A 140808-nucleotide genomic window follows, 5' to 3' on the forward strand; every position below is an offset into this window, starting at 1 on the left:
TGTTCATGAGTGAGATTGGTCTGTAATTCTCTTTCTTAGTAATGTCTTTCTGTGGTTTGAATATCAGGGTAATTGTAGCCTCATAAAAAAAGTTTGACAATGTTCCTTCTGTTTCTATTGTGTGGAATAATTTGAGGAGTATTGGTATTAATTCTTCTTTGAAAGTCTTGTAGAATTCTGAGCTGAAAACATTTGGTCCTGGGCTTTTTTTTTTTTTTGGTTGGGAGACTTGTGAAGACTGTTTCTATTTCTTCAGCAGTTATAAGTCTGTTTAATTTGCTTATCTGGTCTTGATTTAATTTTGGTAACTGATGTTTATCCAGAAAGTTGTCTGTTTCCTTTAAGTTTTTCAATTTTGTGGAGTACAGGTTTTTGAAATATGACCTGATGATTCTCTGTATTTCCTCCGTGCCTATTGTTATGTCCTCCTTTTCATTTCTGATTTTGTTAATTTGAATATTCTCTCTCTGCCTTTTTGTTAGTTTGGGTAAAGGTTTGTCTATTTTGTTGATTTTCTCAAAGAACCAACTCTTTGTCTCATTGATTCTTTGTATTGTTTTCTTTGTTTCTATTTTGTTGATTTCACCTCTCAATTTGATTATTTCCTGCCATCTAGTTCTCTTGGGTGAGTTTGCTTCTTTTTGTTCTAAAGTTTTCAAATGTTCTGTTAATTCACTAGTGTGAATTTTCCAGCTTCTTTATGTGGGCATTTAGTGCTATAAACTTTCCTCTTAACACTGCTTTCATTGTGTCCTATAAATTTGGGTATTTTGTGTGGTCATTTTCATTGAATTTTAGAAAGTGTTTAATTTCTTTCTTTATTTCTTCCTTGACCCAATGATGATTCAGGTGAGGATTGTTTAATTTCCATATGTTTGTGGGCTTTCTGGAATTAGTATTGCTGTTGACTTCTAGTTTTAAAACATGGTGATTTGATAAGACACATGGAGTTATTCCAATATTTTTTGTATTTGTTGAGGTTTATTTTGTTACCGAGTATGTGGTCAGTTTTTGAGAAGGTTCCATGAGGTGCTGAGAAGAAGATATATTCTTTTCTGTTTGGATGGGCTATTCTATAGATATCTGTTAAGTCCATTTGGGTCATAACATCTGTTAGTTCCCTTATTTCTCTCTTCATTTTTTGTCTGACTGACCTGTCCAGTGGTGTGTCCAGGGGAGTGTTGCAGTCTCTCACTATTAGTGTGCGGAGTTTAATGTATGATTTAAACTTCAGAGGTGTTTCTTTGACATACGAGTGTGCCCTTGTAGTTGGGGCATAGATGTTCAGTATTGATATTTCCTCTTGTTGGATTTTTCCTGTGACTAATATGAAATGTCCTTCTTTGTCTCTTTTGACTGATTTTAGTTTGAAGTCTATTTTGTTAGATATTAGAATAGCTACACCTGCTTGTTTCTTAGGTCCATTTTATTGAAATATTTTTTCCCAACTCTTTACTCTGGGATGATGTCTGTCTTTGAGGTTGAGATGTGTTTCTTGTATGCAGAAGAAGGAAGGATTCCGTTTTCGTATTCAATCTGCTAGCCTGTGACTTTTTGTAGGTGAATTGAGTCCATTTATATTACAGGATAATAATGACCAGTGATTGCTATTGCCTATTAATTTAGTTTTAATTGTTGGTGATGTTAATTTGTGCTTTTTCCTTTCTTTGGAATTTGCTGCTATGAGACCATAAATTGTCTGTGTTTTTGTTAATGTGGCAAACTTCCTTGGGTTGGAGTTTTCCTTCTAGTATTTTGTGTAGGGCTGGATTTGTGGCTAGGTGTTGATTAAATCTGGTTTTGCCATGGAATATCTTGTTTTGTCCTATGGTGATTGAAAATTTTGCTGGGTATAGCAGTCTGGGCTGGCATCTGTAGTCTCTTAAAGTCTACGTAATGCTTGACCATGACCTCTGGCTCTCATTATCTGCAATGAAAAGTCAGGTGTAATTCTGATAAGTCTACCTTATATGTTACTTGGTCTTTTTCCTTTGCAGCGCTTAATATTCTTTCTTTACTTTGTATGTTTAGTGTTTTGATTATTATGTGGTGAGGGGACTTTTTTTTTTTGATCCAGTCTATTTGGTGTTCTGTAAGCTTCTTGTATCTTCATAGGTATGTCTTTCTTTAGGTTGTGAAAGTTTCTTTCTATGATTTTGTTAAATATATTTTCTATGCTTTGAGTTGAACTTTTCCTTCTTCTATACCTATTATTCTTAGGTTTGGCCTTTTCATGGTGTCCCATATTTCAAGGATATTTTGGGTTAAGCTTTTGTTAGATTTAATGTTTTCTTTGATTGACGAGTCTATTTTCTCTATTGTATCTTCATTACTTGAGATTCTCTCTTCCATTTCTTGTATTTTGCTGTTCATGCTTGAGTTTGCGTTTCTGATAATTTTCTTATGATTTCTGTTTTTATAATTCCCTCAGCTTGTGTTTTCTTTATTGTCTCTACTTCACTTTTCAAGTCTTGGATAGTTTCTTTCATATATTTGATTGCTTTTTCTTCCTTTTCTTTAAGGGATTTGCTGATGTCTTCCAATTTTTTTTTTTTTTTGTCTTTTCCTCCATTTCTTTGAGGGAGTTTTTTCTCATTTCCTCTTTAAGAGTTTCAAACATTCTCCTGAAGTTATTTTTTAGGTCATTTTCTTCTGTTTCATCTATATTTGGTTGTTCAAGTCTTGCTGTTGTAGGGGCTTTAGGTTTTACTGATGTCATGTTGCTCTTTGTGGTATTATGTATATTCTTTTTACTGATGTCATGTTGCTCTTTGTGGTCTTATGTATATTCTTACCTTTTCTACTCATCTTTTCCTCTAAGTGGTGTGGTTGGGGCTGTCTGTGATTCTATTGATTAATCTTCTAGATTCCAGTGAATCCAAGTCTCAGATGGTTGTTCCTTGTGGTACAGTCAGTGCCACGGTCTAGTTACCCCTTTGGTCAATCCTAGTTCCTGGAGGTCACTCAGCGCTCCTGGACTTTGCTCCACTCCCTTTGAGTTTGATGTCTTAGGCATGCTCTAGCCTAGGTTGTTGGCTCAGACCTGTTTCCGTAAATGTCTCTGGTTTCGATCTGTTCCTACAGAGATCCCTGGCTTGGGGTTGGTCCTGTAAAGGCCTCTAGCTCCTGTCTACTCCTTTGGAATTCCCAGGCTTGGGTGTGCCCAGACCTGCAGAGGACCTGGCTCATGCTTACTCCCTAGCAAGTCAGCCTGGAGGATATTGATAGGAGCACCCAGGGGAGGGAAGCCTAGAGCCCGCCCCCCCCTCCCCCCCCCCCCCCCCCCCCGTAGATGAGCCGGCAAGAACCTGCAAGGACCTGGGGCATGTCCTTAGGTGGGACTGGAAGCCCAGGGAGGAGAGGAGAGGGCAGTACTCAGAGAGTTAAGTATTCCAGCAACTAGATTACACTCTGGTGAGCTTCTGAGGCCTGTGACCAGTGCCAACCTAAACACCTAGACTGAGAAGTTCCAGCCAGAGTTCAGCTCCCAAGCGTCCACAGACATGGGCCCTACAGAAAGACTCAGATAAAGTAGATATCTGCATCCAAAGACCTATATGGTCCTGGGACAATGTCAACAGTGATGCTGAATCTCACACAGGAAGTTACTGTCAAATCCCTGTTGTGTGTCTCACTCCAGAAGGATAGGAATTCAGGCAGCCAGGTGTGAGGTGGAGGAGGCAGGAGTCCCCTTTGCTCCCAAAGTCGGGGACAGCTGCTCCAGATCCTTTCTCAGCACACAAGCGCATCATGAGAGATGAGAGAGACGGCAGTAGGACCAGGGCGATGCCGACACAACTCACACAGGGCACAGGAGGCTCCTTCCTTCTGGACCGAGCTATGATGTGGTATGGGGAGAACCCAGGAGGGAGAGGGCCAGTAACCAGGGAATGGGATTTGTAGGAACTGGACAAGAAGACGGACACCAACTGAGGGACTTAGGCCATGAGGGAAAGGTTGGCCTCAGTAAGTGACATTTACCTGAGTCATTGAACAACTTCAGAGATCCAGAAGGTCCCAGTGCTATACCCACACCTACCCGCTGCCTGCAGAGAAACCTCTGACTCTTAAGAGTTCTTTTTTTTTTTTTTTTTTTTTTTTTGATTTTTGAGACAGAGTTTCCCCGTAGCTTTTGGTTCCTGTCCTGGAACTAGCTCTTGTAGACCAGATTGGTCTCAAGAGTTCATTTCTATAAGGAAAATGTGATACATTTACACAACGAAGTACTACACAGCAGAAAAAAATAACAACATCTTGAATTTTGCAGGCAAATGGATGGAGCTTGAAAACATCATATTGAGTGAGGTAACCCAGACCTAGAAAGACAATTATCACATGTACTCACTCATAAGTGGTTTTTAAACATAAAACAAAGAAAACCAGCCCACAAATCACAACCCCAGAGAACCTAGACAACAAAGAGGACCTAAGAGAGACATACATGGGGGCTGGAGAGATGGCTCAGAGGGTAAAGGCACTAGCTGCTCTTCCAGAGGTCCCAAGTTCGATTCCCAGCAACCACATGGTGGCTCATAACCATCTGTAATGAGACCTGGTGCCTTCCTTGCCAGCAGTACATTGTATGCTTAATAAATAAACCTTTAAAGAAAAAAAGAGAGAGACATACATGGATCTAACCTACATGGGAAGTAGAAAAAGACAAGATGTCCTGAGTAAATTGGGGGAGGGTTAAAGGGGAGGGGAGGAGAGCAGGGGAAATGTAGAGCTCAACAAAAACCAACTTTTTTCAAAGAGTTCATTCCTAACCATGGAGAACAGCAGCAGCAGGACAAGGCAGGAGAAACCAGCTCCCAGGGTCAGCGGGGTCCCCACCAGCAATGCCCTCACTGCTGCGTGGGGGTGGGGATGGACGGCATGACAGGTGCTCCAGTCCTCTCCCACCCAAGTCTTGGGTACGGGGGCTTCTGAGTTCAAGGCCCAGAGAAGGGAGAAACCTGAATGGGACAGAAAGACCTCTTCCCTTGGGCTCACAGAGACTTCAAAGGCGGGAACATAGAGAAGCCTGGGTAGTGATCAGGGCAGAGACAGAAACCAGTTAGAAAGTGACATTGCAGCTATGAATCCTATGACTTCTGAGGACTTCAAACCCCAGGCTCTAGGTTTTATGCGAGTCTCAATGCAGGTGAGGTCCAGGCAAGGTCTAGACCAGGTTCACTGTATGAGAAGAGCCCTTAGGACTGCTCCCACCAGGAATGTCCCCTCTCCTGAGACTGCTCCTTCCAGAACTGTCCCTCACCAGACGGAGGACACTGATAACATCTCAACAGAGTTTTAGTCAATGTAGCCATATGGAGGGAATTCCGACAGTTAGGGAGGGTTTGGATATGTAGCCTGAGGTTTCTTATACCATGCCTAGGCCATGAATGGACCCAGGTGGGAATGGTTTTGCCTCTTAGCCAGAGTATACACAGCGGGAAGGTGCAAGGGTGGGAAGGCCAACAGCTGGGAGAGCTTCTGGCTAAAGGGGCAAGACCTGTTTGAGGCACAAGGCTGGGCATGGCTAGAGGCAGGTGGGAATCAGAGTTACAAGTGGCTAGGGAGATGTGCGGATAACCCTGGGACATCCCAGAACCCAGATCCTACCTATAGCCACCCTCCATCCTCCTGAACTTAGCTGAGACTTCCTCCCTCAACCCTTGCCCCCAAATGTCACCTCACATAGCCTGTCAGCAGATTCTGGGTGGCCCTTCTCTCTGAGTCATGTCTTAGGTTTTATCTGCTAATTGTGAGTCCATGGTATTTGCTTGGCTACATGTGTGTTTGTGAAAGATCTTTTTTGTTTGTTTGTTGTTTTGCTTTGCTTTGGTTTTTTGAGACGGGGTTTCTCTGTGTAGCCTTGGCTGTCCTGGAACTTGCTCTGTAGACCAGGCTGGCCTCAAACTTAGAGATCCACCTGCCTCTGCCTCCCAAGTGCTGGGATTAAAGGCGTGCGCCATCACCATCTGGGTATAAGAGATGTGTGCCTGTTCCACCTTGTTTGAAGGTCACAGAGTTTTAGGTTGCTACAGGGGCAGTATGGAGGCCCAAACTCTGTGCCTATTTCACCTTGTCTGAAACTCAGAGAGTTTTAGGTTGCTCAAAGTTGTTGACAACAACTATAGCTATACACTCTGACCTAGGGTGTGGTTACTTGGTGTTTTGGACATTAAGATGGCCCATGGAGATAGATCCACTCCACCCTGACCAAAGATCAGAAATTTTGCCTAGGGAGTGACTGCCGTTAGGATGCTTGGGCTAGGGTGGGTTCCCTGACTAAACAACAGAATGATTTTCTCGTGAATTAATGGCTTGATGTCTCAAAGTATTAAAGTAAGTAACTATTCTGATTGTCCTTTGTAACACATGAAAGCAGTCGTTTACTTTCTTTTCCCCTTTAGTATTGGGATATAAATGTGTATAAAAAATTAAACATGGGCAGACTCGGAGACTCAGTACTCAGAACTCAGAATTCAGCATTCAGGATCCACTGAGTGGCCCTCCTGGTACTATTGCTTCTGTTTGTTATTTTCACTTGCATCTTCGTTCTCTTTACTTATTCTTCTAATCCCCATGCCCTTACTCTGGTAAGCTGATCTCTAACAGGGCCTTTTTTAAAAAAACAATTTAGAAACAAAAGTAAAATCTTGGTCATTTTGCATGGGTATTATAAACTTTTCTGGGCTAAAAAAAAAACAAACACCAACATAACAACAAAAATAGCCTAGGTCGGGCATTGTGGCACACACCTGTAATTTCAGCACACACAAGGTTGATATAGGATGAGTTCAAGTTTTAGGTTAGCCTGGGCTACATAGTAGCCCAAAACAAAAACAAAATCACCATAACAAAAACAGGCAATGTGTAATGGTCTGCTTTGTCCCTTTAAGAGACAAGCCATGCCCACTCCCTCTTCCCCCAACTGCCCTATTCACTGAGGCAAGCTGATCTTCAGCTTCCAGCCTGAGTCCTTCCCCTTTTTCCAGCTCCCTCTCAAAGAGGCAGCTTCCCTCTTTCTCTCTCTCTCTCTCTCTCTCTCTCTCTCTCTCTCTCTCTCTCTCCCCCTTCTCTCTCTCCTCTCTCTCTTTTTCTCTATCTCTCTGCCTCTCTGCTCTTCTCCCTTTTTCCCTTTCCACTCCATAACACACTAAATAAATATTCAACTCAGTCTGCATGGCATGCCTATCTATGTCTCTGTCTCTCATCCGCTGCATGGCTCCCTGCCAGGGACCAGCCACTTTCAGAGACCTGCGGCATTGTCTCGTGGTGTGCCCATCTGTCTGTCTCTCCTCATTGGACTGGCTGCCCCATCAAGGTCTCTCACCCACCATGTGGCTCCCTACTATGGGACTCACTGCCCCCTCATGGCCCACTGCAGCCACTTGGGGAACTGTGCTATCCCTGGCTGGGACTGGCTGCTCTGGGTACCTACTGGCCACTGCTGCCACTTGAGGACCTGCAGCCACTTGAGGATCTGCAGCAATTTTACTTAATCCATCACACAATGACAACTGGAAAATAAATTTTTAGCACACATGTGAATGGATTAAGGTCATTAATGTACAGAAATATTTCAGTTTTAAAATCCTTATTTCCATGTACATGTGTGTATGTGCCATGTGTGTGCCAATGACTGGAGGACAAAAGTGATTGTGAGATCCCCTGCAGCAGGAGTTATAGGCAGTTGTGAACTTCCTGCCGTGGGCGCTGGGAGCTCAGCTCAGTGTCTCCGGATAAACAAGTTCTGCTACACACTAACCATTTCTCAGGCCCCCAGTGAAAACCATGTCAGTAGAAAACAGGTACAAGAAAAAGAAAAGATGGGCTGGAGAAAAGGCTTCATGGTTAAGAGAACATGTTAATGTCCTTCTTGCAGAAGATAGTATTTCAATTCCCACATCAGACAGCTCACAGCTGCCTAGAACTCCAGCTTCAGGGAGCTGACACCTGTCTCATTTCCTTAAGCACATACAAAAACATATTCATACACATTAGAAAAGAATAACAGCCAGGCAGTGGTGGCACATGCCTTTAACCCCAGCACTCTGGAGGCAAAGGTAGGAGGATCCGTGAATTTAAGTGTTTGGTTCCCAGATGGTGGAATTGTTTGGGAAGGATTAAGAGGTGTGGTCTTGTTGGAGGAGGTCATGTCACAGGGGTAGGCTTTGAAGTTTCAAAAGCCCATGGCTAGCCAAGTTATTTCTCTTTCTCTGCCTTCTGCTTGTGCATCAGACTTAGGCTGTCAGCTGCTGCTCTAGTGCCACGCCTGCCTGCATGCTTGCCTGCATATCTGCCTGGATACCTGCCTTCCTGCACGCTTTCCTGCATACCTTCCTGAATGCTTACATGTATAACTGCCTGCATGCCTGCCCACATACTTATCTGACTGTCTGTTGTTATGCTCCCAGTCATGATAGTCATGGTCTCATCTCTGAAACTATAATCTCAATAAACTCTCTTCTATAAATTGCCTCGGCCATGGTGTTTCTTCACAGCAATAGCAAAGTAACTAATAAAGAAGCTGGTGCCAGAAAACAGGCCATTGCTATGACAGGCCTGACCATGCTGTCTTGGAAAGAATGTGGAAAACTTTGGTACTTTGGACTAGGAAAGGTGTTTAATGATTTAAATGGGACCAATGGGCTATTCGAGGAGGTGCTTGGAAGACAGCAGTGCTGAGAGCAATGTGGATTATGGAGAGAGAGCTCAAGAGGTCTCATGGGGGAAAATATGAAGAACTAGGCTAGATTCGTGTGCTATTTTGGCAGAATGTAACTGCATTCCCCTCTTGTCCTAAGGGTATTCCTGAGGCCCAAACCAAAGACTCTTGAGCAAATCTCATTGGCAAAGATTTCAAGACAGCCTAATATTGGTTGTTAGTGATCATTCTACTGGAGGTCTACATTGAAGAAGCAAGCCAGTAAGCAGCATCCCTCCATGGCCTCTGCATAAGCTCCTGCCTTAAAGTTTCTGCCCTGTTTGAGTTCCTGTCCTGACTCCCTTTGATGATAAACAGTGATGGGGAAGCATAAAGCAGGTAAACCCTTTCCTCTCCAAGTTGCTTTTGGTCATGTGTTTCATCACGGCAATAGGAACCCCGACTAAGTCAGAAATCTGCCCTGTTTCTGGAGGACAAGGGTGCTGAGATGCATATTCTCCTATAGGACTATATGACCAGAAAATACCGGTGCACCACAATGTCAGCATTTCATTTTAGTAATTTGCAAAAGCCAGAATTAGAATTAACATCCTTAAAGGAGAGGCTGGGACAGCGAGCTAGCACAGGTCCATGTAGCAGAATTTCAGGTGTTACCGGGCATTCTGGAAGGGCAAGTGTGTGGAGACTGAGTGGGTATCAGTGGTCGGTGGGGAGGGGATGTTTAAAAGGAAAGATGAGACAGTTTAGGGGGTAAGAGAAGTGATGGAGGTTTCTAGATCTGAGTTTGTATTTGCATAAGTAACTAAATCCATCCAAAGGTACAAAAGTTTGTACTAAAAGTGTGATATCTTGTCTGAATTATACCTTGAATAACTTGATGCCCAGAGAATAGCCCACATAGATCTAAAGAGCTAGTTCAATAGAAGGAGCCGTTTGTAAAGCAGCAGGCACAGTGTAGTCAGAATGGGTTGGTATATATTGGGAGGGACAGAGATGAAAGGAAATTCTACAGAGACGTGCATAGAGTTCCCTCTGCAGGACACTGATGAAATTATATACATTTTTGTGGATCAAAGTTCTAGAAAAGAAGCTGGAATTTTGTCTGAGCTCTTGGCAAAGGTAACTAACTCTTCTTGAAATAATTTATTTATTTATCTTTTTATGTGCACTGGTATTTTGCCTGCACACATGTCTGTGAGGGTGTCAGAGCCCCTGGCAGCAGAGTTACAGGCAGTTGTGAGCTGCTTTGTGGTGGGTGCTGGGAACTGAACCTGGGTCCTCTAGAAGAACAACCAATGTTCTTAACTGCTGAGCCATCTCTGCAGCCCCTGATGAACTCTTTAGAAGATTGGTGACTGCAGAGAATTTCAAATGTTGCAAGTCCAGAGTCAAATTCTCTTGGGACACCTTTAGTCCTTCTACTGGTCATTCGCTGTCCCCATCTGTACCTGACCTGGCATCTTTGTGTGTAAGCAAATCCTTTGTAATACACAAACACCTAGCTCCTACCAACCACAAAGGGAGAAGCACCATCAGTTATCACCTGAGGCCTACGGCAGAGGCTCCCCCATTGTCTCTGACCCTCCCACTTCATGTCTTCACTAATACATGTATTTTGAAATGCTTTGATCTATGGCTTTCTTTGTTCAGTTACTGCAAAAACCTCATTAAACTGTTGCTGTGTGCGAAGATGACATTTTGGGTCCCCTTATCTGGATACTCAAGCTTAACTCCACAATAAACTCTCGTCCTCTTGCAGGTGAGAGATGTGAACTTTGTGCCCACATTTTTCTCACTAAGTTTGTGTATGTATGTGAGTGTTATTAGTTTCAGTTTTGATTTAGCAGCAGTTTTCTCTCTCTCTCTCTCTCTCTCTCTCTCTCTCTCTCTCTCTCTCTCTCTGTGTGTGTGTGTGTGTGTTTGTGTGTGTGTGTGTGTGTTAAACATCAGTCAGGATAGAAATAAATCTAAGGGAAGCCATCTACTCAGAGGTAGGCAGATGGGTGGAGCAGGTGCCTACTTCCTTATTGCTTTCAAACCTACACCAGGGAGCTGACTCATTGCAAGGGGAGGGCCATGTCGCTGCTATTGGTTCAGGAGCAAGGGTCTGTCCTTCTCTCCTCAGATTTAAGTCACTTCCTAAGCTTACCAGCTAACAAGACATCTCAACATGCGGAGTTAGTAGCCCTCAGTGCTGGCGTGGGCTGGGAACTGGGCTCCCTCACCCAAACCTGCCAAGAACTCACTGACATCAGCCAACTCTAACCTTTTCTATCCACCCCATCTCTCTCTTGCAGAAACTATCACTGCTGCAATAGGAGGAGGTATGTTTCTTGCAGCTGCTCTGGGGTGGTGGGGGCTTTGTGTTTTGTGGCAGGTTCCACTCCAGCTCCTAACTTCTGCGGGATTATGGAGCTGCCTGGATGAAGAGCCAGGGCCAGAGCTGTGTTTACGCCTGGGACAAGATTTAGCTTTCCTGCCCAGCTTAAGGTTTCCTGCCTAACTTCTCCTTCAGTCCTCATATATGATAAGCAACAAGTGGAGAATTCACTGGGGAGGGAAGGGACAACTACTTAAAACTGCAGTAGTTAATTTTAACTAATACAACCCTGAAGGATGACAACTTTTCCAGGGTCACATAACTTGACAAGACCCTGGCTCTGTCAGATCCTCTACTGACCTCTCGGCCTCCACCTGGCTTCCTGCCCTATCCTTCTTTACCTTTGGACCCTTTCCTGCTGCTCAGAATAGAAAGACCCCCAGAAACTGGCTAGGATTTCTTGAGTGCGTCTTTCCCCTGAGCACGTACCACCCAGCTCCTCTCCCCACAGCTGTGGCTGTAGCAGCTGTTCCTGTAGCCCTGACTGCCATAGGCTTCACGGGGCCAGAAATAGCAGCAGCGTCCATAGCAACCAAGATGATGTCAGCAGTTGCAATTACCAATGAGTTGCAGCAGGAAGACTGGTGGCCATTCTACAGACAGCAGGTAAGTGTCTCTCCAGGCAAGATGACTGGAGAGCCAGCCAAGGACAACATCTCCCTTCCTCTCTCTCCTTTCACACCTTTTGTCACTTGTGTCTTCTAGTTCTGTCCCTGCTACCTGGTTCATTATGAGTGAGACTGGGATGTGGTGCAGGGTAAGGGATGCTGGATGGCAGAGCAGGAAGGAGCCCTGGTTCAAGATTCATGCTCCCTGGGTTCTGAATCCTCCCTACCTGGGTGTCCTTCTCCAGTGTGTCCTCCTCTGTACTGTAATGTAGAGAGGACATTCATCTCTGGAGAGCTCTTTCTCCTGTATCTTGGCTTACCCAAATCTGTCTTCTCCTTCTGGCCTAGTTTGAATATCTCTGTCTAAAGCAGAGCCCAAGGTTCATACAAAAAGACAGTGGGGCATTTCTAAGCCTCAGGCCACTGACTGTCACTGCACTGTCTCCTTCCCAGGGGTCCTTGGACTTTCGACAATATCGAATACGAATGCGATCCTGTGAGGTGTTGGAGCAGCTATTGAATATTTATTTTGAACTTAGGAAATGACACCTCTACCAGTTGACCCCAAAGCCTACAAGGACTCATCAGGAGACAGTGTATCTATCCCAAGATGATCCTCTAAATCCCTCGATGTTGTCAAAAAAAATGATCAAAAATAAAGGCCTTATCCTGGTGTCCCTATCTTTGCTTGTGGTGGTTCTTTGAAGGGAATTGTGGACTGGGAGTTTCAAGTCTTTAGGTTTTCTAAGCCAGACTCGGGCAAGAGATAAAAGGGAGGTGACAGATTGGCCAGTACACAGTCAGTAGGTAGAAGGCTTTACGTGGTCCCCCTCTTAGTGAAGATAGGTTGTGTGGCATGAGAACGCTTTGGGGACTTCATGAACCTCACCTTTTCCTCATTAAAAGTTGACCTAACAGAGGTTCCTGTCTTGGGGCAAAGGTGAGAGGTAGCCAAGAACATTGACCCCAGAGCTTTTGATCCTTCATAATCAAGGTTCTGGATATGCAGGCCGGTGAGCAGAACATACCTAACCCACTGTACTGCTGAAAGACTGGCAGAGCTAACAGGGACGCACTGGGCTGAGCCAATGCACTGGTGCCTCAGGAAGGAGATGGAATCAAAAATGGTCACCAAATGTCTATAAAATTGAAAAGGAGGAGCCGGGCGGTGGTGGCGCACGCCTTTAATCCCAGCACTTGGGAGGCAGAGGCAGGTGGATCTCTGTGAGTTCGAGACCAGCCTGGTCTACAAGAGCTAGTTCCAGGACAGGCTCCAAAACCACAGAAAAACCCTGTCTCGAAAAACCAAAAAAAAAAAAAAAAAAAAAGAAAATTGAAAAGGAGGCTTAAATTCCTGTCTTATGTTCTGAAACCCTGACCACACCCTCACCCAAGGTCGGTAGTCATTGCCCTTGTGATGCATGCATGATGCAGCATTGAGCAGGGTCCACACTGACACACAAAGGACTTCGAGGCAGGAGGAGTCTGGTATTTGTAAGACAATTATGATACAGGACATTGTTCACTGTGGTGACAGGTACCAGGCACATCCATAGAATACAACAAGAGGTTGGGATCCGATCTCATGCAAAGATCTGGAAATATGGGACATGGGAAGCCATGCAGAAGTCCATGAGGGGAGCACATAGAGTGAGATGAGGTTGTGCGCAGGCATCTGTGAGGTCTGGTCTCATGTGCTGGACTGCAGTCACCTGCAAGCAATCAAGGAGAGGCTCTGTTGCATTACTGTCTGCCAACAGGCTGGCTGGGTTGATGGCTGAAGTTTTACAGAAAAAGGCATGGGGCAGCCGGGAGGTGGTGGTGCACGCCTTTAAGAACGAAAGAAAGAAACAGATGTGCAGCTGGTCCAGGGGAAGTGCTTGGTAATGCATCATTCCGACATTGGATCCCACCTCTCTAGGGTCCCCCTCAAGAATACCTAAATCGAGTGTGTGGTGTTGGGAATAGGTCTCGGCCCAAAGCCAGTTTGCCAACTTCTTTCATTAGCGTAGCTGTAGTGACCAATAGTGACAAACCGACAGAACCAGGATCAAGTCTGTTAGATAGAGAAGCCACTTGCCTCTTCCACAGTTCCAATACCTGTGCTATGATGCCTCCCCTATTTGAAACCATTTACATAAGAGAGGATTCTCTTGTCTCCTCTTCCTTTCCTGATTTCTCCAGCTTCCCCTCTGGGATCTCTTCTATAGGTCTCCCTGAGGGGTGCCACCACTGCTCAGGTGAATCTTTTGTTTTGAATTTTTCCCCACATAGTCATGGTTATTTTTAACCCTTTAAGTGATCTTCAATAATTTGGCCTGATCCTGTATCTAACTTCAGAAGTTTCTTTCTAGTACATGGGGCTGAGTGCATGACAAAATCAATACTATAGCTGGCTGCATTTCTTGTCTTTCTGTGTCTATGGGAGTGGACATCAGGTGAGGCACACAGAAGCACCTTGGAAACCCAGTGACTGATTCCTGGGACTCTTGTGTTACCTCTCTCACCTAGACACACTGGTAACTTTTCCAGCAGCGTCCTTCAATCCTTGTATAAAGGACCTGGGAAAAGTGCTCAAAGTCTCTTTATCTTGGGCAGTATTGGAATTTGAGTCAGGTTAGGAAGAAGAGAAAACCCACTCTAAGAGGGTTGGCTGTCTGACAGTGATCCTCTGCAGGATCCTTTGCAGAGATCCCAAAAGTGGATTCTCTACTCCCACGCCGGAGTCTGTCCCTTCTGCAATGAAGAGGGTGACAAGGAGCTGCTGTCTGTCATTCCAGGTCTCTGCTGGGCATAAAAACTGTCCCTAGGAGACTAAAGAGGACTTGAGGTTTTTCAGGGGATGGTGGATTTGGAATCTTCTAATTCTACAGATCACTGCTTGAAAAAGAGAGAGGGGAGAGCCCTTTCTCTGGGGACACCAAGGGGTGCTCCCTCAGAGGTAGGATGAGGACTGCCTCTGCCCCAGGGAAATTCCTCCTGGAGCCCCCATAGCTAGAGCCACTCTGCCTCTGTGGAAGGGGGTGGGGGCCCAAGTAGAAGATACTACCACTTCCCCAGACCTAATGTGACCAGTGAACTGTTTCCCTCTCCCCACGCATGGCCAAGGCCTGTGCTGGGCACACAAAGGGGGAAGTAAGTTTTCCTCAGTGAGGCTTTGGAACTGAGAGAACAGGCAGAGGTTTTGGGTTTCTCTGGTGACCTAGCAGAGACAAAAGGTTTAAATGCAGGCCACCAGTAATAATCACTGGCTATGTCGTGCAGAGGACAGTAGGGATACAAACCAGGTCCGGCTTTGAGATGAGTGGCTTAAAGCAGGATGTCATGCTAAACTTCTCATAGAGACTGAGTCAACCTGCGCCTGCCTGTGATCTGGGAAGATATTTAGGTAAACTCCCCATGTAGGGAGGAGCCACTGAGGAGGTGACCTGCTTAGAGCTATGGTATCAGTAGCAGGGCAAAGGGCAACTTCTGTTTGTGCGCTGAGATTTCTCCACCTGAGCACTCACCTACCCCTGTGTCTCTGTGAGAAGATGGTGGAAGAAGGAGGTGAGCCTAACCCACCCAAGCACAGGGAACAGAGGCGACAGTCCCTGCTCAGCCTTCACCACACAAACAGCGCACATGATAAAGAAAAATGCTGGCAACAACCCAATTTTATTTCTTATTTCGAATTGGGTATTTCAGTTGACCTGTTGTACCCTGGGGTTAATTGATTGCTCTCTGGAGCTGGGGGTGTCACCTCTGCCTCCATGTCCTAGCTAGGTAAGGAAAACTTAACTGAATTCTGGGAGAAAGAAGGCAGAGTCAGAGACTCCATGCAACTGCTGCTGGGAACAGATGAGCCTGAACCTTGAGGGTAAGGCACAGCCATGTGGTGGTACGTAGATTAATAAAAATGGGTTAAATTAAGAGGTAAGAGCTAGCCAATAAGAAGCTAGAGCTAATGGACCAAGCAGTGATTTAATTAATACAGTTTCTGTGTGGTTATTTAGGGGCTTAACAGCCAGGAATGAACAAGCAGTCTCATACAATAAATTGGCACTCCAACATGTGCTAGCTAAATCCACATGAAACCTGAGAGGGCTTGGAAAGGAATTCTAGACACTAAAAACAAAGTTTAGCCACTTTTTTTTTTTTTTTTTTTTTGCCAGATGTGCTCTGCTTGCTGGCAGCATGCCGCAGCTCCTTAAAAAAGGTCTTCCTACCTGGATGGAGGGGGGAGGACCTTGGACTTTCCACAGGGCAGGGAACCCTGACTGCTCCTGGGACTGGAGAGGGAGGAGAAGAGGAGTGGGGGGAGGGGGAGAGGGGCAGGAGGAGAGGGAGGGAAATGAGAGGCGGGGAGGAGGCGGAAAATTTTTTTTTCAATAAAAAAAAATAAATAAATTTAAAAAAAAAAGGTCTTCCTGATTCAGTAGTAGTAGCAAAAACAAACAAACAAAAAAAACCCATGCAGTTTCAAAACAGCAGCACAAACCGTGCTGGCTCTTTCAGGAGGCCTAGTATTTGAATGGTGTTTGTGGGCACAGATGCTAGTGTGCCCACTCAGAGTTAGGAGGAAAGTAGCTGAGACCATGGCAATACCTCAGGGTTCCCTGCCTGGGCAGGCAGCAGGATCAGGTCTACTGGGCATGCACAAGCAGTAGAGCATGGCAGATTCCTGCTGCCATACACAGAGATATTATCAGGCCAAGCATTGCAGATTTAGATGTTACTCAGATAAAAAGGGTTTATGTGCTGCACCCCTTCTCAGAATTAAAGTGGTGAGCACAGCTCCTACCTGGCGATTCCAGAGCTGTTGGTAATGGTATGTCTGTTATTTTGAAAAGCAGAGAGAAGCAGAGTCAGAACCCAGGGTTTTTGTGCCCAGGCTGCTTACCATTTTAAAAGCTCGCTAGGACAGAAAAGGATTACAGATACACAATAGGACAGATTCAGACATAAAAGACCTCTAAACAAGACACGGTGTTGGGTAAATGTACATAGGCTTGGAAGAGAGAAGAAAAAGAGTAAAGAGACAATAAATGTAATATAAAAGAGTACAAACAGTCATAGAGTAAAGATAATAAATATGAAACTTGTAGAAAAAGTAATAGTGTAAGAAAAATAAGTCCCGTAAAGACGGAATATACATAAGAGAGTTTGATTTTGTATATTATTGTGTTTTCTTTGAATTTTTTGACTGTAAAGGAACTAAGTGTAGAGAGACATTTCATTGTATGAGCTGCTAAGATAAACCAGCATATATATTCTAAAGATATTATGACCAGAATTTGGGTCTAAGGATTTGTTGCTATGAAAAGAGGTTCTTCCTTTGTTTCCACAGAGGATGAGAACCTCTGGATTCATTCCAGGCTATTGTAGTTTGATGGACCAAGATCCCCCGAAAGGTTGCTGTGAACACCCCCAAAAATTACTTCGCTCAACAAAAAACAGGAAGCAGTTTGGAGAGAATTATGCCTAAATTCCCAAATATTGTTTATAGATGTTGTTTACATTTAAAGGGGGATATTCTATTATTCTATAATAAAGGGGGATCTTATATAGAATATATATTATATATATTTCTGCTCTTGACTAAAGTGTTGTGTTTGTGCAGCTCATTTAAAAATGTAATGCATAATTAAGAAACATATGTTAATTGACAATCATCTATAATAGTCAAGTTTGTAGTCAAGTTGGTTAGGTTTTCTAGATATACAGAGATATATTTCAGTTAGATAGGTATTCTCCAAATCTTTCAGAGACCTTCAGAATATGGCATTTAAAATGCTTAAGAACTTAGTGTTTTTCATGACAGTGAGACACATCTGATCCTGGCAGCACCAATTACTTCAAGAGGAAGATGGGCATCAAAGAGGCTCCTTTGAAGTTTGTTAGCCATTTGAGCAAGAAACTGCTCTTGCCTAGACTGCTTGATGCTATGCTGTATGAACTGGACATGCAGGACCCACTGAGAAGAGACTGCTGAACTAGCCTAAAGGTGAGATGGACCTTCGAGGTTCCTGCTACATGAAAGAATCTGCAGACATTCTGCATGACACAGAAAAACGTCACTGACAAACTGCCAATATAGGCAGAACTGTCTTTGAAATTTCCTGCTTCATAGAAAAGCCAGCCAGACACTACGGGACTGTATGCTGAAGATTGGATGCCGCAAAGTTACAGAAGAACTTTGGGTGACTGTCCAAGTAGCATGATGTCTCTGTCAACTCTAGTGTGGTGTGGGAGGTCTTCTGTCTATGTGTTGCTTTTATTGGTTAATGAATAAAGAACAGCTTTGCGCCTATGGCAGGGAAAAACAGAACTAGGCAGGGAAATCTAGGCTGAATGCTGGGATAAAGAAGGGCAGAGTCAGAGAGAATCCATGTAACCCCACCAGAACAGAAGCCCGAAATTTAGCTGGTAAGCCACAGCCACATGGAGATACACAGGTTAATAGAAATGGGTTAAATTAATATGTAAGAGTCACCCAATAAGAAGATAGAGCTAATGGGCCAAGCAGTGATTTAATTAATATGGTTTCTGTGTGATTATTTAGGTTCTGGGTGGCCAGGATAAACAAGCTGCTCGTTACTACATTAGAGTTTTAGAAGTTGCTTACAATGTACTTCCTGTTTATTTAGGTAATATTATATCCTTCTGGATTCTTTGATGGAATTGAAGAATAGATAGTTATAGTTACAGTTTTCCTTAGCTATGATAAAAGATAAAAGAGATATAAATATTGTAACTTTAATCTTGCTTAATACCTGTATTATTATATGTAATTTTACTCTGTTAAAGTTAAAACCTTCATTTTTTATTTAAACAGAAAAGGGGAAAAATGGTGGGGGAGGTCCTTCTGTCTGTGTGTTGCTTTTATTGGTTAATGAATTGAGAAACTGCTTTGGCCTATAGCAAGGCAGAACTTAGCTAGGTGGGGAAAACTAAACTAAATGCTGGGAGAAAGAAAGTGAAGTCAGTGAGAAGCCATGTAGCCCTGCCAGAGACAGATGCTGGAACTTTATCCGGTAAGCCACAGCCTTGTGGTGTTACACAGATAAATGGAGATGGGTTAATTTAAGATATGAGTTAGTCAGAAATACGCTTAAGCTATTGGTCCAAAAGTATTGCAAATAATATGGTTTCTGTGTGATTATTTTGGGACTGAACAGCTGGGAACAAACAAGCAACATCACACTACACTTACCCACTGACTGCAGAGTGGTCACTAGGCTACCAGCCGTGAATCCAACCCCATTAGCAATAGCTGACAAGGACATCATCTTAGCTGCTACAGAGGAGACAACAATTCCTGTCTCAGTGAAGCCCACAGCACCCAGCATGGGGGGCACAGCAGCTGTGGTCATGGCTGTGGGAAAAGGGGCAGAGTCAGGTGGATTTGTAAAAAGAGACTCCCAACACATTGGGTCAAAATGGGGTGGGTGCTGCTGGGGTCTGAGAAAAGGGAGAATGAGCAGAGCAGACTGGGCCAGGTCTTTTCCTCTTCCTCTAAGGCCTCCTTGGAAAAGCCCAGGTGGAAAGTGGGGCCAGAGGCAGCTCTGAACCAGAGAACCGGAAGTTAGAGCCAGAAAGCATAGGCAAAGAGTTGATGTTTGTCACTGAAGATAGAGTGAGTCCTGGACTGGCTCTGAAGGGTAGCAAGGCCTTCATCAAGAAAGGTGCTGCTGGTGCCTCGGTGTCTGTCCTGGTCTAATGCTGGGATAAGAGCAAAGTATGCCCAAAGCCAAAAGTCCAAAGGTCGTGTTTACAGAGGATCACATCTTGCCCAGGAGACAGGAGATCTGAGGGACACAACTGTTGAGACAGGAGGAGGCGTCAATAGCCCTGCTGTGTCTCCAGTGAGCAAGTCAGGAGCCGCCAAGCTGGTGGGGCCTGCATAGCATGTCTGGTACGTTCCTACTCTTTGCCTATATAGTTCTACGGTCCCCTGGAAATATCTAAATGAGCTCGGCAAGCTTATTGTTTTTCAAGGAAACAGGAGCTCAGAAGAGTTTAAATACATTCACTCGGCCCCGTGGTGACTATTCTCACAGAGGGTGACAGGTGTCTGCTAAAGATGTGGCCTCTGACTGCACTGTACTGCCTCCTTGTGGAGGCCCACAGAAGTAAATCCCTTCCACGTTGACGAATGGTCAGAGAGTTCAGATCTGTTCTTGCTCCATCAAGGTTATAAGACAGGATATTTTGACCTAAGGTGTGGTTTAAAATGCTTTGCTTAGACGAAAGAATATTGTGTTCTAGGTGGTGGTTACTTGGTGTTTTGAGATGTGAGGAGGTAATCACATTTACATGTTCTCTATATCATGGTAAAGGAGTCTTTTGCCCTCCCCCATTTTGGATTGGGGTAGATAAGGGATATGGTAAATAAATTTGGCGGATCAGAGTATGCCCTCCTGCTTCTATCAATTATGTCTGAGACCGCCTTGTTTCATTTCTCTCTCTCTCTCTCTCTCTCTCTCTCTCTCTCTCTCTCTCTCTCAAGACTAAGTTACTATCATAGTTACTTCTCTATTGCTGTGATGAAATAACATGACCAAGACAGCTTATAGAAAAAGCATTTTATTTAATTTTTTAATGATTATTTTTATTTTATGTACATTGGTATTTTGCCTGATGTATGTCTGTGTGAGGGTATTGACTCACTTAGAGGTAGCCTTTCAGGCAGTTGTACACTGCCATGTGGTTGCTGGAAATTGAACTCAGGACCTCTGGAAGAGGCCAGTGAGTGTTCCTAACCTCTGAGCCAATTCTCCAGTCCCAGGTCCTTATTTGGAGACACTTCCTTCTTCCCATCTACACCTTTATCCCACCACCTGCAGAGAAGCCTCCTGGGGCAACACGGGCTGCTTCCTGGCTCCCTGTTTACAGGGGGGGTGGGAGTGGACTTGCACCCCTTCCCTGAAGATACTTACCTCCCCCAAGCACAGCAACAGCAGCCTTGGCTAGAAAGGAAAAGAAACTCCTGTGAGAGGATCGGCACTCTCCCCTACCCCATCCTGCTTACAGGAAGGACCGAGAGAGAGGACCCACGTGCATTTGTTTGCCCTGAGGAGGCCCAGGCAGCTTGGCTCTAGAGAACTCAGACATCTCAGATGAATTTTTCTCTGTTCTTCCATTATTTGCCTGCTTGCTGTTTGCCTGTTGTGGGGAAGGAAGTCTGATGTGGTTACCTTTTCTTTTCTCTGTAAACCCCAAAGCAGGTTAGGTTCAAACAAAACAAAACCAAAACCAGCTGGGGATACAGGCTGATAAGGAAATGACTGTCCTGGCTCCATGAGAAAATAAAACAAAACAAAACAAAACAAAACACTATTCCTGTGGGTGTCCCTCTCAGTGAGCACAGAGTACTGGGACTGTAATTGACTTTCCTATTTGACTGATGGAGGGCTTAATCACCACTGTGGTTTAGAACATGGATAGCAGGCAGGCAGTCATATGATGCTTTTGAAACCTCAAAATCTAAACCTAGTTCAGGCAGTGGTGGCACATGTCTTTAATCCCAGCACTCGGGAGGCAGAGACAGGATATAATCCATTGTATTAGTAAAAGAAGCAGTAAAAGTTGCATTGGAAATGAAAACTGCCATATTACCTATTATGCAGCAGGTGGCGCTGTTGCCAAGTCATGACTAGAATCAATGCAAAGGTGACAGAAACGGGGTCCTGTTTCAGTGTCCACCTTGATATTTGTTAAAGACTGGAAAATATGAGTTGCTCAACAAAGTAAATGTAATTAAATCAATTCCATACATGGAGCCAGAAACCTAGAATCCAGGGGCAGAGAACAGCAGCCCAGAAGCTGCATATGCCACCTCTCAACAAAGAGTCACCCTTAGGGGTTGCAGCATTTGGCAACCGCTTGCGTTCTGATTCGCACTGCACTGTGACTGGGATTTAAAAACCAGTCAGGAAAGAGCAAACCAGGCGGGCAGAGACTGTCTGGGCTCGTGGAGCCTGGGAGGCATGGAGTTTAAATCCACGTGGGTGCCAGGTGTGAATGTAAGTCACAAAACAATCCCACATCAGTTTGGAATTATGATTAATAAAAGGGTTATTTATTTAAGGGGAAAACTTACAGATCACTGTCCTAGACAACAGCCCTCTGCGCGACCAGGAACAGAGTCTAGTAGGAAGCAAGAGAGCGAAAGCAAGCAGGGCTACTGCTGTTTTTTAAAGCAAAAGAGATCATGCCCAAGTGGGCTGGTATCGCAAAGGCTATTGGCTGAAGGAGCAGAAGGAGTTCCCACAGCACCTCCCTCCACCATAGGGCTACTAGTTAATTAGAGGCAGGGTCAGCATTTGCCAGTGTCAGTTATCAGACACTCTCTTTATCCCACAGACAGTAGGAAATTCTCAGGCTAGAGAGAAGTGCTTCATGGTAGGGTCTAATTGAATCCAGGTCAAGCACCTGTGATGCAAACATGTTAATCTGAATGTTATTTGAGAAACATGCTTGGATGGACTAAGGCTCCACGACATTGTTCTCTCCTCCAGGAAGTTTTCCCAGATTCCTTTGAACAGATGTTGTACTCTCTGAAACTGCCCCCTTACTCCCCACTCTCGAACTTTCCGTGGGCACTCACCCTGTAAACCAGCTGGTATGGTGCCAGAGACTGTCCCTCCAGCTTTGACCATGGCTGCTGAAACTGTTATCCTTGAGACAAGGGAAGCCACCATCATACCTGTTCCAGACAGCACCACGGAGCCCAGTAGAGGTTCCAAACACCACCCAAAACTGTGAAAAGAAGGGAAATTTTGATGAGGAGATTGAGGAACCAGAGGTGAATTCCCACCAATCAGTTGAAAACCCTGAGACTCCAGGGTATAGAGATTTCCTGCCCAGAATTGGTGGTTACAGTGGGCCTGGCCCCAGCCTTGAGGGGCAAGATCCTGCCCCTATGAAATAGACAGGGAATCAGGAACCATTTCAGCCACTGCAACTGATTTGCTCGAGGACTTAAGCCTCCATGGCAAAGACATTAGACACAAACCAATCAGGTCCAGGGGCTTTATTACAAACGGCAGGCTCTTACTATGTTACCCCTAACTTGAGCTTGATGGGACAGGTGGAGCCTTGGGGCCCTTCCCTTCTGGGTAAACAGCTTTGATGATAGATTCCTCTGTGAAAACAAAGGGAGGTTCAGAGAAGGACTGAACACTGGCCTCCCTTCAGACTCCGAGGGCCTTTGCACCTGAGGCTGGGGCTTCAGGAAGGAGCGATCTATCTCCTGACCTCACCCAAGGAAGATTTCCTGAGGAAGCTTGAATGACACCCACCACCAACAACCACAACATCCCTACCCTCCACCCATCCCTGCTGGATCTTGGACATGTTTCTGGATAATCCAGTTCTTTTTAGAGTGGAAAATCCACTGTGGTCGAAGACATACCTAGAGATGCAAGCAGCCAGTGAGCTGGTTTTCATTTTCCCTGCTCTCTCCAAGCCTGAGAAACCCATTCTTGCTGAAGACACACCCAGTGTGATCCAAAGCAGCCAATGAGACAGTTTTCTTTTTTTCTTTTTTTCCTGTTCTCTCCAATCCTGGAAAACATCCACTGTGGCTGAAAACTCACACAATGATGAAAGGCAGCCCATGAGAAGGTTTTGTTTTCCTTGCTCTCTCCAGGGCTTTCTTATTCCATAACTGAGGCCTTCTGAGTGTTACTGTGTTTGTAATGTATTGTAACATATTACTTTGCCAGTGTTGTTTTGAAGAAACAAGACTAAATCCATTTTAAACCCAGGCCCTATGTTTGCAAGAGTCTAACCTAGCAGGAACCCCACCCCAGGTAGCTGGGAATTCAGAGAAAAGCCACAACTGGCCCAAAAACTGCCTGGCTGCCCAGAGACTTGAGGACAGCCAATCAGAAACTGGGCAAGAGGGTTTTTTTTTTTTTTTTCAGTTACCTGGTGGTTTTGTGGAAAGTTACAAAAATCTCCTCCTGACTGACTTAGAGCCAACTATTCCCCTACTCAATCTGGTAATGCCAAGGTATGTAACTCCCTACTTGGGGTTTTCCCTTGAAAGATCCTCTGCACTGTGAGTTTGGGGTCTTTCTCCCTCACTGGCTGCATCAGATATGTGGGACAAGAGCTTGCAAGTCTGTACAATAGAGAAACTTGTATAACTGCATCAGAAGTCAACTTCATGGTGGTCTTGCTGGGGGGTCTCGGGACTCAGGCATAACAGTTTTTTACCCCTCCTTACCCATGACAGTTCCCGGGGTAGAAACTTGAAGAAATAAAATTGATGCTATGAAGGTTTACTAATAATCTTGCCTAGGAAATATTAAGTCACACTAATTTTTCTAAATGAGTGCTGCTTCCAATATGACTAGAAGGTGAATGGTATATAACCAGGTTTGTTACAGACTGTAAAAAAGAAAAGTTTGTACCGTAATTGAAGTTTAGGGTCGTTGATAAAGTTTCTGCTATTGTTCACCAAGATTCTTCCTCCCCAATTAGGCCCCATTCCCATAACAACAGGTGAGAACCCTGACTCAAAATCATCCATTAGTTCCACTTACATCAAAGAACAGGCCTCTAAATGGCAGCTTGAGGGAGCATTGCAAGGACACAGCTACCAATGAGCCCTGGTCTACCATCAAGTCCCTTGGCCTCTCATCAGGAAAGGCTTGATCCTGCAGCTGGGCAAGATGGACCTGGGTACAAACATTTGAAAAGAACAACACTGATGTACTTAAGAAGTGATTCTGAGAGCATCTCTGCTGCATAAACCTCCCACCTGCTCACATGGCCAGACTTGCAATCTCCTGTCTCAGTTTAAATTGTTCAAAGTGCGTGGGCACTGGGGCTGGGACTCACAGAGATTTAAGGATGACAACATGTGTGGAATGCTAAGCCTACAGTGTAAAGACGCTATTAAAATCTCTATTCATGGCCAAATCCTATATGCGTGGACAGATCCTCTGAGCTAATTTATTTGTTTGTTTATTACTATTGAGCTTTTCTTCAAAAATGTTTTAGATTCATTTTTACTATTTTATGTGTATGAGTGCCTTGCCAGCATGTATATCTGTGCAGTTGATGTGTGAGGAGGTGGTAAGCCTCCATGTGGGGGAATTGAACCCAGGACCTAGGCAGCAGCAGAAGGACTCTTAACCACTGAGCCCAGTCTCCTCCCACTTTTTCTTTACTAATCTCCACCTTTGTGGAGTGATTTCTCACAGGGAAGGCATATTATTGCTATAAAAACAGAATCTTCAAAAGAGAGAATACTTCAGAATTTTACTGACTGATTACATCAAATATTCTCTGGGAGGGTGTTAATTCCATCAGGGGGAATAAAACCTCTACCACAATTTTTTTTGCCAGATTTGAAGCAAGCTTTGTTCAGTACTGGCCAGCACAATGAACAATGACCAGATCCACCCGGCAGCCTGGTAATGTTTGTAATTGCTTGTAAGATGTTAGGAAAAGTTTGACATGTCCTGGAAAGCTTGAATTTAACACATTTGTTAAGAATTTTAGATTGGATTTTGATACAGTATAAAAATTGTTAAGAGGTGCGCTAGACCAGCTGAAGAAAAAATTTCCAACCCAGGTGATTCTCCTCTCCTTTAACTAGGAGACTATCGCCTTTGGGAGCGTGATTATTCATAAAACATTATGGCAACAAAGTTTGGCTCTGAGAAATAGAGTCCAAAGCTAGTCCTCTCCCTTAATCTCTTTAGTTCACAGAGGTCGGCAGTCAGAGATGGATTTGAGTCTTCTTCACCCCAGAAGCCTAAGACAGGGACACGTGTAATTAAGAATGCCTGTTCCAATGACAGATGAGTCTGGGCAAATGAGAAAGCCTTCACCTAAGACAGACACACTCATCTGTCCTGTTGAGAAGCACAGGCATTATTAAAATTAATAAGAAGGGAGGAATTGTAGGGGCCGAGAAATGCAGGCCCATTCCCACATTGTCTGGAAGTCAGAGAATCTGAGAGACTTACAGGCACAATTTGCACCTTCCACACAGGAGGTGGTCGCCTGGTTCTAAGGAAGTAAAGAAAACTCGATGTCATCCTGAGGTGCCAGAATATGCTCATGTGATTCTGCTCCTTCCATGGTAACTATGAGGTCACCTGGTGAGAAGGTGTTTTAGCCTACGTGACTAAGTGGACATAGGTGAAACATGACTTGAATCATTCCCATTACCTAGGCAACAGAACTTTTATAAAGCTTTTTGTTACCTTCTCCCCCAGATTACCTTTGGTATAAAAGCTTTTGGAAAATATAAACGTGGGTGATTTGGGGATCTGAATAATCCCTGAAACTCCCTCTTGATACTGTTGCGTGAATTGTGTCTTTGTTTTTCCCACGCTTCTACACTGGTGAGAACTGGTTTTTGTAGGGGCTGGTCCCCAACAGTTTCCCTAACAGGCCAGGGCTACAAAAAAAAAAAAAAACTAACTTCATAGCCCCAAGAAAGCATTACAAGTTTCCTTTTTTATGGTCAAGGGTTCCATGCAGGGCAGAAACTGTATTGTAAGATTTCAAACATTTTTACTGTCGCTGTGCCTTGGAGAAGGCTGCATGAACTCATCCGCCATCCAGGCCCCACCCCTGCCCTGCAGCTCACACTGCTAGGTCCTCTCAGTGGAGCCCTGACTCAGCTTTGCCTCTCTCTCTCTGACAACAATCGCCCTTTGGAAACAGTCTCCAGTCTGGGAAAGTCCTGCTTTTAAGACCACTAACCACAAAATGTTGAAAATGTTCATACACTTAGTAGTACAGAATCTAGCACACAATTTCCTTATTATGCCTGGTCTCCTTAGGAGTTGACTGCCATAAGCCTCCCTCTGTAGATAAGATAAAAAGATCTTTCATTTTGCAGTTTAGGCTTGCATCCCACTAATTAGGGAGCTGACTGAGAGAAAGAGCTCCTTCCTGTGACAGTTGATGTGGATTTATTATGAGTCTGGTTCTTATCATTTACTTAAGAAATGGCATGTGACCTTCAGATATAATGCCTGAAAGATTTTGTGGGTCTTTGTAAGCTGTGAAGAACAAATAGAGTTGGCAGAATTCAACATGAGAAAATAAAGAGTGAAATCATCAGGAAAGTGTGTGCTTTTTTCTTTTCCCTAACCCTCTCAGATAGCAAAAAGTCTTAGCTTCTCAATGCTGTGAATTTTCCTCTGAACCCTGCCCACAGTCCGGAAGTTGGCACTTCCTTTCCTGGGCTATGGCACAGGTCCATCTTGCCCACCTGATAGGAGGTCAGGGGACTTGATGGCAGACCAGGACCAGTGGTACATGTGACCTTGCAATGCTCCCTGAGGAGGGAACTAATGGTTGATTGAGAGTCAGGATTGTCTCCTGCTGCTATGGGAATGAGGCCTAATTGGGGGTGTGGGGGTCAATCACGGTGAACAATAGCAGAAACTTTCTCAACAACCTGAAACTTCAACTATTGTTATGCCCAGATTATGACCCCCAGAGGGAGACCACCAGAGAGGCCCAGACTGTAATAAGCAAGGTTTAATCAGCATAATACAAACATGTTTGGAACCCCTGTCTCCTGACCCAGGTACAGTGAGGTAGAGAGAGGAGTTGTATCTCCTCTGTGGGGTAAACTTTTAAAGGCATAATTCCAAAAAGGCTTTTTGAAGCTGCTTTGGCGCGGGTGCAAGGACTTTTGCTTCCTCCCATCCTGCTAAGTCAGCTTTTTTCTTGTTCTTAGAGCAAGGCCACTGTTCCTGAGTTAGGCCACGTTTATCAGCCTGTACCAGGAGGCTGGCTGGGCTGAGCCAAGTGCCTTTGTGTCAGGATCTCCCCGGTGGGGGAGGGGAAGGACACTCTCTTCCTGGGAAAACATTCTGCTAGGAAATTTCTTCTCACCCAGTTGAGAATAAAGGGTGAGGGTTCTACACTATATTACAAACTTTTCTTTATGACAATCTACAACAAACCTCTTTATATAACTTGAACTTTCTAGTCATATTGGAAGCAGCACTCCTTTAGATAAATTCCACTTAATGTGACATAATAGTTCTTAAGCAAGATTATTTAATAAATCGTCATAACATCAATTTTATTACTCCCAGTTAGTACAGAACACTGTCAGGGGTTGGGGTAAAAACAGCCCTAGCAAAGAAGTAATATGTTACAATACATTGTAAACACAGTAACACTCAGAAGGCCACAGCTATAGAATAATAGCATATTCTTTCCAACCCAGAAGGACCTGGAAAGAACAGGGAAAATGAAACCTAACTCATTGGCTGCTTTGGATCACTGGGTGAGTCATCAATCAGAGTGGAATTTTTTTTCCGGCCTAGAGAACAGGGAAAAGGAAACCTATCTCATTGGCTGCCTGGATCACTGGGTGTGTCTTTAAAGAGACTGGATTTTGTTTCAGGACTGGAGAGAACAGGGAAAACGAAACCTGTCTCATCAGCAGCCTTGGACCACTGGGTGTGTCTTCAAGAGTGGATTTTTTTTTCCAGGACTGGAAAGAACAGAGAAAAAGGAAACTTATTTAATTGACAGCCGTGCATCTCTAGGTATGTCTTCAAGCAAGGGTGGATTTTCCGCTCTGAAAAGAACTGAATTTAACAGAAACACATCCAAGATCCGGGGGTGGAGGGGTGGATAGATGCAGGATCCGGGGGTGGTGGTTGGTGGTGCTAAGTGTCATTTCAGGATACTCAGAAAATCTATACTGGGTAAGGACAGGAGACAGATGGCTCCTTCCTGGAGTCCCTAGCCTTGGTGGCTAAGTCCCTTCAAAGTTGAGAGGAGGCCAGTGTACCCTCACTCTCTGACCCATCTTTTCTTCTCATGAAAGCACCATCAAGAGTACCTACCTAGGAGGAAGGGACCCAAGGCTTCAGCTGCCCCTGGAGGCTACAGAGTAGGTGAGATGAGCTCCAAGTGTTAGAGCAACATCGTGAGAGCTGGCATTTGTCAGCAGCTGGACGTGCATGTCTTTGCCATGGAGCTTTCTGCCCTGAGCAAATCACTTGCAGTGGCTGAAATGGTTCCTGAATCCCGTCTATTAAACAGGTGCAGGACGTTGCACTGTTACCACCAACTCTGACCAGGTGCTCTATCCACCCTGGAGTCTCTGGAATCCACCACTGGGTCCCCAGTCTCCTCAGCAAAACTCCAATTCCGTTAACAGATTCAGGTTGTGTTTGGAACTTCTACTGGGCTCCATGGCATTGTCTGGAACAGGCACACTAGTGGCTTCCCTTGTCTGCAAGATAACAGCTTCAACAGCTATGGTCAAAGCTGGAGGTGCAGTCTCGGGCACCATTCTAACTGTTTCCCAGGGTAAGTGACCAAGGAGGCTCGAGAGTGGGGAGTGGGGAGATAGTGATGCAGAATACAGCATCCTGCCCTTGGCTGCCCACTCTCACACACATGGCCTCATCTCTGAGAAAGCCCTGAAGGAGATCAGACCCTAGCATTGTCCTGGGCTTTGATTCCCTAACAGCACAGACCTACATGCTTTATAAGGTCCTACTCAGAGACCTTGGTTCCTGGGGTCTGGATCTGGGTTCTATATTCTGTTCTCATGTCGCTTTGATTTCCCAGGAGAATTTACATTTTTTCTTTTCCAAACTTTTGACCTTTTGAATCTATAAGCCAGGGTGTCGATTTCTACAAAGTTCTATACTTCAGCTTTTCCTTCAGTTTCTGTGGCCTCCTCTTCACATTTATTTATTTTCCTCCCAGATATCTTCTCTTTCACCCCCAAATTTCAGGGTTTTGGTGTCAACGTCTGTGTGTGTGTGTGTGTGTGTGTGTGTGTGTGTGTGTGTGTTTCTGCCAACAGATTTTATCATGTGTCCCTAGAAGAACCTAGAGACATGGACTTCTGAAAGCACACACAGTCTTCTGTGCAGGTAGTGTTCTTTTCCTTTGTATCCCCAGGGCAGATGCACTTAAGGATTTCTCTAGACCACACAGCAGGCAATTCATGGAGGATGTGCTTCTGATACTTCCCAAACTGTAACATTTTCTCTCCAGGGATCACCCTGTTGGCCCAGACTACCCTGGGCTCTGGAGCGCCTGTGCTTGCATCTGCATTGGGAGCACTGAAGGCTGGAAGCATCCTGTCAGGGGGCCCTGCCTATGTCTTGGCTGTTTGTCCCACTGGAGGTAAGTGGGACTGCATATCAGACAGTCCTCCTTGAGCCCCAAATCGGCACGGAGAACTGTTAAGAAAAAAAAATATGAAGAGGGGCGGCTCTGCCAGTGCAAAGAAATCCAATTAGGTCAGATCAAACCAAATTAAAATGCCCATTATTTATTAAGTATGACGCTCTTGGGAGGCAGAGCTCATGGCAGGGCAAAAAAGCAGGGAACACATGCAAACCTGAAACCATGTGTTTCTCCTCTGGGAGCCCACTTAAATACCCCGTGGGAGTGGTCCTGACCCCTCAAGAACTAGCATGCTGGGATTTGGAGTCCAGACTAATTTTAATGCAGCTCCCATGCCAGGGGGCTGGGATGTATGCCAGGGTCATGGGCAAAGCTCAAGACTCAACAAGGACTATGAGAGGCTATGACAGGCAACAGTTTGCTCTCCTTTCTGCTTGTCAGAAATGCAGATGGTTAGGGAATCCAGAGAAGTAGATAATATAGGATCAGTAGGATATTATTGCATGTATTCATATGCATGTTGAGCCCAGCATGCTGGAATTGCGACAGACAGCACTTCTTTTGGAGCAAAGACCTTCATGTTTCATGGGCAGGGCAGCCTGGTAACTATGTCTCCTGCTTGCCAGTACCAGTGAACAGCAAATGCTTTCCAACCATGCTCATGAGCCCCTGGGTCCACATGCCCTCCAGAGAGTGCTCCTGGTAACTTAGTACCTGCCTTGTACAAACCTGGCTTCCATTCCCCCAGCTTAACCCATAGGCCACTAGAGAGCTGCATAAGTTCTCTGGGTTACCTTTGACCTCCTGGCACTAGCAGCTTCAGAGTTTTCAATCCTGGCCCCTGTGTCTGCTGGGGACTAGGATCCTGCATGCTGCCTGGGGGCTCACAGTGCTGGGCTCTGAGCTCATATGTACCCAAATAAGGCTTAATATGGTAGTTCAATATCTAGATTAATGAATTCTGTTCAAAGGGATCTGGGAAGGCTTCCTGGAGAAGTGAACAATGAATTGGTATCTCAGTTCACCCAAACAAGTCTCTGAAGTAGTCTTCAGCCGGGTGGTGGTAGCGCATGCTTGTAATCCCATTACTTGGTAATGAGAGGCAGGTAGATCTCTGAGTTCAAACCAGCCTGGTCTAGACATTGAGTTCCAGGAAAACCAAGGCTACACAGAGAAACCCTGTTATTTAAAAAAAAAAAATACAGGAACATTTAGTTTGCATCACAGATGCGCTGCCTCGATCCAGTTAGACCCTACCATGAAGTACCTCTTTCTATACGCTGGAGATTTTCTGCTTCCCGTAGGGCCAAGGAGAGTGTCTGATAATCCACACTGGCAAACACTGAAACTGCTTCCTATCAACCAGCAGCACGATGTGAAGGGAAGAACCCATTAGGATAGATATTGTGTTTGATGAGAACAGAACCCAAAGACTCACATAATACCCTGTTTCCTCACTAGTTGGTGGAAGATTTTGGGAACATTTAGGAGGTGTAGCCTTGTTGGAGGGGATGTGTCACTGGGTTTAGATTTTGAGGTTTCTTTTTTTTTTTTTTTTTTGGTTTTTCGAGACAGGGTTTCTCTGTAGCTTTGGTGCCTCTCCCGGAACTAGCTCTTGTAGACCAGGCTGGCCTCGAACTCCCTGTGACTGCCTGCCTGCTTTTGTGCTCCTGACCTTGATGGCGCCTAAGCCCTCCCTCAGTCAAGCCCGGACTCCTAATTCCAACCCCAGTACTCTGTGCTCACTGAGAGAGGCTACCACATGGTTTCTAGTGATACCCATAGGAATAGTCTACTTTTTCTCTTTTCTCATGGAGCCAGGACTGTCATTTCCTTATCAGCTTGTATCTCCAGCTGGCTTTTGTTTTGTTTTGTTTGAACCTAACCTGCTTTGCAGTCTACAGAGAACAGAAAAGGTAACCACATCAGAATTCCTTCCCCATAACAGGCAAACAGCAAGCAGGAAAATAATGGAAGAAAAGAGCAAAATCCATCTGAGATGTTTGAGTTTTCCAGAGCCAAGCTGCCTGGGCCTCCTCAGGGCAGACAGATGCACATGGGTCCTCTCTCTCAGGGAGACACAAACAGGGCTCGGTTCTTCCTGTAATCTGGATGGGGTAGTGGACAGTGATGATTCTCTTATACGACTTTCTTTTCCTTTCTAGCCAAGGCTGCTGTTGCTATGCTTGGGGGAGGTAAGTATCTTCAGGTAAGGGGTGCAAGCCAACTCCCACCCTCCCCATAAGCAGGGAGCCAGGAAGCAGCCCATGTTGCCCCAGGAGGCTTCCCTGCAGGTGCTGGGCAAGGCTGTAGATGGGAGGAAGGAAGTAGCTAGAAAGAAGGTCCTGACACAAGGGTGGAGTAGTCACGGGAGACATCTCTAGCAGGTACCCAACTCCTTGTTTAAGAATAGTCACCTTGATGCCTGGTGAATGGATTTAAACTCCTTTGAGCTCCTACTTTTCCTTTTGAAAGATGAGCTCGTCAGGCTAACTTAGAGATGTCTAGGGTGCTGTATAGCTGAGTTGAGCAGAGTTGGAACATACTAGATAATGCTATGCAGGCCCCATCAGCTTGGTGGCTCCTGACTTACTCACTGGAGACACAGCAGGGCCCTTGACACCTCCTCCAGCCTCAATGGTTGTGTTCCATGCATCTCCTGTCTCCTGGGCAAGATATGATCCTCTGCAAACACATACAATGGGCCAATCTCTTACCCAAGTATTAGATCAGGACAGACACTAGGGCTCCACAGCGACTTTCCTGGTGAAGGTCTTGCTATCCTTCATAACCAGCCCAGGACTCTATCTGCAGTGACAAACAACTCTTTGCCTATGCTCCCTGATTCCTGAGTCCTGGTTCTCTGGTTCAGAGCTGCCTCTAGACCTACTATGCACCTCTGCTTTGGGCTTCTCCAAGGAGGCCTCAGAGGAAGAGGAAAAGACCTGGCCCATCTGCTCTGCTCATCCTCTCTTTCTCCAGACCCCAGCAGTCCTTTCCTGTTCTGACCCAGTGTGTTGTGGGTCCTTTTCCCCAAATGCACCTGACACCAGCCTCTTCCCACAGCCATGACCGTAGCTGCTGTGCCCCCCGTGCTGGGTGCTGTGGGCTTCACTGGGACAGGAATTGCTGCCTCCTCTCTAGCAGCTAAGATGATGTCCTTGTCAGCTGTTGCTAATGGGGGTGGAGTTGCGGCTGGTAGCCTGGTGGCCACTCTGCAGTCAGTGGGTAAGTTTCATGGCAGGAGAACTAGAGGGAGGGCAAGACACAGTCCAGCTTCTCAGTTCCTGCTTTATCTTCTTTCAGGGTTTTAGCAGGAGAGGTGAAGGAGGGAGGAAAGGATTAGCTGGGGTTTATAGCTCCACCTTGGGTCCAGCCTTCTCCCCTACCAGAGGAGGGTGTTATCCAGTTGGATTGACATTTGCTAGAGTTTAATTATGGACTTCCTTTTGTTTCTTACAATATTTATTGTGCTAGACACAGATCCCAGAAACTTTAGAAGTAGCAATGCTGTGGAGAGTTTATGCCTTAGGCCATCTGAATGATGCTGGCAATGATGACCCTCTGGGACCCAGTTTGATCCCATCTCACGATTTTCATCATTTGTTTCTCCCCAGGAGCTGCAGGACTCTCCCTGTCATCTAAAGTCCTCTTAGGCTCTGCAGGATCTGCCGTGGTGGCCAGTGTGATGGGCATCTCTCAGAGTTCCAGCCCTTCTCTCCTCGGAGAAGAGGACATGAAAGGAAAGGGGACAGGCCACAGCTTGTCCAACCTAGAGAATGGTCAGTTAACCCCAGGGGACAATCTGCCCTCCTGGCATCTACAGGACCTACCATTGTGTCAGCATAATGGTATCTCTGAGAGTTCTATCCTTTCGCTCCTCACAGAAGCGGACAGGGAAACAGAGGAGACACCCCCAAGCTTCTCCAACACAGAGAGTGATCAGTTAACCTCAGGGAATGATCTGTCCTCTTGGGATCTGCAGGATCTTCTCTTCTGGGTAGTGTAATGGCTTCTGTGAGAATTCCAGTTCTTCTCCGTTTAGAAAAGAAAACAGGGAAAAAGAGGTGACACCTCCCCGGCTGCTCAACTTAGAGAGGGATCAGTCAACCCCAGGAGACGATCTGCCAGTGTCAGATGCCTAATTGGAAATAAGAAATAAAAGCAAGTTGTTGCCAGCTTTTTCCTTATCATCATGTCTGTTGTTTGTGTGGTGAAGGTTGAGCAGGGACCGTCGCCTCTGTTCCCTGGACTTGGGTGGGTTAGGCTCACCTCTTTCTCCCACCATCTCCCACAGAGACACAGGGGTAGATGAGAGCTCAGGAAGAATAATCTCAGCGCAAAAACAGAAGTTACCCTTTGCCCTGAGAACTCTGAGCAGGTCACCTCCTCAGTAGCTCCTCCCTGCAGGGGGAATTGACCTAAATCGACCAGGCAGGTGTGGGTTGGTTCGGTCCCTATGAGGAATTTAGCATGGCATCCTGCTTTGAGCCACTGGTCTCATCGCCAGAGCCTGGTTTGTATTCCTACTGCCCTTGCACTAGGTATCCAGTGATTGATACTGGTGACCTGCGCTCAAACCTTTGTTCTCAGCTCAGTCACCGCAGAAACCTGAACCCCCTGCCTGCCCTCTCAGCTGCACAGCCTCACTGGAGGGAACTGTCTTCCTCTTTGCGTTTCCAACACAGACCTTGCCCATGCTTGGTATGCGGAAAATGATTCACTGATTACACTTGGTCTAGGGAATTGTAGAGTTTTCTACTTGGGACAGACTCAGGCATGAGAGCAGAAAAACCACCCAGGGTCCTGGCCGAGGATTGAAGCCCTCCTAGAGCGAGTTTTCTCTTCTCCCTGGCCTGACTGGGACTCCAGCATTGCCCAAGAAAAGCAGTCTCTGAGCAGTTTTCCCCAGGTCCTTTTTATGAGGGTCGAAGGACGCTTCTATAAATTACCAGTGTGTCTAGGTGAGAGACTTAACACAAGAATCCCAGGAATCGCCCACAGGTGATTGCTTCTATGACCCTCACCTAATGTCCACTCCCATAGACACAGAAAGACCAGAAATGAAGCCAGCTGTAGTATTGGTTTTGCCGTGTAGTCAGCTCAAGTGTATACAGAGGAATTTCCGAAGTTAGATACGAAGGGGCCCTAATTACTGGAGATTGCTGAAAAGGTTAACAGTAACCTTTTTTTGGTTGGAGAAAATGCAAAACCAAAATGAAAAGGTTAACAATAACCTTTTACTGTGTAGGAGAAAATACAAAACCAAAGATTGACCTCAGCAGTATTAGCAATGTTTCCAAAGACCTATAAAAGAGATCCCAGATGGAAAATCAGAAACACCAAGAAGGAAGGGTCAATGAGGGCATCCTGCCCTATGCAAATGACTTCAAAGGTGGGGGATCTCATAGCTCAGGTATTGGGACCCTGGAAGAGGCCAGTGGCCTATCTGTCCAACAGACTTGATCCTGTTTCTGTCCGTTGGCCACTACTGCTATGCTACTAAGGAAGCTGAGAAACTGACTTTGGACCAGGACCGATTCCTAACCCCATCTGCCTTGCCTTGTGGAGGCCCTCTAGAGGGGCCACTCCAGAGAGGTGGGTGTCGAATGCCTGAATGACGCATTATCAACCACTTCTCCTGGACCAGACCCACACTTGTTTTTGGAAAACTTCAGCCAGAAACCCAGCCCTCCTGCTGATAGACAATGACCCGACAGAGCTTCTCCTTGATTGCCTTGAAGAGATTGATGCATGCAACCCATCAGACCTGACCTAACTGATGCCCTCACACAACTTTGTCTCTCTGTGCGCTCCCCCTGAGAGACTTCTGCATGCCTCTCCTTGGGACATCTATTTGTCCCTCCTTCAGGAAGTCTTCCAGATCTTTCCCTGAAGATCAAGACCTTGACTCTCAGTATTCCAAGTTTGTGACTATTATTACTGTGAACGGTATATTGTGTCCCAATGGTTTGACAAAGGGCAGAATCTTTCTGCCTCAGGACATCAGTGTGGACCTTTTCCAGCACTGCATTAGGCATCACGTGGGTGATGACTACCGACCTTGGGTGAGGGTGTGGTCAGTGTCCCAGGAAATAAAGCTGGAATTCCGGCCTCCTTTTCAACTTTATGGACATTGTATGGAGGTGAGCATTTCTGATTCTATCTCCTTCCTGAGGTCCCCATGCATTAGCTCAGCCCAGTGTGTCCCTGTTAGTTCTCTGTCAGTCTTTCAGCAGTACAGTGGGTTAGGTCTGTTCTGCTCATCGTCCTGCATATCCAGAACCATTGATGGCAAAGGACCAACAGCTTTCAGGTCAATGTTTTTGGCAACCGCTCACCTTTTCCAGAATGGGAGCCTCTATTAGCCCAACTTTTAATAAGCAACAGTGAGGTCCATAAGACCCAAAGTAGCCCCCATGATACATAGACCATCATAACTAAGGCAGGGGCCACATGAAGTCTTCTCTCTTTTGACTGTGTGCTGGCCAACATTCATTGGATATCCAGCCTGAATATGGCTGTGAAATCCTGAAGAATTGAAACGCTCAGTCATAAAACCCCTTCAAAAAGCCACCACAAGCAAAGATAGGGACACCAGCAAAAGGCCTTTATTTTTCATTTTTTCTCTGATGTCAGTGAGAGATTTTGAAGATCATCTTGGGGTAAACTCTCCTAGATACTCCGTATAGTCTTTGGGGTCTACTGGTAGAGGTGTTATCTCCTAAGTTCATATCAAGACTGCAGCAGCTGCCCCAGCAGCACCCAGGATAATGTTGGTTGATGTAGAGAGTCCAAGGACACCTGGGAAGGAGACAGTACAGTGACAGTCAGTGGCCTGAGGTTTATGAATGCACCCACTGTCTTTTTGGCTCTGCTTTAGACAGAGATATTCAAATTAGACCAGAAAGAGAAGACAGATTTGGGTAAACTGAGATAAGGAGAAAGAGCTCTCCAGAGAGGAATGTCCTCTCTACATTACAGTACAGAGGAGGACACACTGGAGAAGGACACCCAGTTTGGGAAGATTCAGAGCCCAGGGAGCATGAATCTTGGACCAGGGCTCCTTCCTGCTCTGCCATCCAGCATCCCTTACTCTGCACCACACCCCAGCCTCACTTTTAATGAACCGGATAGCAGGAACAGAAGTATAAGACACAGATGATAGTAAAGATGAGAAAAGAGGGAGAGGCAGGGGGATGCCCTCCTTGGCTGTCTCTCCAGTCATCTTGCCTGGAGGGACACTTACCTGCTGACTGCATTGCTGCCACCATGCTTCCGGCTGCAACTCCACCCCCATTGGCGATGGCTGCTGCTGACATCATTTTGGCTGCTATGGATGCTGCTGCTATTCCTGTTCCCGTGAAGCCCATGGCAGTCAGTGCTACAGGAGCAGCTGCTACAGCCACAGCTGTAGGGAGAGGAGTTGGGTGGTGTGGGCTCAGGGAAAAGACCCACTCCCGAATTCCTGGAGTGTTTTGGGGGTCTTTCTATTACGAACAGCAGGTAAAGGGTCCAAGGGTAAAGAAGGATAGGGCAGGGAGCCAGGTGGAGGCCAAGAGGTCAGTGGAGAATCTGACAGAGCCAGGGTCTTACCAAGTTTGTGAACTTGTAGAATTCAGCACTGAGCCTCACTTCTATGAAGGGTTGATCAACTACTGCATTTTTAACTAGCCGCCCCTCCCCCTGCTCAACATACTTCTCTACTTGCTGTTCATTGTATATAAAGCCTTGAGGAGAAACTAGGCAGGAAAGTTGAAGCTCATCCCCAGAGTGAATGAGCACAGCTCTGGCCCTGGCTCTTCCCCAGGCACCTCCAGAATCCAGCAGAAGGCAGAAACTGAAGTTGAGCCCACCGCAAAGCACAAAGCCCCCACAGCCTCACAACAGGCACAAGAAACATACCTGCTCCTACTGCAGCACCTACGAGTGTTCCTAGGGAGAGATGGGGTGGGTAGAGAAGGTTAGAGTTACTTGAGTTCTTTTCAGGTTTGGGTCAGGGAGCCCAGTTCCCAGCCCACGCCAGCGCTGAGTTCTACTAACCCAACATGGTGAGATGTCTAGGTAACTGGTAAGCTTAGGAAGCGACTTAAATCTGAGGAGAGAAGGACATACCCTTGCTCCTGAACCAATAGAGAAAAGGCCCGCCCCTTGCAATGAGTCAGCTCCCTGGTGGGGTTTGAAAGGAATAGGGAAGTAGGCACCTGCTCCACCCATCTGCCTACCTCTGAGTAGACGGTTTCCCTTAGATTTCTTTCTATCCTGACTGATGTTTAAAACACACACAGACACACACACACACACACACACACACACTCAATCACCCCCTACCCTGCCCACCTTACTCTTTACATTTTTATCTCCAGTCCACAGCAGCCCCATAGCTTTACAAGGATGGGGAGGTGGGAAGGAGTGTGTGGGGGTGAGGATGGTGACACAAGAAGTTATATTGGAGATCAATTTTACCCCTCTTATCAGAGGGTCAGCCACAGCCTGAGTTTTGTGATGTCTAGTGTTTCTTCTTTCCTCCTCGGTATCCCTTGTGTTCTAGCCTCCTTCATGGATGTTTTGGTCAGAATGGTAAGTTCACTGGTGTCTAGAGGTGTCACCTTTGTTCTTCTTAAGGGGCATGGGTGTTGGGAGCGGTTAACATAAGACAAGTAGCCAGCAACAGCGTGCATATGTCAGGGTAATAGTAAAACACATATTTTATAATATGGGACACAAATGTGTTTTGTTGTTTTGGTTTTTGAGACTGGTTTCTCTGTGTAGCACTGGCCGTCCTGGACATCTATCTCCATAATAGTCCGGCTTCGAACTCAGAAATCTACCTGCCTTTTCTTTTCCAGTGCTGGGTTAAAGATATGTACCACCATGCCTCGCTTCAGATGTGTTTTTCTAATACAACATATTAAAGTGGTGGGTGAATAAAGAAAAACAAGGAAAGGAAAGGAAAGGAAAGGAAAGGAAAGGAAAGGAAAGGAAAGGAAAGGAAAGGACATGGCTGCTCCTAGGTGTGGTGGAGGAGAAAGCTCATTACAGATATGGCTGCGAGCATAGTCAGAGCTATGGACTGGGGGAGTCCAGGGTAAACGTGACCAGACTGAGCCAGACTTATGGGGAGAAGCCACAGGGGAGGGAGAATCCAGAAAGAGAGGAACCAGGTGCACCAGTCAGGAAGTCAAAGGTACAAAAGGAGTGGGTAATGAAAATGTCTGTATTGTACAGAGAAGTGTTTCTGGGGGAAGGGCAGCACCTCCCACACACAGAGACACACAGAGACACAGAGACACAGAGACACACACACACACACACCCTGGGCTGAGAGTTCATGGTAGAGGGTTGGGTATGCCAGTCAGAGCCTGTAATGGGTAGGGAGGGACTCAGAGATGCTGGGAGATCCTGGCTGCCAGGGCTGCTTTGAAATGCTAAATGGCCACCAGAGCCATTTGTCCTGGGTGTGAGACCTAACACCTATATAACCTTTTGTAAAAGATGAACTGGAGGGCAGGCTTTTAGGATGCTGTCTTTTCTGGTTTCTATACTTTTGGAAAGCATCACACTGTACACTGTGGGACCTGGTTTCTCTGCATTGTTGTTGAGGGTGAGGACTTCAGCCTTCCCCAGTAAGAAACTCTCAGCACTCAGAGATAAAAGAAAAGTTTCTTAAGTGGTGTGCAGCGCTTAAACGGATGCAGACTAGAACAGAAAAAACTCCTGGCTTATAGAGGGTTAAGCATTGCCATAATCTTAGGGTGTTCTTTCATTCCCTGCCCCAGGAGAGATTTTTCTAGACTTAAGCAAGTTTTACAGCAGCTTAGATTTGCACGTTTCTGATCAAGCCAGTTCTGTCTTCAGCAAACAGAATGTGCTGTCGTAGTTGATATTGGTGACGGTCACTTGGAAGGACGATAACAGGATGGGCAGGCATGTTTACAGAGTAGTCAGCACTTCAGTGTTGCTTTTGATGTCTCAGATGGAGATGGGTTCCTCTTCTGTTTTATTTTTCTTGAAGGAACTCTAGTCAGCCAGGGCAAGGCAAACATGGCTCTAGCAGGCCTTGCCCTTCTCCCTCATTCCCTCTGGTTAGTATCCAGGCACACTTTGGCTGTGCCCCTTTGGAACCTGACACAGTGTGCCAACCCTCTGCACAGGGCAAGCAGCTGCCCGACTGTATGCATATGCAGAGGTCCCTTTAAGAGACCAGCTCAGCTCACTCCTGATCTCTTTCACTCTTCAGAAGAGGCAAGTAGGTCTCTGCCTGTCTCCCTCTCCCCACCTCCTCTTCTCACTCTCTCTCTTTCTCTCCCCTCCTTCCCTTTATCTCAATAAACTCCACACACAAACTCTGTCTTCACAGAGTATTCTTTCACCTGTATTGGTTTGGACCCACCTGCCATGGGACCTGCTGCAATCACAACCCCTCTGTCTTGATTTAGAACAAACAAAAAACAGATTACATTTCTAAAGCTAACTATCAAGATCCCTTATTAGGCTACTTCCTCCTTCTGAGGCTGACCAACAAGGTCCAGCTATCAGTGTCGAAGTCCAGCAATCAAAAGCCCCCTTTGACTCACCTAATTAACATGCTCAATTAAAGTTAAATATGTAACTTCATCCTAACATGGGATTCCCCCTTTTACCTGTATAAACTGCAATTTGCTTCTGGACCAACTCTGTTTCCCCTCTATCCAGAAGCAGTCTCTTCTCCCCAAATATCCCTCCCCCTCTCCCATTTTTCTTCCCCTTCTTCCTAGTCTTCTGTCTCCTACTTTTGTCTCTTATTTTCTGCCCATAGTCACTCTGGGGCAAATAAATTTTGTAATGACAACTTGGTCTTGGGGTGTTCTGAGCCAATATCATTCCTTACATTTCTTTTCTTTCCTTCCTTTCTCATTCGTTTGTTGGTTTTGTCGTTGTTTTGTTTTGTTTTGAGACAAGGTTTCTCTGTGTAGCCCTGGCTATCCAGGAACTCTGCTCTGTGGACCAGGCTGGCTTTGAGTTCCAAGATCCCCCTGCCTCTGCCTCCCGAGTGTTGGGATTGATTAAAGGCACGCACCCCCATGTCTGACCCCTATTCTGTTTTCTTCTTCCTATGTATCCTAGTATTTCCTAAGGAAGTTTGTTAATTATATTTCATTAATGTTAAAGTCTATTGTACCAAGGTCTAACTTGCGTTCGAGACTGGCCTCTCTGTCTTCACCAGCACTGTGCAATAGGAAGTCACTATGGAACTGCAGAACCCAGCATTTTCAGTACAGGCTTAGTGTTGTAGGTCAGGTAAGAAAGACTTAACAGTAACTACTGCACCCAAACTAGATCAAGATTATGCGATCACTTGCGCCCCCTAGCGTCCGTGAAAGAGCTTCGAGACGCAGCCTAAATGATAAAACAGGCAGAGAGGGAGGACCAAGCGGGGTACCACAGCTAAGCCTTTTTCCTTCCCGCCCACGTCCTGAACAGTGCCAATCAGACGTCTGCTTCCGCATGGAGGCGGTACTTCCTTCTGCAGCGTGCACGTGTGCGTGAAGTCCCGCCCCGGAACTGCAGTTTCAGACGCTGCTGCTGCAGTTCCGGTTCAGGTTGGCGCAGCCGTCCCGGTGCTAGAGAGAAGTCTGGCGGAGAGTAGTCCTGGTGAGTGCGGTGCGCGTGGCCCCTCCGCGGCCGGCTCCCGGTGTCCTCAAAGCTTAGTGGGTCACGGGTGCACCCTTAGCCGTGGTTCCCGGGCGGCCCACGCCTGAGGCCGGTAAGCACGCATCCAGGCCCAGGAACCTCCCTTGAAGGTCTCGTGCGATCGCAGTGCCTGAGGAACTCTTGAAGGCGGTGCAGGGCACTTCCCAGGTCCCATTTTTAGTGACATTCCCTTCGGTTCGTCAAGGTGGGGCCGAGGTGCGGTGGGGTCTTTGTGTAGTCGGTGTCTGGGACCGCTGCATGAGCCTTGCCTGCGAGTCAGTGTGCTGCTCTCAACAACAGGCGCCATGCTAAGCGGGTTTTGACGTGCGTCACCATGTCGTATTCAAATGACGACCCAGTGGGTTAACTACCTCTTTATCCTTAAACAGTAGATGAGGAAACTGAGCCACAGAGAGGTTTATCAAAGACTCTGAGGTAGCAAGTGTTGAATCCAGATATGAATCGAGTTTTACCTTTTTGATTCTGTTTTTTCTTATTTAAAGAGGATCACTGTGGAGCCATTTCGACTCAGATGAGTCACACATAACCCATGACCCCTTTTAAAGACATGGTCTCCTGTGGCTTGATACCCACTAAGCATGGTTTTACGCAGTGTTGGGGGTGGAACCTAGGGCTTCATTCATACTAGGCTAACACTCTGAGTTACAACCCCTGCTAGCGCTCGATTACTTAAAATGTAATTAGGAAGCTGCACCAGGTGGAGATGGCATTGCCTTGTTCTAATAGGGAAGAGAGCTCTGCACACTTGTAATAAAGCATACTCTATCCCCTCAAGCCAGAAATGAAAATCCATCTCCAATCCTTACTCCATCTTAAAAATGGACTCTGTAGGTCATGCATTATTCTGTAACCTCTGTTGTAATTCCAACTATTTGTGTACAGTGTAAAAGTAGATATCAGCTTGGCCCTCTCTTTTTAGCAGGATTAAAACACTAAATTCTGAGAAGATCGGTAATATTGTTGAAGGTTGCATACAGTTAAGTGTGGGGGCTGGGATCCTGACTCGAGTTAGCTCTTGTTACTCTATCACCTGTGCTCCATCTGCTCCAAGCCCAACTCCGTATTCTGTGGGTGTGCCTCATTTTCTGGCTGGGAGCATCTGCTCTCTGTATGTTAAACCATCTTTGGGTTCCCGGTTGTTTGCAGGGTCAAATATGTTTTAGGTTCGTCGGAACATGTGTGTTGCCATAGAACCCGTGCTTCACAGTCACTAACCTAAAAGAACGTTTCTTTTCAGCAACCATGAAGATAAAGGAGACCAAATCAAGGCCTAAGCCACCGAGTCGTGGTGCATTTCAGACGAAGGGCATCAAAGTTGTGGGGAAGTGGAAGCAGGTGAAGATCGACCCAAATCTGTTTGCAGATGGACAGATGGATGACTTGGTGTGCTTTGAGGAACTGACAGATTACCGTTTAGTCTCCCCTGCCAAAAACCCCTCCGGTTTCTTCTCAAACGAGGAACCCAAGAAGAGAAAGGCCCAGGCTGTTTCGGAAGAGGAGGAGGAGGATGAAGAAGAAGAGTCTAGCTCCCCGAAGAAAAAGACCAAGCTGAAGAAACGGAAAGATGTGTTAGTGGCTGCCAGAGGAAGTACTGCCCAGGATGAAGTCAAAGATTCTGAGCCAGAGACTATTTGTTTGGATCAAAAGGTAGGGGAAGCAGCCTCGGAAAGCCTGGCACAGGCTGTTCCAAAAAAGAAGAAAAACAAAGGGAAAAAGAAATTAGATCTTTCCCAGAGCACCGCCTCTAAAGTGCCCAAGAAAGCAAAGACCTGGATGTCTGAAGCGCACGACCAGAAGGCAGACGTGTCTGCCTGGAGGGACCTGTTTGTGCCCAAGGCCGTTCTCCGAGCACTCAGCTTTCTAGGCTTCTCTGCACCCACCCCGATCCAGGCTCTGACCTTGGCCCCTGCCATCCGGGACAAGCTGGACATCCTTGGAGCTGCTGAGACAGGTAAGGGCTGTTCTTTCTGTCCCGGGCAGGAGAGCATGTAGATCCAGGCTTTGGTTGCTCATAGGCTGGAAAACTGGAGGAGGGGAATGTTGAGAGCATGACCACAGAAGCCGTGTTGAATGACAGTGTTGAGAAAGCATCCAGCTCTGGGCTGAAATCTGCCCCTGCTGACTTTGGTACCCTTGCTTTATCTCTGTAGAGCGTGTGACACATGGGGGTGACAGCACTACCTAATGCCTTGCCATCAGGCTGAGAGGCTTACTCTTACAGTCCATCAAGAATGGATGTTAGATCTATCTATCTATCTTTCTTTCTTTCTTTCTTTCTTTCTTTCTTTCTTTCTTTCTTTCTTGCAGATGTTCTTCGTGCGTGTATTTAGGTTTGTGGGATTTTGTTTTTATTCTGTTGATAATGGTAAATTATATTGGTTTTTCAGAAATGGAAACAAAACATTCCTGAGAAACGGTGAATTTGATCACAATGTGCTGTTTATAGATTGGATTTGGTCAAGTTCAAGTGTGAACATGAAAGGAGAATATTCATCTCTAGTTTTATTGTAATGTTCTTGTCTGGTGTTAGAGCTGGTAGTAGTAACATTGGCCTCGATAACTTGTGAAGTGTTCTCTTGTCAGTTATCTGAAAGAGTTTTAAATAACTCACGTTTTGTTTTTTTTTCACCCTTAAATATTTGTTAGAATTCATCTGGGCTTGCTCTTCCGTTTTTAGGAGGTTTTTAAGTACAATTTAAAATTTTAAAACATTAGAGTTTTTTGTTTTAATTCATTTTTCCCCTGTATGATAGTTTTCAACTTAAAATTCTCTACAGTTTTCTGTTTCATGTAGCGGATGGTCTGTGACCAGGCTCATAAATGTTTTATATATTAAGACATTCTTGTCAGTTCTCTAGGTTAGCTGGCTCCTTTCCATGACAGAGCAACCATCTGTATCCTGTAGGGGGCTTTTTGTGACGTCTGCATTCATCTGCAGCTGTTCCTTGGCTTTGTTCTGATGGTAGCATGGTCTGTCCTTTCCATACTGTTCTGTAGATTTAGTTTGACAAACTGCTTTTCTATGTAATACGCGTTTCTTGTGTGTAGTACATAATTTTTGTTCTTTAACTGAATTATTCAGGCCATCTATACTTAATGTGGTTACGGAAAACAGCTGCGTTTAAGTCTGTTCTGACTTTTCCCTAGTTGTCCAAGATGTTCTTTGTTGTTTGTTACTTACGTGAGATTGAATTTTTTGGCGATATTACAGATTAAGTATTTATTTGAAATATTTGAGACACCCTTTTAGATTTGGATTTTTTAAATTAACATTTACATCTACATAGTGGACTATCTTAGGAATAGGATCCAGACTATGTATGAAATTCACTTATATTTCATACACTCCTTAAATATATAGCCTGTGGGCCATGTTGGCAACTCAGAATGTTTAAAATTTTTTAGTATTTGGGAATTCAAATTTTTGGGTTGGGATCCTCAGCTTGTATTTAGGATGTTTTTAGGAACAAACAGAAACTGTGATGGTACGTGCCTTTAAGAAGCAGGAAGGTCTGTGGGTTCAGCCTGGTCTACAGAGCAAGTTCCAAGCCAGCCAGAGATGCATAGACCTTCATTTCAAAACAAGACAACAGAAAACAAGATGTTTGTACCCACAAAGCCCTTGTGATACCACAGGTGCTGTGGGGTTTTACCAAACCAAGTACTTCATCTCTCTACTCCTGCCCTGTGCCCTTTTCTGCAGGTCAGCTCTGTCTACTTGGAGTTAGGGTCCTTCCCCAGCAAGCCTGGGTCCAGTCGCACAAGCCTGTCCTTATTGGGCCCCGTTTCTGATTTGTTCAAATGAAGGAGAGTATAGTAGCCTCCTTGGTTTAATATTTTTCTAAAAAGCCCCCAGAACCCAGGGATACATATGCACTGGCTTAAGGGTGTAACTCGGGAACAGCTCAATTGGAGAGATTGACAAAATGTTGAGGACAGAGGGCTTCCGTGTGTTCGTCTGGGCATACCAGCTTTTATGAGTTCTCCATCCGGGAGAGCTCTTCAAATCCCATCCTTTGCAGTGTTCTTATAGAGCTTCCTTCCATTATGTAGACGTGATCTGTTAAAGCCTTGGTCATTGGAGATGGACATTGGTCTTCAATCCTCCTCTCTGGTGCTCGCGAAGGATGTGCATGAGCGTTCCAGCCTGTGGCCACCAGCTGAAGTTTTCTAGGTGCAGTTAGTCTCAGTTCACAGTCATCTCATTAGTTTACATAAGACCCTGTTACTCCTGAGGCCAGGAACGGAAGGTGGAGATGAACTATTATAACAAAAGATGCTCCTATTGAGAGGTTACAGTTGTTTCCAGAAGTTCTGTGCCAGGAACTGGGAATGGGACCAAATACACATTCATTGCGCTGTCTCCTTTCTTGTTTTGCTGGCCACAGGCCTTCGTGGTGTCTTTCAGTGTTTGCCTTAGGGTTCACAGTCAGTTACGGTTTGTGCACATATATTTATCATAGTTTGCCTTCAAGTGATACAGTGCCTTGTGTGTGATACAAGAGCCTCAAGGGCGTATTTCCATATCTCCCTCCTTTGTACTTTTGTTGTATGTTTTTTGGTTGTGTATTTCTATCTGCGTTGGAAATCAGAACTATGCTTTAACTGTTTTGCTGTAAGCAGTTATTTTTAAAAGAGGTTTAAAAAGTAACAGTTTCTGTTTCTGTAATTTCTGGTGCACTTTATTCCCTGTGTAGATGGAGATTCTCATCGACCACCTTTCTTCTGCATGGAAGCTTTGGCTAGCGTTCTTTGTAACAGCTCTGTCTGCCAGTGAATTGGCTCAGCTTTGTAAGCTAATGCAGCCTTTGTTTTGTGTTTGTTTTCTGGGTAGTTCTGAATTGTTAGTTTTATTTTTCCTAGACTGTTAGTGGCAGATGCTGCCATGATATATTTCAGCATTTTTTGTCTTTGATGAAAGTGTAGTTTTTCTTAAACTTTTGAAGTTTTTTTTGTTTTGCTTTGTTTTAAGCTTTTGCTTCTTTGCTGTGATTATTTTTTACTTGGAACTGTTCACAGTTTTTTTTCCCTTTTTTCAAGTTTTTAAAAACATTTCTATATGTATGTGCATTTATATATAGGTTTGCGCAAGCCAAGGCCTATGTGTGGAGGTCCTAAGACAACTTGTGGGAGCAGGTTCGCTCCTCCCCCATGTGTGTCTTGGGATCAATTGCAGATCGGCAGGCTTAGTGGCAAGTGTCTTTATCCATTGAACTATCTCACCAGCCCGTGAGAGTTCTTTGCAGGTTTGGATTAGGCCTTTTTTTCTTCTAGAGACCATGATTGATTCACCACCCCCCTATCACCCTCCCCCGGGACATTTTTGCTTGTCACCTTTAGTATCTGGAAAGGGTACCTTTCAGGGTCTCCTAGTAGATCTCCAAACACAGATGAGATACTGCTGAGCTGTCTGTACTTTCTTTCTGCACATTTATGTAGATTGAATGCCTTTTATATCTTGAGCATTTATATGCTGTGGTCATACTTTCTGCAGATTGATATATAACAGCAAAACTAACATTAATTTCTTCTTCACAGTTTCATGGAAGGAATATTCATTCTTACTGTAATAAGAATCTTAGTGACCAAGTCATGACGTTTTTCCCCCTGAGACTTTACAGCTTTCGATCAAAGAACACCTTACAGCTTCCCTTTAGCGTGTCTGAGCTGCTCTGGGAGAGCTCGTCTCAGGTGCTAGGACAGCAAGCAGGGGCACACAGTCTGATAGCAGATCTCTGCATGACTAGCAAGCAGGTGGGTAACATTTACACTGTGAATACACTGGACAGAAGGATGGAGCCAGACAGTGTGAGAGTTCCCCGTACTACTTGAAATGATAAGCAGCTTGAAGTTTATGAAATGCTTATTTATGGACTTGTCAGTTTAATACTTTTGGGGCCATAATCGACCATGAATAGCTGAAATGCAGAAAGTAAAATGACAACTAAGGAGAAAAGCTGTGCTTCGGATTTTCAGGTTGTAGTGTCCTTTTTGACCTCTTGGATGATGTGGGCTCCATGTGCCTTCACAGGTCAGTTTTAAACACACGGGCCCAAAGACAAACTGGTTAGGATTCCTGAAAGAACTATTGATTGCATTCCTTCTCTGAAGAAGGTTGAAGTGATGCACAGGTTTTTCCGCAATAAAACACACTCACCTTTCTTTCTTTTATGGTTTCATCACTGGGGTGTTTGCTCATTGTCACTGGTGACGTCAGGTCTAGAGCCAGCATGCTGTGCCTTTCCTTGTTTTATGCCACATACCCGGCTGCCATGCTCTTCAGGAGCCTGTAGAGTGGTGGTGCTTTGGGTAGGTCACGGTGACCCTTAGTGCTTTCAGGGTCCCTTATTTTTATGCAAAGGCGGGAGCTTCAGACAGTGACATGCTGCGTCATGGATTCCTGCTGTGTTTGCTTTACTTCTCAGGAAGCGGGAAAACTCTGGCTTTTGCCATCCCGATGATTCATGCAGTGCTGCAGTGGCATAAGATGAAGGCTCCACCTATCCCACATAGCACTGGGATACCATGGAGGGAGAGCAGGGTAGGAGCCGCTGCTGATCTTGGGTCACCTCGCACGGATGGGACTGAGTCTGGAGTGTTGCTTGATGAGGCCAGAACTGAGAATGAAGCGCAGCCCAGTGAGGCTGGGGCGAAGGCCGAACCCGAGACTAGTGCCTCTGCGTCAGCCCGGGCACTGCTCTCCCATGATGATGATGATGCTGGTGAAGGACCTTCTTCTTTGGTTGAGGACAAGCTTATCCCCAAGCAAAATGAGGACGGAGGAGAAAAGCTTGATGAAGAGCAGCCTGGGAAGTTAAGACAGGAGCTGTGTAACCATGTTGCTGTCTATAACGTACACCCACGGCGCCCCCTGCTGGGACTCGTCCTGACGCCCACTCGAGAGCTGGCCATCCAGGTCAGACAACACATTGATGCTGTGGCCAGGTTTACAGGTGAGATTTAGTTCCACTGAATAAATGTTTCCAGATGCCAGGTGACAGCAGTGAGAGCCGTGGCTCCTGTCCTCTAGGAGAGCTTTCTTATTTGCTGGAATCAAGTCCTTTAGAATTCTTGAATTCCCGTAAAGGGACTAGATATCTAAAATGTTTATAGTAACCTAACCTTTTAATAACAAATTTGCTGATTGCCTTGAGGTAAAAGCTTAATTCTATGCCTTTTGGGAAGGGTTTCCACACTATGGTGTTTATCCTAGTGAAAGCCACATTGCATGGCTGAGTGCTCCACTCAAGTGCAAGGCACTTGCCGAGCACCTCAGCTGTGTTACCCTTAGCCCAAAAGCAGCCTTCTTCCCGAGAGATGACAACTCAGGCCCCGGAAGACCTCAGGTTCACTCTAATGGGAGGGAATGGAGAGAGCTCCTTACGGCGTGTCACATAAACATCCTGCCCAGCACCGTAGTGCACCACTGCTCGTGGTCAGAGCTGTGCAGCTAAGTCTGGCTGGGTTCAAATCCAGCCTTTCTCTTGGGATTAGAAGGAAATGGCAAAGTAGACAGGGTCCAGACCACAAGCTACAGGCTGTCTGCTAAGACCTGTAGGAGTCAAGCCAGACCGACTTTCAGCACTCCATGGCACAGAGAGCTGTGCTGGCGACCGTGTACTCGTCCAGAGGATGGCAGCCAGGTGGAGTAGCAGTGTCTTTCTGTTTTCTGTCTCATAGGGATTAAGACAGCAATTTTAGTTGGTGGAATGTCCACACAAAAGCAGCAGAGGATGCTGAATCGCCATCCAGAGATTGTGATCGCCACCCCTGGTCGACTCTGGGAGTTAGTTAAAGAAAAACATCCTCATTTAAGCAACCTTCGGCAGCTCAGGTGAGAGGCGGCCCCTCTCCCTTCTCTTACCCTCTGAAGTGAGCCTGAGGTGTGTGATGTGTGCAGGAAGGCGTGGGCAGTGCTTTCTCACTACCACAAAATACTGTGGCCATCCAGGCCCTATCCTTGTGAACCAAACATGCACGAGAGAAGTTGGCTGATGTCCTAATGGTGATGGTAGGGTGCTTGTATGTGTGTGAATGAGAGTGTGTGACTGGGGTGGGAGTGGGATATCATGTAGAGGTTTTTCTTCCCTGCAGTTGCACTAACCAATGATGTGGCCTGTCTGGTCTGCAGGTGCCTCGTGATAGATGAGGCTGATCGAATGGTTGAGAAAGGCCATTTTGCTGAGCTCTCCCAGCTTCTAGAGATGTTAAATGACTCCCAGTACAACCCCAATCGACAAACTCTTGTTTTTTCTGCCACACTGACCCTGGTACACCAAGCTCCTGCTCGAATCCTTCATAAGAAGCATGTGAAGAAAATAGATAAAACTGCCAAACTTGACCTTCTCATGCAGAAGATTGGCATGCGGGGCAAGCCAAAAGTTATTGACCTCACGAGGAACGAGGGTACAGTGGAGACCCTGACAGAGACCAAGATCCACTGTGAGACAGATGAGAAAGACTTGTATCTCTACTATTTCCTCATGCAGTACCCAGGCCGCAGCCTGGTGTTTGCCAACAGCATCTCCTGCATCAAACGCCTCTCTGGGCTCCTCAAGGTCCTGGACATCATGCCGCTGACTCTGCATGCCTGCATGCACCAGAAACAGAGGCTCAGAAACCTGGAGCAGTTTGCCCGTCTGGAAGAGTAAGTGAAGCCTGTCTCCAGAGGCCTGGCTTTGAGCCATGAGCCACTGTACCCAGTGGCCTAGGGAACTGGGGACCCCACGCCGTCTTAAGTTCCTTAGGAGCAGAAGACAGGCTAGCCCTCTTTTTTCTTCTTCTTCCCTCTTTTCCTTAATTTTATTTCTGTATTTGGCGGTGTCACACATTGTATTTGTTTGCTATTAATGTTCTCAGAGACTTCCAGTAAGTAGTTAGACTACAGATGAAGTCCTGGGCATCCAGTCACTTCTAACACCCTTGAGAAGTGGCAGAATGCATTGTGATTGAAAGCAGAGACTATAACCAGAGTATCTGACAGCAAATTCCAAACCCTTCACTTCCTTGTTGGTCAAGTTAGTCAGTGTCTCTGTGCTTCATTGTCTCATACTTAGGGTAACAGGTGCTGACGGGATTGCTAGCAGAATAAAGTGACTGGCAATGGTGAAGGGAAAGTATTGGAACTACTGCCCAGTGTGACCTTGGATAATCACGAGCCCCTACCACTGCTTATTGTCATCGCTCTTCTCACTTTGTAGATGACAGGGTGATGTCTAGAAAAGTTTACCAGCTGCCCAAGTTTTCACAACGTGGAAGTGACAGGGCTGGGTCTCAGAGGGATCTGTCAAACCCCAGAGCCTACACCACACCTCCTCATGTTTGTCCCTCTGCCTGTGGACCAGAGTACAGGTTGTCTGTCTAGGGAAGAGTGAGGTAATCTGTCAGTATGGGAGAGAGTAAGTGAGAAGGTATTAGGAGGTAAAGACACTGATCCAGGATGTATGTGGCTTCATTTCATTCACTGACAGAATATAACATGTGCTTTTCTCAGCCTCAGCTTAATTGTAAAAGGGAGGTGATAGTTTACCTTGTGGGCTGTGGTGTGGAGTGCTTAGTGGGTGACAAGCTGACTAATAATTGTTATTTATTTTTGTTGTTGTTTGTTTCCATTACAGCTGTGTTCTCTTAGCAACAGATGTGGCAGCTCGGGGTCTGGATATTCCTAAAGTTCAACATGTCATCCATTACCAGGTGTGGCTCTTAGCATGAAAGCTCCTCCCCGCCATTCTGCTCCTTATAGTGAATGGGAAAGTGTTAAAGTAAAGGTTGGAGCAGAGGGGAGGTATTTCCCTGCAGCATGTTCCCATTAGCATCTAGTGCCCATTGTGACTGCTTTTGAAACAGCAGCATCCTATCAAGTAACCTTTCTCTTCAAGCCACTTATATCTAGATTGAAATGTCAGTCCCTCCCACCCCCTTACCTTCCAGTTGAGTGGCTGAGCGTTTATCTTAGTGTGCTTTTGTTACTATAACAATACCTAAGGCTGGGTGATTTGTAAAGAGAATGTGCCTGTTGATTCTGGGGGCTGAGGAGTTCAAGGGCATGCTAGCTACCAATGTCTGTTCTGCCGATGTCTGTTCTGCTCTGCTCCTCTCTGCTTCTGGTGGGAGCCTTGATGTGGAGGGGTGCACAGGTGGCAAGTGCGGTGGCCAGCATGAAGGAAACAACATTGGGTGACATCTCTTGGTAACCAGTCTGCCCCAGGGCAAGAACTCACTCCAATTCCTCTTTCCAAGCCCTCTACAAACACTTCCTGCTAGGCCCGCCCAGCATTGCTGCCCTTGTTATGCTGAAGAATTAAGCTGCACACGAGTTTTGGTGGGGACAGACCACAGCAGCGTTTTTGTTTTTATAATTTTAATTTTTATTGAAAATAGATTTTTTCCATATAGTATAGTTTTCTCATATGGTGTGTGTGTGTGTGTATGTATGTATATATATTGGGTTTTTTTGAGACAGGGTTTCTCTGTAGCTTTGGTGCCTGTCCCGGAACTAGCTTTTGTAGACCAGGCTGGCCTCGAACTCCCAGAGATCCGCCTGCCTCTGCCTCCCGAGTGCTGGGATTAAAGGCGTGCGCCACCACCGCCCGGCTCATACAGTATATTCTAATCATGGTTCCCCTCCCCAAAGTCATCCCAGTGCCTCCCCATCTTCCCACTCCCACACATCTATACATTTTCTCTTTCTCAGTACAAAATAGGCAGCAAAACAAAGAAAAACAGAATAGAACAATAACAAACAGAAAAAAGGAGCCAAAGATAAAACATAAGAAACACAGATGCAGAGACACATACACTCCCACTGACAAATCCCATAAACACAAAATCACAAACCATGATATATAAACAAAATACTTGTAAAGGGAAGAAAGGCCCAGACAAAGCATTATGAGACAAAAACCCTCCAAAAATACCATTGAGTTCATTTTGTGTTGGCCATCTACTTCTAGGCATGGGGCCTGCCCTTAAGTGTGGCTTGTTTACCACACTTAAGTGTTTGTGTTTGTGAACACTAGTCTGCATAAGCACTCACTAGCCCATAGGGATAGAGACTCTAGGTAGGCATCAGCTCAGCTTCTTCATGTTCAGTGAGTTATGTAGGTGTTGTCTTCAACAGTAGGGTCTTACCATCAGTTTGTGGAGAGCAGTAGTTAGCATTAGCAGTAGCCTGGGTTGTTTGGGGGTTTTATATAAGACCCTCACAGCAATGTGTTAAATTGCTAGTCTGGTGTGCAGTGCAAGACCTCCGTTGGCTAAATCCCAGCTTTGTGACCTTCATCAAATTCTTTGGTCTCCATCTTCGGTTTTCTCATTTTGTGGATGGCAGGGTAGTGTGTTGCTGGGTTAGGAAGGCATATGTAAAGATCTTGGCTGCTCAGTTGGAAACACTGACTACATGTTCTGGAACAGCAGCAGCAGTAACGTTAGTGATTGTGAAGAGCAAACAGCAGCATTAGTTGTAGCTGGGAGCACGGCTCCAGGCCCTCCTGTCAGGAGTAGAACACCACTCTGAGGCCTCAGGGTTGACGGCTTTGGCGAGCACTTTGGCACCATTCATTTTGGTGCTGTCACCTATGAGCTGGCAGCACAAGCACACCTGCCCGTTAGGGCTGTTGGAACTGACTGGGTAGTGAAGCACCCACACAGTGGAAAGCCTGGCATCTCTTAGGACAGTTTTTTGTAAGCAGGGTTTTCATTAGGACCACTGGTTCCCCAGTTACACAGAGACTTAATATTAATTATAAATGCTCAGCTGATAACTTAGGCTTGTTACTAAACCATGACCCAAAAGCATCCTGGGGAGGAGAGGATTTGTTTCGCTTTACAGTTTACAGCCCACAGTGAGGGGAGGGCAGAGCAGGAGCCTGGGACAGGAACTGGAGCTGACGGCCATGGAGTGCTGCTCACTGACTTGTTCCTGCTGGTTTTCTCAGATTGCTTGCTTATATAACCAAGATCACCTGTAGAGGGGGCGCTCACATCAATCATTAATCAATAAAATGCCCCACAGACTTGTCCATAGGCCAATTGATCTGATTGCAGTGTTTCCTTAGTTGAGGTTCCCTCTTCCCACATGACTTAACTTGTATCAACTTGAGAAAACCTAACACAGGGTCACTACTCAGAGTGAGTGAGAGGAGGACCTTGTTGGGATGTGAGTAGGTGAATAGTGGTTGTGGCCAGCAGAGCCAGCTAGGGGCGGTGGCTGAAGCCTAGAGTGCCATGGTCAGGAGCTGGCTCTTCATTCTTTAACATGAAGGGTGGCAAGCCTCATTGCTAGAACATGGTAAGCGGTCTGCAGTGGACACTGAGCCACTGCACTTCATTAGTGGTGGTCGCTCCAGGAGGCAGGGTGCCAATACTCTGGCCAGGCTGTCTGTGGACAGTGTACCTGCCATAGGTTGACCTGGGCTTCACAGGTCTTTGAGTCCTGGCTCCCGTGCTCATTTAGTTGGGCAGTTGGGGGAAGTGAGTAGACCACTTTGTATTTTAGTTTCCTGCTCTACAATATGTGAGTAATGATCAAGTATTTCATATGACGAGGGTAATTTTACCTTCATTTTATTTTCTTATTTTGTTTGTTTTTCCAAACAGGGTTTTTCTCTGTAGCTCTGACTATCCTGGAACTTTCCTTGTAGACCAGGCTGGCACAGAGATCTGCCTGCCTCTGCCTCTCAAGTGCTGGGAATAAAGGTGAAGGCATGTGTTACCACTGCCGGGCCCTCATTACATATCTATTGCTGTGATAAAACAGTGTGACCAAGGCAGTTTAGAAGAAAGGGTTTATTTATGGCTAATGGCTTATGGTTCCAGAGTGATAAGTCCACAATGAGGGAGGAGAGCTAACGGGTGGAGGCGGGTGGAGCAGGACTGGAGAGCTCAGCTGCAGATGGGAAGCAGAGAGTACACTGGAAATGACACGTGGCTTCTGAAGCCTCAGAGCATCTCATTCACACCACACATACAGAGTGTTCTGTGGCTGGTTGGCCTCGGGCAGTCACTCGGTCACCCATGCTGAGTCGGGACATTGCAAAGCTGAGACTGAAGTAGACTAGATGGCATTGGTTACAAGGGCGTGGGAGTGGCAAGTAGGGGAGATACCCAGGTTGATTGTGAAGAGCTGAGCCAGTGTGGAGGCCATGGGAGCCTGGTGGGTGGACTGTCAACTTAGGGACAGTCTGTTTCTGGATGTAGGACTACGTTGATCCATAGTGCTGGGGAGGTTTCTGTCCTCAGAGGGCAGAGCCAGTTTGGGGATGTGGCTCTGAGGGAAAGAACACTGTTGGACAGTGTCTGCGCTGACCCTCCTTGCTGCTTTGGCAGGTGCCCCGCACCTCAGAGATTTATATCCACCGGAGTGGTCGAACTGCCCGTGCTACCAGTGAAGGCCTCAGCTTGATGCTGATTGGGCCCGAGGATGTGATGAACTTCAAGAAGATTTACAAAACTCTGAAGAAAGATGAGGACATCCCACTGTTTCCAGTGCAGTCAAAGTACATGGATGTGGTCAAGGTAAAGCGGTTAACCCCTCCCCCCCCTGCACAGAGCACCTTGCTCTGAGACCAGAAGCCTTACCCTAGAGAACTGAGAAGTGGTTCTGTTGATGGGCTGGATGGTGGCTTTTGTAAAAAGGCTGGGAGAAAGGCAGAAAAGGGTTGTGGTGATATTTTTCTGTGCTTTAACAAATAAAGCTTGCCTGAAGATCAGAGTTTAGAGCTAGCCACTAGTTAGCCATAGAGGCCAGGCAGTGGTGGTACATATCTTTAATCTCAGCACTTGGGAGGCAGAGGCAAGACAGATCTCTGAGTTCAAGGCCAGCCTGGGCTACACAAGATTGAATCAGTCTAAGAGAGAAACAGCCAGGCAGTGATGGCTCACACCTTTAATCCCAGCACTAGGAAGGTAGAGACAGGAAGGGATACAGCTGGGTGGAGAGAGGGATATAAAGCAGGAAGAGACAGGAGGCATAGCATTCAGTCTCAGTCTGAGGATTCCTGGAGACAGGATCACCCATTCGGTCTGAGGATTCAGTAGAGGTAAGAACTAGGGGCTGGCTGCTCCACTTCTCTGATCTTTCAGCATTTACCCCTTTATTTGACTCGGGGTTCTTATTATTGAAGACCAATTAGAATTCATGCTACATTTTCTCCCCCATCCACTTTGGTGTCTGATCTTGAAGTCTCCACTGCTTCCACTCCAACTAGACAGTGCAGTGAGCACAGCCATATTGACATCTGTCAGAGAGCTGTGCACAGCAAGGTAGATGCTGAAGGTCTGGTGTACTCCTGTAGCAGAGACAGTAAGGCTTGCTTTCTCTATCTGTATTAAATCGGGAGCATTCACAGTGTAGCAGACTAATGTGGGGTATTTTCCCCAGAGGCTCACCAGTGTGTGTCTAGGCCCACAGCACAGTGAGGTTTCCGTGGAACCCTGAGGCTAGCGGGCATGTGGTTCTGATGTGGGCAGAACTTTCATCTTTCAGAAGAGGTGAGGAAGGGCGAAGAGGGGGTGGAGTTGCAGCCATTGAGGAAGTGGAAATAAGGAGCAGTTGGAGGGCCTGTGGCCACCTGGCATGGAAGGTATGTTGGTCGTGTGAGGATTTGTGATGGGGCTGGTGGGAGGTGGGAAGGAACACAGAATTCCTATTGAGCCTGGGAGCACCCCATTTTCATGGCTTCTTATCCTCACTGCACGTGATCTCCCATGTCAGGTGAAGTGGGCATTATATCACTGCATTCTGACCCCAAAGCCATGAGAAGAATTGGGGAGACCAAATGTGACGCCTGGGGAGACTAGTTCAGTCTGGCCACCCGTAAGTTGGCAGCCTGGGACAGTCCTCTGTGAGGTACAAACAGGCTTTCGTGGTTGTGTGGGTAATGATGACCAGGTGTTGGCAGGAGCCCAGGCAAAGGGTTTTAGTGGGATCTGAGTTAGTCTCATTGCTTACTGCTCACAGAGCAGTTTAGGACAGTTTCAGTGAAGCTTCACTTGCTGAGAGGCCCAGGCCCTCTGTCAGATGGGAATTTTGTGCTCAGGAGCGGATCCGCCTAGCCCGGCAGATTGAAAAGGCTGAGTACCGGAACTTCCAGGCTTGTCTGCACAACTCCTGGATTGAGCAGGCGGCGGCGGCCCTCGAGATCGAGCTGGAAGAAGACATGTACAAAGGTGCGCCCAGGCTGGGTGGGAATGGGAGGCTGCCTCCAGCACTGGATTTCTCTTAACATTGTCACCTCTGTGACCCGTGAGAAACAGCAGTGTGCCCTTTTCTTGTCTCATGCCTACTCATCCCGTGTGGGCCTGCCCTCAGCCTTTCCTATGTGTCTGATTCTGTCTCATATGGACAGCCCGTGGAGTCTCCGGCCAGGAGCAGACACAAGCAGGATGTCCTTGTTCATGCAGCCTGATCTCTTACTGTGTCGTTATCCTCTTTGTATGCCTTTCTTCTTCTATAAGACAGGTCTCCTAGCTTAAGATTGAGTAAAGGGGCAAACTGGGTACAGGTGTGTTCAAAAAACAGGTCCAGGAGACTGTTAAGTCATTATTTATCGTTGTAGTTAGTACTGCACCTGCCTTCCAAGGCAGCAAAGCACCTCCATATCTCCCAACACCCCAGCCTCTTGGCATGAATCGAGTGAGAACTGTGTTCTTTTACATGCAGGGGAAGGCTCCCAAAGAGAAGGAATCTGTACATTAGAACAGCTCTGTCACCAGGCATTACCTAAGCCCTCTTCTGTCTTTGGGCCAGAAGCCGAGGAAGGGACCAGGCTGCACGACCTTGCGTAGGGAAGCGGAGAACTACATCTGGGGCTCATGACAGCGGTTGTGCTCCTTCCACACAGCAGCTCAGCTCAGCTGGGGTGTTGGCTTCTCTGCCCAGCCGTCGAGTTGAGAGGCAGACTGCTGCTCAGTGTGGGAGCCGGGAGTTTGCCAACAGTGCACTCCTCCTTGAGGCTCTGGCCTAGGGCTCAAATACAGATGTGAGTCCCTGGCTTTCCTTTTTGACGCCAGGCTTGCTTGGGTGTGGACTTAGGCTTCATCCAACTCAGTGTGCAGTTGCAGCATTGGTTGGGGAGGTACTGAAGAATCAGGCTGCAGAGAAGTGTTCACTCTCCTCTGAGGAAATGTGTGGTTGCCATACTTGAGGTGGTAGTGTGCAGCTTGCAGTGGTAGAGCGGCAGACTTCAGTCAGATGTGAGCTCCGATCTCTGACGGTTTGCTCTGCACCAGTGATGTGACTCCTAAGCCCGAGTTGCCTTCTCTGTAAATTGAGGACTTTCTGTCTTTACTGGCCCTGAACAGTGATGCACGGTGGCCCATCGCATCCCTCCTAAACAGAAGTTCCATTTATGGTTCTCAACTTCAAGCACCACAGCTTATGTTAGTCTAGAGTGTTTCTGCATAAATATGATGTTATATTTGTGTGTCTCAAGGAGGAAAAGCCGACCAGCAGGAAGAGCGTCGGCGACAGAAGCAGATGAAGATCCTGAAGCAGGAGCTACGCCATTTGCTCTCCCAGCCGCTCTTCCAGGAGAACCTGAAGACCAGGTACCCCACACAGTCTGGCAGGCTGCCTCAGCTTATGGTGGCCCCCAGGAGTGGCGAGTCTGCGCTGAGCTGCCTCTCCAGACAGAAGAGGAGGAGGAGGAAGCCAAAAGAGCATCAGGCACTGCCACAGCCAAGTTCGAGCACAAGCTAACTGCCCCCAGCGTGGTGACCACTTAGTGGTACCTCTCCTCTAGCTGTCTGTGAAAGCCTTCCTAGCCTGCGCTTCACTCCGCCATCCACCCGGGAAAAAGTCTCACTCTTCCATCTTTTAGCAAAAAAAAACCTCGTGCACACGTGTGTTGTGGAGTAAGTGTAGTGGCCCCAGCTGTGTCTCTGCATCCAGTTTATGCAGGCTTCTTGTGTACACCTTGGTTTCCCAATTAAAAAACAAGTGGGAGCAGAGAATCGCCCTGAGGGTGCTGCAGTGTTTTATCATTAACTCTGAGATTCCCTTGGGCCAGCACAGCACTGTCCCTTCATAGGGGAAATGGTGTCACTGTATCACAAACTGCCAGGTCTTCAGCCTATGTCCCTGTCCTTTTCCACAGTAGTTTAATACCAGCTCCTTTTCTGTGTCTACTGTCTGCTGTCTTATCTAAGCCACCCTGGAAGGTGGACAGGGAAGAGCTTGCCGTCCTTGGACCGCCCTCAGCTCATAAGGGTATCAGTCACTAATCTGTAGGGTCAGGAGAGACCACGGGATCTGGCCCAAGCTCCTGGTCACGATTCCATGAATTGTCTTTGTCTTAGACTTTTTGTAAAACAGACTCCTCAGCCTGAATTGTCATGTGTCATTCCTGGTGTATTACTCTGTTCTTTATAAGGAACTCAGTGCTCTGGGCTGCTTGCCTCACAGTGCTGGCCATAGTTGAGCTGGCATCATGGCTTAGTGTAAATACACTGTAGGAACAGTGACACCTGCTGCCCAGCGCCTGGTCAGTCTGGCTGACCTGGGGGAAGCACAGCACAGCCTGGACTTTGAGACAGATGTTCACAGGCATGGTTCAGATGTTTGGCTTGAGGAGTCTGGATTTTAGTACACAGGCATGCCTAAATATCCTAATATGTAAGAAACACAGTCTCCTTTATCTCGTAGCAAGGTTGAGAGGTAGCCATGGGGACTCCCTTTTAGCCTTGAGCCTAAACTCAGATTCTGATGTCACTGTTGACTGATTGCCTGGCATTAAGATACCTTTTAACCCCTGAACTAATAGAGAGAGATTGAGCCCAGGGCCTCATGTGCTATGCAAGTACTGGGTTATCTGAACCATATATATACGATGTGATGGAGGATGGGGGCTGCTCACCCATGGAGATAATTGGTTCTGGGGATCTTGCTCAGGTTGTTAGGCTTGGATGGTGAGTGCTTGTGTCCATTGAGCCTTCTGCTGACTACTTCTTAGTTTGGATCGTTTCATTGTCTAGGCAAGCCATGAATTGGGAACCTGCTTGCCCCAGCATCTTCACAAGCAAGGATTATAGGACTGTACTAGTGATAGCTATTAGATACTTATTGATTTAAATTCTCATTTGGTAGTCTGAGATCATGGTGTATCTTAATACCCTTTTTTTCTGTAGTTGAGAAAGTGAACCTTTAGTGGTTAAGATTTAGCCATTTCCACCCAACAACCAGATGAGATGTTGGTAACCTGGGGCATCTTCCATCTGAGTGAGTTCTACTGTTCTGATGTTAGGGACACAGCAACACCTCCAGGTAGGTGCCCTTCCCGTAACCCCACTGTCTACTGACCTGGCTGGGGGAACAAAGCAAACATCAAGAGATAGCCTAGGAGCCTCCACTTTCCAAATGATGCTGTGAGATGTCTGTGGAGTTGATAAGCAGGCTCGGGCCCCACCCGCACACCCTTGATAAGATAGGGCCAGTGTTCCAAGCCCATCTGTGTCCACTAGTGTGCTCAGGCTTTGGTCAAGTCTCTACACAGCTTCCCACACCCCTCCAGTGTGGTCCACTCACGAGTGGCCTGTGGGAAGATGGTGGTATTCATTACGTAACTAGTATCTAACATTAAGAAGCCAGTCTGAAAGATAGAAATTGTTTTAATGCTACGAATGAAGTTTTCATCTAAAGGAAGCTGAAGGGCTTGACCTTGGGCACTCACTGAACCCCAGGCTCCGCTGTCCCAGGTTAGCTGTATACTTGGCTCTTAGACCTGTTGCACTGCTCCCCTATGGCTCATACTTCGGGAAGCCACTCACTTCTGAGGCATGCTTCTCTGCTTCCAGAGCTCAGCGGTGAAATGGCTTGGGCAAGGTCGCACAGTTGAGAATTGCACTTGGGCAGCTGAGCCTAGCAGTTTCTCCTATTGCAGGAAGACAGCCAGAGCAGGCATACTGCTCTGTTATCGCCTCTACTAGTTGTTGCCTCTGGGAAAGTGAGGGACGCACAAGCATTTGCAAAGATGACCTCTTACAGCGCCTGTGCTTCCAGTGTTTTGTCTAGAAAGAAGTGGCCTTGGTTCCCACACTGCCCAGACACCTGGGTCCTTTTGACTTAACACCAAGCAAAAGATAGATCCGAGATTTGTGTAAGACTCAGGATCCTTCTGGTCTTGTGTGCAGACTGTTGCAGACCGTTGCAGACCCTCACCAGCAGCCTTAATCCCTGTAGAATGAAACATGGGTGGGTGGGGCGGGGCTTTGCACCCACGGAAGGGTTCCATGGCTGTCCTACAGAAGGCATGGCTAGCTAGTGCCTCAGCCCAGCTGGAGGCTTACTTTCCCACAGTGTCCTCAGGGGCACTGCTGAAGGTCTTGAGGCAGCAAATGAGTAAAGGGGACTATTAAGGGGCACGTGCAGAGGAAGAGGCTGCTACCAGCACCGGAAACGCCCTTGCCACCAATGGCTTGTCTGTTGTTTCCTGCCTCGCTGCCTTCAAAGCCAGGCCGGGGAAACTGAGGAACCTTGCGCTGCCGTTGTTTGCATGCCCACACCCTACCCAGTTGTTTGCATGCCCACACCCTACCCATCTGACTTACCTAAGCGCTTCTAGAATTTACTGGGGATGATGGGCAGCTGCAGCTCCCCAGACCCAGACATGAACACACTGACTCAGGTACAGGCCTTTATCTTTGTCAAGCCTTATCCAGGTGGCGTTGAAGGTAGAACCCTGAAGGGCCTGTCCCCCAAAGTCAGGAGTTCTGGTCCTGAGGTAGAAGGACCTCACAACCTGAGCTTCACGCTGAAAGCTAAAGTCCTTTTCTGGACTTTGATATAAAAGTCTCTCTCTCTCCTCTCTCTCATGCATGGGAAAGCAAGCCACCATGAATGAACTACACATTCAGACAGTTGTCTACCATTACCTACCCAACACAGGTTCATAGGTCCAGTAAGTCACCTGAGTGTGGCAGCCGACCTGAGCTTTTCTTCCCTATGAGGGCCACTGCCCCTAGTGAGGACTAACCATAATCCCCATTTTCACACAGCATCACATCAACACTGCCAGGAACCTCTTCCCAATAAATAAACAGGTCCAACGAGGTTCTTACAGTAAACGGATACATAGACAGGGTTCCTGGCTTTCTGGTCCAGAGTTAGCAGGCATTACATCATCTATCAAAATAAATACTAAAATTCCTATTAAGTCATGACAGTCCATAGTGGGCACAAGTCTCAGTTCAGTGGCTTTACCCAAAAGGCTGTACATTTTCTAGTTGTCTAAATCAATTAAAAAATCGCCAAGTCAGAAGGTTCCATTTAGAATGCAGTCCATTAGATGACAGGCTCTGGCATGGCCTAAAATTAGTGTTTTTCAGCTGCATACAGGATGTTGTAGTGGGATGTTTTATAGAGCAGATAAACGGAAGGTATGGCAGCCTCGGGGAACACGTGGTGGTTCAGAGCGGTGTCCATCTCATCCACATACTCCACCTGCAGAGCGATGTTCAGTGCCTGCGACAGAGCTGTGATCTGGACGTGGTCACACTCCATGGCCATGGGCTCCACTTCCTGCATGGCCAAAATTAGACAGTTAGGGAGGCGGGGGGGTGGGGGGTGAGTGCAGCCCTGGCTTTCAGGATCATGGCCACCTGTGCTGCAGGGCGGGGAGGGTGCTCTTCTCAAGCACATGAGGGCACAGGTGCTGACATCCGCCTGTCTCGGAAGCAACACAGCCATAGGCGACTGGGCTTGCAGAAAAGGAACCCGAACCATTTTTATTTCAGACCCTTAAGGATTATGCAGAAGTGGAGGACTCTTTCAGGCTAGCATCGAAACTTAGAACTAGAAGGACCTTGCCACCAAAGGCTTCTAAGTACAAGCGCTTGCAGAGACCACAACCTGTGGGTGAGCCCTGATGCTGCAGAGACAATAGAGAGGCTGAGAAGGTGCCAGGCACCCCAAAGAGGACAGCTGCTCTTGTGCCTACTGTAGTCGCCATCCAACTTAGAGCCCAGTACCTCCTAATTAAAAAAAAAAAAAAAAAATTCCGGAGGGCCTTATGAAAACTGTCCACTGTTTACATGCGGGCCATATAAATACATCTTCAGATAAATGCATCTAAATAAAAGCCCGTCTTTGGGCTAATGTAGCAGGAGCTGCAACTCTGTAGTTTATCAGCAGAGCCGTCCCAAGTCCTGAGATTGCCTGGGACTGCAAGCGGCTTGCTCAAGTGGCTCAGGCCATTCACAACGAGGTCTCTAAGTATTAACTTTACTAGTTGGCATCACAAGGATGTTCCTCTGGGCAGAAACAGTGGTCCTGGGATGTGTAAGAGACAGGCAGACAAAGCCCAGGCTGGGGGTTACGTCCCCGAGGAGGATGCTAGGGACCTACATGAGTGCAGAAGTCTTTGATGTCCATCTCCTCATCTATGAAATGCCGGAAGAAGTCAGCTCGGTTTCTGATGAAGGCTGATGTGAGCAGGCGCAGGAACTGCACGATCTGGTCCGAGGAGCTCTGGTCGTTGAACACCTTCAGCAGGCTGGACACTGAGCTGTCCTTCTCTACCAGCTCGACCACACTGTAAAACTTCACGCTGCCACCATCAGAGTAGACCCTAGCAGGCACCTGCCCCCCACACCCTATGGGACCCCCTCAGAGCTCATTTTGAGATTGCAAAAGTTAAAGCCCAGAGGCACATCTAGGGGTCTGTCATTGAGTCTCCTTCCACCATACTTTCAGAATGGCAGGAGGCTGGCCGTCCTCCAAACTGAGGTCCCCTGGACCCACATATTCCCACAAACAGGACATGACTGCCCTGCCCCTGGCCCAGGTGGGAGGACTAAGAAAAAAGCTGCACAGCTGTGGGTGGGCCGAGGACCTCCAGCCTGTCTGCTCCTGTCTGCTCTGCCCATGTGGGAGGCCTTGGTCCCCAGCCAGTGTGGCTCAGATGAACTCACGGCGTTAAAGGGGTTTCTGAACTTGTGTTCCTCAAAGCCGGCAGCCAGGAGGTCATTTGGAGTCTGTAGCACACGCTCTTTAAACCTAGAGGGGAGAAGACCTGAGGTTTACCTGATGGTCACGGGGGAACACAGGCTGTTGCTGTGACGGGGAACTGCCCAGTCCACACCACCCTCACAGAAGTGCCGTGCTAAAGCGCTACGCATAGCCATGCTGGCCTGCTGCCTTCCCTGCTGAGGATGACTCCGGTTCTCAGATGAAGAAATTGAGGCAACACAGCATACTCCCCAGATACGCCAATTCCCTTTCAAAGGCTCCCTGTCCCTGTGGTCCTTGTGACATCTCTTCCTCCGCCCTGGTCCTGTCCAGATCTTTCCCTCCTCTCCCCCTCCCTTAAGCTAATGAATTGTTCGAGAACTAGCACCCCCTACTAAGCCCCAAATGGTGTAAAGATACAAGGAAATAAAGCATTCTAAAAACCTAGAGCGGGGCTGGGGAGATGGCTCAGAGTTAATACACTCTGGCGGACATCCTGGTTTGAGTCCCGGTACAAGTTCATAACCCTAACTCCAGTTCCAGAAGATCCACTGTCCTCTTCTGACCTTTTCTGGCACCAAAGACACATGTGGGACACACATGTGCAGGCAAAACACGCATACGATAAAATGAATAAATCTAATTTTAAAAATAAAAGGACACTCAACGCTCGGTTTCCTCTTTAGTCCTCACTGTGCTTCTAGGTGGCTGGGGACTGTTGCATAAGGGAGGTGGACCCTAGCATGCACTTCCATCCCTCAGACCTCTGCTCTGGCTACTCATGTGGGGTGGATGGAAACCAGTCCTAACACCAGCATGCTCTCAATCAGGTCAGGCCACACTGCCCCTAACCCTAGCCCCATGGCTTCTGTTCTCACACTGATGCACAGGGTCACAGGGCCCTTAAGGGCACAGTGAGGAGTCTGTCCTCTCTACTGCTCTTCATTACCCTCTGGAGCAGCCTGGGACTGGGCTGTACTCGCTGTGGGGATATAGAGCCAGCAAGACAGCTAGGTAAAAGTGGCTGCCCAGCAGTAGAATGAAGGAAAGAGAAGGCCATATGCCTTCACTGTCACACAAGAACGTGACCAAGGCCAAGAGCCAAGCTTCCTCCTTTTTTCTCTTCTTCCTTCTTGGATAAGCTTCTTCCTTTTTTCCTTTCTCTTCTTCTTTCCTCCTTCCTCCTCCTCTTGCTGGTATTTGAAACAGGGTCTTACTGTATACCTCCACATGTGTTTCTTTCTTTTTTCCCCTCCCTCCCTCCTTCCCTCCGTCCCTTTCTGCAGTAAATATCAAGTGCCCACCAGCGTTGTTGAGCCATGCCTTCAGACAGTGCTGAGTGAATTACCAGACAAGTTACTGACACCTTCCTCAGCCTCTGGGCTGCCATCAACACCATCACAGTGGGAAACTAGGTTTCCAGGCATGCCACACCTCTACCAGGCATTTCCCAGCACCCCCTGCTACAGCCTGGTGAGATGCAGCACAGAGAAGCGGAGGAGTGCACAGGTTCCACTCACTTGAGGATCTCTCTGCTCTTGCCCAGCAAAGATTCCAGGTAGGAATAGCCCAAGGCCCTGTAGAAGCAGTTCCCATCTCCTTTGGTCTTTCGGATTGAGGTAAACCTTTTGCTGAGTTCCTAAGGGGAGAAGAGGACACACGAACCTCAGCAGCAGCAATGGCATTGGCGTGGGTCAGCCACTGGTCTGGCCCTCGCTCCCTCCGTTCAGGGCCCCCCACCCTCATCCATCCCACAGATTCACAAATACACTGACTAGGATGTGAGACCCCAAGGATGTCAGTCAGCTCCCGGCGCTAGGCAGCCTTCATTAGGGAAGGCGACACAGAGTTAGATGGTGGGGACAAGAGCTGGGGTGCCCTGGGTTCGAGACATCCACGCCAGACTTCCAGTAGTGAGGAAAGGTTGTCTAGAGGAAGCTGGCAGCTGAATGTGGTGCGACAGGAGGGCTGAAGAACACTCCGCGGCCTCAGCAGTCCTGTAAAATGTGTCTCGGCTGGCCTGCTCCCGGCATGTCTCTGAAATGGCCTAGAGCCCCCTCTCTGTCTTGTGGGACAGTAGTCGGGGTTTTGCAACTGCTGCCTGGTTTAAAGGGACTGGGAAGCCCCAGCAACCAGAAGGCATAGGGTTTATCTGGAGCATTAGCAGGCTGATAGGGACACTGTCCCTCTTCTCAGTCTCTGAGAGGCTAAGGGGACACAGAGCAGACTGTCCTCAACCCTGAGTCCTACTGGAAGTGCTTCCTGTGGTTATATGCAGACCTCAGGACACCAGTGTCACCCTTCCTGCTCCAGGAGTCTCTCCGGTAAGAGAAGCCCCCAGCACCGTGCTGCATCTGCAAGGTCCATAGAAGGAGTCCGGAAGACTGCATAGCAATGCTGTCAAAGACTGAGCCCATCTGCCATGTGCACCACGGAGTGGGAGCCTCGCTCTCCATCCTCTCTGGTTCTGGGAGTGACCCTGTAGCCTCCCAGAGATGTCACTATCCTGAGAGGTCCCCTAGCAGAGCAGTGATGAGATCAGCCCTGCTGGGCAGTTCAGGAGCTATGTGGCCACACCTCAGGTCTCCTTAGTTGTCAGGTGGGGATAACAGATACTTGCCAGACAGAATCATAAAAAAGTCTCACGCAAGAGAACCCAGCACTTAAAGCAAGCGCTTAGCTTTAAAATGGATGATTTTCCCACAAGAAAAGGATCTCTCTCTGAGGTAAATACCGAATGTCAGAATGGTATTTCAGGTTGCCCAGGAACTTGGCCCGAACTCCATGCCTTCCAGAAGCTGTCCCCTTCTTTACTGACAACCTCTACCCACTTTGTTTAGGCTCTTGGTCTCTCCACCCTATGCCTCACCTGGATTTTCCTCTGGTAAATCCTGTTTTCAGGATGATCCCGAAGAATGGATAGAATGTCACATTTCTCTGATATTAGGTTGAAAGATGTTTCACTCTGAAAGAGAAAGAAGAACCATTTCTAAGCTGGCTTCAAAGACACCAGAGGGGCTCTTGGAACTGCCGGTCTCTGAATGTCCAGTTACACAACCCAGAATATGCCCCCTCCCCTTGGAAGGGATGTGTGAACATGTGACCAGCATCCTAGGGACCTGCCTGGATTGTCCTGGTCCCAGGGCAAGAACAATCAGGACTGGCACCATCATGAAGTATCCTGGCTATAAAGAACTGACCTCATAATTTGATAACATTCATTTCATAACATTTAATATCTCAGATTTAATAAACCTCTATGCTGGAGTATGTTCCTGCCTCATTCATTCATTCACTTATTCATTCTTTCTTTATTCCCATTTCCTTCCCCCACTTCCTGAACATGCATCCTGCATCACCTTGGTGTCACATGCTGCCAATAAAGGTGGATTCCCATCCCTACACAAAAGCCAGTAATACCACGGGGTAAAAGTTAGCTTGAGGTGACCCCATGCGGCAGTGCAGGGTGTGTGCTAGGGAATGGCTAATGACCCGAGTTCACACAAGGGCTGGGGCAAGTGGGACATCTTCCCTTACCGCCTACTGGTGTGGCCCAGCTCGGAGCCAAGGCCAGAACCAAACCTGAGCATGTGCCCGTGGGGAGCCAGGGTCTCTAAGCCCTGGAAGGACTTGGCAAGCAGGGTGGAGACAGGGCAGAGGATGCCATGGATCTAGGGGCGGCAGTCCCCTCCCCACCTGTGCTTTGTCACTGGGCCTGGGGTGAGAGTGCTCAGGGGTTGGGGCTCAGCCTACACTCTGGTCACCAGCCACCCAGGAATGGTATTCTCGACAGTGGAATAAAAGGTGCTTGGTCTGGGGAGATGGCTCAGACTGCTGACCGCTGGAGACTGAACCCAGGAGCCCACATGGCAGAAGGATAGCACCAATGCTCACCAGTTGTCCTCGGACTTCTTCCAATGGTGTACACTTATACCAGTGCATGTACACTCGCGCGTGTGTGCACGCACACACATTAGAATTGTTCTTTAAAGTATTGTTTGATCCACATAAAGAGTTTCCAGTTTAAAATAAGGGTTATATGGCTGAGGATGTGTCTCGGTAGATAAAGCGCTGGCCTTGTAAGTAGGACCAGAGTTCAGATTCCTAGAATACATACAAGCTAAATGAACAACTGGCCTCTAATCCTGGCTCTCAGGAGGTTTGATGCAGGGGATCCTTGGGACAAGCTGACTAGCTAGATGACCCAAACCTGCATATTCAAGGCCCATAAAATCTGCTGGGGCTCCTGGGATAAAAAGAGCAGAGACGCTGATGCAATGTCTAAGCAGTCATCCTGTAGACCAGAGGTTGAAAGCCAACATAAGGAGAATGGTTTGAGGATCTGCTGCTACCCTCAGCCCTAAAATGTGGGAAATGGTGACAGGTGCCATTCCTGGGCACCTACTACGTGCCAAGCACTGGAACAGAAGCTTGTATATCCCCATTATCTCAATTATCACAACACTCTTGTGAGGTGGCCATTATTATACCCATGACACTGTCAAGGTCAGGTGGTTTGAGCTAGGAGGTGATTAATTCAGGTCTGTGTGAAGTTCAAACACACCAAAGTGCTAGGCTGGCACAGGTTGGACTCCAGAGCTCAAAGGACTCATCTGCCAGACCACAAAGAAATGTCCTGTCCAGGGCAGTATTGGGTCATCTTACCCAGAGGCTGGGTCCAACCTTTCACTTCTGCAGCCCCAGAGACACTATCCTCCCGAAGTTGCTGATGGGAGTTCAGCGTCTCCAAGAGCCTTGCCAGTCTGTAATCTGCAGGGTAGTGAGGAACAGTTCCTAAGTGACACTAGGCACAGCCATTAAAAGGTATCAGCAGGCTGAGGATGTAGCTCAACGGTGGAGCACTTGCCTGGCACAGATGCAAGCAAGGTCCTGCGTTCATCCCTAGCTCTGCAAAACAAAAAGTTAAACAAGAAAGCAAATCCTACCACCACAGGGGTGAGTCAGCCTCTCCTCCGCTTCCTTCGAGCTGTCTACCTGTGCCCAAAGATGCCAGCTTCTTCCTCGTGTTCCTCCTTTCCTGTTCAAAGACCTAGAGACGTCTGGTTTGCAGCTTCCAAGGGCTCCATTTCATTCACAAGTTTTCAAAACCTTAGGTGGAGCTGACTTTGTTGACTTCGTGGGAATGTAACCATAACTTAGATACACATAGTTCTCAATCATCTTCTAAATCACGGAAGAATGGCATCATTTGTGTAACACACAGTTGCCGGTGTGCTGTTAATTCCGCTCACCCTGTGCTGAAGAGGCAAATCTCCATGGGGAGGTATCAATCTGAATGGCCCTCTTCACACCTTGTATACACGGCAAGGTGACCCACAGGCTGCTGGCAAGTGGTCACATGTTCCACTCAACCAAACTCCTTCTTGCTCCTTTGCTAACTTATTCCTATCTTGCTAACTGCTCCATGACTGTTTATAAAAGTAGTTTTATGTCAGATGGCTGACATAAAATGGTGCATGGGGCTTTCTGGACGACTGGCTACAGAGCAGAGTGCCCCAACTGCATTTAATGAACTTGCACTCAATTCTGGCCCCAGACAAAAATCAGGAATGAATAAATGCATCAGGGGTCTAGGGACCACACAGAAGGATGCCCAGTTGGCCATGTTTACTTGGAAGTTTCTGAGAAGGCCTCCATGAAGAAGAAAAGGGACTCCGTTCATCCTCTCGAAGAGGAATCCTGAGGGAGAGAGAGGCACGACACCAGGGAAGACTTCCCAGGGCCTGAATTTGCCTGGCGTGTTAGGTAAACTCACTGCCATCGGCAAATTCATGCCAGCTCTTTGCAGCAGTCGCACTAATAACAAGACACCGAGTAGGGGAACCAGTTGTGCGTGGTTGAGCTGCGCCCTTGTCAGCCTCAGCCTCAGTGGGAGGTTTTTTCCCCCAAATTTATCTCATGTGTCCCTAATCTCTATTGCGTCCCCCAACCCCGTCCCTCACTCATTCCTCAACCCTTTAAGGTCTACTTGCTACGTATGTGAAATCCCTAATCTCTGTTGTGTCCCGCAATCCCATCCCTCACTCATTCCCCAATCCTCTAAGGTCTACTTGCTATGTATGTGAAATGTATATGCCTTTAAAGAGTATGGCGGCAAAATGTACGTAACATGAAACATACCATTTGAGCCATTTTCATATACACAGTTCTACGGCCTTAAGTATTCCCCATCCCCCCATCATGCCTCTACTTCCTATCTTTACGAATCAGACTACAGATGAGATATATTTCTATTTTCTAAAAATAGATTTAAAATATATATTTACACATATACTACAGATATTATGTTTTTTTTTTTTAAACTTTACTCAATACTATTTAAAAACTAGCCATGGCTGGGTATGGTGGAACATGCCTGTAATCCTAGTATCCAGGAGGCTGAGGCAGGGGGATGGTGAAATTAAGGCTAGCATAGGGTACACTGTGAGACTGTCTCAGGGGAAGGAGGGAGAGAAGGGAGGGAGAGAAGAGAGGGAAGGAAGGAAGATGGGCCTTGGGTTGGTTCTAGTACTCCCAAGTGTATACATGGGCACCCTAGGGACAAGCAGGTTCCCACCAGGGCACTTCAAGTCCCTAAAACACCTTCAGAATGACCCAAGTCTCCACCCAAACCCACCAGCATTCCTGGGTGAGCCAAGCCTCAGCTCTGTGAAAATTTTAAGGGCAGTATCATTTGACTAGTCCAGGAATCTGGAGCAATGCTCGGATTTTGACCTTGGCTGACATTAACGTGTTTGCTTTTAAACAAATTGAATAATCCCAGGTTGTTATGGAGAGAAGGGAAACAGACAGGACACACCCGACTGTCCTGTCAGACCTAAGCAGGCTACAGGAAAGACACTGACTCTTTAATTGCTGGTTTGCAGATAGATGCTAATTAATTAAGCTGGCCAGGCAGCGCCCACGCTTGCCAACAGTTTCAGCAGGAGAGGTGAGGCACATCTCACTGACCGGCCCAACATCAGGCCTCAGCTCGCTCTTCTGCCTACAGAAGCCATCTGCCCCCAGCCATCCTGTCAGCGCATGTGAGCATGCCCACATCCCAGGCCCAGCAGCGCCCATCCAGCCTAGCAGGCAGCCGTCCTCTTCTGGACATCTTTAAGGACTGACTCACCAACCAGGCCCCCAAGCCATCACTTAACACACAGCCTGACCTCAAAACACCCAGAAGAGCAGGAAACTCCAGCCTCACCTGCCAGCAGCAGGTTCAGAGCCTCAACCTCTCTGGAAGGCTCAAGTCTTTGCCAGAAGTCACCCGGGCTTGCACCCTGGGCCCTACCTGCTGGCCTGGAGTCCTCAGGGCACTGGAAGAAATGTGCCTTTAAATGCCTGCGTGGGGGCTGGGAAGGTGACTCAGTATGTAATGAATGAATTTACGGCTTCAGCATAAGTTCTGTGACCCAGCACCCATGTAAAAGGTCACGTACTCGTGACCTCAGCAACGAAAAGGGTATTTAGAGATATTCAGATCTCTGGAGTTTGCTGACTGGCCAATAAGTCAGTGAGCTCCAGGTTCAGTGAAGAGACTGATCGTGTCTCAAAAACTAGAGGGGTTGGGGAGAGGGCTCAGTGATCAAAGAGCTTGATACACAAGGCTGAGGGGTGGAGTTCCGATCCCCAGAGCCCACTTCAAATCTGGGCAGCATGGGCAGCGTGGCAGCTACCTATAATCTCAGCACACAGGAAGCAGAGACAGAGTCCCTGGAGCAAGCTGGCTAGCTAGAACCTGGGATCGATAAACTCCAGGGTCAGCAAGAGACCCTCCCTAAATGAGCAATGATTGAGGAAACCACCCAGTGTCAACTCCCATACATGTATGTGAACACATACATGCATGCCGATCCATGTACACATGTGCCCATATACTTGGGAAGCAGGTACTACCTACACATACACATGTTAAAAAACTAAAAAGAAAGCATTATAGGAAGGCATCTGATGTCAGTCTCTGGCCTCCACACACATGAACACAGGTTGGTTCAATCTGCCATCATGAACACATACATAGGTATACATCACACACATATAACCAAAAAAGTCTCTCTCTCTTTCTCTCTCTCTCTCTCCATATATATACACACATCCATATATATACACACACATATATACATATACACACATGTGCATACACACACATATATTTTACACCTGTGGAGTGTCCAGAAGCCCATTATTGATGGGGAGAGTTTTGCCAATAATCACTGAAGCCCCGGCAGAGGGAGACTCTCCCCGAAGGACTCATTCCTGCTCCAGCACCTGAGGACAACCATGGTATCACAGAACATGATCACTTTACTTTTTCTGCAGGTGGCAATGAGCAGCCCAGCCTCCTCCGTCTAAAGTTGAGCTGTGAACAGGCCGCGCTTTCCAGGGGCTTCTGGACTCTGCTGTTCCGCAGGCTGTCTTCCTCGGCTCCTAAAGGCTGTCTGGGGTGGGGACAGGGGTCTGTGGGTGGGGGCGCTATCTGAGTCTGATCCTTGGGATCCCTGTGGTGGAAGGAGAGAACTGACTCTCTCACTTCCTCACGTTCTGTGGCTTGTCTGTACCCCCGACACACACACATGTGAACGACTGTCTGGCTTCCATGATGAATGACAGACGCCTCTCTCACCTTCCCATGGCTCCCTTACTGAGGCCTGCACCTCCTTCCTCTTGTCAGGACCCTGCTGGTGACCTCACTGTACCTCATTTGACAACTAAGGGCGATGTCTCACTTCAGCCCCTTGAGTTACACTTGGGAGCCTCTCTTGCCATGGGAATACAGAAATAGGTGCTAGGGAACAGGATACGCTAACCTTTGGTGACAATTTCTCGGCTTTACTACATGGCCCTTCTCTGTGGGGCCCCAACCCCTTATCTCAGTTGCTGGCCATTTTCAGTGCTCCTGAAGCTAGGCCCTGCCTCCCTCAGATAACACGAACTTATGTAACATCTTTCGGCAGCCACCCACCTGATCTTAGCTCCTGCCTCACCTCTCCCTAGGACTCTAGCCTCAAACAGCTGGCAACCGCTCAGACATCTAAGCAGCTCTTCTAATTCATTTACCCTGTAATTACTCCATAGCCTCATCTGTCCCCCTGGGCTTCTCTAGCCCCTAGGATACCCCTTCAATCAGAGATAGTCTACCCCCAAATCCAGGAGCCCTCCTCCACTGTCTCACCTGCTCCACCGGTTCCTGAATCTGGCCTGAGAGCCCCTCTCACACAAGGAGGACGCAATACACTCTACCGGGTGGCCTCCACACTTCCACTCCTAACTGGCCCCACCTTTTCCACCAGCAGCCAGCACAGGTTGCTTACAGGCAGGGCATTTCCTCAATGTTCTCTGGTAGGTTTAGCTGTTCGTACCCTCCACGCTGCTGAAGCTCAACTGCTGAGGTCATTTTATCAATGACATCAATGTTCTGCCTTCACGGATTGGACTAACACCACGATCATGGATTGCATCCAGTGTTGACTCAGTTTCTCTAGCCCCCTTCTGCCAAGCGATGCCTTCCCTCATGGTAAGAAAGCAAGATTCTCCTGGCCTGAGGCTGGCATCTCATCTTAGGATGTCCCAGCCTCTCAAACTCTGAGCCCGATAAGAATTTTTGATATAAATCACCCAGAGATAACCCATTACAGCAGCATGACCAGGCTAAGAAACGGGAGCCAGGAGCAGCAGCTGCCGAAACAAATACCTGAAGACATGAAGGCTTCGGGACAGAGGAGTGGGTACGGCTGGGACACTTCCCAGGAGAATGCTGGAGAAACCGTCGCAGCTGGGAACAGACCGTGGAGGGCGATTCTGGTGTGGGGAAGACAAGGTGGAGAGCAGAAGGGAAAGCGAGAACCTTCGAAGACTTTGTGTGAGAACGCTGGCAGCAACTGGCACAGAAAAGACCGTGAGGATGTAGCCTTGGGTGCAGGTGAGGAATGAAGTCCCTGAGGCTGCTGGAAGGAGGGGCCATGTCCTCAAGTGGGAAAGAACTTGGCTGCAGGGTGTCCCTGCCCCAAGGCTGGATGGGAAAACAGAACTTAGGAACGATGAACTAGGAAGGACGTGGGGTGGCAGAACCTAAGGCGGCATCACTGGGACTGTAGTGCGGCTTCTTGTAACTTCATCTTCTAACATGTTAGAGCAGAGAGATGATGTAAAGATGGAATGTATAAGGAAAGATGATGGAAGTCTTAAAAAACTCACAGCCCGACTGTAAAAGAATGACATGCCATCTGCATACCAAGGGTATGACCCAGTGGCTGGCCACCCGCCGAAAAGATTAGAAATTAGGACAAGAAGGGAGCTAGGTGTCACTCAAGGAGATGAGGTAGAAGACACCCCCAAACATAGAAGAGATCTTGGAGGCTGGCTAGGCCTAGAGGGCACATTTCCAGGAACTGTCTCTCTCTCCAGTGACCCACATTTCAGGAAAGAACACCCCGTGTGACCAGCTGTGGCCAGGCATGGGGAGGGCTGCTACCCCAGTGGCCAAAGCTGTGGCCTTGGTAGACTCCACATGGCATGCAGAATGTCAGAACTTGAGGTGTGGTGCAGTGTGGGGGCCCAGAGCATCCAGGCCGAGTCCTCACTAGGGTGATGCCCACAACAGAGAAGGCCATGCAGATGGAGTATTGCTATGGTAAGCTGACCCAGAGAATCCCAGGGACGGCAGTTCCAACAGCCACCCGAGTGGCATGGAGGCAGTACAGACGAGTCAAGATTATTCTGGAATCAGAGGCCCTAACTCGGTTTGTGGTTGCTAGACTCACATATGATGACTTACTCCTTATTTCTGGCCAACTTCCCACTCTGGGGATGGAAATGTCTATCTCAGGCCTGCCTGCCGTGGCACTTGGGTAACAGGCCCTCAGCGCTGGCAGGATCTATCAAGACACTGGCCTGGGTTTTGCATCTGCTTGGCCCACCTGTCACCGCCCTGGCCTCTGGACATTTGGGTTGGGCTGAAATAAGGTGAGACTCTGGGAACTACAGGGATACAGCAAATGCATCCTATATGTGAGAAGAACAGGAGATGGGGGCGGGGCATGGTTGGAAATCTAAGGTTTGAGTGTCCCCTCTAAACCAAGTTGTAATTTAACTGCCAATGTGAGTTTTTCAGAAGTCACTAGGTCTAGGGACTCCCCTGACATGGAAGGATTAACGCAGCCGTCACAGGCAGGAGTTTTCTCTAGTCCACTCTGCCCTCCTACCATGTTATGACACAGCAGGAAGACACGTGGGCCCTCATCAGAGACCAGCACCTTGATGATGGCCTAACCAGCCACCTGCAGAAGGAGAAGCCAATAAATGTCTGGTCCTAATAAATCACCCAGGCTAGAACAGTGCCAGGGCAGTGTGAAGCATCTTCAAGCCCTCCACTGGCTTGCTTGCGCAATCTCTGACAACCTCCCATCTGGGGCTCCGGCCACAGTGGCTGGCCTGTCCCTCAAACAGGACACACACTTCTACCTCGGTGTCTTTGGATCTCTGTTATCTGCCTCTTTCCATGACGTGGGAGATGCCACCTCAGAAGAGAACTCTCCCCATCCTACTGCATTATCTTACTAGTTCAGGCCGTGACAGGGGGGTTCACTGGCTGACCTGGACTGTCTCCCTCCATCCAAATGCCAACTCATCTGTCACTGCTGGATCTCTACTTCCTGGAATGTTGGGATGTATTCTAAAACCATATCCCAATGCTACGAGCTGGACTGTTGAAGCCCTAGCTCCAGGCCTCACAATGCAACTTTACTTTGGAACATGGTCATCACTGATATAATTAGTTAACATGAGGTCACAATGATTTCCTTATTATAGGAGGAGCATAAACACGCGCACAGGCGAGAGCCATCTGCAGATGAGTTCCAATGTCACAATCAAGCTACCACTGGAAGCTTGGGGAAGCCAGGGATAGAACCTCCCCAAACACCTTCATGGGGAGCGTGCCCTTTCTGCACCTTCAGCCTCCGGACTCACCAGAAAACAAGTCCCTATAGCTCTCTCTCGCTGGAGAACTTGGCTGCAGCAGCCCTGGTGAGCACACTGAATGAGCAAGCCTGCCTCTCACTCCAGCTGGCCACCCACGACCCAGCGTCAGAGAGAGCCAGAAACCATTTCATATTCATCAAAAATGGTACAGTTCCCTCATGTGCAGACAACCAAAACTCCATAGCCCAGCATGCAAAGCTCTGCACAGAAAACTCCTCACCCGGCCAGTTTCCCAGACTCACTACCCTGGGCTCCTGCAGCCTCCCTGCATCTAAATCGGATGCTCACTCATCCCAGAATGCCCACTTTTGACCACATCCCAAGGCCTGTAAGCCAATCACCCTGTTATCTGGAATGTACTCTTTCCCCAGTCCTTCCTGAACACTCCCAGACAGCCTCCAGCACCTGGATTTCCCCACCAGTAGATTGTGCCATGCTCCCAAGGTCTCTGTGGACTTTCAGGCCATGCCAGTAAGTCATTGGCTGTGACCTGGCCCGCAGGCATGAACGCCAGGAAAAGGCAGGTATCCTGTGTTTCTTACCATTGCCTCAATGTAGGCTGAGGATATCGGTGTGACTTATTTAATGCATGACAGAAGAAAGTGAACAGGAACTTCCGATGCTTATGCTCGACACTCTCTCTTACCCCCCAAGAGCAAAAGCACTTGTAGCGAGGGTGAGCCCCTTGATATTTGCAGCCCTGACTATTGAGGACTTCATGTCATCTGCCCGGGACCTACATTCAAGCTCAGCCCAAGGTAGCCTCTTCTATCCACCATGCACACCAGGCAGCCTCAACCAACAGTGAAAAACATTAAAATAAATCAATCATGGACCCCAGTATGTAGCAAGGTGTCTGACAATACACAATACACAATAGATGTATACTAACAAATGCATGTAAACAGTCACTAGTTCTGCCCCCCCCATGATTCCCAGACAAATGTCTATTTGTGGGTCTTAACTATTACCTCTTTCTCTATGGCACCTAAACTCTCCAGAGGGGAGTTGCATTGGGTCCCAGCTGCTGGTGTCCTGGGTTAAGGGCAGATCCAGTGACACAGTAAGGGATTGAAGCTGAGGTCCCAGAACCTGCTGCCCTTGTTGTACTGTCCGCTACCACGAGTGGTGGCCAGAAGCCATGCGGCCCCCAGCTTCTGCGTGGCTAAAACTGCCATTTCCATAGCTCTGTTCCCTGGCAGATGGTGCAGAAACACCCAGGTCACTTTCCAGGAGCAGCAGAGCCGGTGAATGCTTGGGTACCAAGAACAAGCAGAAAACCAGTGCTTCTAGTCCCTCCCCTCATTTCCGGGCACACCTGAGCAGGAGGATGGCTTGTAAAATGCCCTGGCTGCCCATCGACACTCAAGACCCTGCCTGCAACATCCCAAAGTAGTGACCCAAATGTGGGATGATGGGGCAAGCACACACACACACACACACACACACACACCCGAAACAGGGTCCTCATAGCAGTCACTGGGGCAGTCCAGACTACAAGTGAGGGACTGGGATGCAGTTCAAAAGTCGAGCCTTATCTAACATGCATGAAGCCCTGGATTCAAAACCCAGCATCACCAAACCAAACAAAAAGAACAGGTGAGCCGGGCGGTGGTGGCGCAGGCCTTTAATCCCAGCACTTGGGAGGCAGAGGCAGGCGGATCTCTGTGAGTTCGAGACCAGCCTGGTCTACAGAGCTAGTTCCAGGACAGGCTCCAAAACCACAGAGAAACCCTGTCTCGAAAAACCAAAAAAAAAAAAAAAAAAAAGAACAGGTGAGACCCTTGACCCAGAGCAGTGTGATCCCAAGCTGACCAGTAGCACTAATATAATAGTCAGGCGTCAGGCTCCCTAGAGCCCTTTGCTGGAAGTTGAAATGGGCAGCCACTATAGGCAATCCCCTATAGGAGGCCTAACCCCATGGCAACCAAGAGCCTGGGCTGATGCAACACAGAACACTGGACCAGAGACTTGGGTTCAAGTCCTAACTGTGGCACCCTCACAATCCCTACCAATTTTCTCCCTGTGTGACCTCAGTTTCCCACCTGCCCATGTCCTTGGTTTACCAGGTTTGACCAGCCCAGAGTCTCCTGGGCCTGCTCTGCTCAGATGATAGGTTCTTTTAGATCACTTTGCCTGGACCCCTAACTCATTCCTTACACACGGGGGCCGCCCCTTCATGTGGTTCTGACTCCACAGACCTGTTGCCATCAGGAGACTGAGCTTACATCCAAGTGGCCCTATGGCTTGCCCGGGTGGCCAGATCGCTTGTCCCTGGGAATGATTGGTGGGGCAGAGTCGGTCTGTAGCGGCTAAGTCCGCGATGGGTGGGCGGCAAGCTGTCCACAGGAGTGCTACTTAACAAAGAGTGGGAACCGCAACCCCGGAGGCGCTCAATCCAGTCCCGGCCAGGCACATGCCTCGGGACTTTGAGGAGGCTCCTAGGGTCCACCTGGAGTGGACACGAGGAAGCAGGGCTCGGTCCTGGCTGGATCTCCCAGCTGCAGGTCCCCAATCGGACAGCGCGGCACACCCCGGGGCTCAGCATCCCGAGGATGGAAAGGGCTGAGCCTCGCGCCCGACCGCGCGCACGCACATGAGCCCCGGCGGCACCCCCTCCCCGTCCCGCGACCACTGACCATAGTGTCCGGAGCCGTAGGGCCACGTCCCGCCCCAGCAAGGAGCGAGCGGGTGCCACGGGAGGCGCTGGGCGGCTCCGCCGTTGGGTCGGGCGGCGCGGGCCTCGCGGGTGTGGGGCGAGCGCAGAAGACACCCGACCGCCCCTTAGACCGGAGCGCAGACCTCCACTGTGTCCCAGCAAGACGTACTCGGCGCGATTGACGTCGGCAGCCCGCAATCAGAAGCCGGGACGCAGGACGTCACAGAAAGTGGGTGGGACTCCATGCGCCTTCAGCCTATGTTTTGGGGCCCGTTTGACAGGAGGCCGCCCCCCTTTTAAAGACACACAGTGCTTTTAACTGGCAAAGGAGTTAGCCCAATCAGAAAAGCCGGTCCTGGTTTGTAAAGACCCAAGGACTTTTAACTAAAATAGAAGTCTGAATGGCCCTCATGAATTAAACAAAGAGTTCACATAAGTATAGTTCTCTCAAGATCAGAGGACAGGTGCTTAGGAAGCTCGTGTCTGGTGACATTAAGTTACCTGACTGCGCCTTTCTAGCGACTAAATAATATTTTACCTCTTCCCAACTCATGAGTCAGTGGGTTGACAGTCATCCAGGTTTGTTGAGTGAATGAATGTTCAGGATGGTTGAGTGTGTCTCTGGAGCTATGGGGCTGTGTAGAAGACGCAAGACTGAACGAGGTGTAGGTGACTCACCCTAGGAACAAGCTCATTATTACTGGACATCAAACAAGGGATATTTATCGTATGAAGTTCTGCCAGCCCTTGACCCCCGGAGGAGCTACTACAGGTGTTGTGTGCTTCTGTACCTGTTGCATGACTGTTTTAGGAGGTTCTGGGACTAACACGTTTCTACTTCACTGTGGTGTAAATGTGATAATGCCGGCTGGAAGCTGGATTTCTCTTTTCCTGGACTGGTGACAGGTGATCTCATACCCTCATAATCCTGGACGGTCAAATTGAGTGGCAGCTCCAGTCAGGCCCCCCCAGAGGAAACAATAAACACACCCCAGTGTTCCATAGTGCAAAGCTAGGATGCTCAGTACATAACGGTGTGGTGTGTGCATAATGTGTTTGCCATTATATGATGTGTGTGTGTACATACGGTGTGGTGTGTGCATAATGTGTTTGCCATTATATGATGTGTGTGTGTACATACGGTGTGGTGTGTGCATAATGTGTTTGTCATTTTATGATGTGTGTGTGAGAGAGAGACAGAGGTGTGTGTGTGCGTTAGAGAGGTGTGTGTGTGAGAGAGAGAGGTGTGCATATGTGTGTGTGCACCTGTGTTGCATATGTCAAGGCCAGAGATCGACTTAGATGTGAGAGAGAGAGAGGTGCATATGTGTGTGTGCACCTGTGTTGCATATGTCAAGGCCAGAGATCGACTTAGATGTGTGAGAGAGAGAGGTGCATATGTGTGTGTGCACCTGTGTTGCATATGTCAAGGCCAGAGATCGACTTAGATGTCTTCCTCTATTTCTTTCCACCTTACAATTTTTATTTTTTAAGATTGATTCTTATTAGCACATGCCCTTAATACCAGCACTTGGGAGGTAGAGGTGGGTTTATCTCTGAGTATGAGGCCAGCCTGGTCTATTGAGTGAGTTCTAGAACAGACAGGACTACACAGAGAAACCCTGTTTTAAAAAGACCCAAAAAAGGTCCGGTGGTGGTGGCACATGCCTTTAGTCCCAGCACCCAGGAGGCAGAGGCAGGCGGATTTCTGTGAATCTGAGGCCAGCCTGGTCTACAGAGTGAGTTCCAGGACAGGCTCCAAAACTACAGAGAAACCCTGCCTCAAAAAACAAAACAAAACAAAAAAGACCCAGAAAAGTTTTTTTTATTATTTTAAATTATGTTATTATGATTAAATGTCCTTTAAGTCAAGCAGTTATCATCTGGAGGAGTTCAGCTGTGTCCCCCTTGAAAAAGGCCATCCCAAGTGTATTTGCTGTTTGCACCTCAAATAGAGGGGTACAGCAGGGCAGGAGATCCTCAACTGAGAATCCAACTGCTCCCTGGGACTAGAGTACATATCCGCTGGGGACTCCTTCCCCTATGTGACTACAGGGGAGCTTTTGTTACTTCTGGGTAAGGACTTCCAGTTCGGGGAGGAGCACCCAGACCCTTGTAATTGTTCCCCACCTATGCTCTGTAAGGAAGCCCAATAAACTCTTTGGTTTCCCAGAGTGAACATTCACGGTATTGTGCCTTGATTTGTCATTGAGACCTTGGGAGAATGGGTTGACACGGCTTACATCTAACCCCTGGGAAGGGATTTTAGCAACATATGTGTAGGGATGTGTGTCTGCATGTGGGTATGTGCACGTGAGTGCAGATGCCTGTGGAGGCCAGAGGCGTTGGATGCCCTGGAGCCTGAGCTATAGACGGTCGAGACGCCCCCTAACGTGGGTGCTGGGAATGGAACTTGAATTCTCAGGAGAAGCAGTAAGTGCTTCGTGCTTCACTCCAGCCCTTCCCCTTTTTTTTTTTTTTTTTTTTTTTGTCAGTGAACTCAACCCAGAGAAATAACAGGAACAGCCTGGGCTAGGAGTGGCGCTGCTGGGAGTACCTACTTCTCTCTGCCTCTATCTAGCCCCTTCTTGTGAGACAAGTTCTTGCTATGTAACCCTGGCTGCCTGTGAACTCAGAATCCTCCTGACTCTACTACCCGATGGCTGAGATCACAAGTGTGTCTCACTGTGCCCAGCCAGGATCCTGGACTTTCTGACTCCCCATTTTGTGCTTGGTCCAGGCTGAGCTTCACATCCCTTGCTGGAAGAATGATTGGGCTAGAAGTGGCCCCGTGGGTGTGGCATGAGGCATGGTGAGGACCTTCTGCCAGCTGAGTGTGCTAGAAACCCTTGAGCTGGGCTGCATCCCATGCCCAGACCTCAGCAACTGCAAACAAAGCCAAAGTTGGTCCTAGGAAAGAGCAATGGGTTGAAGTTCACAAGGAACCCTGGCTCCTTGGCTTCTGACTTTGTCATTTATCACATATTATCTTCAGGCAACTCCGAGGTTGTCTTGGGTCCTTTTCTTTCTCACCCAGTTACAGATGTGGGTAATCTGAGGGGCTAAGAGAACCTTTTAAGGGGCTGAGGCTATAGCTCAGTTGATAGCATATCTGCTTAGCTCACAAAGTCCTGGGTTTGATCCCTAGCATCACATAAAGCACTCTGGGTAAAAGCAGGAGGGTTGGAAGGTGAAGGCCATTCTGGGGTTAACTAGCTTAAGATCAACCTGGGAAACATGAGACCCTGTCTCAAAAGAAAAAGTTAATACACACACACACACACACACACACACACACACACACTGCACAGCATTGGATCTAGCCATTGCCCCCTCACTCTTGAGAGTGCCCACTTCAGTTTGTAATAAACACATCTATCTTCTACACACAATCGTGAGCTAAGCATTTCCTAAAATGTGTCTGCCATCTTTCTTTCTTACATATGACCTCAGGCTGAGTGTGCACAGGTAGGTGCGACTTAGCGGCCCACCCTCCAAGTGCTTTTCTGCATGGATATGCATCAGCTCCCCAGCATTGCTTCAGGAATAACCCCTGTGCTGTGGATCTGTTACAGACGACACATCTTTCTGTGCATTGTTAGTTCTTGGCACGCTTTTCCCTTTGCCTGTGTCAAGATGCAAGCCCCTTGTGCTGGGTGACAATAAAACCCACCTCACATGACAGATTGAATTATTGGTCCCAGGTTGCCATCCTGTTGTGGTCGTGTAAATCCCTACTGTGGCCAGAGCTCCCTGGTAGGCAGTTTCTATTTCCACCTCAGAATTTGGGTTGACAAAGTGACTTCCTTGGTCCAATAAGATGATAGTGGACTCTGACTCTAGCAGAGAATTAATACATGGTTGTGAAGTGCAGTTTAGCACCCGTGAGCTTGACCGTGGTGAGAAGATGCTTCAGAGAGACCTTTTGTTCCAGGAGGATGAGAGCCAAATGGAGCAGACACACTAGAACCTGACACTTGCATCCACCTAAACCATTTGGTCCTCAGTCAACTTACATGCCTACGCATGACCAATACATGGCTAGAGTGTAAGCCAGGGTGTGTGTGTGTGTGTGCTTGTTGCACAGCAATAGCTGACTGATATACCTGTACACTGCTTCTAATACCACACTCTAAATTAAGAGTCACCTTCATGTGGAGTCAGTCTCCCTGATGGGCCTGAATTATGTCTTCAAGGGAATACAGCATATCTAAAAATGGGAGAGGGGCTGGGCAGGAGAGATGGATCAGTGGGTAAAAGCACTTAACTGCTCTTGCAGATGACTCCAGTTCAATTCCCAGTACCCTTTCAGCAGCTCATAATCATCTGTAAGTTCAATTCCAGAGGATCCAAGGCCCTCTTATGACTTTTGTGGGCTCTTATATGCAAATTATATAATACACACAGTAAGATGTACAAACACACACACACACACATCTATGTTTTTAAAGTAGGAGAGAACTGGAGAGATGACTTGGTGGTTAAGAGTACTTGCTGCTCAATCGTAAGGACTAGGGTTCTGATCCTAGCACATACATCAGGTGGTTCCCAGATACCTGTAACTCCAGCTTTCAAGTGATCTGGTACCCTCTACTGGCCTTCATGAGCGCGCACGCACACACACACACACACACCTGTGTGTATATACTCACACAGACATAAATAAAATAAAAGTAAAAAACAAGAGGAGTGTGTTGCATTGGAAACTGGTTTGCTATGGATGGTGGGATTGATTCTTACTTTGTGTTTTGTTCTGCATACTTTTATATCTTGCCTAAAGTGTCTACAATAAGCACATTTACCTTTTATAACCAGGACAATAAAATTGATTTAAAAACCAGAAACAAATTCTTCTGGGTCTGTTCTTGAGCCTAACTTTTGGTGTCCCCAACAAGGCAAATGGCACACTCTCCAGGCAGGTTTTGTGAAGAAGTCAAAAGCTTACTTCAGTGGCCAAAGAGAGAAATGAAGAGCTCAGCTTGTCAATTCCTCAGCCACTGGGCCTTCGTGGGTAACATGCAGAATGACACAAACAACTGTCACCTCAAAGGGAGAAGAGAGAGTTGATTCTGAAGTCAAATTTAAGGGAACATGGCCCAGGAAGGCAGATTCAGGTCGCCATCCAAATATCATGTCTCTATATAGCAATGGTTTCATGGAAGTTTTATACTAACAGAACGAAGAAAGTCCTAAGTCAAGACACTTTTCAGATACATTGGTAGAAGCATCTGGTAGGTGGCTACAGTGAAGCAGGGAACCTGTGCTATAAGCTAAGGTGCTGTCTGATGCTGTTCCTGGGTCTTTGGGTTGGAATGTTTGCCCATCCCAGAAGGATTTACCTAAGTCACAAGGATAATTAGGTAAGACACAGGGTAGGCAATAAACGTTTAGCAGGCTAAAGACAGCCCAGGATAATTTGGCTCCCAACCTATAACATTCTATCCTTCAGGCTCACAGATGTCCAAAACATCCCATCAGCAGCCTTATAGAATGTTCAGTGCAGGTGTGGATTTTCTTTTTCTGGCAATTTCCATTTATGGGGAGCAGAAATAAAAGGGGAAGATTCACCAGGCTCTCTGGGAATCCACACTGCCCACTTCCTTCCCTTACATTGCCCTTACTGGTGGTTGCATGGTTGCTGTAAACTGTCGTGAAGCTGGTGGGTGTTTAGAGGAAAGTGGATGATAATGATGTCTAAAGTGTATTGGTGGGCCTCTGGGTAGCCATCTTGGGCTCTGGTTGCTTCTATCCAATTGCTGTGAGAGACCCCCAGATACCCTGTCCTTACAGAGGATAGCTGGAGGAGCAGGCCAAGCGGGGGGGGGGGGTGGCACTGAGCAACAGCTGTATTCCAAGGATTAGGCCAGTGACCAGAACTGGGAGAGGGAGGGGCAAAGGCCACGTGACCTTCTCGAGGCTCTCGCCCTGGATGTGGACCAGCTTCCTTCAGAATCCAGGCTCTCTGTCTCCACACAGAGATGGACTGGATGGAATTGGAGCAGGCCCAGAAGTGCCTCTGCTTTCCAGAAACCACCTCAGATGTTCCTCTGGCATAGAAGCCAGAGCTGTCCCTGCCCAGACCAAGAGGGATGACACTATCAGAATTCAAGAAATGTTACTTTTCAGAGTTGAGGAGCCATAGATGTTTGAGGGAAAACTGAGTTATGTTTCCAAACCTGTGGGTCCTCTTTAAATGACAAAGGGAAGACAACTTGGACAATTATTAATATTCCAAACACTTTTTTGTGGTACTTTGAGATTGAACTCAGCGCCTTGCTATGCAAGGCAAGTGCCATGCATTGAGCTACATCTCCAACCCTCCTTTATTGATTGATCGATCTATTTATCTATTTATTATTATTATTATTATTTTAATCAGGGTCTCCCCACATAGGCCTGGCTGTCCTGAAACTCGCTCTGTAGACCCGCCTGTTCATAAACTCACAGAGATCTGCCTGTCTCTGTCCCCAGATGGTGGAATAAAAGGCGTGTGCCGCCAGTCAGGGCGGAGCTTGTACAGTTGACTGTCTGGGCCTCTAGAGAGTAAAGATGACCTCTTTCCTTTGACTTCTCCTGCTAAAGAGGACACTGTATGTCTCCCTCTCTTGATCCGGTGGAAAATGAAATATCTCCATTTGTGAGGCTCCCTCCCCACCTTTGACCTGTAGGGACTGTGTGGGCCCAGGCGACTTCGTCAGTGCACAAAAGCAGGAATATTGCTGTAACCCCTGCCCAACTGTCTGAGGGAGGAGACAACTGCACAGTATCCTGAGGGTAAGGACAAAGGGGGCTTTGTCAGTCAGGGGCCCAACTTCCCTCAGACAGCATAGGCCTTGACTCTGAGTCAGTGAGGAACTTCCTCTCTCCGGGCATCTGCTTTTGCCTTTCCTTGATTCCAAAGAGTTCTCCCTTTCTGCCAGCTTGACTTCTACATTCTCCAATCTCCAATACCATTGTTCCTACAAGTCTTCCCCAAATGGGCCCTGGCAGGTGTGAAGCAGGACTCTGCTCCCTGGGGGAAGGGATGGGGAAGGGGTTGGGGGGGTAGGAATGGGATTGAAGGCCAAGGGTTCTGGAGCTTTTTTCCCAGATGAGCCACACTCCCATAATCTAAACCTCAAAGCTTTTTCCAGCTTTGAGAAAAGGAAGGAGAAAGACAGTGTTGACAGAAGTCTAAATTTCACATAGGCCTGCATTAGTGCCGGAGGTCCTGGAGCTCACCCAACTGCAGCTGGAAAGGAGAGGCGTGTTTGTTCAGTCAAAAAACACACAGAAGGTGCACCCTGGAAGGGTCCCGTATTGTCCTTATTACTTCCGGCACAGCCTCCCTTTGTTTCTGAGAGAAACCAAAAGCCTTTCATAGTCACACCACACAGACCTCTTTGGGGTGCCGCTGCCATGGCTCTATCCCCACGGCTGGTGGAGGCCAGCATGCATCAGGGCCTCACTGTCTGTTGTGTGATGTTTATGCACACTAGAATGAGTAAGATTGTGACTCTGGAACCATCATGCCAAGCCCACACTTCCCAAATGCTTTCACAGCCCAGCCTCTTACGCGAGACATCACGCCCAGAGAGGCCTGACCTGTTCAGGCAGCAATGCCTAGGGAATGGTATCATGAGTGTCCCTGACGCCACCGCCTACTTACCTAGTCACCATATCCTCCTGTCAATCACAGCAGCTGAGCGTGTCACCACAGGGGAAGGCCAAGTCCCCGCCTGGAAGTTCAGAGGACCTCATGACTAAACCTCCCCCAGAGCAGGCCAGGAAGGCTTCAGAGAGCAGCTGGACTGTGAAGGATGGTGGCTTTGGACAGCAAAGCCCATAGGAGGGTGCTTAGGGTGAGCAAGTGAGGGGAAGGTTCTGAACCCCTAAACTTCTTAGGGAAACTAGGATTCCCAAGGGTAAGAAGGGAGAGAGGTAGGCAGAGAATGAGGTGGGGGGCCTGGAAGAGCTGTCTGCCTTGAACAGCCTGAGAGAGCAGATCAAGAGATCCAGTCGTCTTGGCAGGACAGCAAGTACTCAGGCTGGGTCCAGGGTCCTCACGGGAGGCTGCACTCTTCTCTCACCCTGTGAGGCCACAGCCGCCCACAGCTGCCATCTCTGGCTTCTCTGTGGAGTCATCTGAACTCCAGGGAGTAGATGCAGGAAGAGAGGAACATTTGTCCCTGCACGAGGACCACCCCGAAGGATCGTCCCAACAACGTTTGAGCTGAGTGCAGACTTCCGAAGCTTTTCCTCCCCTAATCGTCTTCCCAGAGTTCAAGAGGCAGCCTGATGGGTACAGGGGGACGGCCTCCATTTTCACGGTGAGAGACGTGTGTATATACACACACACACAAATACACATACATACACACACACACACAAAGTTCTCTATATATGCAGGCTCCATAACCATTTTCTAAGCTCCATGGAACCCACAGCTTCCTGAGAGGGCATGTCCTGTCCAGGTGATTGACAGGACCATTTGGATCAACTTTCAAGGGGGAGGGGACCATTGTTTTGTTTTGTTTTTTTATCAGAAAGCCTATGGGTAAACGGAAATCTTATAGGCTTTTACAGGCTGTTTAGAATGCTGTGTCTCCATCCAGGGTCAAAGATATGACTCAGGTTCCATTTTTTAAAGTACTTTTTATTTAGGAAGGAGCACATGTGTGTACCACGGCACACAAGTGAAGGTCAGAGGACAACATACAGGAACCGTTCTCTCCATCCACCATGTAGGTCCAAGAGAAAGAACTCAGGTTACTAGGCTTGGCAGCAAGCACCTGTCCCAGTTTGCCTTCTGGTGCTATGATAAACACTGTGACCGAAGCAAGCTGGGGAGGAAATGGTTCATTTGGCTTACATTTGCACGTTACAGTCCACCGTTGAGGGAAGTCAGGACAGGAGCGGAAGCAGAGACCAATCAGTTTCCTCCCAGGCTCATGACCAGCTGTCTTAAACAACCCTGGACCATCTGCATAAGGATGGTACCTCTCACAGTGGCCTGGAACCACCTACATCAATTAACAATCAAGAAAATGCCCCCCAAAGACAAGCCCACAGGCCAGTCTGATGGAGGCAGTTCTTCATTTGAGGGCTCTTCCTCCCAGCTGTGTCAAACTGCTAACCACGCCATCCAGAGCTTTACCTGCCCAGGCTTCCTGCTGGCCCCTCCTGCCCCATTCACTGCCCCTCAACTTCGGTTCCTGGTTTTATAAGCTTCTGTGAGGGAGGAATCCTGCTGTGGGTTGTTTTACTCTTTTGGGGGGCCCGCCACCCACTTCCCAAATAAATCACACGTGGAGTTTTATTCTTTCTTATAAATGCACAACCTTAGCTTGGTTTGTTTCTAGCCAGCTTTTCTTAAATTATCCCATTTACCTTTTGCCTGTGGGTTTTTCCCTTTTCTTATTTCTGTGTACCCTACTTTCACTGTTAATCCATGGTTGACTGTGTGGCTGGCCTCTTCTCGCTCCTTGATATCTCGTCCTTTCTCTCTTTTTCTTCTCCTATTCATTCTTTCTGCCTGCCAGCCCCACCTCTCCTTTCTCCTGCCTTGCTATTGGCCGTTCAGCTCTTTATTAGACCATCAGGTGTTTTAGACAGGCAAAGAGTCACAGCTTCACGGAGTTAAACAAATGTAACATACAAGAATGCAGCCCATCTTTGCATCATTAAACAAATGTTCCACAGCATAAACAAATGTAACGTATCTTAAAATAATATTCTACGACGGGGTCAATACTCAATGACCTTCAATTCCGCTGATATCGGACTAGTTACCTAGCACTAGAACCCCGTATCAACTTGCTTTCCAGAGAATTTACGCAAACAGGACCCACTGGGTCAGAGAGCGTGTCTCGGAAACATTCACACGGTAGCTTAATTTGTATTTTTGATGGACAAAAATTATATGGTTGAAACATTTTGCACATTTTAAAACTATTCTTAATTATTTTTGTGATTTGCTTGACTATGAACCATCCGTGCCAATTTTATTTTCTTTATTTCTGCAAGTTTGAGGTCCTGGACTGAATGAAAAACAAAAAAGAGAAATGCAATCTAGGCACCAGCATCCGCCTCTCCGTGCTTCCAGACAGCAGACACATGGTAACTGATTGCCCCATACATACCCCTTTCCATGGTGTCCCGTAGCCCTAAGAAAAGTAACTAATACTGCTCCCCGCAGCCCCAAGTCTAAACCTTGCACTTAGCCTGGCGTTAGGCTCCTCGACAGCCTTTGCCCCTTTCTTAGGCAGCCATGATGGTCTTGGCCCTTTAGCCGCTGTGGAGTCACTGCCCCGGTGTCTTGGTCACTTTTCTCCCTCCAACTTCTTCCTTCTGACATCCACTCAAGAGAATGTCCCCCTCCTTGCTTTGGCACTGTTCCCCTTCCTGACTGAGGCATACAGCCTCCCTCTTCCCTACCCCACCTCCCCCGTCTCACTGCAACAGAACCACCCCCACCCCCGTTCTGCCCAGGAGGCCTGTTACCCACCAGTGACAGCCCACCGCCCTGCACCACCCACCCTTGTTCACAGTCTCCGTGGCTGGCAGCTAGCTCACCAGCTGCTCAACGTCCACACGCACCCACAGGCCTGTGGAGAGAGCATCGTGGCTGGTACTCACAGCAGCAAGTGGCCTCCTGGAGACCCATGGCCCCTACTCTGAAGGAGGAGTGTCAGACTCCGTGTGTACGTGGGTGACATCTTCCCACCCAGCTCAGAGAGGGTCCTTGCCGGTTTTCCTGAGGGTTGATGCACTCCAAACTGTGAGAAGACACTCAGGGTGGGCAGCTTCTGGGGACCCACGATCAGAGCACCCACAGACCTAGTCCCCTGCTAGCTCTCTGGCTGCTGGGTCTCACACATGTGCATGTTCCCACATTATTGGGTGACCTGGGGACTCCTTCATGTTCCCTGTGACTCTGATATTCCTCTAACAGTCAAACTGTCTGCAGCACATTGTGTCAGGAGGCTACAGTCACAGCAAGAACGGTAGTCTTGGAGCCTAGAGGTGACAGTCCCCCAGTGTGTAACACTGTCCCATATCCAGCAGACTCCAGAACCTTGCCTGTGCTCTCAGCCTCCTCCCCAAAAGCTTCATATAATTCCCCCCCCCCCTCCTTCTCAGGGGAGACAGAGTGAAGGGACTCGTCATGATGGCTGCAGTCACGGTGAGGCCTTCAGCATACATGGAGCTCTCTGAGGACTGAATGCTGGGAAATGGCCCTGGAGATCACATCTTGCTCCCTTGGGACTCTGCCCAAGGTGTGCTGTACTGTCTGAGTCTCTGGTCTTTCAGACTGTGTCCTGACCAGCATCCTTGGACTCCAAGAGTGCCACGCTCATTCTCAAACTCTCTATTTTGCCCAATAAATGCCAGAAAAGGAAAATAAATCTCCCTCTAGCCAGTGCTGTGGCCCCGACACCCCTTCCCAGGGATGAAAGAGGAGTAGGTTTGCAAAGGATATGGCGGCAGCACCACCAGACAAGGAGTAAACAGAGGTTCAGAGAGGTCAAGTGTTGTGGAATATTATTTTTAAGATGTGTTACTTTCATTTATGCTGTGGAAGATTTGTTTAATGATGCAAAGATGTGTTGCATTCTTTTATGTTGCATTTGTTTAACTCTGTGAAGCTGTATTACTTTGCCTGCCTAAAATACCTGATTGGTCTAATAAAGAGCTGAACAGCCAATAGCCAGATAAGAGAGAGAAATAGGTGGGGCTGCCAGACAGAGAGAATAAATAGGGAGGAAAAGCTAGGCTCCAGAGAAGAGTGAGGAGCAAGAAAAGGAGGAGAGGAGGATGTCAGGGCAGCCACCCAGCCACTCAGCTGCACAGCCAGCCATAGAGAGTAAGAACGGAAAAAGAATATAGGGAATAAAGAAAGATATATAGAATAAAAAGCCAAGAGGCAAAACATAATTAAAGAGAAACTGAATAATTTAAGTTAGAAAAGGTGGCTAGAAACAAACCAAGCCAAGGCGCAGCATTCATAAGTAAAAATAAACTTCCTTGTGTTTATTTGGGAGCTGGGTGGTGCCCCCCCCAAAGTAAAACAAACACAAACCTACAGTCAAGTGTCTTATCAGAATGTGCACAGCCTGCTAGTGGCAGAAGTAGATGCCCACGAATGTGTGGTCTCCTGAATGCGACTGTCTGCCTCTTCCCACTGCTTCTTTCAGAAAGCCACACCTGACTGCACTCAACTTCCCTCTCTGAGGGGTGCTCACACCTCTTGTCCCATCTCCAGCTATACATAGCACGATCCTGGGTGCATCTGGGTGACTGAATGGGATAGAGACCTACAGACTTGGTGGGGCTTACAGGAGAAGCTTGAGATGCCCTGACACCACCGTGCTCTTTCTTCCCTTATGCTGGAAAGGTGAGGAAATGAACACATAGCAGACATCTAGACAGACGCCCCTTACTCGGAAATTACATTTGGTTATAATGTGCAGGGGTTGTGAAATCCCAGGGCTGCCAATTACTTGAACTTCAACAGGAATAGCTGCCCCTGAGCTGAGCCACACAGCAACTGGTGAGAAAGCCTTCGCTCACTGTTGCTGCTCTTTCTTGGCACTCAAGACGGGACTGTCCCCTCTAGGCAGAGGGGCTCAGGATTCTAGGCTCCAGTGCTTCTCCTGAGCACTGATGTGAGCCTGGGCTAAAGATGGCAGACGAGGCAGTGCCTTCAGAGTGCTGCTGAGCGCTGGATCGCACTACGACTAAAACCCACTCTTGACACCAGACTGGTCCTGGTAGAGGAGCCAAGCACTTGACAATCTCAACTCCCTACCCAGTGACAGCAGTCAAGACAGCATGGTTTCGGTGCAAGAAGAGCGAGACTCAAGGGAACAGCATCTGGAGACCAGGGTTGGGATTTGCTATGTTAACAGACGCGACTAACATATCTTTCAGAGGTGAGGAAATGTTCTTGAATTAAATCGTACAATTTTGACTCCGCTGGCAGCGTTAAGGATATACTTTAGAGACGTACATTTTTATGCTTTGTGAATTATATCTCCAAAAGCTTAAAAAAGCAAATCCAAGCTCTGTCGTTGGCTGAAGCCAACCTGATAACATTTTTCCCATTGCTGTAGTGACAGTGGCTCAGTGGGAGGCGGTGAGACGAGGCAGCCTAGGGCCCTTGGCCAAGCTCCTGAGGAGGGAGTCAAGGCTCCTGCGGTCACCAGAATGCCCAACTCGAGTGCATTCACATGTCCACCTGTGTGTCCTCTTGCATGCCCACCTTCAGATAGGTGTGTGTGTGTGTATGTGTGTGTATGCCTCACACGTGTTGACAGAAGTGCAGCAAGCAAGGGAAATGTCATATTCATGTGGCCTGGGTGTTGTGGTGTTGGTTGGCCATGGTGGTCTCCATATAAAGACCATCAAAGGCAACAGTACATCTCTGCACGCCCCCCCCCCCCAATCCCCTATGCCATGCTTGGGTTTGTGTCTTAGTTACTATTGCTGTGATGAAACACCATGACCAGAAATAAGCTGGGGAGAAAAGGGTTTATTTTGCTCACAGTTCCATAGAACAGTTTATTACCAAGAGCAGGGAGGGCAGGAACTCACACAGGGCAGGGCCTTCTCTCATCAATCACTAGTTAAGACAATGCCCTACGGATTTGCGTGCAGCCCAATCTCATAGAGCAAGTGGTTCTCCGCCTTCCCAGTGACCCTCCAACCATAAAATTATTTTCATTGCTGTCGGAGGTCTGGTGCTAATCCGGACCCTCAATCATTTCTCTAAACCAGACTCCAACATAAACTATCTCTCTCTGAACCAGCATGGAGGAGACGGGAATAAAGACATGACTCACATGGTTTCATCGGGAGGGAGATTCTCAGAGATCCCTTATGCTATCCTGAGTTCACATCCTGAAGAATTCTCCTGTTTTATTTTCCAAACAGTCTTCATACCATAACTTAACTGAGGGTGAAATACATTAGCATTCTGTCTCCTAGGTAACCAGGTGAATGGCCTTTTATCATGTCCACAGCTACCTGTCTGCTCTGTATGCTATTACAAAGAAAGGAGCAAAACATCCTGACCTTTTGGGAGGTTAGCGACAGCCTGCCTGGCAGGACCCATCTCAGGTGTGGCCTATGGCTTGATGGCCATGCCATATAGAAATATGGGCCTACACATTGCTACTTCACAACTGTAATTTTGCTACTGTTATGACTTGTAATGTAAACATCTATGTTATCTAAGGGTCTTAGGGGATCTCAATGGGGTCGTGACCCACAAGTTGAGAACCACTCTATTAGAGACATGTTTTCTGTATCCTGCCTCTTCCCATAGTCACTTATAAAATAATCTCTCAGAGGCTTAATATCAACTATAATTGTTTGGATGATGGCTCAGGCTTATTACTAGCTAGATCTTACATACACTTTAACTCATATCTATTAATCTGTATATCACTTTGTGGCCCATGGCTTACCGGTAATGCTCCGCGGGCATCTTCCTCCATTCCACCTTCTTTCTCCCTGTATTTGGCTTTCCCACCTAGCTATATTCTGCCCTGCCACAGGCCAAAGCAGTTTTGTTCATTAGCCAATAAAAGCAACAAATATTAGCAGCATGCAGAAGGACACCCCACACCAGTCTTTACCACCTCTCGCTGTGACATCTCCTCTTCAGCTGGCACAGTCGGATCTTCAGGCTCTGGGATGAGGGAGGTGGGATCATCTTGGCCTAGTGGATGCTCTGTGGTATCCACCCAGCCTGGTCCTGAAGGACTCTATATTGCTATGGTCAGAGTGGGCGGACACTCAAGGTCCTGGGAGATGCAGGACAGGGTAAGAGCTGCAGCTGGATGCAGGGGTGTGCTAGGCACACCACCCAACCAACCAGGTTCAAGGATGTGAATTAGGAACCGACATCATTCCCTGATGTTAATTTGCAAATAGGAAGAATAGTGTATCCCAGATGCTCTCTAAAACTTGGTAACAAGTCAGACTTTCATGCAGTGTTCTTAGCACACCATTAAGCAGTGGGGAGAAGCCATAATGAATTAAAAAATTAGACTTTAGGGAAAGACAAATATAACTGTGAGCTCTGTGGGAAGTGTCCTGCGTGGACACAGAATGCTCACCAAAGAAATGATATCAAGTGGTGCAGTTCCAGATCACTACCACTAGGGGGCAGAGACTGCAAATATCCCACTGTTGTGATCAGGAACCAAGCAACCTGCCAACCTCTCTTCTGGTTCCTGGTGGCAGTGTAACTGGGCAGGTTCTCCCACCTGCAATCTCCACACTCTGGCAACAGTTCTCCTTACTATTATATAATCAGAAAGAAGAAACTGGGGAAGCAGTACTTTTAAGCCCCTACCCCCTTTTTTTGAGGTGGTTGTTATTTGACATCATCCAAGATCTCTCGTGTGATGTCCCCATTTGACACACAAGGAAACTGAGGCTCAGGAAGGATACAGATGAGCCACACAGACAGTCAGTGACTGGACTTGAATCTAGGGAGAGAGCCTCACCCAGACTCTCCCCAGGTGCAGAGAAAAAGGGTTTCCAATGCTTTGGTTCAAGTGGAGTGGCCCAGGCTTCAGGTACCATGTATGCCGCCCAACAGTCCCGTGGCTTTCTTCTAGAGACTCCAGGCTCTGGAGGATGGCCTGCTTTATCCCAGAGAGGCGCTCCTGGTGGGGGTCTGGATGGCTGTGAAGAGCTTGACACAGTGCTCCACCATGATATCCACCAAAGCCGCCTGGGATTCCTTCCCATCTCTGCAGCCCGTGGAGACGGAGCTAAGTGAGGTAGGTGGATGTCCCCTCAGAGGCCTTGCTGACAGAGGGGGATTCTGCACAGAGCCCCAGAGCTGAGTGGAGCTAGACAGTCAGACCGGGTGTGCTCCAGAATAGTAGGGCAGAGCCACTGGTTCTTTCCACCTCATCGTCCCCCTCGCATCCTCGACAGAAGCCTGGGCACAGGAAAAGCCACTTGGTGGCTAAAGACACATTGGGAACTCACCGTACAAAGCCAGAGATGGCAGAGGAGGACCAACAGACTTAGGGAAGCTGAAAGAAGGGCCCAGGCATGTCCTGTTGGAGGGAGCAGGTTCAGCGGGTGCTGTGCCACTGCAAGGAGACACGTGACCTCAGCTCATTGATCAAGGCACAATTCCTATCTCCCACCAGTCCCTGAAGCTCCAGCGCAGAAGCTGGCCACCCTGAGTCTGTCATGCAGGGCAACAATGACAGCATTCTGCCTCACACCTACCTGCCTGCTGAGCCCCACCAGAGGTCACCCGTGATACCTTGTCACCTCCAGGGCAGACACGGGCTTTCAGAACCCTTTCCCACCTCATAACCCTAACTGTAGCATGAAGACAGTGGCTGTGAAACCAGATGGGAGTTTGAGCTTGAGCTCACCACTGCCAGCCCAGCTGAGTGACCTTGGGCAAGGTCCTTACCCTCTCTGTGCCTCAGAGCTTGTGAGGAGATTTGAGACAACCTAACTTGCACAGAGGAAATGTTCTATATGTGCTCATTTTGTTTCTGCTGTTGTGATAAAACACTGGCCAAAAAAAACCAGGTTACAGTCCATCACATGGTGAAGTCAAGACAAGAGGAACTTAAACTCTCACAGCAGAGCTGTGATCAAAAGCAGAGAGAAGTGAACACATGCATGCTTCCTGCTTTGCCTACTCACATAGTTCAGAACCTCCTGCCTAGTGCCTAGGGAGTGACGCCACCCACAATGGGCTGGGTCTTCCCACATTGTGGATTGTCTTAAAGCAACCAAGACAACCCCACACACACACCCACACACACACAGAGACGTCTACAGGCCAACCCGGCCTAGACAGTTCATCTGTTGAAGGAGCTGTGGGCTGTGTTCATGCCGCCCCAGCTCCCGGTCGCATGGCTAGCTTATGCCCCAAAATAACAACACACGCATTGTATTCTTTTAAACACTGCTTGGCCCATTTCTATTCATTTGTGTAGCACCCCAAGGTCCGCTTACCAGGAAGATTCTAGCCTACGTCCATCCTGGGTCGGAGCTTTATTGCATCTGCCGGGGAGAGGGGAGCATGGCGTCTGCTCCAGAGAGCAGAGCTGTGGAGTCTGAGCTCACCTCCTCTTCCTCCCAGCATTCTATTCTGTTTACTCCACCTATCTAAATTCTGCCCTATCAGATGGGCCAAGGCAGTTTCTTTATTAGCCAATGACCTTCCTCCATCATTCATCCACTGAAGTTCTCTTCCTGGGTGATTCTGGGTTGTAACAAGTTCACAATTACAGCTCACCATCACAGTAACAATTCTTATTTTTGATGATGTTAGAATAATGATATAAATACACGTTTTATGTGCATTTATTTGTATAGCTATGTATGTATGCTCTGTGTGTGTGTATGCGTGTGTGTGTGTGTGTGTGTGTGTGTGTGTGTGGTGTGTCTGGTTATCCTTCCCCTTCCCACATATCTATTACCTTCTTACTGCATAGAAAGAGAAGTCAAGAGCCTGAGACCCTGCCAGAGGTTGACAGATACTGTCACTAGGCACCTAACCCAGGAACCTGGCCCTTTTCCTCTATAGTTATTATGGTACCATTGATCTCTGTATGTCTCCACTCAGAGCCAGGCAGCCGCGTGCTCAGACAGACACGTGCAGTGTCTCATGGCTGAACAGAACCACACCTGGGTGCCCAGCACATCATGAGGCTCAGTCTTGACTCCCCAGGGAGTCCCTAAGTTAAGCATTGTTCCAATAGGTGGGTCAGTGCTCAAGGGCTGAGCTGGGTAGGATCTGGCTTTTGATCACTATGGCTAAGGTATGATCTCGGGGGGGGGGGACCACTAAATACCCCAGATGAGCCATTGTGGACTCTGTTTTCTTATTCACATGAACTGGAAAGGGGAAGGAAATCCCACAGTGGGGCTCCCAAGCCACCATGGGTCCAGTCTCTCTGGGAATCCCAAGTCATCAGAGGTACCAGTGACATAGATGGATCTTTGCTTTGGAAATCTGCTCACAGCTAGGATGTGGTGCCTCCCACCTGTATCCTGGCATTTGAGAGGACGAGGCAGGGTGATGGTAGGAATCCAAGGATAGCCTGGGCTAACTACACAGTGAGATGTGACAATAATCTTGGGCTATAGTGTGAGAGTCTGTCAGAGAGAGAGAGAGAGAGAGAGAGAGAGAGAGAGAGAGAGAGAGAGAAGCAGAGAGGGGGAAGAAGGAGAAAAGAAAGAGAAAGGATGGAAGGAAGCGAAAGAAAAAAGAAAGGAAAGAAGGAAGAAGAAAGAAAAGGAAGGAAGGAAGGAAGAAAAGAAGGAAGGAAGTTAGCTGTGTGATAGGGAGGCCATCCCTTGTGGCTTCAGGAGAGTGAGATCCCGGTTTTCACTTCACAGAGTTGGGTTTACTGACAGCCATTTGAAAACCTTGCTTCCTACTGGGGATACTTGGCTCCCAGAACTTGTGACTGGGCCAAGGTCTGAGGTCAAAGCAGAGCTGAGGATGAAGGATTGTGCCCTTGCCCCACCACCACCACCTTCAACTCCCCTGCATCTTGATTTACCTTAGGATTCACTCCCCTCCTTGACCTTGACTTCCCTGGGGCAGCTTTGCCCCATGATATGGCAGGGCTTAGGCAGAACAAGGGCATGAGGGCCAGGGATGAGGCAGAAGCATGGCGTGACAGGGTCAAGGCAGGGCAGGGTAGGTGTGGGGTAGGGCATGGCAGGAGCATAGCAGGAGCATAGCAGGGGCAGGACAATGCAGGGCATGCATACAATCGGGGTAAGGCAGGGCAGGGCAGAGTCAAAGCAAAGGCAGAGGCAGAGCAGAGGCAGGGGCATGGCAGGCAAGACCAGAGTAGGTCAGGCAGAGTCAGGGCAGGGAATGGAAGGGCATAACAGGGGAAGAACGGGGGCAGCTATACAACAGAGACAGGACAGGGGTAGGTTCTGGGCAGGGTATGGCAGGATGAGGTCAGGGCAGGGGCAAGGGCATGTCATAGAAGGAGCACAGCAGAGGCAGGGCTGGGGATGGCAGAGGCCCAACAGGTCATGGCAGTGCCAAGATGTGGTCAAGGCAGGTCATACCTGGTTAGAAGTTGGCTAAACTCCTGCCACAGCACCTCTGGGTCCACGTGCTCATATTCAGGACTGCCGAGGCCGGCTCCCTGAGCTGCATATGTGACTCTTAGCAGTGTGCCTCACCACCTCAGGTGATGCGGGAGCCAACCAGGGGCCAGGCAGATCTCGTCAGAGAAATGATGCTGGTTGCTTCCTCTCTGGGTCCTCCTGGCAATCCTTGGGAGCCTGGGCTAGCACGTCCTCTTCACAGAAAGGGAAACAGAAGCTCAGAGATGAGCAGTGGCCAGCCCAAGATCACACAGCGGGACTGGGTCTGGACTCAGGGCTCACTACTTCCAAGTCCAGGACCTTTGAGGTGCAACCAGCTCAGAAATTCTGAGAGTGCCGCTCTGTCATGGCATCACTCTTCTCCCTGCCCCATAACTGGTATGGCTCCATCAGTCCCCAACTGTAGGGCACCAGGAATCCTAGGGGACTTCTAACAGGCGTTGGCTTCTAAGAACATTCAGAAGAGTCTTAGGGTGAGAGCAAACTAGTTCAGAGAGCAGCCAGGTTCCACTGTCTCTGCCCTTGGTCCTTTACCCACACGTTGCTCATCCACTGCTCTGTGAGCTCATGCGGAAGCTGGAGAGGCCAGGAAAGATCAGAATAGGGCCACTTTGAGCCAGCCATGGCCAAGCCTGGAAGACAGGTGCCTTACAGAAAGTCTCCATACAGTCTTGCCAACCATGCCTTGGCCAGAGACCCTGTGCCGTGTCCCCCATTACAGTGTGACCTGTCTTGGTTATCTATTGGGTGCAACAGGGTCAGCAGAAAGGGAAGGTGAAGGTGTGCTACTCAACTCTTCCAGCACCCAGCATCTGATAGATTCAAGAGCACCCGGAGGAGGATGTGGTCCAGAGGCCTCCCATTAGCTCTGGGTTGTGACATCACAGTACTGGAGGAACCAGCCTTCCTGTCTCCACTCTGTACAGAGCTGGGCTTACAGGCACGGGTGCATACCCATTTCTGAGTCCCTACAGCACTGTGGAGGGTACCCTACAGCGGAAGCTGGATTATTGATGGTCTTCTAGCTTTCTTCGCCCATCCTTTGGTTCATTTCCCGGGAGAGCATGAGAAGAAGGCTAGGGCACTGTATATTATGCAGTCATGGGGGAGATGGCTCTAATACTCACCTGAAGTGGGGTCCCAAATCCTTCTGACCTATGCTCTCTCTTCCACTCTGCAACCAGGGTTTCAGTGGCTACAGCCTAGTCATTTCCCAGAGTACCCTGATCCAGATTCAGGGTGCAGCATAGTTCAGGACAGAGAGGGGGTGGCAGGAAGCCTCAGAACTTACTGTGAGGCTACAGAAGCTGTTGTACAACCGCAAGGGTCTGGGCCCGGTGCCGTCCTAGCTCATGCTACCCCAGGATGGTCTCCATTCACAGCTATGATGTGAACATCACAGCCTCTGGGGGGAAGCCGTGGCCCAGGGAAGACAGGCAAAGAGAAGGCAAGAGCTTGGGCCGGGCCAAAAGAGAGAAGATGGAGGAGCAGAAGAAGGGATTGAGGCAGTTGTAGAAACTGGGTCTTGTTCGGGACAGCAGCCTATGTTGGAGAAGAACCCGTGACTGATGGGTGGAGGCAGTAGGCCTAGGGTTGGGTTCCCTGTGATTCTGAGGCCACACCCATCTCCCTTGCTTCACTACCTCAACACCATTCATTAGCCCTGCCAGCCTAGGTGACCCCAAGCAGGGGTGGAGAACAGGAACTGTTTCCATGGTTCTAGAGCCCCTAGACTGGAGACAGTGGGGAAGCATCTGTTCTGGCCTTGCATTGAGAGAGGAAAGTGTCGGTAGAGACAGAGATACCTTAACAGCTACGGCTGACCCAAGATGGGTTAGTGCTGGCCTGCGTGGCGGGGTGTGTGGAGTGGTGGTGGAGACCCCAGCATTTCAGGATCTGACGTTCTCTCTAGAGGGCAGGAATGAGCAGAAGTTTGACAAGAAGGATATTCTGGCAACAGGAACAGCAAGACAAGGGCTCGGAGGCATGGGAGAGCCTGCACAGCTCCTGAGAGCCTTGGGCAGAATCTGAAAGGGCAGGTCAATGATGGGTGTGTGGCTTGGGCTGCGAAAGCTGGTGGCAGGAGCCGAGGGCATCAACAGCAATAGAAAGGGACCAGAGAGCTGTAGGGACAGAAGGATAGGGTGTAAGGTTCTAAGGAAGGCAGAAAAGCCATTAGACCACAAAGATCTAGGACAGGCCCCAAGAAGCAGGCAGCAGGAACTAAGGTCATAGCCCAAAATGTGCCCCTGCCCTGTGCCCGGCATTTTTTTTTTTAAATATTTACACCTTATTTATTTATTTGTTTATTTATTGGTTTTTCGAGACAGGGTTTCTCTGTAGCTTTGGAGCCTGTCCTGGAACTAGCTGTTGTAGACCAGGCTGGCCTCAAACTCACAGAGATCCGCCTGCCTCTGCCTCCCAAGTGCTGGGATTAAAGGCCTGCGCCACCACCGCCCAGCAATGTGCCCAGCATTCTTATTTTCAAAACTAAGAAAACATCCAATTGGCTGATAGCCCTGGGTCCACCCTATGGCTTAACGAAATGTTGTAATAAAGCTGCCTGAATCGCTACACTTTGTTTGGGTCCCAGGGAAGAGGAGGGTCACTAAGCACAGCACTGTGCGCAGTTACACAACAGTCTGATGAGAGAAGCTGTCTAAGTGACTACCGGGTGGGTAACACCTACCACACAGATACACTGAACAAAGGGAGGATTTGAATCTAGGCCTGAAAAGAATAGAGGTATCGCCACATGACCCAAGAGAAGGATTACATTTAAACTGTGTGAAGTGTGGACTTCTAAGGATTTCCATTTAGCACAGTTGGGCACTAATGGACCATGAATAACTGGATCATAAGGTGGGAACTATACTGGTTACATGGCTGTTATTATGGAGATTATGCTGGCCCATATACACAAAGCCCTGACATTAGTTACCATTATCCTGTCCCGTGAGGTGAAAACCCATCAGAAACTAGGAGGTTCACTGTAAAAGCTGCTGGCGCGGGCACACATCCACTTCCACCGCCATGGTGGTTCTGTGGTGAGGTGGTGCCCCGGCCTAGAATACTTCCCAACCACACTGGAGAAAGGCCAGTGCTGTTTGGGTGCAATCCTCTAGTTTGACCCTTTCATTAGAACAGACCCCAAAGAGTCCACAAGAGGGCGCCGGTCTGCTTCCCCAGACCCCTGGAGGAGACCCAACCCAGGGCTACCACCCCTTCCTCTGAGCTAGGAAGAAGTTCCCTGGCCCTGTAAAATATGCTGCTTGATGCTGGGATGAACATCCTGATTTGGGTGGCTTTTTACAGCTCCCTGGGTGGCCCAGACCCGGGTCTCTGGTTTATTATCACCTTTAGGGATCTCAGTGTTCTCTAAACTCCTAATTGTGGGGAGAGACAGTGAGGGTGGACAATGAGGGTGGTCTTTCCCCTTCCTGTGGTGCTGTGGTGGGAAGGAGGGGAGAGCAGGATATTCTGGAGAGAGCCAAGACAGGAGACCAGTTCCTGTCATTGTTTTCAAAGTCCCGAGGCTGTGGATACCTCTGTGTGCTTACCCCAGAGCCAGAGATTCCTTAAGTGTGACAAAGGTCACAGACCCTCAGTCTTAGGTAGAGAAGTCCCCCTAGCACATTAGGTCCTTCAACAACAGAGCCCCTTTTCCTGGATGGCTTCCAAGATCCAGCCTGAGAGATCGAGGGGAGTCAGTGAGGATGGGGAAGGGAGTTCTCAATGCTGAAACAGCAGGGCAGAGACCAGGAGAGTCACGGGGAACAGTCCCTGCCTATAGTGGGCAGGGCAAAGGACCGGAGTTCTGTCACCGTGCTGGAGAATGTCTCTCTAGAGCCTCTAGAGAGGTTCTTCAACGATGACCTTGAACTTGGGAGACCCTGAGAAGCAGACAGCATCAAGCCCTCCCAGACTTTGAACCTGTAGCACACTCAAGCTGGTCTGTGAAGAACCTCATGAGATGTCAAGAATTCAAGAGCTAGCCGGGCGGTGGTGGCGCACGCCTTTAATCCCAGCACTCAGGAGGCAGAGGCAGGAGGATTTCTGTGAGTTCGAGACCAGCCTGGTCTACAAGAACTAGTTCCAGGACAGGCTCCCAAACCACAAAGAAACGCTGTCTCGAAAAAAACAAAAACAAACAACAAACAAGAATTCAAGAGCTAGAACTTCGGGTCTCCAAGTACTCAGTTGTTGCATAAGAAGCAAGGTCACAGTGAGTTTCACGGCCATCATCTAACTGCCTCAATTCCAAACATCCCAGTGCCAGGAGAAATTCAGATCTGACTAAAATCCTGAGGCTTCCCAAGAGAGGTGGGGGACAGGAAGACCACCCACACGTCTGACTGAGCCTTCAAGGCCCTGGAAGCTGTATGCTCCGTACCTCTATTCCTTGAACAGAATTCATCCTATGAAGAGGCTCTGGGACCCTGAGACTGATATCACTGGTGTACTTTACCCGTGACTGGACATAACCATGTGCCACGTATTAGCTCACGGTTCCTGCCCAACATGCGCTCCTTACTGAAGGTATAAAGTTGCCTGCGTCCCTGACCTAGAAGTGTGGTGTCGGGCCTCAGCCAAGGTCAAAGGGTTAGCTGGATCTTTGGAGAACAATCTGTCTGACTCCCTGTAGGCTGCTGTAGCAGCTGTAGGCCTCTGACTGATTGAGAATGGAGCTGGATTCTGCATACAGTACGCAGCTTCCAGGTGCTGCCCTCAGCCCACCCCCACTCTCCACATGGTCTGGGACAAACCACGGACCTGTGTCAAGATCCCATGGGCACGAAGGAGCCATGAGACCAAGGCACAGGTGATAAACTCTGGCCACCTGTTGGGAGCTGATCCTTGCTCTGTCCCCTCATGGGCTAATCCAGAGAGGGACTTGAGCATCTCCTGTACAACTGGTGAGCATAGCAGATATTAGATGCCCTGTCCTTGTCCCCTTACCTTCTCCACTGGGTACATACCTCAAGGCTTCCACGTGTCAGTCCTTGCCTGTCCATCTGAAGTATCAGAGAGAAGACACAGTCTCAAGACTCAACTCTCAGTCACAAGCTATAGTGCCAATGCCAGTTGCCCCCTCCTTTAACGGCACAGCTAAGGTGCTAAACCTATGGGGACTTATTTTGTGGTAATTCACCTGAGGACAGGCTCTTGTTTGGCTTTCCCTGCCTCACTTTCCTACCCTACAGTGTTTTGTGAGGTCTTGCTGTGGTCTGGACATGGTTTATTCCCCGAAGGCTCATGTGCCAGAGATGGAAGTGAAGGGAAAAGAACGAGCCTAACCCATCCACTGACGCAGCTCAGGGTAGACCCATCTACTGACACAGCTCAGGGTAGACCCGTCCACTGACACAGCTCAGGGTAGACCCGTCCACTGACACAGCTCAGGGTAGACCCGTCCACTGACACAGCTCAGGGTAGACCCGTCCACTGATACAGCTCAGGGTAGACCCGTCCACTGACACAGCTCAGGGTAGACCCTTCCACAGACACAACCAGGGTAGACCCCGTCCACTGACACAGCTCAGGGTAGACCCGTCCACTGACACAGCTCAGGGTAGATCCTTCCACTGACATAGCTCAAAGCAGAAGAGAAACTAGAGATAAACAGCCTGGCCTGATCACCCCCACCAGTATCCCCTGTTGGTTGACTCCAGAAAGCAGGAAGCCTGGGGGTACCTTGGGCAGCATTAGGAGAGGTGGATCCTGGGCCTAGCAGCTCCAGGGGACCAGCGTGGTCTGGAAGAGTAAGCTGGCTTGTTTAATCCTCCTTGGGTTCTGTCTCCTGATACTCACAGGGGACTAACCCTGCCAGGCCAGGTGCAGACAGTGAGCGTGGACAGAATCTCAGATGCCACCAACAGCTGGAGACCCGCCAGTGCATCTGTCCATCAAGGGGCCAGAGTCAAGGTTCGTAGACAATGCAGATGCCAGAGGACCTCCAGTCCCTCCACGGTCTTGCTTAAGTCAGCGGAAGCTGATCTAGTTCTCTCGTTCTTTCGTCCTGAGATTTCTAGCACCGCCCCACCCTCACCCCCAGGGCCTGTCTTCTCCCACCCAAGGCCCTGCTCTAACTGCTGTCTCCATACAGACTGTCCCCCACCTCACGAGTCCCTAAACCTTTATCAGGTCCCAGCTAGTGGGCCATTCCTCTGCCTCTGAGTCCAGAAGAACCTTGTACTAGCCAGCATAAGGTAAAAAAGAAGTTAATCCTTCTCAGTTTCCTCCTTCTCTCCCATGACCACAGAGCCCTGACCCTGGCATTCCCAACACCCTCCCTGGGATGCAGCCCAACTCTGGATATGACTTCAGTGCCCACATGGCCCCGACTTCTCAGGTCTACATTTGTCTTCCTTCCCTCTGCCTTCTGGCTACACCCAACCCCAAGAGGCACCCAGGAACTCCCTGGTGCAGCAATGGAAACAGCCTACAGCCCACAAGCTGGATTAACCTACTTGTGCCAAGAATTATCTGCAAGATTAGGACAGCCTGTGAGAAACCATCCAGTCCCCTTCCCTAGCTCTCCCATCCTGTCCCCGGTCTTTCCATACCCCTCCTCTCCATCTTCCTCTCTTCTACTGTTGCTTTTCCCTGTCCCCCATGTCCCTCCATTCACTCTTCTCGTTATCCCCTATCCTCCCCTCCTCCCACCTCTTTGCCCCCATCTCTCCTTCCATTTGCCTCTGCGTTCTGTGGGGTTGGGTAGGAACAACATCCCAGCAGCTGGCACTGCTTCTGGCTCCCAGTGGGGCTGTGACATTTGACATATGCTTTGAGGATAAAAATAATAATGGCTACATTCATTGGGTGCTAGCCTCAAGTAGTCATTGCCCTGGATGTCCTCGTTGGGCCCATGGGCAATAAGGGGCAGGCGGGTAGGGCAAGGGTGGAAGCGCAGAGGAAGTCATTGCATTGACCCAGAGGCCTCCGCATCCCTTGCAATCAGCTGGAATCTGCTTCTGTGAGATTGTCTCCAGGCACAGCAGTCCCTGTGCCGGACAGATACCTAGGTCAGAAACCAGGCCACTGGACACTGGGGCCAAGAGATGATCTAAGGCCGTGTGGCATAACAGATAGTTGATCCTGCTGGGGCAGGGTGACGCTAAATATAGGCCCAGGGACCTGAGGGCAGGACATAGAACAGCTAGCCAAATGGCCAGCCAGGAAGGTCCAAGAACAGGTTCTGCACCCATTCCGAATCAGCCCTGGTCCTTGGAGCCTGACTGATAGCTCTCTTGTATATCAGGACATCAGCCTCTTAAGTATGCCCCAGCTGTCATCACGCCAGGACTTGTGTGCCTGGTCACATGCCCCACAGGGCCCGGCCAGGAACTATGACAGTGCAGTTTGGAGGGAAGGTTGGCACGGGTGGCATCAAGAGAAGCGTGAGGGAAAGGAGGGTAGGAAGAGGGAGAGAAGAAGAAAGACACTTGAGCATCCCTGATTCTGCCATTAGCTGGCTGAGCTGGAAACAGGGAGGCAGAGGCTGGGAAGTGTACACATCACCTCTGCCCTGGGGTGGGGAAGCAACACAGGTCCTCTTTCCAGCCATAGGTCCTTGAACTTTAACTGGGTCGTGCTCAAGGCCATGTGTGCACAAGAGGGCAGGAGCGCCAGGATGGAGGGCTACAGGGCACATACAAGCCAACTGAACCTCACTCCGTGATAGTTGTGGAACGAGGAGCAATAATCTGTCACCCCAGGCTTCAAAAGTAATATTCTAAAACAATTACCCTCACTCGTAGCTTCCATTTTCCAAATGGTCAGGGAGCCTTGATTCGATTGCTATTTTGATTCGATTGCTAATTGCTACAGTTAGGATGTTGACTGTTGCGAATAGGGGCTCAGCAGCAGGCGGCTGCTCAGATGTTCTCCGAGGCCCTGAATTCAGGACCAGTTCCGGCTTTGCCCTATGGCACTGGGGACTGAGCATGGCGGACAAGCCCTCTACTATCCAATCACTTGTTTAATCCTGGGAGGTAGAGCCCAGGCTGGCTTCGAATTCATGATCCTCCTGTCTCAGCTTCTGTAGCGTTTTGTCTACAAGTGCGCCCCGCCACCATCCCCATCACTTACATTCTGAACAGCTGACTGTGGACCTTCTCTCAATCCTCGGGGCTCCCGATGGCGGAAGGTCTGAGGAGAGTCACACAGAACTTTCCTGAACGGCTAAGCCCCGGATTAGGCTGGAGGGCTTCCCAGTGTGTCAAGGCACCTCACATACTATGTGGCTGTAAGTTTGTACATCCCACGTGGGCACACAGGTGACTGACTACCCATGCATGCCTCCCCCCACCCCACCAGTGCCAGGAGAGAGACGGAGAACTGCTATTTCTGGAAAACAAGGGACTTGGTCAGAGGCTTACTATATCATAGCCTGTCCCTTTACCCCCTCTCTTGTACGCCTGAGGCTCCGACTAGCTTTTTGTTTTCTCCTGAAGAATAAAAAGTCCATGCTCAAGGTATGTCAGCCAGGCTTGCTCAGCACTTGTAGATACGAGTCTAATCAGACCAGAGTCAGCAAGGCTGAGACCTATTTGGGCCCCCTCCTGTTCTGAGGAGGACCCCACCTTCGTGATGATCACTGCTGGTTGGCTGTTGGGTCCTTTCACATTTCTCTCATGCCACTGGTGACCTTCACAGCTGGTTTACAAGCCTTTCTGAGAGCCACCCAGTTATGTAACGGCCTAAGGGCCTGGAGAATGCAAGCGCTCAGCACTTGTAAGTCTTTATTCTATGTACATGTGTGTGTATATCTAATGTTTAAGGGCATTATTTATATAAAATTTAAATCTTGCAATTTTCCTATAAGCTGTGCATACTATTATTTTCCCCGTTCTGTAAATTAGGAAGCCAAGGCCCAGAGAGGTCAAACGAGTTGTTCACACAGCTAGCAAGAGCTGTATCTGGCAGATAACTTCAAGGTTGTGGCTCTGAGGCACCGGGTTTTACAGAGACACCAATAACCATCACCTTACAAACAAATCTGTGCTGGGAACAGCTCCAAGACTGACTGTGTGGGAAGCAAGGTACAATAATACTGACGCTCAGATTGTCTGGACTTACAGGTAGCCCACTGTCATTTACAACATGGACACTCCCAAGTGGAGGGCAACTTTTGACTTCCCAGATGTGGAAGTCTAGGTCATCTCTTAGCCTTGCTGTGCAGTCAGGGTCCTGCCCATTCGCTCAGTTCTGGTCGCCCAGTCTGCGGCACAATGGGGTTATCTAAAGGTGTTAGGAAAACCCAGCAGAGGACTGGAGTTTAGGCTCCCACCAGGCTGGGTATTCCTCTGACTTCCTCAGAACAAGGGTGTGATTCCTTGAGGAATGGAGACGACATGCCTGGGGCTCATCATGGCTGGGTCCGGGAGGTTTTCAGAGGGTCCTGTGATTTTGGGATGAAAATACCTCCCTCGTAGCACCAGAATGGATCCAAAATGGAAGCCTCTTGCTCCTTCCCTTTCCATGTGCAGAGAATATTCAGCCCACCCTCAGCCCATCAAAATCTCTGGCCCTTCCGTAGGTCCCAAGATCACACCCACGACCCAGCATCTGCAACCCAGCAAATCCAGAGTGTTCCGCAGAAGCCCATGTCTGTCTGGCACTCCATGGTGGGTGCCACATCTCTGGCGCCTTAGGGGCACAAGGTTGAAGGTAGAAGCTGAAAGCCACAGCAGCTGCCCTAATGCCAACTGCCCCTGCAGAGGTGCCAAATGAGTGACAGCTGCATGTTTAGAACTTGGTCCTTGCAAGCATGGCTCCGTGGTGGCTGGCTAGACCACTGCCTTCCTGCCCTCCCCCTGCTGAGTTCTACAGGAGCTTCAGCGGATGTTCCCATGTAGCTAAGCAGTGATGGCAGGAGCTGCTGTGTCCCGCAGGACCAGTAGGGTCCCACGCAGCCTACCTAGTCCCAGGGGAAGGAGCTTCGCATTTTGCTCTTGCTTAGGGCCCTCGCTCCAGCTGGTGAGCAAAAGAGCTCTGCTTGGAACGTATTTATATGTGTGGGAAACCTGTTCCCAGCAGCTAGCCCAGGCCTGTGGACTGCTCTGGGTTTAATTTTGTCCCTGAGTTCCCCAGGGTGGCCTAGGCACCATGAGATTAACCTCACAGGGGGCCAAGTGACTTGGCCAGCTGAAAGAACCAGCAGCTCTGGAGTAACTCAGTCCCAGGCTCCCTGAAAGCCTTACCCCCTGATCCCTGAGCAGTGGAAGATGACTTGTCTTTTGTAGGTGGCTGTGGCCCAGAACACTGCCTGCTCAATCCTGGGGATGGGGGGCAACTTGAGCTCTGAGATCTTGTTAAATCCCCTGACAGTCAAGGGGATTATCTTACCCCTTCTCTCAAAAGACGAGGCGCAGCTGGACTAGGGTTATCTTCTCCCAGGGCCCACACTGGAAACCGAGAGTGCAGTGGGCTTTTCCCCCAGCAGGGTGGCCATGTCTGTGTAAGGTTAGTTTAGTACATTTCTGAGCAGCTGGCAGTGGTAGGGGGAAGGATGGGGTAGGCACCATAGTGTTACTTTGGCAGTCCATCAGCAGGGAAAGTGGGCTCCCTCTCTGGCGTTCCCCTTGACCTCTGAGGACCCTGGTGCTTCCTCCTTCAAACCCTCTCACAGTGCCCTCTCCTCTCTCCCAGGACCGAGCCTTTGCTCTTTCCTGATCTCCCTTCTAAACACGTTTAAAGCCAGGCTTGGGCCCTTGTTTGCTTCTCCTCCTCTTGATTATATAAAACCAAAATAAATTTCTATCGAGGTAGTGAGAGGCGAGCCAGGACGTCAGGCTACTGGGTGCTTGATTTAGCTGCAATGTTCCACTCTGGGGCCAACTTCATCCTGGAGCCTTGGCACCATCACAGCCCGGTTGTCATGGCCCTTGGCCGGCTCTTCTTCCCTGCACGGCGGCTCCTTCCATGCTCCTGGAACAGGGGTCACTGGCAGAAAAAAGCGGGGATGGTTCCCCCAGGAGAGATCCCACATGTTGCACAGGGGTTCCTGGGGCCTTCTAGAGGCTCTTCCTCCTGCTCTTCTAGGCTGACTCGTCTATGGTTTCTGCATCTGCTCCCATTCCATCCCCTTTTGTGCTCCGAAAGATGGTTGCTAGAGCTACCCCTGGATCTTATTTGATGCTGGGGACCATGGAATGCTCTAGAAATCGCTAGTTGGTGCCATCGGATACTCCGTATGATTACTCATCAGGGATACAGGTTAAAATGGCTACACAGAACCATTAATGCCCACAGAAATCGCTAATACTCAGATGTGAAAGCCCACAGGCTGGACGGGGTATGGAGCGACTGGAACCATGACCAGCACTTAGGGATACAAGTCAGCTGAGTGCCAGAGCCCTGGGCTGGGAGATCAGAGAGGCAGTAGTCAGGCCCTGCCCCAGCGTTCTTCTGTCTGTTGGGCTGTACTGCCTGTCTTCCATATTGAGTCAGGTGCCCAAACCTGCCTATATCTCTGGAGTGTCTGTAGGACACTGGCATCTGAGCCCATGGACCGCAGTTTTCAGTGAGTGCATTGTTCTGCCTTTCTTTGCTGAGTGAACCCAGAGTCTCTGGGTCTCAACTGGGAAACAAGGGCTCTGGGCACAGCATCCAAGAGCCCTGGTTGGAAAGGTTTCAACACCCGTGAGACTAGGGAGCTTCTGCTCTGTTGAGGACTGTGACATGACTGGGAACAGCATCCTACTTTGACCTGGCAAAGAAAATGAAATTGAATCCTGTTTTTGTTAGTTTGTCTTTTTGAGACAGGCAGATTTTTCTTGCAGCCTGCACCTTTACCGGCTGAGCCATCTTGATGGCCCAACACGTCGCATATGCAGACAAAACTCAAAAGCAAAGAAAAACCTCCCAAGCTTGGAACTGGCTTTTCAGAAGATAGTTGAAGTTGGTCCTCCATAGTTTTGGATTTTTGTTGTTGTTTTGTTTTGTTTTAGATAGGGTCTCACTCAATATGCCTGGCAGTCCTGGAACTCACTCTGTAGACCAGGCTGTCTTTTAACTCATAAAGATCCACCTGCCCCTGCCTCTGGGGTACTGGGATTAAAGGTACATGCCACCACACCTGGCCCGTCTTATGATTTTGAGGGTCAGGCTGTGTGTGAAAGGTCAGCCTAGGTGTGTAATTGGCTGGGCCACCTGTCGGGATGGAGAAGAGTCCACTGTTAAAACAGGTCCCCACTCACTGTCTGTAGCCAACATCTTCCCTGTCCACTCTTCTCCCTCAGCGGCTCTTCTGCCTGGGCCCCTGGTTGTGGCACCCAGGGACATTCTCACAACATGGCAACTACAGATTGTCGTCTCCAGGCGACATGTCTTCTGTCTCCTATTGCTAAGTTCATGACAAAGGACACAGGAAATCCAAAGAAGAGGGAACGGCCTCCTGTTAGTGTACCTATTCCAGAAATGGAGATACTCTTTCCCAGACCGGGGGTAGTAGGTCCCTCTGTGACTGACCCTGTCCAGAGTGGCCTGTTGCTGTGCGCTGACTGGTCTGTTGGCTTGGGCTCTGTCCTGTGTCCATGGCTCCACCCCACAGCATCCAATTCTGGGTAGCTGGTGTTTCCAAATGTTAGTCTTGGCCACCTGCTGCATGCCTAACACCAAGCCTTGATTTTTCTCAAGGATCTTACGTAGAACCCTTTATGTAGCCTCCCTCATCCGGTCCTTCTTCCTGCCTCCCCCTTTGGTCTCTCCTTACACATCCTTTCCTTCTCCCTGGCTTTTTATCCTCTTCCCCAATTCTGTGTTCCCTCTCTGTCTTGTCTTCCTGCATCTCCCTCCTCTCTAGCTCCCGCCTGGGTAGTTCTAGAAACATACCCATATATGGCCTCCATGTCAAGGATCACAAATGATGACATCACGTGAGGGCCGAAGCCGGAGATGCTCTCTGAAGGGGGAGCCTGTCTCCTGTGCCCCCAGAGGAGTGGAAGGCGGGACCACAGCTTCCTCGGTGCAATCTTTGGAAGGGAAATCTGAGAGTCATAACATCTTATAGCTTGGCTTGCCATCACGGTCATGCGGTGGGCCCGAAATAAACTCCCTGCTTCAAAGGAAAGTGTTTCAGAACGGCCTGGCCCAGCGGCTGGAAGCTCAGGGCCAGCACAGGAGGCAAACTCAGGGAGCATGTTCTGAGTTCAGACAGTCAAGAAAATCTTTGTTTCCTAGACCTGTGTCCCTGCCACAGAGCCTCACAGGTAATGCATGCTTTCGGCTTGGTCACAGGCACTTTCAAAAGAATCGCTGGGCGGGCTGGGACCTGCAGCTTCAGGATCCCTGAGACCTGTAGCCAAACTGTGCCCATGCCTCTCCCTCTGCCCCTTCTCTCCAGCTCTGCACACACTGGAGACTTTGGGTCTAGTGACGGGGAACCAGCACTCTGCATGCATGGTAGCTATTTTTCCGGAGGACTCCAGCTTAGAGGGCTGGGTGCTTCTAAACATGGACGCGAGAGAGGAGTGAGCAGCAATGCTATTTATCAGTGGGTCCACAGAGTCTCTGTAATGTCTGTGTTAGATAGGTGGCTTCTTAAAGTGCTTCTAGGCTGAGATAATGAGAGATGTGTCCCTGCAAGGGGACGCAGGGTCTGCTGCATGAAGAGGGCTGTGAAGCTGGTGACAGCCCAGGTACAGTGCATTCTGCATGCCCTTTCTGGGGGTTAGGAGAGGGTGTGGAATGAGAAATGTTACCTAGATGAGACAAAACAAACTATGGAATGCAGGGATGCAAAAATATCATGCATACATGCATGAACATGCACACACACCGTATGTGAGGAGGCAGAGGTCTTGGGAAGGACAAATGGGATGTCATCACTGTGAGCAAGGGGTCTCTGGGTGGAGGAACAGCTGGAACAAAGGGAGATGGGACTTGGGAAGGATGGGGCTGCTGAGGGAGAGACTCCCTAGGCTGGGAGGGAGAAGTGAAGCCCCTGTGGAGGCTGGACCGAGGAGAGAGGGAACATACTTGAAAAGCGTATGAGCAGAGGGGAGGCAGGTGGGGTTTTATCTCAGGCTACATCTTGTGAAGCCAGGGATGTAGACTGACGAACAGGCTGCTTACATCAAGGGACAGGAGAGCTGTGATAAAGCCCTGCTTGGGGCAGGAAAACTGTCCTGCAAGGCTGGGTTTGAGGGATTTCAGAAGGGCTTAGGCAGGCTGCCAGACCAGCCCCCAGCCACAGCCTGACCTTAGCCATGGTGGTTGTTATCCCATTCTTGTTCAAAACATGGGCACATAGCCACCAGAAGGAACCGTCTCGTATTTCTGGTCCTTTGGGGGCACAAGTAGGCCACACCTGGCACGTACTGGTTACCAATGTTGGGAGCCTCAAGGCAGTAATTGGGAGTGTTGTCTTCTTCCCTTGGATGGGGGCCTGGAAGGAGTTAATAATGGAGAACAATGCAGTCCATGTTACCTGGTATTCCTCAAAGACTTAATATGAGTGAATTATCTCCCTGACCCCTCAAGGCCGCAGTGAGTGTGAAATGATCATTAATTCTCCTTTACAAAATTTGGAAACTGAGGCTGTCAAGGGACTGTCAGAGGTCGTGTCTGAGGCTGGGCGGCCATGAAGTGCCGGAACTAGGAATGAAACCTAGGCTTCAGGACTCAGGCACACATGCCCACAGCCGCAGCTCCCGCAGCTCTCAGCCTGGCACCTCTGTGGACCCATGGCATCTTCATGGCATCGTCAGGTACCAGGTGTTGCCCACAGACTAGATCTAAGGGTCTTCCTGAAGGAGACACAGAACCATCTCCAGTCTGTCCCCTGGCCTCCCTCTTCGGAGCCGCAGAGGTGCTGGTGGCCTGAAGCGGGAGGAGTAGCCAACCTTGCCACCCGTCACCGTCGCTTCAGGCTGCTGGCAGATGGCAGGGCTTGGTATTTCTAGAGACGGGGCAGAAACTGGGTCAGCCCTGTGGACTGAGCCGTACTGATGTGTCTGGATGCAGAGGGAGGCTAGAGCCTGGGACACCCGCCAGTCCCTGCAGGGCCTGGAGGCAGGGCAGGGGCCCTCCACCCTGTCTAAAACAAAGGTGACCTCCTGGCCCTGCAGAGGCAACAGTTTAGGGGCTGGGGGAATAAGAGGGAACGCAGGCTCCCTGGAGTCCTGTTAGTTGTTGCTCTCAGCAACGCCTCAAGTGGCCTTGAGCTAATTCCTTAGAACACAGTATTTGCTACAAAACTTGGAAAAGTATTTTTTTCTTTCTGCTCCCCCACCCACACCCTTCGCTCTCACCCTCTTTCTTACTGTTTTATATGAGGTGGTTCTAATCAGTGGACCCCAGACCTGGAATAAATAATCAAAATGTCTTTTTAGGATTCCAGATGCCTTGAGAGAGATTCACAAGGCATTGGACAAGCAAAGGGAAAGCAGGTTGCTACACTCCAGATAGAGCCTCAGTTTCCCCTTTCTGCACAATAAGCCTCTGATCAGGTAGTGGAGTGAGGGCAGAGTCAACTTTAGACAAGATCAGCTCCCATTGGGTGACCTCTCTGGGCCTCAGTTTCCCCTCTACACATAGGAAGAAGAGAGCTGTATGGTGATGTTGACTGCACCCCCAAACCTGAGCTGATCATAGCACCTTCTCCCCGACACAAACACTGACCAAGCTTCAGAATCCCCAAAGCCTTGATACCCCAAAGTCACAAGCTTGGCTGTGACCAAAAATCTGAGACCAGCAGCTGAGTCAGCTGTGCTTAGAAGCTGTGAGGCCTGTTCCCTGTGCTTTTCCTGGAGAGACACCAACAAATGTCTGCTCGGTCCAGATAGGCCTCCAACAACAGACCAAAGCACAACTCCACCCAAAGCCAGCTTGGCCAACCAGTGAGTCACGTACAGAGCGTGGGTGCAAGGGGATCGACTTGACATCTCAGGTGAGGGTCACTATGAGGGATGGTCAACAGGCTGGATCTGGAGGGTCTCTTGCAAGTGACCCCTGCTCTTCTGTTAAAGATGACCAAACAGCTGTTATGTTACAGCAGTAGAAGTCTATAAAAAGGCCCTGACACCAGAGGTCCTTAGCCTTGTCCCTGGCTGTGGTGGTTTGAATGATAAATGCCCCACATAGGTTTATGAATTTGGAGACTTTGTCCTTGGTTGGTGACCCCATTTGCAGTGGGTCAGGCTATGGGGAAGTGCAGCTGGACTGGAGGAAGTACACCTTGGGGGTGGGCTTTGAGAGTTCCTCCTAGCCCCACTTCCGGTTTGCAGTTCCAGTTTATGTCAGCAACAGAAAAACTGCTACTGTGCTTGCCAAAGGCCCACCCTGGGGCCTTGACCTGGGTCTCACCTTAGCTAGGGCAGCGACGAAGACCCAGAAGGGTAAGGTGAAGAGTCGCTGTAGGTGTCCTCACCATTGCCCTCAGCATTCAGGGCCAAGGAGGGAGTTGATGAAGAAACAGGCAGCTAGATGTGCCCTTGGCCACTCACATTCTGGGCCTCAGTCTCCCTCTCTGTACAGTAGGAAGGGGACACTCCCCACGGCTGCTCTGGTTTGCGTCTCTGTTGCTGTACTGTTGGGAGGGTTTGTTTGGCTTAGGCTTCCACACCGCAGTCCAGCATCCAAGGAAGTTAGGGCAGGAGCCCAGGGCAGGAACCCAAGGCAGGAACTGAGGAGCACTGATGGCCAGCTTGCTCTGCCCTGATTTCCTCAGCCTGCTTTCCTATACATTCCAAACCCCCTTGTCCAGGGGTGGCACCACCCAAAGTGGGCCAGGTCTTCCTTCATCAATTAAATGCCCACATTCCGATCTGAAGGAGGCAATTCCTCAACTGAGAGTCATAAACTTACCAGCACAGGCACCGAGGTTAAAGGATTCTGCTAAGGACCGTGGTTGAGCACAATTCACCGTCCACAGCCACAAGTATGGTTTTTACTGTTTAGATTTCAGAGGGTGAGGACCAGGTAAGGAGAACAGGTCTCCAGTCTCCCATGGGCCTCTGCTGGAGAATGAGGAGGCTTGAGAGTGGGAGAAACATGGTAAAGAATAAGGCTGCATATAGGGAGTGGGATAGGACAAGAAACAACCTCTAAGTCCCCACCTCCTCCTCAGTCTCAGGCTAGCCCAAGCAGACTGTTTGCACAATCACCTGAGGCTAAGGGTCTCGGAACATCGGGGTCCCTAAAACTCTCACAATAAATGAACAGATACTACGTATGTATCAATGTTATATACAGAGTTATTCTTAGGTTTCTTCCGGGATGGGCTCCTGGAATGTGTAGACAGCAAAATTCGAGATGCTTAAGACTTCTAGGGAAGATGTATAGTATCCGTATAGAGCGTGAGCACATTCTCTTGTCCTCACAGGAGCCATCACTGGATTACCCAGAGCCATCTACATAGGTAGTGGTTACACTGTATTGTTTAGGGAATAATGACAGGAATAATATCTATACACGTTCAAGCAATAATGTTTACAGGTGCTCACCATTACTTAAACATTTTTTCTGGATATTTTAAACTTCACTTAGTTAAATTCATAGATTCAGAATGCACAGATTCAGAAAATTACTGTACCTATATACATACATATATGTATATAATATAGTATATATTACATGAAGGATTATATTATATGATTCAACTACAAACACATTTGTGACTTAGAGTTTATTATATACACACATATAGTATACACTTATAGACAAGCTTTTAAAAATATAGTTTTTATTCTTACCCCCAGTCTCTCCTAAAGCCTTGAAAGGCATCAGAAGGGGTGCTGGGGAGATGACTTAGTGAGAAAAACGCTTGCTACACAACCATGAGGATTGGAGTTGGGATGGCAGCTGCCTGTAATCTCAGCACATAGGAGGCAGAGACGGGATCCCTGGGGGCAAGGCAACTAGCTCTGAGTTCATCGAGAGACCCTGTTTCAATAAGTTCAATAGAGACAACCGATGTCACCCTCAGGCTTACGTGCAAACACACACATTCACCTCACCTGTACCCACACATGTGAACATACACACGCACACACACACGCACACACACACGCACACACGCACACACACACACGCACACACACACGCGCACACGCACACACGGCTGCCCTTAGCTATGTGAATCCGAAGTCTGGGTCTGGTGTAAAGTCAGATGCAGACTTCCAGTCCTGTTGTTATCACTGCCTCTCCGGGTGTTTCTCAGTTTCCCCATTGTCAGTCAGAAAAACAACACCCCTGCTACGGACTCGCGATGTGCTTCAATCAGCAACAGACACAAGGGGGCACACGGTGGCAAGGGAGCCTTCTCTTTAGCTGGCAGGACAGCTCTGAGGTGACACCTGGCTCCGAGCCATGGCCTTGCTCAGGAACACAGTGCAGCAGTCCGTCCTCCCACACTCAGGCTCCCAAAATGAAAGGCACACACGGTGCTTGCCATGTGCCTTGCACCCTTATGTAACTCGAGAACCCCCTCAGAGTCCCCGTTGTCCTGTGCAGATGGTCACCTTGTACAGAACGCAGCTGGGACTGGGAGGAGAAGGGGGGCCAGGCAGGTGGTCCCTCAAGGTCTAGAGCAACTAGAGGGTAGAAGGACTGGGGGATTTGGGAGGAGTGGACACCAGCCCTGTAGCAGGTTGGACGAGGGTAGACATGGAGTCCCCTTACCCCAGCTCTGATGAGATCTCACCATGACACATGCTCAGCTTAGGAGCTGACAGCCTCCCTTTTCACAAGAGAAGAAGGCAGACTTGGGGCTCCTTTCACTTGGCCCTCCCTCATTTTAAATGGAGGAGAGCCAGGAAGAAGGGAAAAAGGTCAGATGGCCCTTCTGAAAACTGCCAGCCAGGGCAGGTCCTGAACGGACAGGAACAGGTGGAGGCTGCCTCCAGGGAGATGAAAATCATATTCAGATTTTCCAGGCCCTAGATGTCTGTCAGATGATGTTCTCCACATTTGCAATAATATCATGCATCCTGCAAACACAAGTACAGGCCAAGGCAGGATGAGGCCTGCTGGTGGGTAGGCTGCAATCCCTAAGACGGCCAGCAGGTGGCAGGGCAAGGCTAGAGCATGTGGCGAGGGATCCCCAATCAAGCAATCAGCCGGCAGTCCAGGGAATTTAACCTTATTCTGGTTCTACTGTTTATTCTCCTGCACTTATTAAATACCCACTGTAGGGGGCTGGAGAGATGGCTCAGAGGTTAAGAGCACTGTCTGCTCTTCCAGAGGTTCTGAGTTCAATTCCCAGCAACCACATGATGGCTCACAACTATCTGTACTGAGATCTGGCACATTGTATACGTAATAAATAAATCTTTAAAAAAAAAATACCCACTGTATGCCTGACCTTTGGTTAGGTCCTGGAGTTTGGGCGAGAATGTGAAACAGTTTTATGGATGCTATAGGCTGGTATGTCCATTGCAAGCAATCCAGACAGTCAGCTGTCTAGAGGGCTGCTGAGAAGAAGCCTCTTCAGCTCTTCCATAAACACAGCGTGCCTCCCCTCACACCTGACCCCAGATCCCCGGCCAGAGGGGCTGTGGGCAAGAGGATGGCTGCCTTCCTGTCATACCCACTCGGTCGTTTCTTCAGAGGATGCCCAGAGCATGATCTCCTCTCACTGTGACTCCCAACACCACACACGGTCACACATAGGAGGCTCAAGGACAAGCGGGAGAGAAGGCCCATCGTTCAGTGCTGTCTTCGTCCTCATCACAGTCCAGATGGAGTCCACACTTGGCCCAATTCACAGACTGGAAACTGAGGCCCAGCTGAAAAGGCACTAAAGCCAGCTAATTTGAGTCCTTCAGACAGCGGCCCCTACCACCTGGGAGGGGACCCTGGGACTCATCTGCCCCTGCCAAGTTTTCATTGACCATAGCCCATGAATTCTTTCGGAATCAGGATAGAATTCCGGGAGGACACTTGCTGAGGAGCCTTAAATATCGAGGAGGAGTTTGAAGAGCAGAGAGAAGGGGAGGCATGTCACACACAGGAGGAGATGCTAGGGTAGGAGGGAGCCTCGGGGATGTCGGGGAAGGAACCACTCAGGTATGGAAGGTTAGAATGTGGAAAGGAAGAGGGTGAGCTGGGGCAGGAGCTTCCTTCCCAGGAGAGTGGAGCTGGGGGCGGTGAGCACAGTGTGTCAGAGCGGATGGTGGGTGAATCTGAAGGCCAGGCCAGGGACACCAGCATGGAAATTACTTAAAAGGCTGGAGAGGGAGGCACAAGGCAATGGTACCAGACAGACCTCTGCATGGGACATGGACAATGTCCCCACTGTCCTTGCTACATTTATGCCTTAAGTCTGAAGCCTCAACCAGTTGTGCTTAGAAGAGTCCAGAATTGTTGGGAAAAATCTCTTGTTTTCTGGGGATCCACAGAGCAAGTCGGGGCCGCTACAGGGATTAAACCAAAGAACTGCTTCAAGGGGCTTCATTGTGTGCGTACATGCTAGATGTGTGCATGCGTGTGTCCCTTTCATGTACTGGCCCATCTCCTGTCTGTGTTTTGTGGCCAGTGGCTTGTAGACTGCTTGTTTGGTTCGTTTCCCAGCTTCCCAGACCCAAATAATCACACAGAAACTATATTAATTACAACACTGTTTGACCAATAGCTTAGGTGTCTTTCTAGTTAGCTCTTATGTCTTAAATTAACCCATTTCTATTCATCTGCGTATCACCACGAGGCTGTGGCTTACTGGAAAGTTTCCAGCAGTGACTCTTTCTTCTTCAGCAGCTACATGGTGTCTCCCTGACTCTGCCTTCTTTCTCTCTATATCTCTGTTCAGATTTCCTGCCTGGCTTTACTCTGCTAAGCCATTAGCTGAAACAGTTTCTTTATTAACAAGTGGTAATAAAACATATTCTCAGCATGCAGAGGGGAATCCCACATCAGTGGTTCCCACCTGCCTGGGCTCATTTTCAAATTGACAGGCTGAAACCCAGACCACACTCCAGGACTCTGAGCACTGGGGATTGAGGTAGGGCTCAGACGTGGTACTTTCTAATTGGTATTTTCTGTATTTTGAGTTGTAGGTCACAGCAATGTAACATGTTCATGTGTGCACAAGTCCCGTGTGAATGATTCCAGGAACCCTTACAGATATTCACTGTGCCATGAAAATACTTAGCAGCGGATACTCAAGGAATCTGCCTGCACTGTGGTCCCTGTATGCAGACAGCAGCTTCTCAAAAGAACTAAGCCTCTGGGTTCCATCACTGTAGGTAGTTTAGCCTGTTATAGAACTTGATATAAGTGTGATCATGTATATACATGTGAACTATGTATATATGACTCAGTGTTGTTTTGAGTCATTCTTGTGCAAGGCTGTGTTCTCTTGGGTACACGCTCTCCACAGCCTGCCTGGTTCCTATGTTAGTTAGGTCATTTATTTTGGTGGGCATTGCGGATCTGTTTCAGTTGGGTTTAGATGAGTGATGCTGCCTTGAATATTCTAGACCTTGCTTATCTACATATGTGTCCCTAGTTCTTTGGGATGTAGCTGGAAGAGGATCGCTAGGCCATTTGTGTGATCAGCTTTAGCAAACACCATTGACTTTCCAAAGTGGCTTTGTTATTTTCTGCTCCTCCTGGTGCTGGGGAGGCAATGACCCTACACTATCCCTGATGACCCATATTCTCTGTGGTGATCTTCATACACTCCCTGGCATTGACATTTTCCACTATTTTCATTTGAACTGTGTGGGGCAGGGGCAGATGTGCTGCTTTAGATTTGAATTTGAACCCTTCAGTATTAATGAAGTGAATGCCTCTTGGTGTTTGGGTTGTAGGCTATTTAGATGGCTTCTCTGAGAAGGGTTGGACTGATCTCCTGGGTACCAGTTAATTGGAGTCACAAGAACACCATATAGCAAAGCAGCCCTTAGAAAAGATGAGAAAGGACTGAGCTGCAGGCTGGGTTGGGGGCTGCGGCATGGAGGTTCCTACTCACTTGAGGATAGTGCAGCTTAGGAGTGGGTGTCGGCCTCCCACTGGCCGAGGAGGGTTTTCATCAACTGGGCAGAAACCCTGATGGGTGTAGTTTGCTACCCTCAGGAGCCTGGTGTATTCTCTCAGGGGCCCAGGTTGTAAAGAAGCAGGTCTTATGGGAAATTCTCTCCACTGGACACGTCAGAAGAGCTCTCTCATGTGTCTGGTGTGTCTGCTTCCACTTGGGAGAGCAATTCTCAAGGGCTTGGACCCAATATCCAAGGGGAAGGAGAAGGACATCTGTCTCTGGGGGAGGGGACACATATTTGCTAGACTAGAATGCTGGCACTTGGCGGGGCATGTTTTTTTTTAAAGATCTCATGTGACTTGAATGCTCAGCCAGGGCTGAGAACCATTGACCTGTGGCCACACTGTTGCAAGCCAGTAAATATCACAGGTTGGGCTGGTTTGATTTCATTCGTTGAAAGAGTGTCGCTCTGCCTGCTCTGTTCTCTTCCAGGCATTTGTATCTTTTAGAAGAGGCCCTGCAACAAACTGTTGTGATGGCCGGTCTTAACCGGATCATGCCATCCCAAGCGTGAGCCCATGTCTGACTCATCCCCAGCATTCTCAGGCCTCCCACAGCGAGGAGCAGGCTTGATGTGCCAGTGTGGGACGCAGCTGGGACTGGATGGGGGGAATGCATATGACACTGTGTGGCTCACGAGGCAGGAGTCAGGATGCTGAGGTCTTTGTGTCCTCAGAAGAGTGCCTGGCCCAGAGTAGTTGCACAAGAACTAATCTCTTAGTTGATATATGCAATCACACCTGTACAGAGAGCGTTCCTGGAATGGAAATGCAGTGGGTACCAACACAGATAGGTTTAAAAGGGAATGGGCTGGAGGAGGGGGCTATGTGGCTGAGGGCATGAATAGATGGAAGCGTGGGTGGTGGACAGATGTGTGGAAGGTTGGATGGATGGGTGGATGGATTGTTGGAAGCTCAGATGGGTTGGCGAATAATGTTGAGGCAGTAGTGGTTGAGGGCACGACCTGGTCAATGGGTAGGAAGATAGATGGATGGGTAGGATAGTTGACTGTTTGGACACATGGGCAGGGAAGAGGACACATGGGAGAATGGATGGGAAGCTGGGTGTGCACAGCTGGAGGTGGGTAGACAGATGTGTGAGAGGATGAACAACAGGATGTTGCCTTGGAGGCTAGATGGATTGGTGACGCGATGAGCGAACAGATGGCTGTGGAGATGGCTTGATGTTCAGACAGATTCCATGTCCAAATGAATGAAGTTTTTTGAAAGTGTGAGCTGGAAGGATGTTCAGCGGTTAAGCACACTTGCTATTCATGGAGAGGATCCAGTCTGGTTGCTAACACCCATATCACATGGTGCACAGCTACCTGCAGCTCTAGCTGCGGGAGCCCTGACACCGTCTTCTGGCCTCCATGTGCATCCACACTAAGGTGTACATACTAGCACACAGACACATACATGCATGTTAAAAGATACATAATCGCATAGCTTTCCCTGTGGGCAAACATGGCTGTCTCGTGGGGCACTCATTGACTGACTGGGGTGATTTTGGTTTCCTCACAGGATCTGTCACCTGCTGTGTGCCTGCTACTGCTGAGTCTCTCTTCTAGAAGGTGGAGGAGAAGTGGCCAGGATGGCGACCGAGATCACCACTCGGGGTAGCCAGCATGCCATTGGACAGGAGGAATACAGCTTGTACAGCAGCCTAAGTGAGGAGGAGCTGCTCCAGATGGCCATCGAGCAGAGCCTGGCAGACAAGACTCGAGGCCCAGCCCCTGCTGAGACCACTGTGTCCCCTCAGACCAGCCCCCAGCCAGGCCATTTCCACCCATGGACCAGGTAAGCGAGGCCAGGCCGATGACGGGAAGATGGACCTCAGGGCCTTCCTCAAGCGTCAGACGCCCCAGGATTTTCATACTGAAACAAAATATTCTGATATCTGACCCTTCAATGGACTACATTTGTCATCTAAAGTCACAGTGGGAAGGGATCCAGGATGCTTGTGGCCCAAGGCTCTCACTTAAAATATTGTATAACTTATGCATACCCCAACTGTATATTTTAAGTCACCACTAGGTCACTTTTGATAGTGAATACAAATGCTGCGTAACTAACTGTCATGTTATAGCATCTGGGGAATAATGGCAAGCAAACAGTTTGTATGTACGGTTCAGAACACACAGGTTTTTCAAATAATTTTTACTTGAAGTTGGTCGACTCCATGAGTGTGGGACCAATGCTCTCTTGTGGTTGATTCTATATGCTTCCATTTTTAAAAAATCTTCTAAAGGACCATTTAAATGGTCTCTGTGTTGGGGAACTGAAACTTAAGGCTGACTAACTGACCCAGAGTTACAAGGCTAGCAACTTGGAATTGGCTAGCTCCAAAGCCCAGACATGGTCTTTCCTACTGATTTATGCCTGAATACAGGGGACTATTGTTCAGAGTGGGGCTAGGGCTTCCTGCTGCAGCTGGCCAGCGTCTACTGAAAACACACCTGCCCAGCAGAAGGCATCTATCTCTCTGGCACCTCATCTTCTCAGCCCCTGGACTGTCCAACACTATGACCTGAGGCCGCGTGAAAAGCCACAGACCGAGTCCACAGTGCCACATAGATAGTCGGTTATGCAAGTGAAAATTTACATCATTTTATAAAAATTTATTTTTGTGACACTGTCAAATTGCATAAGCTCAGGCTGATCTGGGTCTCACTTGTGTAGCCCAGGCTAGCCTCAAACTCTCAGTCTACCTGCCTTGGTCTCCCCATTGCTGAGAATCCAGGCATACACAACCATGACCCACAATTTATATATATTTTATTAATTAAAAATTTCATTTATTTTACATGCTGACCACAGTTTTCCCTCCCTCCTCTCTTCCAGTTCCCTCCCCCTGCCTCCTGCCTATTCCCCCCATCCACTTCTCCGTTTCCATTCAGAAAGGGGCAGTTCTCCCATGGGCGTCAACAAAGCTTTGCACACCAAGCTGAGGCAGGACCAAGCTCCTCCCCTGCATCAAGGCTGGGCAAGGCAACCCAGTATGAGGAACAGGTTCCCAAAAGCCAGTTCAAATGCCAGGGCCAGGTCCCGATCCCACTAAGCATCTTCATTTCTCGTCATCACCAATGTAGACATTTTACCTGAATGGCTGGTGAGGTGGCTCAGTGGGCACAGTCTTCCAAGACTGGTGACCTGAGTTTCACCCTGGTACCTACCACCTGGTGAAAAGAAAGAAGCAACGAGTTGTTCTCTGACCTCCACATGGGTACCTCGGCACACACGTGCCCACACGTACACACACATAAAATACGTAAGGCTTAACTATCTCTTGTCAAGTTCTTAACATCATGTGTATTTCACATTCACATCAGCCACGTTCTGAGCGCTCATTAGCTACGTGTGGCCAGTGGCTGCCAATATTGATCCAGGGGACACCGTCTTTGCAGGGACAGCCTGAAAGGCACTTGACATTTACTCTTCAAGTGATTTTAGGAAGGAAATGTATAAACAGTGGAGGTGCTTTTGCTGCCCCTGCCCCAGCCAAGGCGGCATGTGTTAGAGGTCAGGCGCATGGGGGCGGTAACTGTTGTAGCAGGTGGTGGCTCTCTGACTGCGAGCCATGGGCCTCAGATCTGTGTCTCCAGCAACCAGTGGCCCCTATGAGACCTTGACCTTGGGAAAGCCCCCAACCCACTCTCAGCAGTTCTGCTCCCTCTTCTAACAACTTTAATGTACAGATCTCGCTAGTGTGAGCCACGGCAGACATGACGCGTACGTGGGAGATGAGGCCAGCCCTGTTTCTGGGTGACAGCTATCAGTGTTTACATCAGTGCACACTGCCCCTTGCTAATGTCATGTCACTTGTACCTAACTGGCTGTGCCAAGGCCAGGGCACCCTATTCTGAGAGTCCCTTCTATGAGGATGCCAGGCAGTCTTCTTGGGCCGTGGGGAGGAGGATAAGACCTCAGGCTCCTAAGCTGACCCTGACCACATCCCATCAGGGCCTCAGAAACCCTGGGTAGGACCTGGCTCATTCACTTCCTGTTTTGGCTGGTTTAGCTGAAGTCACACACAGGTTCCTCTTTCTCAGGAGAGGACCAGACAGACGTAGATGGGACTGCTATAGGCGCCCACGCATCTCTGGGATCCTGCAGCATCCTCCCTAACTCAGGAGGCCCTCCTGGGGGGGGGTGTCCTTAGAACTCACGACCTTGAGCTCTGGAACTGCCCCCTGCTGTGAGATAAGGAGATAGAAACACACTGTGACATTTACATCTGTCCGGCCTTGTGGGGCTTACCTGAAGTGAAATTGCTTGTCCAAGGTCAGGCAACCTTCATCTGGATCTGTCCCATGACAGTACCTTGGCCATCCACAAGGTGCAGGCTCTCACCAGCAATACCTCACCTCCTCCACACACCCACAGCGCTTGTGTACAGACACACGCACACTTAGAGCTGCGCCGTGTCTCTGTCTTTTCACAATCAACAAAGCAGGTGCACAGCAGGGCCGGGCAGTCCGTAGGCTCTGCTGATTCTGCGGAGCCATGCTCCTTCCGCTCTCTTGCCTCCCACCTCGAAGGCGGGCTTCAGCCTCGTGACATCACTCCCACAGCTACAGAGGTCTAGGGTTCCTGCAGACTCATGAATAGGGCTAGAAGTTAGAGGGAGTACAGGACCTATGAGCCCTGCTCATTTCTCTTTGGATGTTCCAATATATCCAATAGACCCAGGACAGCACACAGGCTTCAGGGATTCCTTTTCACCCTTTGGCTCTCAGGTTAGCTATCTTGTTCTCAGTGAGTCCTGCCCTAACCACTTCCAGGTGAAGCAGGCTGAAGGTACTTACTGTCTCTCCTGGGGGTTCCTGCATGGATGGCCCTGGATGTTACCTGGAAACCTTGTGTGCCTGCTTCTGTCAGCGGCCTGTGAAATTCTAGGAGCTCTCAAACCCCTCATCTGCTCTGGGAAGCCCTTGTCGTGACCATGCACCAAATGATCACTTATAAACAAGGGGATGGGTGAATAGAAGGAGAGAATAGAGGAACTGGAAAGAGGTGGATCTGGAGGGTCAAGGGTTTTCTATGTCATTTACTGGATTTGCCACGACTTCAGGTTGGATATCCCCAGCTCAGAGTGTCCTGCCCTGACCACTTGTAACCATCCTTTCTCAAAACGGCAATAGCTAAAGCCTGCTCATCTTGCGGGATACTTTTTTCATCTTTTTTTTTTTTCTTTTGGTGTACGGATAGAACCCAGGCCCTTGCTAGGCAAACGCTCTGCTGCACACTCCAGCCCCCATGTAGTCTTCTTGTAAAAGGCAAACACGATATGGCAGGTTCAAGCCATCGTCCCCACGCCCTGTGGCTTGCATTCACTTCCGGCTATTGCCTAGGTAAGTCCTTGGGGCCCCAACTTCAAGGCCGCCTCAACTTCACAGGCCATCTTTCATGTCATGCTGGGAAAGCCTCCTGAGAGCATTCCTATGATGACTTCTTGGGGACGAGGAGACATTGATCACTGTGTCTCAGTGCCTTTTTTATGGTAGGTATCTAATGAATAATTTTAGGCAAATACACACTTCAAAACCAAGAGCATACCTTGGCAATGTAATTTGTCATTGTCTTCAAATTGGTGTATGGGGTCTTAGAAAAGATGGCTACAGGGGGACAGCCAATCAAACATGCGGTCTCTTTTTAGAGCCATTTCCGCACTTCCAGGTGAATGGACAAAGTTGAACAGTCATAAAGGTCATTTGCCAAGCATGGCCCCCAAGAGTTCCCAAGAGGCATATCCAGCTCCCCGTCCAATGGGGAAATGGGTTCATATATCCTTGATGTAGAGAACCTGCGGTTACTACGATGGACCAGCAGTGGGCAACTGGAGCTGGTCTTCAAAGCCTTCAAATGCCTGTGCTTTATTGAAGGTTGCTCTTCTCAGATGAGACCAGGGAAGAAAACATAAACCTGGACTTGCTTAGGATGGGGTGCATAAATGAGGCTGCTTGGGATGGGGTGCATAGCTGCAGACGATTCCAATCAAGCGACCGCAACTGCTGTACACAGCCTGTGTACATCCTGGCATCTGGTCATGCCCTCCCTAAGCTTGCAGCCTGAAGAAGGCAAAGCCTAAAGGTGCATGGCAACCCAGAAGGGTAGGCACAGCAGCGATGTTTGCTGTGTTTCAGCAGGGTGGGGGTGGGGGTTGCGGTTCAGCTAGTCTCTACCTGGACTAGTTCATAACCTATAGCCACATCCCACGGAAGCATGTTCCTCTCAACCAAGATGACTCAACCCAGTGGTTGGTTCTGCTGGGAATTCCCCTCACGCAGCCAGCAGAGGGGAAGTGGGGCTTTCTACTTTGCTTTGAAAGCACAAAAGTCACTTGGCTTCCCATCTAGCCCGAGACTCGGAACTTGAGCACTGTGAGCAGTCACACTGCTGACCCTAATTTCAGGGCTCCTAGAACAAGTTCTCCTGCCTTTCTCTCAACCCCTCCCTGTAGCTCTGTGGGTGTGTGGCCTTGTCACGCACATGTGGCCTCTGAGCATTTAAGGATCCATAATAATACATGACTCAGTGATCCACCAGCCCAGTCCCTGACACCGGGTTTGGGACAGAGCGAGGGCTGGCACATCGCTGAATCCATCATGTCTGTTTCTTCATCGGGCAGAATGGGAATGGCACACCTGTGCTGCCATGGAGGTATCAGGAGGGTACTCTGTGAGATTGGTCCTACACGGTGGAGACCTGTGACCCTGCCGTGGCACTGTACCGCATCAGCTTTGGTTCCTCATCTCAGCTACCCTTCTTCCTGTTATCACGTCACATGGACGGGTCCTCATTTTAGGTGAATGTGGCAGTGTTTACTACTGTGCATCATCTTGCTAACACATTTGGACAATATCTATAGGCCACATGGACCGGGAATTCCAGGGTCTCATGGAGAGCTCATTCTTGCTGACTACAGAGGTAGCCTGGTCAAAGTTGCCTTCCTAGGTTTGGGAAGAGAGAGGGGAACATGGGGCCTGTGCAAACAGGTCAAGTGAGATAGGCTGTGCACATCCTTATCAGGACTGGGGGGGTTCTTGGATCTATATCAAACTGAGCTTCTTAAACCACAAAGGCAGCGATGAACCCCAAGATCTGTCCTGACCCCACTTTGCAAGTAAAGAAACAGGCACAAAGTTCAGGAAGAATCTGTACACATTCAAAGGCGCAAAACCAGTGTGGAGGTCATGGAGCTGAAGGCAGGGTTAGGAGGCAAGAAGAAGCCAGGCTCTGCAGGATGGAGGGGCCTTAGGGGCTGTCTGACCCTTGGCTCTGCTCACCTGCTGTGTGGGATCCTGGGCAGTTCCCACTATCTGCTTGCTCATCTGTAAAAGGCAGCAATATTAACACCCACCTTAATAATTACAGAATGAAAATTGCTAAATGAATGCATCAGGTGTCTTACACAACTTATTGTGTAGAAGGGTGTGATGAGTTGGGACTGGAGAACGAAAATGCAAACAAGGAAGGCGAAGGTGGCCAGGCCTCCAGCCTGATTTGAACCAAGCCTCCTCTCCACTTCTCTCTCCTGGCCATGTCCTCTGCACCACAACTTGGCTTTGCTGAGGGATCCACAGAGTCGGAGGCTGTGCCCTGGCTTATAAGGTCAGGATCCTTAAATTCCACAGACAGTCTCCAGCATGTGTCCAGACAGCAAGGTAGGGAGTGCTTGGTACAAGGCTGACCTGCTAGAAGATGAAAAGGGGCTAAGCCTGTTGTCCCTGAAGCCCCAGAGAAGACCAGATTGGAACGACTGTCACATCTCTATCAGCCCTTCTAGTCAAGGGGACTGAGGCTCAATATAGTGAAAAAATTCAGTCATTGACTTGAGTCCCATCTGTGTCTGTGCCAGGTGACCTTGGGGACTAAAGCTTGAGAGAAACGGATTAAAGAAGAAAGGATTTACTCAGGCCCACAGTTTCAGAGGCTTCATCCATGGCCAACAGCCCCCTGTTAGAGGCCTGAGGTGCAGCAGGATATCATAGTGGTGGAAACACATGGATTAGAAGGTTTCTTGCCTTACAGTAGACAGGAAGCAATGAAAGAGAGAAAAGAGCTGTGCTGGCTGCTTTGTGTGTCAACTTGACACAATGTAGAGTCATCAGAGAGGAAGGAGCCTCAGTTGAGGAAATGTCTCCTCTCCTTGAGATCCAGCTCATTTTCTAATTAGTGATTAATGGGGGAGGACCCAGCCCGTGGTGGGTGGTGCCATCCCTGGGCCGGTGGTCATGGTTCTATAAGAAAGCAGGTTGAGCAAGCTGTGAGGAGCAAGCCAGTAAGCAGCTCTCCTCTATGGCTTCTGCATCAGCTCCTGCCTCCAGGTTCCTGCCCTGTTAAAGCTCCTGTCCTGACTTCCTCCAATGATGGACTATGATCTAGAAGTGTAAGCCAAATCAACCCTTTCCTCGACAACTTGTTTTTCAGTCATAGAGGTTTTAGCACAGCAATAGAAACCCTCACTAAGACAAGGGCCAAGGACCCATTCCTGCCAACTGGATCTCGGGTCCTATATTTCCACTGCTTCCCCATGAAGCCATCAGCCCTCATTTCATTTCTGTTGCTATGATAAAAATATTCTGACAAAGGCAACTTAGGAGAAAGAGGGTTCACTCCAGCTTACACCCCCAAGTTCTAGCCCACCACCACGGGGAAGCCTGAGATGTCTGGTCACTTCACAGCCATAGTTAAGAGCAGAGAGAAATGGACGCCTATGTGTGCTTGCTTGTGCTCATCTTGACTTCACTGCTCTCCTACAGTTCAGGGACTCTTGCCTAGGGAATGATGCCACCCACAGTGGACTGGGTCTTCACACATCCATTTGACTTAAATAAGACAAGGCCCACAGACATGCCCAGAGGTCAGCCTGATTTAGGCAGTCTCATTGAGATTCTCTTCCTATGTGAGTCCAGGCTGTGTCAAGCTGACAATTAAAGCTTCCTGCCACATCATCCAATTCTGAACCAGTCAATGGATCAGAATCCAAGGGTGAGAACAGAACCCTCTTGATCCAATCCCTTCCCCAAGCCACAGCACTACTGTGGGACAAGCCTATAAGACTCGAGCCTTTGAAGGACACTGTTCTAGAATGAACAGCTAAGCATCTCACACAGGCTCTTGAGACAGAAATGCTCTCCTCCCACTGTACATGGGAGAACTCAGGCACAGAGAAAATGAGCCTGTCTCCAGGTCACACAGCAAGTAGCACACGGATTTGAAACCCTGTCTGACCTTCCGTCCACACCCTTTTGGGTTACCTTCTAGACTGCTGTGTCCCAAGATGACTATGGGGCACATTGTACTCTTATGAGAAGCCAGCAAGGTGAGGAAAAGGGCTTCGTGCCGTGGCTTCTCAGACTGGCTCTCCCGTTCCCTTGCTTGCCCAGGAATCTCTTGTCCAGCCCCACCGAGACCCCCATGACCTTCCAGCCTGAGTCCTGCCACCGACCACTTCTCACATCCTCCCCAGTGAAGAATGTCACCTTGCTTCATATCTGCTCCCTTGTGGTTGGCTGAGGAGGGGGGCGGTGGGGGCGGGGTGAGGTTAACCTCATTGTTGTCTTATATGGTCATTTAAATCTCTAAGGGCTTCCTCCAAGGGCCAAAAATAATCCAGAGACACAGCAGCTGTGTCCAGCACACAGAGAGGACCCGGCCATCTGCTTTGGTTCAGAGCCCTGTGTCTGTCTGTCACTCAGACTCTTTCTCCCGGCTCACTCTCCATCCTCCTTCCTGCCTCCAGCATGACCCGCTTCTCCTATGCAGAGTACTTTTCTCTCTTTCATGCCAGCTCTGTACCCTCCAGGTCTTCGCCTCCTGAGAGCGCACCGTCCCACGCACCCCTGGGCTTGTTCCAAGGGGTCATGCAGAAGTATAGCAGCAGCCTGTTCAAGACCTCCCAGATGGCGTAAGTGACCCCTGCACCTGGCCCCATCAAGCTCACGCCTCCAATGGGGGCAGCAGGGAGAGGGGTAGATTTGTAGCCCTAGATCCCCTTCTCGTTGTGTCCCCTAGATTCCAGTGCTCTCGCTGAGCTGGACATAGGACTGATGCCCGCAAGGAGTGGCATTCAGGCTATGCTCGGGGCTGACCCCTAAGCCATCTCCAGAGACTGTGACCTGCTGCTGGAGGAGCTCCATGGAACTCTGAATCTGGGGCGCTAGCAAGGTCAAAGGACCAGGGGAAGAACTAGGGGCTGGCTTTCACTTCTCTTTATCCCTGTCTTGTATCTCCCCAGGCCACCTCCAGGGGCTCATCTGTGCACATCTAAATCCCCACCCACAATACTTTATTTAGTGCCAGATGCCAAAGGCCAGGACTAATCAGAGCCAAAGGAGAGGGCTTTGCCTGGGGCACTGAGCTTATGCTATAGTTAGGAGGTAGTGCTTTCCCCCTTGTTCTGAACTCCAGGGTAGCAGTTAAAAGCAAAAAAGGTTCCCTTGGTGGGACCCCATTTCTGTGTGGCAGAGAAGAGGAGTCAGCTGGCTGATTCTTATTCCTGGCCTCTCTAAACCCTACAGGCACCACATTGTCCTTGGGGCTTTGGGGTTGACACAAAAGAAAGCCCCATTTCTAATCTCAGTACAACTGCCTGCATGTCCCCCAAAGTGGGGCTGCCAACCCCTGCATATCCCCCAAAAGAGGACCTGCCTGCCCCTGCATATCCCCCCAAGGAGGACCTGCCCGCCCCTCCGTGTCTCCCCAGGAGGGCCTGCCCGCCCCTTCATGTCCCCGCAAGGAGGGCCTGCCCACCTCTGCATGTCCCACCAAGGAAGGCTGCCCCTAGCCTCCCTTTTCTGCAAAGCAGGGTTGGGAAGGACTACGTGGTCTTCCAAGGCCCTGTTCTGCTAGTCCTAGGTAATTTAACATGCCTGACCACCTCCCCCCTTTGGGGTGGGGACTTTGTCTGAGCTCATGGGGAAGCTGTCAGTGTGTGACACTGAGGGCCCCAGGGTCTGCGAACCCCAGCTCGAGAGACGCACTCCAGCTGGTGGGTCAGATAGCGAGCATTACGTAGTGGTAACCTTCCTGACGAAGGCCACAGGACCAGCCAGCCCACTCCCTTCCACTTCAGCAGTGGCCACATACCCCATGGGGCCCTCCCTGGGACTGATGGGCTCCATCCGGTTGCTCCTGAGTGGAACCCAAGCAGGTGGCTGTGATGGTGTTGATGAACCTTGAGGATCTAGCTAGCTAGTCAGTCCTTCGTCCTTGAGTCTCTGTCTTTACCCATCTGCTATTAATAACCCGGAGGCTGAGTGGCAGGAGGAAGTATTGCCTGCTGGAGGAAGCAGCCGGGAGGGTTTGGGTGCTGGTCCTGGAGACTCCCCTCGAAGCTAGCATTGCCCCTGATCCCAGGACCCTAAATAGTCATGGTCCCCACTGACTCAGTGAGGGAAGGGGTTCCAGCAAACAGACAGATGAACTAGCAAATGAATAAATGGACACATTGCCTTCAGTGAGACAAATAAAGATGCCCCTCTCTCTACCCTCGAAATCTTTTGACATTTAGAAGGTTTAAAGTGTGAAGGCTTCTAATTTATTAATCCTTCAAGTACTGTCATTTCGCAGCAGCTGGCAGTAGAGATAATGGATTCGATGGGGAGACGGGAAGGCTGTGGTGACGGTGAAGGGAGGCGCCTTGGTAGGTCCATGCCTCAGGGAGCTCTTGCAGTCATTCAGCCCTATAGGTAGCTGTGCTTGGTACAAAGCAGAGGTCCATCTTTGGGAAAGGCCCCCAGTTACTGCAGACGCCGCTGCAGCTGTCAGCCACTGTCTGTGCCCAAGTCCCCTTGGTAGGAATAGTCTGGGTGTGACATTAGCTTCAGCCACAGAAAGCCACAGGGCTTGCAGAGGACCCACCCCAGTTGTTTTACATCTGCTGAGCTGGGAGGGCAGAAGCGTTGGTCCCAGAACAAACCGAATACCCAAGAAAGAGGGACTCCAGGGCAGGCGCTGGCTCCTACCCTCCAGCAGGTCCTGTTTGCTCTCAGGAAACAGGCCGCTGACCCAGCCTCTGCCTATGTCTGCCGCTTGCTTCCACAGGGCTATGGATCCCGTGCTGAAGGCCATCAAGGAAGGGGATGAAGAAGCCTTGAAGGTCATGATCAAGGATGGGAAGAATCTGGCAGAGCCCAACAAGGAGGGCTGGCTGCCACTGCATGAGGCGGCCTACTATGGCCAGCTGGGCTGCCTGAAGATCCTGCAGAAAGGTGAGGGCCATCTCTGAAGGGCCATCAGGGATAGGGGCTCTCCCTCGGTGGGTGGTAGACAGGCCTCTGCCGCAGCCTCTGCTGCATCTCTCCACGACTTTCAGACAAGAAAACCTAATTCTTAGAATATAAAGAGGGAAGAACTGATTTCTGGGACAGTCTCTGTCAGCTTGTTCCAGAATGTTCCAGGGGATGATTTGATGTGGAAAGAACCACAACTGTGCCTGTGTACTGCCAATGCTGTCCCCACTAACTGTGGGACCCTGTCCGAGTCCTGCCTCATCTCCAAAACCCATATTCCTATTCAGAAAGATTAGAATTAATAGTACCAACAGGCAGGTATTGCCTGGCCACTGACTGGTCCTCACTCCCGCCAGCCATGCTAAGAGAAAAAGTTACATGAGATATGGGCGTGCTAGCAGTGGCTAAGAGAACAAGGGAGAAATAGGCACTTCAGAGGTAGGGGCTCAACCTGGGAAGGCTTCCCAGAGGAGGTGGCATCTAGATGCATTTCTACAGCTAGGAACCCAAGCAGGACCATGAGAGGCAAGACGAAGGCCACCTGGGCTTGATAGATTTCGGAAGCAGCAGCTCCACACCCTTGCTCAGAACTGTGAGGGAGCCAAGACGCGCGCGGGTAGTGCGGCTGCCTCTGTTCACAGATCTGCTGCTCTTCCCCAGCCTACCCGGGGGCCATTGACCAGCGCACACTGCAGGAGGAGACAGCACTGTATCTGGCCACGTGCAGGGAACACCTGGACTGCCTCCTGATGCTACTCCAGGCGGGGGCAGAGCCTGACATTTCTAACAAGTCCAGGGAGACTCCACTCTACAAAGGTAAGTTCTTAGGTTCTCATGGACCAGGAAGTCCAGAAGCCAGTTGAGCAGTGTGCAGACTGCTCCCATAAATGAAGGGTCCACTTTCCAGAGGGTACTACCCCTCCAAGATGCACGGGGGCATGCTAATCCGATCTTGCACTTGCACATGGGGTCACCCAATATTTCCCCGGAGTCACCATGCTGAGGGACACCGAAACCTTGGCATGGAAAGCTGTGATAGATGTCTGTCGGCTACACCAAGTGTAAGCACATACTCAGAGCACAAGCACATAGAGCTTGGCAAGAGGTGGGGTGGGAATGTGTGGAGGGGGTGCCTCTTGGAGGAATGCCTGACCTGAACCCCAGCAGGAAGGAATTTACCGGCTGGCCAAGTTTGGGGAACAGCATGGATAAAGGCCGGAAGATAGGAGAGGGGATACACACTCTGTCATGTTGATGTAAGCAAAGCAAGCCTCCTGGCTGGCTCAGGACCGCCTCAAAGGTGTGCCCTAGCTGCACTAATAGACCCAGTGTCAATGGCTAGCTAATCCATCACAATTAGCTGATAATGTTGAGCGCATGTGCGGTGGGCAAGGCACTTTCCTTAAGCCTCCATTTTCATCTCCACACCCAGCAAATGTTATTAGTGTCTTATTTGATACATAAGGCAGATCTCCTGTGGGCGTGGCATCTAGTACACATAATATTCTGTAGGCAGTGAGGACCAGAGAGTAGGCACCTGAACCTGACATAGAAGGGTCCTCTCGGGGACCCTTAACGGTTACCTGGGACCTCAGCTATCCCAAAGAGAGCCATAGGAAGTAGGGTTGGTTCTAGCCAGTAGCTTGGTTCTGTCATGTACCAATGTTCCAGGCAACTGTGTCCTGTGTGTTGCCTCCCATGGCCCATCCCCCAGACTCCTCCAGGAAGGCTCTGCCATGTGGTTTACAGGGAGGTCACCAGGGCTTATGAGGTGAGGCACTGAACCTCCTTGAAACACCATAAGCAGATGCTCCCCGTGTATACTGCCCCCCAGGCTTCGAGAGCTCATATGCCTTGGTGACTTCAATGCCCTCTATAGCTCCCAATTGAGAACCATGGGCCAGAGCCAAGGACATCTTCAGGGTCTTTTGACAGAAGAAGCTGAAGGAGAGGCTTGAGGAGGATGAGAAAGATGGAGTTAACCCAAGTTAAATGAGCATTTTTCTTGTCTAGATTCTTTCAGGCCTAGTGTCTGATATACCTTTGAAAAGGATAATGGTATTCTTTTAAGTATGGATACTCTAGAATATTCTAGGGGACAGAGTCTCTGGACATGACTCTCTAGGTTTGAACCCCACTTCTGACATTTACTCCCGGTGTCACCCCGCCTCAGTCACTCTCTGCTTTACCCTGCTTATTTATCGATGTAGGTACTGACATTGCATTCTTCAAGGGCTGTTGGGGGGATTAACCCAGCCGACTACCAAATCTTCAGGGCCACACTGACTGTCTTTCTTCTGCCTTTTCCAGCCTGTGAGCGGAAGAATGCAGAGGCAGTGAGGATATTGGTGCAATACAACGCAGACACCAACCACCGCTGCAACAGGGGCTGGACTGCGTTGCATGAGTCTGTCTCCCGCAATGACCTGGAGGCCATGGAGATCCTGGTGAGCGGTGGGGCCAAGGTGGAGGCCAAGAATGTCTACAGCATCACTCCCTTGTTTGTGGCTGCCCAGAGTGGGCAGCTGGAAGCCCTGAGGTTCCTGGCCAAACATGGTGAGTGGTCACGGGATACAACTGGCAAGGACCTCAGAGGTCAACTGGGAAGGAAAGCTGTGTTGGGGTCATCTTAGGGGTGTTCTCCCGATCCAGGGCATTGCAGAGCTGTGCTGAGCAGTCTGAGGCTGTGTTCAGACTCAGTGGAGGTGCTGTTAGTGTGCTCACAGTTACACACCAGCATCTCTGGTCCAGAACAACATCCTCCTTTGACAAAAGAGGAATCTGAGGCCTGGAAAGAGGAAGTGACTTATCTACAGAACTGTATAGTTAGCTGTAGAACTATCTAGATTCTTAGACTCTTGATGCCCCAACCACTATTCCTTTTTGCCACGTCACACTGTGGGGCCAGAAGACCTCAGATGGAGATCACATCCTTGCTTTGCACGTGATTAAAACTAAAGGTCAGGGTGGGAAAGGAATTTGTCCAAGGTCCCACAGTAAGTTAGTGACAGACAAGGGGTCTGGACTCAGGTCTCTACCCTAATTCCCCATGAACAATCTTAACTGGGGAAGTTAAAATAGTACTGCGTGTACCATGATGTTCCAGTAGCAAAAACCTCAAGACCACGGCTTGTATTTTCCAACTCCCCCAAATGCCCCTAGGATTTCTTTTCACTCCCAATGAAAGGAAGGTCCTTTTGAACACGGGGGAGGTTGAGACTATGCAGACCTTGGAGCTGCGCTGCAAGAAATTGGTGAGGACCTTCTGCATGTCAGACCTCCTACCAAGCATGAACCTATAATGGATGGAATGCGAGCTGGGCATTGTCCTAGCAATGTCCTAGCTCCACATGGGGAGACTGAGGCTTGAGAAGCTGAGTGACTGCTCACTATGAGAACCTGAATCTCCACTTGTGTCTGCATACAACCTGCACCACTCCACAGGGTCTCAGCCTAGAAGATGGACCCTGGGCCTTTGTTGGGACACAAAGAGGTCACATCCACAGTGTGTGTCAGGACAGAATGAGGCTCGTAGTCAGGGATAAATCTGCAGTGAACATTCTGAGAACGTAGAGGCCAAGGCGGAGTCCTGGAACCCAGGCCAGCAGGCCATGCAAGGGCACAGTGGGTGAGGGGGACTCCCCTCTCCAGGCAGCTGTCTTGTCCCCTGCTGACACTGAGGCAGGGACTGCTCCCTTCATGGGGGTCGAAAGCCGGTTCCTACACAAATATTTTCCTTGTTTGAGCAGACTGCTTTGCTGGCAAGCCTAGGCCTACTGGGGGGCCTGACCCCAAGGCCCAGAGGCTTGTTGAAAGTACCCCTGGACTCTCCCTCTGAGGGAAGAGCAGGGCCAGTCTCTGTCCTGAGCTCTGTCCAGACAGTCGGCATCGGTTGAACAGCTTGTGAGCCTGGTACTATGATTCTATTATCTTATTTATGTCTCATAGTAACCATGAGAGGGTGGGATCATGATTCCTGGTCAACAAAAGGTAAACTGAGGCTTTTAAAAGCTACCTGGGACCCCAGAACTTGGGAGTCATGAAACAAAATTTGAACGGTCCCAGTGGACCGCTGAGGCTTGTGCCGTTTTCTCAAGGCCAGAGAGATTTCCACTGCTATTGAAAACGAAGTTATATGAAAGGCCGAGGCGAGCACAGGGCTCTGAGAGAGGAGCTGTGGTTGGTACAAGGCTTTGATCTCAGCCTTCACAAGCCACGTCAGCTCGTCTGCTTCTGCAGCATGAGGCCTACTTCCCTCTGCAGGGAAGTCATTGCATGCTGGTTCTCTTTCACACTCCATGGGAGGCAGAAGACGTAAAAGGCTGAGAAGAAGGCAGGCTGCCACCAGGCGTTAGCTAGCCAGTGTGGCTCAGTGATTCCTTGATTTTTTAAAATTTATTTTTACTATTTTTTTAAAAGGGTGTGCGTGTGCATTGCATGTGTGTGTGTGTGTAGTATGATGTATATGTGTGTAGTATATGAGTGTAAGTACCTACAGAGACCAGAAGAGGGCATTGTGTCCATTGGAGTTGGAGTTACAGATAGTTGTGGCTACTATGTGGGTGCTAGGAACTGAACCCAGGGTCCCTTCTATTAGCAGGATATAATCTTTGCCACTGAGTCACATCTCCAGTTGCTCAGTGAAGCTTAAGAGGAGCAAGGAAGCCATTTCATTCTTGTTTCTCCTGGAGAACAACACAAACCCCCACACTCAGGGACGTGGCTCTCTTGGTAGAATGCTTGCCTAGCCTGTACGAGCCCTTGTCCAGTCTCTAACGCTGTACACTCTAGTGTGCTGGTATGTGCCTGTAACCCAGCATTGTAGAGTTAGACACAGGAGGATCAAAAGTTCAACATTATCCTTGGCTACTTACGGAATTCAAGGCCAGCTTGCATGAGATGATACCTTAGACTGATCAACCGGCCAACTATCCATCAAACCCAAATTCCGCTAACAAAGCCAATGGGGTTTCCCTTGGAAGTTTTGTGCATAGCTGGAGCTGAGGCCGCTGTGAGGGCACAGCCTAGTGCCTTCCACAGTGAGGGCTGAAGGCCTGGTCTCTACGCTCTGACCACGTGGGTTCAGGTTTGGCTTCACATCTATGAGAGGTTTATCCTGGGTCTTTTCTGGCCCTGTGTCCTGGTCTATGATGAAAAGCTTACCCTAAGGTAAGCTTTGACCGCCCAGAGTTCTATATGAATACAGAGAAACAGCGTAGGCATTGCTCTGTGATGAAAAAAACTTAGCTTAGCTTGGACCTCCCAGGGTTCCTTGTGGACTTAGACAGTATAGGCATGGCGCAGCACACAGCGGTTAGCTCAAAGGTGCTCACCACAGTGGCAATGAATTATGGCGGAATCGCTGGTCACTCATGGCTCTGCTTCTTCCCCTCCAGGAGCAGACATCAACACGCAGGCCAGTGACAGTGCCTCGGCCCTCTACGAGGCCTGCAAGAATGAGCATGAAGACGTGGTGGAGTTTCTTCTCTCGCAGGGTGCTGACGCCAACAAAGCCAACAAGGATGGCCTGCTTCCCCTGCATATTGCCTCCAAGAAGGGCAACTACAGGTCAGTCCGGGTACCGCCACGGCCATACACAGCACAGTTCTCTAGGGATGCCCAGTGAAGGCAGGGTGGGGCAGGGCACCTGCTTGAGTCTGCCCTCAAGAGCAGGAAGGCCAGAGGCTGTGAGTGTGAAGGACACTCTCCTTGTGGAAGGATGCAGTGACCCCATGTGACAACCACCATGCTAACAAGAGTACAAGCTTGGTGTGTGGTTTTGCCATTGCTTACATGGCGAGCTCATCCTCTCAAGGGCTTGCTGAGGTGGAGGCCATGGTGACCTCTTTTTGTTAAGATGAGAAGATCAACAGTGGTTGATGACTGGTCTAAAGTCACACAGCTTGTAGGTGGCAGGAATTTACCTGCTCCAAATGACACAGCTAATCCTACTTAGGGAGCAGAGAGGAATCTGACCTTATGACTGGTTTGTTGTTGTTGTTGGGGTGGGAGGATGCAGAAATAGCTTGCAGGACATCCTAGCAAGTGGCTGGGGATGCCTACAGCAATGCAGAGGGACCAATCCCTGGGCCTCTCCTTGCACATCATGTTCAGGTGGGAGAAGCTCAACTTCTCTAGAAACAATCTACAGGAGGGGAAGGTGTGCATACTCAGTCTCTCTCTCTCTCTCTCTCTCTCTCTCCTCTCTCTCTCCCTCTCTCTCTCTCTCTCTCTCTCTCTCTCTCTCTCTCTCTCTCACACACACACACACACACACACACACACCAGCATGACGAAAGAGCATCCAGACCTAAGCTGCCTGGTGACCTCAGTAGAAAGGCACTGATAAGCACCGAGGCAAAACGCAAAGCCATTGCTGGCACCGTCCTGACAACATGCTCGCTCCCCTCTCTGGTAGCATAAAACTGACCATGGTGGAAATTTACACACCATGGAGTAAGCTTCTCTCTGGAACCTCCAATACCCCACTCAACCAAGGAACTGTTGCTAATAATTTCCCACTCACACATGGGTGGGAAAGGAGGCTTGGCTGCTGGGATGCTGGTTGTTCCTGAGGACACTTTGATCATTTCCAAAGTGTGGTCTCATTGCCGAGCTCTGAGATACAGGTGTGCCATGATGGCTCCTTTTACAGTACAAGAAACTGATACCCAGGTAGCTAAGAGCCTTGTGCCTCAGTGGGCCAGCCCTCAGGCCTCGCACTAAAGCCCCAGAGGTCTTTCCTATTGGTTGGGTGGTTCCCAACTGTGGACCCTGGAAAGTTTCTTTCCATTTTAGACAATTTTTATTACTTTTTAAAGACAGTTTTTAAAATACATCTTTTTTTCTTTGAATGGTTTTCCAAGGAAACATTAACCAAAGTGGTGTAGTGGAAAGATGATTTACATTATTAGAAAACCCCTGGCATGTACCTGGAACGCCAAACTGGGAAATGCTCTAACTATTCAGGCTGCCAGAAGAAAGAGAACGGATTGTGTTTGGAGTTGTCAGTAAGGCAGAAGGTATATGGGGGAAAAAGAAGCAAAGGCCCCAGGCACCTATGCTGTTCCTTGGAACTTCAGGCTTCCCTGTAAACCATCTGCATATACAACCAGTTTCCCAAGGGCTGTCCAGCGAGGGGTTAAAGTTGGATCCCCGGCAGCCTCTGCCATCTGGCTGGGCCCTGGCTCTTTGCTCACACTCTGGGCATGTGGCATTAGAGGCCCCTCCCCACACTGGCCTCCCATGGGCTGAGCAGGGATTTGATGTGGCATTCCGTAGGCCTTCAGCCACCTGCCCAAACACTGCCTAACCAGGGCCAGGAGTGCAGCACCTGGACCTGCGGCCATTATTCAGATGTGCCTGTTCTTCAGCACATAGGGTGAGGGGTACTGGGGCATGGCTGAGAGAGGAGCCTAGCCTCAGTCACTGAGGGCACATTTTCTGTCGTCCAGTTCCAGTGTGGTACAGGGACTTTATGAATGGAAGACCAGAGCGTGGGTAGACTTCCAAAGACTTGGTGAGCTGGGCAAGACTGTGACCAAGGACCCTGAAAGCAAGGGTTCCCAACCTCAGCTATACAGCTGAGATCCAGGCCCCATCTTAGACCAATTTACGACATTGGGTGGGCCTGGGGCGGGGTGCCAGGGTTTCTACATGGTGCCTGAGTGAGTTCCAGGAACTTAGCACCTCTCTTGTGGCCAACAGAAGACACAGGCTTGTATTTTGGTGTTCATGTCTGACCCACCATCGTTAAATATTCTTTTTTGCACGTGTGTGATATGTGTTACACACATGCCAGGATTGGCAGCGTGGCTCAGTGTGTTGGTAGTGGCGGTGGCTAGTTCTCACGTGACAGGGTAAATGCTGACAAGGGTCAGGCCACCATGACCTTTTGACTCAGGTCTCCTCTGGCTTGGAGCAGCAGGGCATGAGCGCTGTCACTGTGCTCTGGACACTGACCTCCATCTGCATCCCAACTGCATGCCTACTGTGTGCTGCTCAGACTAAGGTGTGAGGTGTTTCCTTAGCCTCCAAAGCAGGCTTGGTGAACAAGATGGCAAGGTCGTGCTTTGCAGTGTGGGTACAAATCCCACCTTGCTAGGGTGTTTGAAGGATGAAGAAGACGAGAATGCTCAGTTGGTGGGGCCATGTTTGAATCATAGGAGTGGCTGTGAAGATTGGATGCCTGGCACTGACTCCAACAGTGCTCGGTGACATATTCATTCAGACTTAGAGGAGGTGAAGTGTGTCTAGCATCAGGGCCTCAGTGAAGGGTAGCCATAGGTGTCATTTGTCATTGTGTCACGATTTGGTCTAATAGGTGTGGTTTAGAGAGGTTAGTGCCCTACCTGAGATGACCCAACGTGAAGCGGGTCCAGCTGGTTCTGAGCCTGGTGCTTCTTTCTTGTCTAAACTGTCCCACAACACCCTTTCCCTCAAGGACAACTAACTTGAACGTCTCCTCGCTGCTCCTGGGCGGGGCTAAAGCAAGCTATCAGCACTCAGGTCAGTACTCACAGAAAGACTATATACACACACACACACACACACACGAGACACACATATGCTGGAGTAGTTAGCATCTTTACCAGGACCCCAGCTCTAGGGTAACGAGAGGGGGATTTTAATACTAAGGGGGCCTGGACTGAGGTCCCAAGTCAGAGACTGCTGAGCTGCCCGAGATGTCTTCCTAGATGCTGCCAGGGCCTCCCAGAAACAGCCCTGGGCTGGGTCTGTTTGACTTTCTGGGAGAAGTCAGCAAATCCAGCCTATTTCTTGGAGTCACCTGCTTACTTCCTGCTCTCCGCCTCACAAAATGACGTGGTAGGGGAGAGTCATCTGCCTCATTGGTTGTCCACATGGGCCCCCTCCATGGTTAGAAGTGGGAGCAGGCACAGTGGCACACTCCTGTAAATGTCAGCTCTTGGACAGTAGAGGCAGGAGGATCAGAAGTTCACGGCCATTCATGGTTATGTGTGAGTTTGAGGCCAGCCTGGCTCACAAGAGACCAAAAACTTAATTAATTAAAAAGAGGTGGGGGTGCCACAGAAAGTCCTGGCCCTGGGTCTCAACCAGCGCCTCCACTCTGCCCTGGCTTCTTGCCTGTATTTATCCAGACCCATTTGCTTCCCTGCTGCGGTCCGGGGTCTCCACCCTCTATGAAATGGCAGCACTGTCCTTTTCTCTTTAGGAGCTGGTCAGCCCAGCCCAGCACAGCAACCTTCAGTGCTGCAGTCCTAGAGGAGTGACCAGTGACCCGATGACTCACTGAGTTGCTGACTGGGTGCTTCTGGGACTCAGGACAGATATTGTCAAGTTCCCACATTCCTGCCCCTTTCCCTGGCCTGGGCAGGGAATCACTGGAGACCAGCTGGGGCCTGCAGAGATCCCAGCCCATGGGCCAGCCTCCCAGCCC

The 140808-nt window shown here is 48.9% G+C and overlaps 5 protein-coding genes across 9 annotated transcripts in view; 3 read left to right on the plus strand and 2 right to left on the minus strand.

Annotated features, from left to right (window-relative positions):
• The first annotated feature begins 25690 nt into the window (after positions 1-25690).
• On the plus strand, positions 25691-33957 carry LOC130882633 (interferon alpha-inducible protein 27-like protein 2B). 3 transcript variants are annotated; one of them, XM_057782892.1, is made up of 7 exons: positions 25691-25730; positions 28114-28170; positions 28791-28942; positions 29642-29773; positions 31942-31971; positions 32843-33004; positions 33394-33957. In XM_057782892.1, exons 3-7 carry the CDS (start codon positions 28825-28827, stop codon positions 33783-33785), a joined length of 834 nt encoding a protein of 277 aa, XP_057638875.1. In that variant the 5' UTR covers positions 25691-25730; positions 28114-28170; positions 28791-28824; the 3' UTR covers positions 33786-33957. The 3 variants fall into 3 exon arrangements, with proteins under 3 accessions (XP_057638875.1, XP_057638876.1, XP_057638874.1); XM_057782893.1 differs by lacking the exon at positions 25691-25730 and having other exon boundaries at positions 28034-28170; positions 33394-33558; positions 33664-33957; XM_057782891.1 differs by lacking the exon at positions 25691-25730 and having other exon boundaries at positions 28034-28170.
• Positions 33958-36391: 2434 nt separating this feature from the next.
• Positions 36392-37871, minus strand: LOC130883092 (interferon alpha-inducible protein 27-like protein 2A). Its single transcript, XM_057783295.1, has 4 exons — positions 37820-37871; positions 37682-37711; positions 37026-37187; positions 36392-36580 (listed from the first exon to the last, which is right to left on the minus strand). Exons 1-4 carry the CDS (start codon positions 37824-37826, stop codon positions 36507-36509), a joined length of 273 nt encoding a protein of 90 aa, XP_057639278.1. The 5' UTR covers positions 37827-37871; the 3' UTR covers positions 36392-36506.
• A 3440-nt stretch (positions 37872-41311) lies between these two features.
• Ddx24 (DEAD-box helicase 24) lies at positions 41312-59963 on the plus strand. Of its 2 annotated transcripts, none has more exons than XM_057782106.1 (9): positions 41312-41410; positions 42708-43421; positions 47896-48423; positions 49151-49304; positions 49602-50117; positions 51088-51163; positions 54797-54985; positions 56509-56638; positions 57904-59963. In XM_057782106.1, exons 2-9 carry the CDS (start codon positions 42713-42715, stop codon positions 58167-58169), a joined length of 2568 nt encoding a protein of 855 aa, XP_057638089.1. In that variant the 5' UTR covers positions 41312-41410; positions 42708-42712; the 3' UTR covers positions 58170-59963. The 2 variants fall into 2 exon arrangements, with proteins under 2 accessions (XP_057638089.1, XP_057638090.1); XM_057782107.1 differs by having other exon boundaries at positions 41347-41522.
• A 27-nt stretch (positions 59964-59990) lies between these two features.
• Positions 59991-78211, minus strand: Otub2 (OTU deubiquitinase, ubiquitin aldehyde binding 2). Of its 2 annotated transcripts, none has more exons than XM_057782109.1 (6): positions 73114-73422; positions 66283-66378; positions 64934-65052; positions 63377-63461; positions 62811-63005; positions 59991-61985 (listed from the first exon to the last, which is right to left on the minus strand). In XM_057782109.1, the coding sequence occupies exons 1-6, from the start codon at positions 73381-73383 to the stop codon at positions 61779-61781; spliced, it is 972 nt and encodes a 323-aa protein (XP_057638092.1). In that variant the 5' UTR covers positions 73384-73422; the 3' UTR covers positions 59991-61778. The 2 variants fall into 2 exon arrangements, with proteins under 2 accessions (XP_057638092.1, XP_057638091.1); XM_057782108.1 differs by lacking the exon at positions 73114-73422 and adding an exon at positions 78041-78211 and having other exon boundaries at positions 59998-61985.
• A 31955-nt stretch (positions 78212-110166) lies between these two features.
• Asb2 (ankyrin repeat and SOCS box containing 2) overlaps positions 110167-140808 on the plus strand; it is a 36709-nt gene continuing 6067 nt past the window's right edge. The window contains exons 1-7 of the mRNA XM_057782650.1: positions 110167-110384; positions 120676-120951; positions 128963-129064; positions 131203-131369; positions 132051-132206; positions 133701-133946; positions 136787-136958. Coding sequence (XP_057638633.1) covers positions 120746-120951; positions 128963-129064; positions 131203-131369; positions 132051-132206; positions 133701-133946; positions 136787-136958 — 1049 coding nt within the window. The 5' untranslated portion in view covers positions 110167-110384; positions 120676-120745. The remainder of the gene's footprint in view (positions 110385-120675; positions 120952-128962; positions 129065-131202; positions 131370-132050; positions 132207-133700; positions 133947-136786; positions 136959-140808) is intronic.

Source organism: Chionomys nivalis, chromosome 10 (assembly GCF_950005125.1).
Source record: "Chionomys nivalis chromosome 10, mChiNiv1.1, whole genome shotgun sequence".
NCBI classification, from domain to species: domain Eukaryota; kingdom Metazoa; phylum Chordata; class Mammalia; order Rodentia; family Cricetidae; genus Chionomys; species Chionomys nivalis.

Coding starts and splice junctions, on each gene's coding strand:
- LOC130882633 (XM_057782892.1), top strand. CDS start 28,825: ATGGCATTGTCTGGAACAGGCACACTAGTGGCTTCCCTTGTCTGCAAG. Junction 28,943..29,641: donor CATTCTAACTGTTTCCCAGG/GTAAGTGACCAA, acceptor TTTTCTCTCCAG/GGATCACCCTGTTGGCCCAG. Junction 33,005..33,393: donor GGCCACTCTGCAGTCAGTGG/GTAAGTTTCATG, acceptor GTTTCTCCCCAG/GAGCTGCAGGACTCTCCCTG.
- LOC130883092 (XM_057783295.1), bottom strand. Junction 37,188..37,681: donor AGGTGCTGCAGTAGGAGCAG/GTATGTTTCTTG, acceptor CTCTCCCTACAG/CTGTGGCTGTAGCAGCTGCT. Junction 36,581..37,025: donor GGCAGCAATGCAGTCAGCAG/GTAAGTGTCCCT, acceptor TCTCCTTCCCAG/GTGTCCTTGGACTCTCTACA.
- Ddx24 (XM_057782106.1), top strand. CDS start 42,713: ATGAAGATAAAGGAGACCAAATCAAGGCCTAAGCCACCGAGTCGTGGT. Junction 43,422..47,895: donor CCTTGGAGCTGCTGAGACAG/GTAAGGGCTGTT, acceptor TTTACTTCTCAG/GAAGCGGGAAAACTCTGGCT. Junction 51,164..54,796: donor AACATGTCATCCATTACCAG/GTGTGGCTCTTA, acceptor CTGCTTTGGCAG/GTGCCCCGCACCTCAGAGAT.
- Otub2 (XM_057782109.1), bottom strand. CDS start 73,383: ATGGCCCCTCCTTCCAGCAGCCTCAGGGACTTCATTCCTCACCTGCAC. Junction 66,379..73,113: donor CGAAGCCTTCATGTCTTCAG/GTATTTGTTTCG, acceptor TTTCTCTTTCAG/AGTGAAACATCTTTCAACCT. Junction 65,053..66,282: donor TTTACCAGAGGAAAATCCAG/GTGAGGCATAGG, acceptor TTCTCCCCTTAG/GAACTCAGCAAAAGGTTTAC.